Source organism: Nannobrachium achirus (genome assembly GCF_963921795.1).
Source record: "Nannobrachium achirus genome assembly, chromosome: 18".
Classification (NCBI taxonomy): domain Eukaryota; kingdom Metazoa; phylum Chordata; class Actinopteri; order Myctophiformes; family Myctophidae; genus Nannobrachium; species Nannobrachium achirus.
In genome coordinates, this window is record NC_137825.1 from 41,464,784 (window position 1) to 41,567,072 (window position 102,289).

Here is a 102,289-nt window from a genome sequence, read left to right on the forward strand (position 1 = left end):
TTGATCCCCTCACGGAAATTCAGATAAGAGTGTTTGTGCGTGTGTGTGTGTGTGTGTGTGTGTGTGTGTGCGTGCGTGCGTGTATACATAGGCGTGTGTATGTGTGTGACTGACGTGTGCATGCAAGCATGTAAGCAGACACAAACTGAAACAACCCCACATGGTGTGGGATTTACATGGAGGCTACCAAAGGACATTAGCATAGTTTACACCAAGTCCCGAATCTCATGAATGATGATTGTGGCTTGTTTCATTTGCCTGTTCCCCAGACACAAACTATGAGACTTTGTCTTCATCGATGTTTAGGATCCAGGCCTGGAGACCAAGTGAGTTCTGTCACATCATATCAACTTTGAATGGAATTTGAATGGATTGGTCACTTCTACTCACTACTGAATGCTTTTGCAATGACTATCCGTCTGTGTTGTTTTTGACTAAATTTACAGTTGATTTAGTTGACTAAAATGTATTTTGGCAGGCCTTGATGGCATCGTAATGATTGATTTTACACTTGGTTGTGTGCTGAAAATAGCAGATCTACAAGCTCACAACGCGTCGCAGCGTGACACGTTGTGAGCTTGTAGATCTGCTATGTTCAGCACGCAACACCTGAGAGCAACCAAATATAAAATGACTCTCTTCTCCATTATAGTCCCTCCCTAACGTTTTAGTCTAGTTTTTATTTTATTGACTAAATTGTCAATATATTTAGTCTTAGTTTTAGTCATCACAGCTTAGTTTTTCATTTCGTTTTTATTTAGTTTTCATCAGTGAAAAAAACGCAGTCGGCGAACATTTTTCGTCATAGTTTTAGTCGACAAAATCAACACTGGTTGATTACCAGAACAGCCAGCATAGTCTGTGCCCTGTTGGTTCATTCCTATAGGTACTGTAAGTCTTAATAGGGGTATGCATTTCCAAAGTCATCTTTGTTAAAAAAGTGATTTGTGACATGTCACTCAACTAAAATAATGTACTAGATTTATTTTTAACTGATAAACATGTTGACAGTGTTGACACTCAAGTTGATAATACGTTTTTCTACGGTTTCTACGGTTGTTCCCCTTATCATTGACTCACCTTAAGCACAACACTTGTGAGCATTTCCATTGATTTCCATTGACTCTATTCATCCCCCAAACCCCGAACCCTGACTACTACATGCTTACTGTTAACCCTTATGTGTGTGTCCAACCTTAACCCCAAATGCTAAGCCATAACCTGACTCTATACTGAACCAACCCCTTGAACATGAGCACCAGCCAGCAATGTCCTCAATTCCCATGCTTTTCTTGTCCTTATATCCTCACAAGAATAACGATGCAAGAACACATGGTGTCTCTCTCTCACACACACACACACACACACGCACTAACGCAAACTAGAAACACACACGCACACTCCCAATTAAAAGGCTGAAAGCTGTCAATGTGATACAGCGAGTCAGAGATGGAGGCGGATTTCAAACATTAACCTTCCACTGTAAGTCCTGTTAATCCAAACACTCACACAACACCAGGAAGTTCACACTAAACGAGTGGGGGATGAAAGCCAGGGATAGCCTGTGTGGGAAAAGATATCTGGATTAATTAGTATTGTAACGGATGAAGTTTGTGCGTGCGTGTGCGTGTGTGTGTGTGTGTGTGCACGCGCGTGTGCGTGTGTGTGTGTGTGTGCGTGCGTGAGTGCGTGTGTATAAAGCAGTGTGTAGCCAATAAGAGAGCAATATTGTGTGTGCGTACATATGACACTGTGTGTATATGATATAGTATGTGTGTGCACGGTTATGTTTATGCATATAATTTATGCACGTAGCCATGTGCGAGGGGATAATTGTTAGTGTGGCATACATGCGGAGCAGCCACCTCATCAGTGAACCTACACAGTCATAAAGAGGCATGTTTGATTGGATTTTCCTGTTTTAATCAGCACGGCTCTATTTTTGATGGGTGGTGTTTGGACCCGACTAATTAGAAAGCTGGATTAAAAGTGAATGTCAACATGTTAAAAGCACACAATCTGGCACTGTAAACAGAATGTAAACTACACCTGTAGAAGCCTTTAGATGAAGCAAGCGCTTGTATGAGCTTGGAGACATGCTGAACACAGAAAGAGAGATGGACCTAGCAGTGGTGAAATCTCGCTATTTCTACGTGTCATTACTTCGACTACGAGAGTCGCCAGGTTAGCTACTCACCAGCGTCAGGGTTACTGAGGTTAGGGTTAGGTTTAGGCATAGAGGTTAACATTGACCACCAGCATCGGCAGGTTAGCTACTCACCTGCGTCGGCAGGTTAGCATTTCACCAGGTTAACATTCACCCGCGTCGAAATACTGGGAAAAAATGTTATGTCGAGATATCGACACGCTCCCCCTAGCAGTGATGGCAAGGGTTAAGGAGGGATGGAAGAAGTTCAGGGAACGCATGCTTTTCCTACCATCCAAGACCCCACCACTGAAGATGAAAGGGCAAGTGCACTCAGCCTGCATCAGATGTTGCATGATGTGCGCAAGCGAGGCGTAGGCCCTGAGGGTGGAGCGCGAGGAGAAGCTGGACCGAGTGGAGATGAGGATGATAGGATGGATGTGCAGCATGTCAATGAGGGAGAGAATGATGAGCGCAGAACTTAGATGGATGATGGGAGAGGAGGCGATAGCAGATGTGGTGAGGGGAGGCAGATTGAACTGGTAGGGACACATTATGGAAGGAAGACAATGACTGAGTGAAGAAAGCAATGTCGTTGAACTTGGCTGGCAAAAGATGAATTGCCAGATGACCATGTCCGAAGCACTCAACATCGACCTTGTCACGGGTGAAATGAAGCCATAGCGAGGATTCAGTCCAATCCAGTTGTGCCTGGAAAGAGGGCTTAAAACAGATGATGATGCGAAACAATGAGTTAGGTGTTCTAAATGTTCCAGATGAAGGACATTTTGTAATTCCCCACTTTTGAATAGAAGAGATAAAATAGAAGACAAAGCAGAGATTTAAAGGGATAGTTCACCCCCAAAATGATGGTTACGCCATGGAGACTTGAATTTTTGTCGCAATCCTAAGCCAATAATTGCGTTAAATATGCCAGTTCTTAAGGAGATTCTTGCTATTATGAGCACGCTATTGTGCGCAAAGCAGGAGGGCGATCAGCGCAAAAGGCTCTGAATTAGTCAAGGGCGTTTTGGCCGTTAATTTAATCCAACCAATCACTGTGGCGGCTGTCATTCCCTTTAAGAGCCTTAATAGCTGCTCTAAAGGACTGTTTGTTGTTGTCGACAACAACAACACATTATTATTACTATTACTATTACTATTACTATTATTATTATACCAATGAAGGCCGGGCTATGTTAACTCATTTAGTGCCTATCCCGAACATGTTCGGGATATTTTCAGTCCAATACAATTTTTTTTTTATTAATTGACTTACCCTGAGCTGCTTGTATAGTCGTGGGTGGTCCTGGCTTGTCCTACGCTAGCCAGCTAGCCATTTTACATGGTCCGACGATATATTCCATTAAAAATGGTTTAAAATACATTTTTGAGACCCCCAATGTTCACCAAATGTTCAGCGCCGCTTCCGGAACGTAGTCCAGTGTGCCTATCCCGAACATGTTCGGGATATTTAATGAAATGAATAAAATGATCCGAGGCCTTCTGAAGCCTGGGCCTAAATGTAAAATCCAGTGGTCCAAATCCTGGGGAAGCCATGCCGGCCGTGAGCCGCGAACGTAGCCGCGAATCGCCGCCGAATCCAATGAAAACCCACATCTTTGGAGGCCCATATCTCTGGATTGTGTTTTTAGGGATGCGCGCCGAGGTTTATTTACGGCGAAATCGCCTAAAAATGATCTTTAAAATGACTAGATGGGAATAGCTATTCTGTTAGCATTAACAACCGGGACCTTTCCATGATGTGCCGCTGAAGCGCTCGCCTATGGGAGAAAGTCTGGCATTCCAACGGCGCCATCTAGGGGCTGGCACTGGTAGGGTTAAAAGATCCAAGTAATATTAGTTTTTTTAGTTTTAGAAATCAAATTGAGGGAGATATGGATCATAATACCAAGAGCGTTTTTCTTTTCTTTTTTTTGCGTTTTTGTGCATTTGAGCTGTGCGCTCAGGCCTACATTTTTTAAATTAAAAAATCTTTTCTTTCCGACACCAGCCGTGACTTTGTTGTGTGCAAAATATAACGAAAACGAATCAATCTCCTTATACAGTGATGAGTGAGGAGGTGCCAACACGCGCGCCCAATTGTGGCCAAATAAACATGTCTTTTTGCGCATAAAAGCAGTTAATTTACCCTAACCCTAACCCTAACCCTTCATTTACATAATTATGAACACTCCCCCATGAGATAAATATGGTGGCGACGCTAAAACCATAACTGATTGATTGCATTCAGCACGCCTTTCATAATACCAATTACGAATACGATGGTGCCGTTATGACCTTATTAACGAATAAGAACTCGTTCTAAATAGGGCTCTTTGTGTCTCCATAGGGAACAAAGCAGGCTCTTTGTGTAGGGTACCACTGCTGCGTTATTAAATGTGACAAAAACTAAGAAAATATCCATGAATTCAACTCTCCTTGGGGTGAAGGGTGAGTAATCAATTTGGGTGAACTATCCCTTTAAGCACACTAGAGATCCTCACAGGTGATATAAAGTGTGCAACCTTGGTGCTCGCAGGTCATGTTTGGCTGTAGTTATATTTATCACTTCAGTATTCATAGGTTTTTTACAACCAAATTAAATATTTAGATAACTTCATTTCTTCACTTTTGTCAAGTTATGTGCTTGTAGCTGTATGTGCTTGTAACTGTTTTTCATTGAATGATCACCTATGACATGCCCAGAATAGGAACACTAAGTTTTTAAGTGGTTACGTTTTAGGACTTCAATTATTGGGGCAGTGTAGCTGCTAAATACTTACAAATTGTAAATATAGGTTAAGGAGAGGTCACCCTTTTCTCCACTATACCGTGAAGTAACCTAGAGATTTTACTCATCTCACATTTCTGTATCCAGCCAATGGCAATTGAAAAGGATACTAAGCTCTCCACTTACACACACCATTCAAGTTAAAGCAGCGGAGCATTCCACATTAAATACTCGTACAAAGGATCAAAAGGAAAAGAGCTCAAACTGTTCAGGATAATGCATTACTTCTCTCATATGGGAGCAGCAAATGCATGTGTATGTGCACACACGCACCCTGCAACAACTGGCCGACCACCGGCCTTTCCCATGCGCCGGCGAGCACCACCTCATGTTTCTCTCATCCTCCCACAGTGTGCCGCCGCCCTCATGTGAGATACTCCCTTCTGCCGTAATGAGTTCCCTACCCGCAGGGACGATGAGAAGTGGGATCGACTTGAGCGGGACTGAGCGTGTGGCGCCCACAGCATCGCATATGATAAGCCTGAGCCTCTCCCATTCTCTTCCTCCTTCCTTTCTCCTTTCATCCTCTCCCTGAGTAAAAAGAAAAAAAACAGAGTGCCAGAATATTAATATTTAGAATAATTGTTGCCTGGCTTTTCCGCCTCACTTCAGAGGTGTTTTTTCAGCGATGCACGGCATGTCGGGGCTCGTCATTTTAGCGCTTTCTTACTCGGCATCTCCACAACTAATGTTCCCTCCACAGTTTATTGCTTGACGAAATGGATCCATTAGTGTCGAGGCCTGTGGTAATAGCATGCAGATGGGGCCTGTCGGCCGCTGAGCTAGCTCGCCGAGTTAGCGCGAGGTGTAGGATGACTGACAGGCGGTGAACTGAAAGTCTCTGCCTTCCCCGTGTGCGCTCTGCTGTGTGCACCTGTTTGTGTAGCCTATTTACGCGTGATTGTATCTTGGCCCTGTGTGTGCGAGCGTGCCGTGCATGCACATGTTTGCCTGGGCGCGTGAAAGAGTGTGTGTAGCCTACGAGAGTGTGCATGTGAAAGTGTTGCCTATGTTGTTGGTGTAAGCTTTTTGCATGTGTGCGTGTGTGTGTATGTGTGTGCATGTACCGTATGAATATACTTACTTACCGTATGTGTGCATGAGAGCGAGAGAGAGTGTGTGTGTGTGTGTGTGTGTGTGTGTGTGTGTGTGTGTGTGTGTGTGTGTGTGTGTGTGTGTGTGTGTGTGTGTGCGCGTGCATGCTGGCACTGTGTTATCTTCCCTTTCCCGTTCCCTGTGGAGGGCAGACGTTTTAGAAAAGTGTTCACCACTACTCAGCTGTGAAACTCTCTGCTAGCATTCGGGGAGCTGGGAAAACGTCACAGGAGACTGGGGAGAACGCTGCTATGACAGTTGGAAATGGCTGCTGCGCCAGCGAGGCCACATGCCGCACAGAGGAAACAAACTACAAACTGAGGGTGGCCCCCAGGACCCCTCACACCCCAACCTGGAGGGACATGCTGTCCATGTTCTTTTCATGTTGCGAAATAAAAAAAAGAAAGATGAACAGATCTGCCACCGCTGCCAGCTCTGTCTGGCCCTGGTTCAATCGATCTACCGTATCTATTGTAGTGGAGCATACCGTCACTGTCGGGCAGAAACCTTGTTGTATCTCCAAGTTTGTAATTTTTTTCACAAAGTAAAGCACTGCTTCATCGCACAAGGCCGTAGCACAAAAGTAGTGAAAACAGCTGATCTACAAGCACAGCACACAACGCCTCGTTGTGCGAGGCCTTGTGTGCTTGTAGATCGGTTGTTTTCACTAGTTTAAATCGTTTTAAAAATGATAAATACAAAACAAACGGTTTTGGACATACAAGGTTTCCACCCCACAACGACGATATATTGCCTCTGAGATGTAGTGGAGTAGAAGTAAAGGTACAGAAAATTGGAAATACTCCAGTAAAGTAAAAATACTTAAGTACAGTACTTTAGTAAATGTACTTAGTTACATTACACCACTGCTATTCATCGACACATCATTCAAACTGGTACATATAAAGTATACAGTATATTGTGAGCCATATTCAATGAACCTCATTCTGCGATCTGGGTCGACTTCAGCCCCTCTTCCTATACTGTATGTGCACTGTTAAAAGAGTATTCTTATTAATTTTTATTATAACACCCAGTAATTTATCCATGTGTAAAGTAACGCAGATAAACAAACAATGCTGCATTAACTTTTTGAAGCAGTCTGTCAAGTGCATATAACAATATATACTGTATATTTGGACACTGTCAGTCAGCAGGTAAGTGTTTGCTGGGGACAGAGGTCGTGTTGTACATTTCAAACCACGCTGCTTGAAATGCCTTCTTGGTGTTCTGTTTCTAAGAGTGGGAGTCCAGGCAGCAGTGTGAAGAATGGCATAGTGGGTAAATGTCACCGACAGCCTTCTGTTCCATATCTGACTAGAAGAAAGAACTTCTATCTGTTCTTTTTCTTTTTTTTAAAGGGAGAGTGAGCAATACAGCCTTCCCTGTCTTTTCTCTTTCAATTGGGAACAGTGGGGAAGCTAAGAATGAGACAACATGCGCAGTATAATCTGGAGTTCATTGCATTTCATTTAACCACTTAGGCTGTGATCACACCAAACTGGAATTTTACATTATGCGGGCGGATTCTGCCAAGCTTTTCAATGAGAACGGAGCAGTTTGTTGCCATTTGTGGATCTCTGAAGTAGAAAAGCATTGACAGAATCCGCCCTCATAGACAGAACTAAAGTTCAGTGTGACCGCACCCTTAAGCCTTATTTTAAACTTTGGCCATTCAAAAATATTCTAAAAGCTCACATTGTGAACTCATAGATCTGTTATCTTTGTGCAGTATATACAGTAGGCAAATCTATCAGTGGTTGCGTTGTTGGTGACTAAACTGTTTGGTGAAATGTAGGCTACCGTTTATCATAGTTTACTATGAAAACCGGCACATTTTGTCCATGTATCCGTGTATCTCTGAAGGTCACGCCTGACACTGTGGTTCCCCTGACACATCACTGTGACATCACAGGTGACATCACCTATGTAAAAGTCCATATGTGGGTATTCACCAGAATCCCTGTCTCATGCCCATATATGAAGATCCCTGATGTCATCCATATACATCACTGGCCAGGTGGCCAAGACATGGCCCATATCTGTGTGGCTGGTTCAGATAGGGATCTCCATGTATGGGCATAAAAGGGATTGTATTTGTGATATCATGGGAACCACTCTAACAGAATCCATTTTATGCCCATATATGGAGATCCCTGATGTCATCAATATTAAGCCCATATCTAACAGGACTTCATATGGGAATGCCCATATATGGAGGAAGACAGCCCAAATCTGTGTGGCTGGTTCAGAAAGGGATCTCCATGTATAGGCATAAAAGGGATGTAACATATACAGCACATGGATCTCCATATATGCGTACCCCTATGGGTCTCCATATATGGGTAACTGGTCCAATATACATCACTGGCCAGATGGCCAAGAATTGGCGTGACCTCGCGCAAAAAGGCGAGGTCGCATGTCGCCCTGAGGCGTCTTACTAGTGTATATGATTACAGCTTTAAAAGGCCTATACATTTCGCAATTTGCGCATGACGTTTTTTGGAACACTATGAAAAGGAACAAATCCAGAGCTCATTACACATGATTGGCCAGGTGTGAACATGGGCAGAGTTTCAAATAGTCTGCAAAATTCTGTTCTTTTCATTCTTCACACATATACCTCAACACGTTGATGGATCAATTGTTAACCATGAATATTCTTGAGGAGAAAAGGCACTCCTTTGTTTTTCCATGTGTAGCCTCAACACGCAATTACAGAGGATATAGGATTTGTGCTCGTTTCCATTATGTCACTTAACAGGAGAATGGAAAAATAGAAACAGGAAAATGAAGTTCGCACAGTGGCTACATGTCTGCATCACTCACCATTCCCCTCTTTCTTCTTTCTGCCAAGGCAAATGCGTGCGCGAGTACACGCACGCACACACTTCCAATTTGAAGTCGCAGTATTCACATGTTGGCCAAAAACGGAGAGGCAATCTGCTTTGAGAGAAGAGAGAACAGAGGAGTGGAAAAACTAGCCTAGAACCAGATCTACATCTGCCAGTTACAATTGCACATCTGATGTTGGATGTTTAACACTAAGCAGGAAATGCAGAACAATGACGAATAACCATTGAACAAGTATTCTATCTGCTTGCTTTTTTGTGGAAAAAAAGAAAAAGAAAAATACATATAGTACATATATCAAGGAATCAGTTAACCATATAAAGTAAGCGTTATTTTTACTTTTATACACAACGGTAAACATTCATAAATAGTGAAACTAGCAGATCTATAATCTCACGGCAATACGTTCTATTAACTGTTGCTCATCTACAACACATCATAGTAACTAGTTCTGAGTTCTGGATTTGCATTGCGTTCCCTGAATCAGCTTAGCATGCTGCTTGGCTAATTCAGGGAACATCTTAGCAGAAAGAGCGAATACGTCGGGGCACGTGCCGCTGCATTTGCTGTCCCTCCATCTTAGAGGAGTTTAACTGTATCCCATTTGTTGCAATAAGTGGTTAAATCTATCAATGATGTGGGTGTTCCTGACTGATTGTTTTAGGACAGACCTTATCCCTTTTGGCACATATACCTCATAACAGTCTGAAGAACCCTTAAAGGTCCATCAAACCTCTCTAACAGAGTATGGGGTTGTCACGGTAGCAGTAGCCATGGCTACAGGGTCTAATCAGACATGGATCTGCTGTGACTTCAGAAAGAGTGAGCGATAGAGAAAGAAAGAGAGTCTGCTCTCACACAAACAATATTGCACTAGACTCTCAAGTTTAAATTGGGTTTTGTATCTGCCTTTATTCTCTATATTTTGTTTGCTAAAGATTTATATTTGTGGCACTGGCAGCTTTATTTTTTGAAAGGACAGCAAGTAAAGAGAAAAGCAAGAAATAGGGGGCGACATGTGCCGAGGTGTGATCTAGATTCAAAACCAGGACACCATGACTATTACATTCAATAACCAGGGTGTGTTATTGTTTGTTCTTTGTTTTTCTAATAGCAGAGTGGGCTGTCCAACCCTCTTGTGTTTTCGCTTTATTTACTGAGACAGATGTTAACAAAGCTGAGAGGGAGACAGCAGCGAGGAGGCACAGGAGAGTAGACTGGTGGGATTCCATTAAACTCACTGCCTCTCAGCGTTAAGTGAGCAAAGAAAAGAGACTGATACGCACCCTCTCCTGCTGTCAGAGGAAAAGAAGAAGGTCTCAATGGTTTTTGCAAATCGCCACTGTCGGTCAGAAACCTTGTATCTCCAAGTTTCAAATTTGTAATTTGGTTCACCAAGTAAAGCCCTGCTTCATCATACAAGGCTGTCGCACAAAAGTAGTGAAAACAGCCGATCTACAAGCACACAACGCCTCGCAGATCTGCCGTTTTCACTAGTTTTGTTCATTTTTAACATGATAAATACAAAACTAACGGTCTTGGACATACAAGGTTTCCACCCGACAACCCGACGATCTCTATTTTATCCCCTATCAGCTTAGAATTGTAAAAACCCCTCCCGCTGACAATTGAACGCTAAACTCACCATAACGCGGTCGCATATGGCCGTGTTATAGGAGCCCCGACCCCTGCCAAATGTCCCAGCCTGTCTCCTTGGCCGGATGCCAAGGGAGGGCAGGGAACAGGATGGATGCATAGGCAAAACTAGCCCAAGGAAAGGTTAAGCCCCCCCCACTCCACACACACACACACACACTCACGCAAAAGGCTAGTCTTCGTAATTTGCCAAAACACTAAGGCCCAGTGGTGTAATGGTTAAGGACTGTCGCTTCCAAAACATAATTCTATTACTTTGAGTATTGGTTTCCCAATAAAATGCATTAAAACCCCCTCACACTGACCTCATTGAATGTTACACCCACATGACACGGTCGCGTATGGCTCTGTGATGGGAGCCCTGATCTCGGCCAACTCCCCCCCCCCCCAGTCTGTCTCTGGCTTGCTGCCCGGGGAGGGCAGGGCGTATGGATGGATGGATGGGGCCCTATCAAGCTCTCTGCTGCCCAGATGGCCCACTGTCTCTGCAGGCTCGCAGCCAGGAAGTGGGTGGCGCCCTGACGTCAGGCTGCAATTGGACATGCCGACTTTCATTTACTTCCCCACGCACCAACACCTGCGGACCTAGTGGGGAAAAGACACGGCAAGGGGTTTGTTTCCAGTGTGTGTGTGTGTGTGTGTGTGTGTGTGTGTGTGTGTGAGTGTCATCTACAATCTGTTGCCATTTTAGTTTGACTAACTGGTGATCAGTGTGTGTGTGCATGCACGCGCATGTGTCGTTGGTGCGGTCGTTGGTGTGTGGCGGGGTACCCGTCGACATCACACATGCCGCAGTGCATTCGAAATTGGATTCATTAATAAAATAAGGTAAACACATGACATTCTGGATGCAATCTAATCAGAAGAGCAGTTACCAATTTGTATTGAACGACAACATGAGGTGAAGCTGCTGGAGCATCATCGGGTGTCGCAAGTGCCAGCCTCCCATGACTAACGAACAGAAACATCAGACGAACGTCTTCACTCACATTCATGCCAACACGACTAATGTGATCTGTGGGCTCGTCAACTATATACACACCTCGTTTTCACTTTTAACTGGGGACCCCCCTACCCTGACGAGCACTAAGAGTTGAGGCATTACATTTCGTATGACACGGTTCTATTGTGAAAATAGCAGATCTACATGCTCACAACGCCTCGCAATCTGCTGTTTTCACAATTTCTGACACTAATATTTGACAATTTGGACTATGTTTAATTTGTAATTCTAGAGGTATTAAAAAGTCCTTCAATTGTCACTTGGGAAATGTGCATATACCCTCTAGTCTATACACTTAAACGTTATGTTGGTTTTTATACTGTTGAGTGAGAAAACAATGTCGCACATTAAGTTAATCATCTGGGGACCCCCCTGGGGGTCCCGACCCACAGGTTGAGAACCACTGACCTTAGAATACAAGACGGAGTGGCTTGACAACTTTCAACATGTCATCGGACATATGTCAGGTCATTATAAGTGACATTTTTCAAAAAGGGTTTGTGGAAGTAGAGCTCTGATGTTAGCTTGTTGAGCATTTATCCTCATCGAGTACCACCATTGTACGACAAAGTATGAAATAAGGCTTAAGTGGTTGTTATAAATATTTAACCATGCTGCACAGTGGGGCAGTCATTATTGGAAAATAAACCCCGACAGGACACTGTCGACAGGACTCTCCAGTTGACTCTCTTAAAGCTGCTAGTATCGAGTTGATCCAGTGTGAGTTGATTCAGAGGGCTTCGTGGAATCGTGGTTGTGTGCGCTGACATGATAAACCAAGTGGCAAGACATAAGTCGGAGGTCTTTCTGCCCACGTTATGGCTGCAATCCATAACTTTTTTGTGTGTGAATAAAACAATATATGTGTGGTAGAAGTATAACTAGAACAGTATGAGAAAATAAAATGTAATAATAAAAGAAAAAATATACTAACATAACTGCGGTGGTACATTCTTCTAGTGCCCAAGCAGAGATACCCCAGGCCTATAGCAGTGACTGACTGACTGACTGACTGACTGACTGACTGCAGGCCAGTTCCTCTGGAGTTGCTTCTCATGAAGATCTTTGAGAGAATGGTCCTGCAGCACCTGAAGACCCTGCTGAGTGAGGACCCCTTCAGAGGTTCTCAGTGAGTGATGCAGATGGAGTGTGGCCTGCATGGCTGCCTGGAATACGGAGCAAGTAACACTGGCGATCCCCAAGGGACCGTGCTAGCCTGTGCTGTGATCTTTTCTGTTCAACCTGTACATTGCAGAGGGATTGCAGAGGGTGAACAGAAAAGATGACAGCTTCCTTGGGGAGCACCTTGGGGAGTTTCACAAACACTGGGCCGGGACCCATTTGTGGGTCGCGGACACGATTTTGTGTCCCTTTATTTTTCGTTTTCTACATTTTGTTTTTAATTACTATTTATTTCAAAACATTTTCCAAAAACATTCCCCAAAAGCAAAAAAAATAATCCAATATTTATTTCCAAGTAACTTCATGAATAAATAAAAGAAAAATCGAAGAAATTACATAAGAAAAAAAATGTTTAAGAAGTACTGAAAATAGCCAATCTACAAGCTCACAATGCAGCGCGAAGTGGCGTGTTGTGAGCTATTTTCACTAGTTTGGGTCACGGGCAAACATCAAATCTCTCTTTTGGGTATCAAGCTAAAAATGGTAAATGGTGCATTAATATAGCGCCTTTCCTTTATAGAAGGCGCTTTGCAGAGATTATGCATTACCTATTCACCCATTCACACACACATTCATACACCGATGGCAGAGGAAACCATGCAAGGCACCAACCTGCTCACCCGAGCAACTAGGGGTTCAGAGTCTTGCTCAAGGACTCGAACTGGGAACCCTTTGGAAGCCCTCCGTGTTCTAAGACGGCAACTCTACCCCTGAGCCACTGCCGCCCCGAAAAAGTTTCAGAACCACTAGTCTACACATTGTAGAAATGCTACCCCACCACCCGGCTTCCTCGCACCATGAAGAAAGTTTGGTTAAGAAAGTGTTATATACTGAACCAGTACTCTGGTTAAGTTCTGAACTGGATGTTCTTATGGAATTTCCGCTGTTTACTTCCAACAATCTCTTTGACTGTTGTAACCTGCAATATTACCCTCAATAAAACTATGTTTAAAAAAAAAATACTTCCAACAATCTCTGACGTGCTTTGAAATAATGAAGGATATTTTGCCGTTTCTGGCAACAAACACAGTGGGCTTTCTCTACACTTATTTGGGGTCCCTATATCTGCAATATCACTTACGGTATCTGCTTGTAGATCTGCTATTTCACAAAATGTTCACCCCAGATATAGGGATGCTAGGTTTGGAGTGGTTAAACCAAGTTTAGGCACGAACATTCACGTCAAGAAGATTTAACCATTTATTGCATAAACTGAATACAGGTAAAGCAGATTTAACCATTTATTGCATAAATGGAATACAGTTAATTTTGGCGTTTGAAGGGCTCCGCGATCGGAGATGCTCCCTGAATTTTGTGCAGGCATTTCTGAGCATGCTAAGCAAAATCAGGGAACGCAGCAATACCCCCCATAGGGATAGAATAGCAAAAGCAATAACCATGACATGTAACATAATCAGATCATAGTATGTAACATAATCAAATCACAGTATTGAGCTTAACAACATTGACATGAACTTAGTCAAAATCACAGTATTGAGTTTAACAACATTGACATGAAACTCAAGATCACAGTACTTTACATTGACATGTAACTTAATCAGACAATCACAAGTATTTAGCCAGACTGATCGTGCAAAGGTGGAGGCTGGGGTGGTGGAGGTAAGCAGCAAATGATCCCGAAGCTCCGGAACCAAGCATTGGTAGAGAAGTAAGCAATTTACCCCGAGTGAGAGGACATTATGCTCTGATAATGTCCTGTGTGAGGGGGTGATCGGACGAGGCGAAGCCGAGTCCGATAACACCCTCACACAGGACATTATCAGAGCATAATGTCCGACCCCGAGTGGTAAATAGCTTTTCTACCACTTTTTTCCGTATACATGAAAGAAAACACATAGTTGTAACTTGCAAGGATATTAAGTTACAATCATTATTGCCTATAAAACTTCCGCGACGACAGCAAATAGTTCCACAAACAACATCTTCTACTCACCACCAGATGACGCCAACTCCATGCAGAGAAAGATGTCTAGCATACAGCTAAGCTAACGTCAGTTAGAAGGACCGTTCCGGCCGTAAATAGAGGCTGTTCGCTTCCAGAAAGGCATAGGTTCAGAGAAAAGGGGCTTTAAAGTTGGCGGATTGCATTGGATCCAAATAAATCGGCGATGTCGTACGCACGTTAGTAAACATAGGACCGCTACGACCGTCATATGTTGGTTGGGGGAAAGGTGTTCCGACTACCTCCTGAAGTCCCCGGATGTACACTGAGGCGCATTGATCTCGTCCTCACACAACTGCGGCGGTTGTTCTGCCATAACCTCCGGAATTTAGCCAATCAGAATCCAGTATTTGAACATGTGACTAGAAAAAGTGGTAGAAGCAAGCTCTATTTAAAGGAGCCTCCCCTACTGATGAGAGCTTTGATTGGAGTATGGCAGTCATGTGACATAATGACCAGCAGATATGTTAATGAGGTATGAGAACAGAGCTGACTGACAACTGACTACAGCCGAGCAGCACTTGACTCCCATGTCCTGCATAAACTAACGCTGACGCTTCATGAATAATCTCAACTCAACTCATGCCATTTACTGTCCTGATTCGTATTAGAACTCCCACCATTCATCTTATCTTGCATATACGTTAAGAATTCTGTTTATAAGCAAAACAATACATTTTTTTATATTTTACATGTATAATTATTTGCATTCCCTTTGTAGTTCAGTTTGTGACTGGAACACACTTGCTGGGGATTCGAGTTGCCGTGAGGGGACATTCTATTCAGCTAAAACCCCACTTCTACTTAAGCTGATAATCATATCAGAGTTTTAGCTGGAATTATGCAAACGCTACACAAATCCGTTTAGATATAATTCTACGTTTGAGTCAAATTTTTGATGAAGCTTTTAGCTTGTATTGTTGTTTACCCAAACAAATCTCCCAATTACCCAGAGTCCCCCTAGGCTTGGAGCGTGCGCACGCGCACGCGCGCACACACACACACACACACACACACACACACACACACACACACACACACACACACACACACACACACACACACACACACACACACACACACACACACACACACACACACACACACACACACACACACACACACACACACACACACACACACACACACACACACACACAAAAGGACATTTGAGTGAAACAAACAAATGTGAAGTCAGACATTAAGCTGGCAAATCAACCGATGCGAGGAAATAACTTTTTCAGCCAAACTCTTGTTTCCAATCTATCAGTAACTAACTGCACTTCTGACTCTCAGACCATGTAATTCAGCTGTCCATGACAGTACGTCACAGTCTGAAAACATGTCATTTTGACTTTTAACTGCATTATGTATATTACCCCACAGCGTGCAGAACTGGTTGCCTGACCCATTTCCTATTTTTCAGTTAATAGATTGCCAACAGCATGCATGAATTCTACAATAGTGGTTCTGAACTTCAATGCAAATTACTTTCAATAAAACATTCCCAGAGAAGTTTTTGTTTCTTCACATAACTTTTTAAACAAATTCAGAAAGAGTGAGAATAGCAGATCTACATGCTCACAATGCATCTCAATGTGATGAGTTGTGAGCTTGTAGATTGGCTATGTTGTGTTGTTACATGCTTTTGATTATTCATTTAAAGCTATACTGTGTAAGTTGCTAAACTAGCGGTCAGTCGCGGTATTGCTTTTTTCGTCCGTTTTTCGCCCGGAGTCACCGCGGACCACCGCCGCGGACCACCGGAGTGGTGCCGCAAACCACCGCAACCGATACGAATCCATGGAGTGGTAGAACGTAATTTTCTGAGCAGGATTTGGGGAATAAGAGGTTAAGAATCCTTCACCATCGTAAACACTGGTTGCTGAGGGAAGCTACTTCCTGAAGAGTCGGTTATTGGCCGGTAGTGTATCATGTGTGTATGATCTGCGATGTGATTGGCCAACGTATACACAACGTATACAGATGATGCAGATTACGTCATTTTGCCGGGAAATCCCGCCCGTCACTGCTAAGAAGAAAAAATATAAAGAGAAGGCTTCAGAAGCTGAAAATAACGGAGTGGGGGTTCTAAAACTTTAGCGATTTAACAGTTAGGACAATTTTAAGATTTGTTTTATAAAAAAAGATACATGGTATAACTTTAACAATCGATAGAATAATCCCTAACAAAATAATCAATAGTTGCAGCCCTGGTTTTCATTCTACCCATTTAGACCTGAGAAACCCTGTAAATGCACCTGCCTGGGAGTCTAGAATAGAACACTGTCAGTAGCCTACTCTGGGTCCTGGAGTTGTGAACCTGTGACCTGTCTTAGGATATGCAGTGCAGCCACAGTGGAGCTGTACCATTGTGGCTTCAAAGCGTCTTGCTTGGAAGTGATTCGCTAATGGGCTTTTCTGTTCCATTAGGACACTAAAAAGCTATGGGGAAATGAGCTTACCTTTTGTGTCTCCAATGTGGTTCACTTATGAGACAGAGCATCGCCGCACGCAAGCTACGGAGCCGCTCATGTTGTGCAATAACAAAAGATGATTCCCTGCGACACTTTTTATGCTTTTTATGTTTTGTTGTTATGTTTTTAAAGGAATATTTTACTTGGTCATTGTATCGTCTACTCAGGCTTTTGGGAGCACCCCGGACAGTTTTTAAGTTGCTTTATTCAATATTTAGATACCGGTATTTGATATTCACTTTATTAGACACGGCCCCTTCCTAAAGAAACCCATTGTAAATTCAAACTCTATTCTAACAATGACAGATTCAATCGAAAACACCCGTCCTTGGTTTTGGTGACTCATACTGTCCTAACTCATTTAATGCCACCCTTTCACCACTAGAGGGGGCCCAGTGTGCCACAGACAATCCCATAGAGATATGCTGGTATATGCAGAAGCCCTGCAGCCATGACTTGCCTGAACACTTTCCTTTGTGCATGTACAGGAAGAGGATGAAGTTAGCTTGAAGTTAGCTATTGGCTACCAAGCATTTTAAAAGCCTTATTTTCGTCAACTTAGCCATGATTAAACCTTGCACACCTCATGCATGGGAAAAAAACAGAGAAGAATGAGCTCTAAAAAATCCAATGCAATCCTGGATTGCATTGTTGTGGGTTTGTGCAGTTTGTTCACAGCTTTCAAACAAAAAAATCCGATTGGAAATCCGTTCAGGCATTCTTGAGATAATAGCCATTATGTTTTACACTGTTGTGAGCTTGGAGGTCTGCTACCTGAGTTGTATGGGGGTTGTATGGGGGTTAAACATAAAAAATCGCGATTGAAATCATGTTCACTAGTTTTGATGGGGTCCAAAAAAAAAAATTCAAAAAAAATGTTTTCAAAAAAAAATTTTTTTTTTAAATCACGAGTATACTCGTGATTGGCACTGTGGGATACGCTAATATATCACGAGTATACTCGTGATTGGCACAGATTAATACGTGAGCAGGCTGTGTTTTTTTCCATTTACTTTTTTCTTTTTTTGAAATGTATTTCTTTCTTTTTTCTAAATAATTATTAAAAATCATTCAAAAAGGTAATTGGTCTGCTCACATATTAGGAGGGCACTATGAATCACCAGAACGGACAGGTATTTTTGATGAATTTATCATGTTTAAAATGGAGTTTGAAGTTATACAATGGGTTTGTAAAAGAAGAGGGAGTGTCTGATAAAATGAATATCAAACAACTAAATACTGAATAAAGCAACTTAAAAACTGTAGTAGAAGAGAAAAGTTTTTTTAATTTTTAAGAGAAAAATCCCTGTACTTGTCCCTTTTTAGTGTTATTAACTTAAGTCTGTATGATCTATGAGACACCTGAATCTCCCACTGGGATTAATAAAGCATCCATATATCTATGAATTTCCCTCTGGGATTAATAATCTATCTATCTATCTATCCATGTATCCATCCATCCACGTTTCGGCTCCATCTCTCACATACAGTACTGCACACATTACATTAAACAAACCAAGATGGCTGACAGTTAGGCTTAAATTAGGCTTAAAATCTTAAAATCAAGGCTTAAAATCAAAAACCATATGCCACAACATAAACATCAAAACGGACGCCGCTCTCTTTTCTGACAAAGGTGAAGTGGCTACCCATCTTAACAAAACCTTTACCACCACAGCTAGGGTTGCCAACTCCCAGAGTTTCAAATACGGGACACTTTCTAAGGAAACATGCGCCAAATCGCATATTTTCGGTTATAAAGTTGGCTAAAACGGGCATTTTCCGATATTAAATCATATTTTTCCTTTCACAATATTAATTCGGGTGTCTTTGGGCCGAAAAATCGGATATTTTCGGTTATAAAGTTGGCTAAAATGGGTATTTTCCTCTATTAAATCATATGTTTCCTTTCACAATATTAATTCGGGTGTCTCTCAATTTTCCAAAACATATCGCCTAAGTCTACCTGGTCCTTATGTGCCCACTCTCTGGTACCCAACACTAGTTTAATCATATTGGCATACAGCAATAACCATTAGGTTTTAAAAACAAAATCAACGCATGCTTATGTTATTTCACATACCAGCCTGTCTGGGGTCGCTTTAGTTGGCAGACAAGATTACTGTAGTGTTCCCAGGAATACCAATATCCATGGCTTATGTTCTGTTGCTTGCCTGCTTTTTCACCTTTTTGTTTAGCCTATCACCTATCATGGATTCATGTCTAATATGTTTGTACACAATCTTCTGTCACACGTTTTTTTAAGACATTAAACAATGTTCTGAGCCGAGCACTGTCGTATGGTCGCTCGCACGCACTCGTTTCGTCTCTCGCAGGCAACTTGTGGAGTGAACCTACAGCCCATGCTTGGGAAGGGAGTGTGTAGGGGGCGGAGACTGTGTCTTAGCAACACTCAGAGCCGTATGTTAATAAGCCAATCAGCTGCTTACAAACAGCGCAGCGCCTCTCACAGCAATGGGATGCAGCACTTATCGTCTCAGAGGAGAGCAGAGTGGAAGTGGAAGCTCTCTGACAGGCAGAATCGCTGTCATTTCTCAATTAAATCATCCCGTCATTCATATTTATCCCCCAACCTTAAAATACGGGACAAAGAGCGTCCCGTTTCAGTTCAATACGGGACACGTCTTTTAGTTTCCAAAAAAGGGACGATCCCGTATTTTACGGGACGGTTGGTAACCCTAACCACAGCCCGTTCACTGGTCGAAAGACTGGTCGCCCCATCTGGGCGGTATGGTGAAGAATTTGTTAAAAAATTCTACAAAAAACTGGGCGTCAGAAAAGACAGCTTTAAACTTTCCACAGTGACAACTGATGAAGTGTTTAAAAAATTGAGCACCCTACCTCAACACAAGGCCACTGGCCTTGATAAAATCCCAGCTAGATTTCTCAGAGATTCAGCCGCCACCATTGCTCCAATCATTACCCACATAATTAACCTTTCCATCGAACAGGGTCATGTCCCCCAGGACTTCAAACTAGCAAAAGTAACCCCCCTGCACAAAAAAGGTAGCAAACTAGACCCTGGAAACTACCGCCCCGTTTCCATTCTTAGCTCCATATCCAAAGTCATGGAGAAAATAGTCTACGAACAGATTGCAAGATATCTCGATGAGAATAATCTGATTTACGAGTTCCAATCTGGATTCAGAAAATCCCATTCCACTGACACATGCCTTCTCTATTTGACTGACCAAATCAAAAGCAAAGCGGATCAGGGCAAATATAGTGGCATGGTCATGATGGACCTCCAGAAGGCATTTGACACCGTGGATCATGCTATTCTGATTGAGAAACTAAAAGCCATCGGTCTTGACAGCGCAGCAGTGAGCTGGATGCAATCTTACCTGGTGGGGAGGGAACAGGTGGTGGAGATTAACGGAACCCTGTCCCCCCCCCTCCCAGTAAGCTGTGGTGTTCCTCAAGGTAGCATACTGGGACCTCTGTTGTTCCTAATATACGTGAACGACATGGCATCTGCTTGCGACTGCAACCTGTTCCTGTTCGCGGATGACTCGGCTCTCCTAGTCTCGGGCAAGGACCACTTGCAGGTTGAAAAGACACTTAACTCTGAACTGAGTAAGATCTGCACATGGCTTAACGACAACAAATTATCAATTCACCTGGGAAAAACCGAGTCCATCCTCTTTGGATCAAATCATAACCTCAAAAAGGTAGATGACTTCACAATCAAAGTGGGTGACAAGGTCATAACACGAAAAAACGAAATCTCTTACTTAGGATGTATCCTTGAAGCTAATCTTTCCAGCGAAAAGATGACTTCAAAAGTAATAAAAGAAATCAACCAACGAACTCGTTTCCTACAGAGGATCGCCCCAATGGTCAACTTCAACACACTGAAGACCATAGCTGGTGCAATAATCCAGCCCCTCTTTGACTACGGAGTCCACGTATGGTATCGTGACGCCCCACAAGCCCTTAAAACTAAACTCCAAACAGCCCAAAATAAACTAATTAGGGTCCTGCTTAACCTTCCCTATCAGACTCACCTCACCGCTACTCACCAGTTAAGAGTGGGGTGGCTCAGAGTAGATGACAGAGTACAGCAACTTGCAATGGGCCTGGTGTACAAGATACACTACGCCACTATGATACCCAAGTACCTGTCAAAATACTTTATAAACGTTAAGGATGTCCATAATTACAACACCAGAGGCAGTGCCACAGATCACGTTCAACCCAGAGTCAACTCAAAGAAAGGGTCGAACTCGTTCTTCTGCTATACCACAAAAATGTGGAATGCCTTACCGAAGGCCATAAAGGAGTGTGGATCACTAGCATCCTTTAAAATTGCCCTGAAAAACCACTTACAGGCAGAAGCCGTTCGCAACTGGTAAAAAACCTAGCCCAACCCTACCCTCCCTGCCCCTTCCTTGTATATACTTGTATACTTGTATATTCCTTGTATAGACTTACTGTTTGTTTAGATTTACTGTATATTCCTTGTATATACTTACTGTTTGTTTAGATTTACTGTTTTCTTTTCTTTTTTTTCCCCCTTTTCTTTACATATCTACTGCATAGTACTGTGTTCTATTTGTCTGTCATTCAATGTTATATGAGATACTTAAATGGTTTCCTGTTGAAATAAGCTTAGTCTTTTCATGGATCTCCTTTTAGTAGACCTTGTACCAGTGAACTGTACCGTCATGAATCTGTACATTTTCCTATGCAAACTTCTAATAAAGCCTTCAATCAATCAATCAAACAGTGCTACTGTGATCCTGTCCATCCTCATTATCTTCTCCACCGAAAAGTGTTAACTCTAACATACTGAAGTGAAATCTGCCAAACTGGACTGAGCGCCCTGGGCCGAGCAGTTGCCACCTCGCCAGGCCTGGGCTTCAGTAGAAGAAAACCATTATTAGCTACCGTCAGGCTGGCTCCAGGGTTCAGCAGAAGCCAGCTACCACCAGGTAGGCCCCAGCTACCACCAGGTAGGCCCCAGGCTTCAGCAGAGAAGCAGAAAGATAAAAGCAAGCTGTGATAAAACCGGCACTGTGGGTGCCGTGTGTGTATGTGTGCGTTTCATGTTTGAGTCTGTGTGTGTGTGTGTGTGTGTGTGTGTGTGTGTGTGTGTGTGTGTGTGTGTGTGTGTGTGTGTGTGTGTGTGTAGTGGTTGCATAATGTATGTGGTTCAAATATTCAAATATTGTACTTTTACTCCACTGCAATTATTTTTAAAATTGAGTTACTAGTTACTTTGTAGATTTTGATTGTGATAACAAAACATACATTAACCACTTCAGCCCTATATAGATTTTGGCCATTTGAAATAGCCGATCTACAAGTTCACAATGTGTCGTGATTTTTCAAAAGATTTTAATACATCTGAAAACTTGAAATGGGACATTCTGCAGAAGGAGTACTTTTACTTTTGTTATTTTAAGTACTTTTGCACTTTTACTCAAGTAGATTCTGAATCCCAAACATTCAAATGCAACTTGTATTTCTACATCACAGCATTGATACTTTTACTTAAGTAAAACATGCGAGTACTTTTTCAACCACTGGTGTCACACAGATCCAGACGCGTGCACGCACGCACGCAAACGTGCGCACACACACACACACACACACACACACACACACACACACACACACACACACACACACACACACACACACACACACACACACACACACACACACACACACACACACACACACACACACACACACACACACACACACACACAGTGGATTTAGGTACACAGAGACAGGCCGTGGGATCAATAAACAAGAGGTAGCTTTCATCAGCCTCGGTAGAAGGAATCCCCTGAAACCACACTAAGAGGGAAAAGGAGGGGGAGGCTACAAAAGCTCGGAGTTCCTTGAGGGAATCGTCTCTTTTGCCATCACAACATTTCTTCATTAAACCAACCACCCATCCCCCCCGCCTGAAAATATTGCAAGGCTTTGCAATTTCTACCTCGTTCTGCACTTTTACTGCAAAAGAGCATCGATGTCCTTTTAACGGAACGACAGAGGCAGCGTTTTAGGTTTTTGTTACAAATTGTCGCAATTTTTCAGCCATGAGAAGAGGGGACCGAGTGTCAAGGTTTACAGGTGTGTGTGTGTGTGTGTGCGCGCGTGTGTGTGCGTGTGTGTGCGTGTGTGTGTGTGTGTGTGTGTGTGTGTGCGCGCTTGTGTGTGTGCACGTGCGCGCATACGTGCATGCGTAAGGGTGAAAGAATGTGTAAGGATATGCCTGTAATGAAATTGTATAAATGCACAAACACAGACATCACTCAGAAACAACAACGATGATAATTCGGCAAAATCAACATTTATTATAAAAATACAATCGATAGTGTTACAAGTAGGATATTCAACATGGCCATCAGAATTCAAGACACGAAGGGAGTCAACGGTGGAACGCGTGTGCCATTAGATTCACGGGGAACTAATTGAGTCAGAAAAATCACACACAAAAGAGCAATAGAAAAGGGACAACGTGATTGAGCTGGGGGCTTGAGAGCGCAAAGGACTGGATATAAAAATAGATAAGGACATGAGGTTCCGTCTCAGACAGGAAATGAAGGAGATGGACCGAGTTGTCATTCACACATCACAGTCATTATCCGTCCCTCTCAGTACCTCCCAGCCACACACACACACACACACACTTAGACCCTCTATAACACTGAGGGTTTGGACAAGAGACGGAATCAGCAGGGTGAAATGAGGTCATTAATTGCCTCGCCGAGGGACAAATCACCTCTAGTAGCCCACTGACGCACGCACCCTCCTGCACAGACACACCCAAGCACCTAAGCACACATTCTCTTTTTACTGCCTCGTGCACGCACGCGCACACACTCACACACGTGTTGCTAAAGGGTTGCCATGACAACTCTCTTGAGTTCCCAGTTGGCTAGAGAGAGAGTGTGTGTGTGTGTGTGTGTGTGTGTGTGTGTGTGTGTGTGTGTGTGTGTGTGTGTGTGTGTGTTTGTGTTGAGTGTGAACAGGGTGGGCGTCGTTGGTACAATGCGGCGGGGTCTTGCAGAGAAAACCACTTTCTCGCCTAAAATCTCTCCCATTCAATGACATTCGGCACCGCAAGCCGGCTATAGCTGGTGGGCTATTCTATCGCCGTGCAGCTGTGACTGTTGGTTGGAATGTGAGATGACTGCAGACACTGCTGGGCCCTGTGACGGTGTAGCAGTGAAGAGGCACACATCTTTTTACTGATATGATGGAGCCCTGCTGGTCTAAGATGAAAACCTGTCAGGCTTTCCCTTCTCTTCCAAGGGCTATCGGTCTTGAGCGCAAACAATTCCTGGGGTACTCGGACATGAAAACAAAACTCTTCCAATAGGGCAGGAACACAAACTCTTCCTAAGGTTCTAGAGCTTGGCACGAAGTTGTCACAGGGTTCTAGACTAGAGGTAGAGCATGAACATGAACACTTCCTAAGATTCTCGGGCATGACTGACCATTGACCACAAAATACTTGGGGTTTAGGCTACATACTGCAACAGCACATCAAATGCCAGGATATACATGGGTACACGGCAAGTATACAGTAAGGCAGGGGTCGGCAACGGGATTCGGGAGCCAGAGGCAGGCAGTGCAGAGATGGGACGTTCGCGAACGAATCGGCTCTTTTCAAAGGCTCTTTTAAATTAACGATGGGATCCAGTTCTTAGTCGCGGGACACAGAGCACTGAAAAGTGAGTGAACAGATTCAGAATCAACGGATCATCCACAGGTGGAGGCACAGCCCATCAGACTTATCATAGCAGCACGCGGCACGTTCCAGCTAGTGTGGCTTTATGGATCAGCCCGCAGCAGGCGGAACAGCGATGAGCCAAACAAGAAAATGCAGCACAGGTGCTGTTGTCACAGACTGTTGTTGCTTTTTTACAAAGTTGAATTTTCAATATGGTAGGATGGTTGTTGTTGTAGCATTGGCTGCTCAAGCTACCGAGTCCTCACAAGACAAGATGACAACGCACAATCAATGGAGTTAAAAAACGTCAAATGCGACTGTTTGGCGATATTTTGGTTTTAAACCCAATGCTTCAACACATCAACAAGACGTTGTGTTATCTAAGCCTGTTAATATTACAGTATGCATGCGCTTGTATTCTTTTTATCTTTTTTTCTTTTCTTTTTATCACAGATGCCTATGTATTGTAATGCAGTCTGTCTTGGAGTTCCAGTAACATTGTTTAACTATGAATTTCTTAAATTGGGCATTCATTATATGTCCTGGCCCGCCATCTAATGCCTTAGAAAAAAATTGGCCCGTGGCCAAATCTAATTGCCGACCCCTTAGTAAGGGCATATAGTCAGGTATCTGGTTATACTGTATATTGGTCAGTCAGGTACACATGTTCAGTAGGTGAGCTTGCATAGTATGGTTAAAATACTATTATCAGTTAGCACAAAACACACTGGCTATTTTAAAGGTTTCTGAAAAATCTCTCTGTCAGACCAATGCATGGATAATTTATACTTTGATCTTGTATGACCACGTTGCTCATCGAAAACGAACGTATATTATCAATTGAAAATCCGTTATTTTCCATGTGCAGCTCTGAAGACAAAGAATAAACTAGGCTTAAATTCCACAGACAACATGTGATGATGCCTCAGTGTATTGTTTTACACTCAAACAACGCGGTACGGACATTGCGGGAGGTTCAATAAACAACATTAGTTAAGATCCATAGTATAGTATGGTGCTTTTTTTCCTCGTAACAATGTTGATTCCTGAATACAATGAGACAGCAGGTATTCAATAGAGCCCCGGAATCAGTATACTGTAGTTGAATAGCGGGTAATAATGGTCATTATGAGTAAGTGTCCTACAAACAGGTAAACACAGGTCGACCCCACCTCCTGTTTTTTTAGATTCCGTCAGTGAGTCATCCTTGCAAAGAGGTAGTGTATTTATGGTTTATTTTGTTTATTCTGGAAAATCTGTAATGCTGCCATGTTGGAGGAGTGTTAGGATGACCATTGGGAGTGATTGCAATCTCACTGCCTGGTCGTCTTAATCATCCATTCCAATACCTCGCCATATTAAACAACAGTTTGCATACCAATTACATTTATGCAGATCTAAAAAAAAAGATTATTGAATGCCGAAGAATCCCTGACCCCATGTAAATATCCATTGTCAAATCTGCCAGGGATGAAAACGGGCTGAATAGCCCTGACGAAACAATCACTGGCCATTCCCCCCCATCTTGTGTTGTCACTGGTCCAATATGGCACCACGTTCCCTCACAAATCACTGCTAACCACCCAACTCCACACATTCTGTAAAAGGCCTCCGTCACCTTTGTTCAGACAGAACTAGAGAGATACCAGCTGTTGGGTAATCAAGGATGATACTGTAGGTAATTATTGCAAAAAAACATTCAGTAGTGCCAAAATCAATTGTAGATCTTCAATTAAATTCACAGTTTATATTGCCGCCAAATATATATATAAATATGCATTCCTCAAATTCGTTAGTGTACGATTGTGTCTTGCTGAAACGCTTAAATTATCCCTTATTTCCCCCAATCATCCTCCAAATAAAAAGGATAAATCTAAACAGTAAACGTAGTCCTGGTTACTAAACAGAATCATGGAGGGAACACAGGAAATGCGTGTGTGATACGGGTCAACAAATGGTTACAACAGTGGTTGTCAACCAGTGGTCCAGGGACCACCAGTGGTCCTTGAGGGGGTTCCAGGTGGTCCCCAACTAAATGATGGAGAGTTGGGTCCCCAAATGGACCCTTATAGATATTAAACTCTTGAGAGTGTAAAATGAACACTCTCAATAGTTAAATTATGGTTAAACATCTGCATTACCTAATTCACAAGTCTACACAATTAGAGAATGTAGGAAGAATTGTTATTTCGATCAACGTTTGCCTGTTGTTGAGGGTACCACATCAATACAGCGTGGAACTGTGGACAAAATCTTATCCAACGATAACAAAATATTCTTGGGTCTTGGGTCTGAGAGGCAAAATCTCTTCAAACGGTGGTCCGTGGCTCAAATGCTGAATAAATAATGGACCTCGACATGAAAAGGGGTTGAAAACCACCGGGCTGCACCATCACCCCTCCCACCTCTACTATCGCCACTGTCGGGCAGAAAACCTGTATCTCCAAGTTTCAAATGTGTACGTTTTTTCATAAAGTAAAGCCCTGCTTCAGCATGCAAGACCGTCGCACAAAACTAGTGAAAATAGCAGATCTACAAGCACACAGCTGTGCGCTTGTCGATCGGCTATTTTCACTAGTTTAAATCATTTTTAAAATGATAAACACAAAACGAACGGTTTCGGACATACGAGGTTTCCAACCCGACGGCGACGCTGTGCGCTTCCTCCCGGTGCTGTTGAGCGGCGGCCACTCAGGCCTGCTGGAGCAGCTTGCGGAGGTCGTCACCCATGCCGCGGGCGGCCAGCTGCTCCAGGCTGTAGTAGCGGTGGACCACGGCCTCGGCGGTCACCGCCACCACCCTCAGCCCGTGCGTGTCCTCGCCCAGCTGGCAGCCCACGGCCGAGCTCACCACCATGTCCAGCCCGTCGTGGAGGCCCCCCGCGTTCCGGTGGTAGTGGCCGGAGAACACCGCCTTGACGCCTGCGAGAGAGAGAGAGACAAAAAGAGAGGGAGAGAGAGTCGACCCATTTAGACCTGAGGCCGATTCTACAAAATGTCTAATAAATCATTGCTTCCCAAACATTGGGTCGCGACCCATTTGTGGGTCACGGACCAGTTTTTAATGGGTCACGACTCGAGTAAAAATCCCATTTTCTTTTCCTACAAAAAAAAAATCTATAGAAAAAGATTTGCCCCTCCCCCATTTTTTCAAACAAACAATCTAAGACATAGATAATAGATGAAGAAGCGCTGTATGGGTCCGTGATTACTAAGGTAAACTGCAAACAGGTGCTCTTTGGAGAGGGTATATAGTTATTTAGAGGACAACAAAAACAAGTTCCAAACTGTTATAACGGGTATCAAAAAAAGTGCAATGATGAGGTGGAGAACTTAGAAAGGATCCAAGGCAGCTCTGTTGAGTTCAAAGTAGGACATCGTTTATTTCATAGCAAGGAAAAGAAAGGAAAAACAATCTAAGACACTCCATAAATAAATAAATAAATAATGATTAAGAAGTAGTGAAAATAGCCGATCCATAAGCTGACAACGTGGTGCAAAGCGGCACGTTGTGAGCTTGTAGATCAGCTATTTTCACTCGTTTGGGTCCCGGGCAAACGGCTAATTTCTCTTTTAGGTCTTGAGGTAAAAGGTTTGGGAACCGCCGTTCTAAATCAGTAGTTCTCAAACATTTTCGTGCCAAGGACCCCAAAAATTCTATGTATTTGGCCGCGGACCCCCATCTGAAAATGTTTTGTAGCAGGGACCCCCAGAAGATAAGATTTTTTTCCCCAAAAAATTAAAAAAAACGGCAATGCAATGAGTATGCTTGCATAGTGCAACAATATAAAAGAATATACTCAATACAAAATGGTAATCAATATCAGGAAAATAATAATCCTAATTAAGTTATTTATCAGGATAAATACACATTAAAAAAAAAAAAAAAAAAAAAGGAAAACAAAATGACATCATAAAAAGAAGCACATAAATTCAGTATTGAGGCCTGGATATCGTGGGAGCACTTTTAAGTTCAACACTGACCCTCCCCCCCCCCCCCCCCCCACCCGCCCGCATTGCTCCCAGTTTAAAGACTGTAAGTGCAGCACCGTGTTCCATTAGGCACGATGTACCTGTCATTCTGTCCGAGCGGTGCTGCGAGCAGATGCATTATGTTACAACAACGCAGCGTTATGCAAAGCGGCCCTTAATGGCAGTGGTCGGCTCCACGCAGAATAGCAATGCCTTCGTATTAGCTCTATCTCAATGCTTAATGAGACGGCTGTCACATTAAGAAAGCCTCTTAAATTCACAAACAGACAGATGGAGGGGGAGAAAAGTAGAGAGGAAGAGTGCATACTAAAAGTAAAGAGAGAGGAAACAATTAAGAGGCAGCAGTGGCTTTATGTGTGACTGAGACATGGACTGATGATCTCACCTCTCTTGGTGATCTCCGTCTTCCACATTGCAGCTTTAGACTATTTTAGACTCTCCCAGATATACTGGAAGTGGAGGTGCCGCCGTTTTTAAAGACAAATGCCAGCTGAGGATTACTCAACTTTTGAAGTTCAACTTTTAAAGATTAATGGCACCCACCCCCCTCTCCATGCTATGTGCTCTGATATACAGAAACGAGAAGATTTTAATATCTATCTCTGTTGCCCCGATAGGCCTAAGGTCAAATAGTTTTTACTTCTTTATAGCGGAGCAGCTAAGTGCTACGATCTTTCAATTTATGATAAAAGCGTGAAAATTGGCATGAACAGTCTCCATGGGTCACTTGACAAGAAAATTGGCCGAGGCAATTGAAATTTCAAGATGGCGGCCATTTTTCAAGATGGCCACCACCGTAGTGAAGCAATTAAGTGATATAAGGGTTTATTTGGTGATACAAGCATGGAAATTGGCATGAGCAGTCTCTGTGGGTCACTTGACAATAAGCCACCCACAGCTACTTGAAATTTCAAGATGGCAGCCATTTTTCAAGATGGCCACCACCTTAGTGGAGCAGTTAAGTGATATAAGGGTTTATTTGGTGATACAAGCATGAAAATTACCATGAGCTGTCTCAAAGGCTCATTTGACAAGAAAACACCCACAGCCACTTGAAATTTCAAGATGGCGGCCATTTTTCAAGATTGCCACCACCTAAATTGAGCATTAAGCAATGTAATTGTTTAGTTTGTGACACAAGCATGCAAATTGGTATGAGCAGTTTTTATGACAAGAAATCACTTCCAGCCACTTGAAATTTCTATTTTCAAGATGGCCCTGGATCCTCAAAAGATCCATTTTCTCATAGAAATGTATTTATTCTTTATTAAGGACGATTTGGTGACATTTTATTTTAGATTATGTTAAAGAACAACTTTTAACACGTCAACATACAACAGTGTTGATCATAGATAGATTAGAAAAGTATCTGCACTACCAGGGCACACTGGTGATATATCACTGCTGTTAAACTCAGAATGGGGTTCAATGTCAGCTAGTTAGATAGTTGCACCTGAATTGACAGGTTGTGCCAGCGCGGGAGAGCCGAGCCATGGTTAATGGGGTTTTAATTAAAAGGATGGTGTACATGATTTAAATGGCATTGGAAGAACGATTGGACTAAGTGTAGGGTTAAGGCATGAACGTAGTTGTATCCCATACATCAAAGTGCTTGGTAAACGATGGTAAAAGGATAATCCCTCTGCCTCTGCCTAAGACATGGCAGAAGCCATCATAACACTTGAGAAAACTAACTGGGACAGATGTTTCATTTGTCAATAGGTCACTGAGGAAAAACTAATTTAGCCGAGTTTATTCAGCAGAGAGCACAATCGTACTGGTTATGATTACCATTGCAAGAAATGTTCCATTATTTCATAACAAAAAAAAAAAACATTCCATGGATGCACCTGGGACGTATCATCAGTGATGTAGCCCAAGCTCATCGGGGTTTCGGGTCTCGCAACATCATGCCCCTCACTTGGGTGACCCAGCTTGGGCTGATTAAGTTATTATGTCCCAGTAGCTACCCACGATCAGTCCCATTGGGGAAAGACAGGACCATTCACTCCCAGTGTTGTAGTGCTAAATTTGGAAGTGTGGGCACTCCCCGTGCGTGCACGCACATGCACGTGCGTCCGTGCGCATGCACATAACGTTTTTTGCTGGCTTAAAACGGGTCTGCGCGGCGGCAGAAATAGCCTTAGACCAGTGGTTCTCAACCAATAATTTGATGACCGGATCATCAGCCAAACTTCCCATGCAAAATAGCTCCACAACTGATTTTTCCAATTAACTCATTTAGTGCCACCCCTTTCACCACTAGAGGGCGCCCAGTGGCCATAGAAAATCCCATAGAGATATGCTGGTATATGCAGAAGCCCTGCAGCCATGACTTGCCTGAACACTTTCCTTTGTGCATGTACAGGAAGAGGATGAAGTTAGCTTGAAGTTAGCTATTGGCTACCAAGCATTTTAGAAGCCTTATTTTCGTCAACTTAGCCATGATTAAACCTTGCACACCTCATGCATGGGAAAAAAACAGAGAAGAATGAGCTCTAAAAAATCCAATGCAATCCTGGATTGCATTGGAGTGGATTTGTGCAGTTTGTTCAAAGCTTTCAAACAAAAAAATCCGATTGGAAATCCGTTCAGGCATTCTTGAGATAATCGCCATTATGTTTTACATGTTATGTAAACAAACATGGCTGCCCTGTATGTTAGATGGGGTTGTATGCACCCTGTAGACAATAGGGCTTCCGGTGTGTTCCACAATTCCTAGCGGAAGTGCTGCGTTTAACGGACGTTACGTCATGCGATGCGGGTCTGTTTACATTCCCCAGCGAAAAAACTAAAATAGATTGTAGCTCTTAACTCACTCGTAATAGGTGTAACATTGCTTGAATCAATGTTTTTGTTTGTATATTGTTTATTGCGAGCGTAACCGACGTAGCAGGAGACGTAGACCAGATTTTTTCGTGCAGGGAATACGTTTGCAGGAACACCGCACTGTGAAAAAAATACAGCTTCCGGGAAAATTCAGCCCCCCCTCCCAGAACGTCTTCTGCCTTCTATTGTCACCAGGCTTTTCTCTTCGCAGATGAGTAAGCCTGGCTACGCGAGGCTAGGTTGTATGGGGGTGGAACATGCAAAATCGCGATTGAAATCATGTTCACTAGATTTGATGGGGTCTCAAAAAAAAAATTCAAAAATTTTTTTTTCAAATTCTTTTTTTTTTTTTTTATATCCCGAACTAGTTCGGGATAGGCACTCTGGGATGCGATAATATATCCCAAACTAATTCGGGATAGGCACTCAATGAGTTAATTAATCCATTTTCAAATCTTATATTACCATCTGTTGTTAGTCATGCTCATTTCAGCACGGCTGGCGAGCCTATTTCAACCAATTGCTGGGTCAGAACGACCTGAAAATATAATATCAACTGACTTGACTTGAGAGAAGTGTGGGCACTCCGTACCCCCGCGTCCCCCCCCCCCCCCCCCCCCACTACATCCCTGTTCACTCCACCGCTCCGGAACTACTCTGCCGAAACTGGGAGGAAAATCTTGCGCATGGAGGGACTAGGCTTTGTGGATTGACTCCTGTCCGGGCCCCTCCTATGTCTCACCAGGTCCAGAACCTGTGCGTTGCACCAGACTCCAGCCCCAGACATTTCACTCAGGAGTGGTAAATTCTTGCAATGGTACTGTAGGCTCCACCTGGCCCAATGGTGGTAGCGGTGCTGCATGCAGGCTCCGCTTGCGGCTTGAATGGCCCTCCTAACCGTGGATTTGTTGGGCTTCTTCCTCACGGAAGACACAAGCTGAGTCACTAACTCTATGAGGCACTAACCCAACCTGCTCCCAGATGCCGTCTACATTCCAGCTGTCACCCGTCTCTCCAGTGGTCACCAGACTATTCCTGGTTGTCACATAGTCTATTCTATGAGTCACTATAAATAAGATCAATGCTCTGCCTATCTTACTAAGTCCAACCCGACTAGATGAAGGTGATGGCACATTGACAAGACAGGGCAAAATATCATTCAAGCTGTAAACTTAAGTTCAACAACACAGAGCTGGAAAGGGCCCAAAAGAGAGCATCTACTGCTGCTGAAGACACCAAAGATACCAAAACTATCCATGTCAAGAGGCCAAGAAGATCCATGCCCTCAAAAGCTTTGTGCTTTATCTGTGAAGATGCGAGTGCAGCGTCCCCCTTACAGGACACAATGATTATGAAACTTAATGAAAGGGTTAATGAATGTGCCAGGAATCTAAGCGACAATAAGCTCCTTGCAAAGCATATTTGTGTCCTGTAAGGGGGACGTTGCACTCTCATCTTCACAGATAAAGCACAAAGCTTTTGAGGGCTGGGATCTTCTTGGCCTCTTGACATGGATATCTTTGGTATCTTCGGTGTCTTCAGCAGCAGTAGTTTATTATTTTACCACCTTTTACCAAGCACTTTGATGTATGGGATACAACTAGGTTCATGCCTTAACCCTACACTTAATCCAATCATTCATGCCATTTAAATCCTGTGCGATCTGTACACCATCCGGTTTGTGCCCTGGTAGTGCAGATATTCACTCTTTTCTAATCTATCTATGATCAACACATTTTGTATTTTGATGATGTGTTAAAAGTTGCTCTTTAACATAATCTAAAATAAAATGACACCAAATCGTCCTTAATGAAAAATAAATACATTTCTATGAGAAAATGGATCTTTTGAGGATCCAGGGGGCAGCCATCTTGAAAATAGAAATTTCAAGTGGCTGGAAGTGATTTCATGTCATAGAGACTGATCATAATAATTTGCATGCTTATGTCATTAACTAAACACTTATATTGCTTAATGCTCCATTTAGGTGGTGGCAATCTTAAAAAATGTCTGCCATCTTGACATTTAAAGTGGCTGTGAGCATTTTCTTGTCAAATGAGCCTTTGAGACAGCTCATGGCAATTTTCATGCTTGTATCACAAAATAAACCATTATATCACTTAGTGCTCCCCTAAGGTGGTGGCCATCTTGAAAAATGGCCGCCATCTTGAAATTTCAAGTAGCTGTGGGTGGCTTATTGTCAAGTGACCCACAGAGACTGCTCATGCCAATTTCCATGCTTGTATCATCAAATAAACCCTTAAATCACTCAATTGCTTCACTACGGTGGTGGCCATCTTGAAAAATGGCCGCCATCTTGAAATTTCAATTGCCTCGGCCAATTTTCTTGTCAAGTGACCCATGGAGACTGTTCATGCCAATTTTCACGCTTTTATCATGAACTGAAAGATTCTGATGAAAAGGGGCAGTTAGCCGCTCCGCTATTACTTGGAACTCTTTTAATCTTATTCAGTCAGTTTCGGGTCCATCGCATGACAGGGGCCATACATTGGATCTGGCTTATGCCATGGTTTCCCCATTTTAAATATTGGGATGATTAATATCTCATGTTCTGCTCAATAAACTATACATTTTTCAAACACTTTCTCGCTCGCTCGCTCACTCACTCACTCACCTCATCTCTCAAGTGTCTTTACCTCCTGCACACTGAGGGCCCTAGCCCTGCCAACTAAGGGCCCAATGCGTCCCGAATCCCGATGAGCTTGTAGATCTACTATTTTCTAAAGATTTTAAAACATGTTATTCACTTGAAAACTTGTGAAATGGGACATTCTGCATGAGTACTTTCTATATTTTGAACTTTTACTCAAGTACATTTTAAATTCAAGACTTCAAGACTATTTCAACATAGCAGTATTGATACTTTTACTTAAATAAAAAATGTGAGTACTTCTCTCACCACTGTGTAATCATTACTGTGTTCCTGCCACGATGTCAGCAGCGTAAAATAGCACTGAATCATCAAATCTGTTCCTTGCGCAGAATTGCGCAGCACCAGAATACAAATGTGACCCACATTTATATTAATAGTCAGAAAGACGCGAGGACAGCGGTGGCACACCCTCGACTGTTGAATAATGGATCAAATACAGATGCAAATGGATGATCTGGGAACCGTATGTGCACCTAGAGTACTGTATGTTCAGGATTAATTAATTTGCAGTCAAAACCCTGTGGGCTGTGGTTATACTGTGAGAGTTAAGGGCAACACGGCATGAAGACCACCCTCTGCGCGTTGTTGCGGGTGGGCCTGAAGCAATATCAATTTGGAACACTTCCACCATTTTTTACACAAAACGGACTCAGACAAATAGAGCGGGCTTCATGGGTAGGCCGTGTGCGCTTGCGTGCATGTGTGCATGTGTGCGTGTGTGTGTCGTGTGTGTGTGTGTGTGTGTGTGTGTGTGTGTGTGTGTGTGTGTGTGTGTGTGTGTGTGTGTGTGTGTGTGTGAAAAAAAATTAAAAAAAAATAAAGTTTAAACTTTTTGGGGTATTTTGTGAATATTCTCAGAATGCAACAATTTCATGACCAGGGGAAAACACCTCGCAGGTTAGCCAGGGGGGGGGGGGCTTCCACGTTGTTTTGTACCTTCAGGTTTTAAGAATGTCAGCCATTACTACTGTATGCTCCAATTTACATATTATGTTAAGTTCCTCAGTCCAGCAAATGAAAACGCAAACGAACGTTCATTGAAAGAATAAAGCAGAGGGGGAAAAAATACAAACATTTGATGTTCACTAAATGACTCACTCTGCGACGAGGAAGAGGGTGAAACATCGGCTACGTTAGTTTCGACGTGAACGCTGCCTGTGACTTCTGGGTAACCCCAATGTGTGTGGTGCACTGTGTGTGTGTGTGTGTGAGTGTGAGTGTGAGTGTGAGTGTGAGTGTGAGTGTGAGTGTGTGTGTGTGTGTGTGTGTGTGTGAGGGAGAGAAGGGAATTTAGGCCTGTAATTATCATGAGAACTGAAGCACTGAGTTAACCAGATTAAATTAATGTATTTGGTTTACCTCTCAGCAGAAGACCCCCTCGCACCAAGAACTGTGTAATAACACTTTTTTTAGCCAATTAGGCATATGTTTATGTGTAATACTATGCTTCTGTATAATAATGTATGCCTTAATGTCTACAGCATGTTCTATGAGTGTAAATGCAAGTATATTCAGTCATAATCAATGTTGGGTAATGTCACTTTTATATAAGATCACCGCCATTAAAAAGTAATTAGTCACAGTATTACCTGAGAGAAGTAACTAGTTATAGAATACTTATCAAAAATCAAAACCCCTTTCTCCCATAAGTTGGTTATATTGTCCAGAGGGAGTGTGACTATCGTCATTGCATAGACATTATAGTCTATAACCCATAATCTTTAACTCTGAACGCTGATAACCGGAATGACGTACGCAATATTCCCTTTAGAGCACTTTATGATTTATGTTTCAATTTGATTACCAGTAAACAAAATCCAGAGTGTACAAAGTAGCCTACTGAAGTGGCCACCAGTGTTGTGCAGCTGTGCTTCAAACTGAACCTGACAGACACTTGACACCCTTGCATTTGATGTTCTCATCCCTTTCACCAACAAAGTCAAAAATAATTTGAATACTTCCATGACGTAAAGGCTTACTGCTCTCTGACTTCTCTGAATCTGCCATGTCGTGACAGTAGTTGACTGAGCTACACATTGTGCACTGACACACACACCTGGAAACTTCTCCTGTGTGCCTTGTCAAGAAGTATACACTGAAACAGTGCAAATGCATCTGGATCTTCTTTTAGACATGTGGCAAATATCTTTGCAAGTAATGGTAAGCAACATAATTGATTTGAAAACAGAATTGAGTAACCAAGGCTACTTGAATTGCAAAAACCAACACGTTGCGTTACTGGTAGTCATAATTATGCCACACATCCAGAATCCACAACCCGGGGCAGCCATAGCTGAATGGGTAAGTAGGCTGCCTGGGAAACAGAAGGTCCGAGGTTAGATTCCCCTCCCCGGCAATGTGTCACAGTGTCCCCAAGCAAGACACCTAAACACTAACTGCTGAGGATATTTCTGATGATTACGTCCAATTAGTGTTGATTTTGGCAGCATTTTTTTTATTTAGTTTATCATAGTCTTTTGAATAAAATGTCATTTAGTTTTAGTCATATTTTAGGCATCTGAAATGTTTTAGATTTAGTCTAGTTTTAGTCAACTAAATATACAGTGGATTTTGTCGACGAAAATGTATTTTGGCAGGCCTTGATGGTGTCGAAATGGCAGATTTTACACTTGGTTGCACAATGAAAATAGCCGATCTACAAGCTCACAACAAGTCGCGCTGCAACGCATTGTGAGCTTGTAGATCCACTTTCAGAGCGCAACACCAGCACGCAACCAAACATAAAATTTGGTATTTTGGTTCTACTCGATCTCTTCTCCACTAGTCCTTCCCTTGCATTTTAGTCTAGTTTCTATTTGTTGACGAAACTGTCAATATATTTAGTCATTGTTTTAGTCATCATAGCTTAGTTTTTATTTAGTTTCTATTTGGTTTTCGTCAGTGAAAAAAGGTAGTCGACGATTTTTTTTGTCAAAGTTTTAGTCTAGGAAATAAACACTACGTCCAATGTGTCCCAAACCCAAACACACTCTTAGTTCGGACCATTCATCATTCATATGCATGTTTCAATTGTTCAAAAACGTCAGAAAAGGATAAACTCGCCCCTCAGGGCGGCTCCTCTTTCCTCTGATATGTTGTCTCCCCCTCCAGTCCCATAGAAACATCATCAACATGCACACTCACTAGCTGTGAATTTGCTGAGCAATGAATGACCTGCTCTATTCACACACATTGAGGCCATGGGGCTCGATCACACATTACACAGACTTTGTAATAGGGACAATGGAGCTGCCAGTGTCGAGTCAGTTGCATCTTGGCATAAAGCACTCAAAGTGTGTTGTAAGCCCAGGATCACATTGGCTAAGCTTTGAGGGACGTTTAATGAAATTAACATTAATAAATAGCACCTCTCACTTCACACTAGGTGCGATTTTTCTTATTTTATTTGATTTTTTTTGCCTTTATCAATACAGGTGAAATCCCATTGACGAGATCTCACACACTGTACAAACTTCTCACACACTAGAGAGAGACTCAGAGAGTATACAAATGGACTCAGAGAGTGTACAAATGGTTACAGACCCAAAAGGGTCCATTTGGATCCTAACTATTTTTTAGCTGGGGACCCCCTGAAACTCCCTCAAGGACCCCTAGGGGTGCCCGGACCCCACTTTGAGAACCAATGGTCTAGATAAGTTCAGTGCTACACTAACAGTGGGTGGTGCGGACGGCACAGCACATAGTCTGAGGTGAAATCCCCCCCGTTCCAAGACATGAGGCAGTACTGTGAAATCAAGGCCAAGCAGATCATCACACACTTGTCACTCCAGACAAAATATGTTCACGCTGCTACTATCAGGCAAAAGATATCACAACATCAAATGTCTTAACAAAGAAACAACAGGACCGTTTCTATGGCCATTAGGCTGCTGAATTCATGGATTGCATTTGTAGTCCTAAACCGGACATATTGAGGACCAACACAGGTGTTCAATTTGTCTGATTGGCATAGAACCAATGTTCTACGTAAATCAAAACACCTGTGTTGGTTCTCAAAATGGCTGGTGTAGGACTACAAATGCAACCCATGAATAGGCAAGTAACCATGTCAGTCATATAAGCTCCCATTACAGAGGCACTATCACTTCACTGCATTCATTTAGTTTTTTTGTAAATGTTTATATTTGATACAGTTTGGTTTTCAGGTACTGTATATTGTTCTTATTATTACATAAGTAACTGCAATTCCTGGGAAGCTAGAACAAGAAAGAAAGTATTCCACCTACTCCTTTATACCTGTAATCTTGTGACGTAATTACTTTAAAGGGCTTAAGTGCATGGATCTGCTTCTCAGCCCCCCTCCCACCAACCGTAGCTGAATATATCAAGGGCATAGGTAGCCTAAGGGAAGTGAGCCGGGGCTAACCTGCCTAAAGTCTAGTTGGTGTATAGGGATCTCATTAGCTGATGTTAAGTCACCCTGACACCCTCCAGTCTCAAGGTCTCAAGCACTGCTCAGGGACTGGATCATGGTGAGCTGATAGAGACAATCTAGTTGGAAACAAACAGCTACTGTTCTCTGACATGGAATATTTTGTTGTTGTCGGGAAACCTTGTTATGTCCAAAACCGTTCGTTTTGTATTTATCATTTAAAAAATGATTTAAACAAGCTAAAATAGCAGATCTACAAGGACAACGCCTCGCAAAATGCGAGGCGTTGTCTGCTTGTAGATCTGCTATTTTCACTAGTTTTGTGCGACGGTCTTGCATCATGAAGCAGGGATGAAGCAGGGCTTTACAGAAATAAACGTACAAATTTGAAACTTGGAGATACGAGGTTTCTGCCTGACAGTGATGATTTGGAGGCTGGTTACACAGATCTTCAACTTAATTACTTCATCGACTCTGACCCCATTTTTCAACACCTTGTTTTTCTTCCACTGTACAGTACAGAGTGTAAGCATGTAAGCTGTTTCTCCGAGGTCCCCACCCCCCCTTGGGGCAGTTGTGGAACAGTAAAACCGTTTCGTTGTCACTCTTCCAGCGTTACAGCATGTTTCCTCACTGCCACTGGTAAGCACTGTGTAACCAAAAAAAATCCACGCAAAGGGTCTCTCGGGGTCACTTTGCTGGGCTTTTAGCAAAGCCATTTAAGAAACACAATCTGACAGTGGCTCGGTGACAACACCGCACAATGCTGCACAATCCATAATTCATCTGAGCATGTCTGTTGCAAAGCGACATCGTTATGCATTGTCTAGAGATCGAACCACTCGAAATGGGCTCTTTCGTTGGGAAAAAGAAACAAAGAAAGAAAGCGGCGACGTTCACAAGGGTCCTCTCTGGAGCAAGAAAGAGAATTTCAGTCGCACCAATACTAAGTACATGAATAGAATATAAACAATAGGGCAGGGAGTGGGGGGGGGGGAAGAAAGAGAATAGCAGAGGTGGAAAAACACAAATCAGTTAAAGATCTAAAAGTAAAAGAAAAAATCAGACTAAATTAACCAGTACAATATTGTGACAGAAAGGAAGGCATGCAAGGCTTCCTCTCTGTCATGCTTCTATGATCCTGTATGAATTCTCTATCCTGATTGGATAAAGTTGACATCCGACCTGAAAATGTATTTTCTGCTTAGTGCTTACTAAGCTGGAGAGATGGGGACACCCATTTATCCGCCATGGTAACAGCCGCTTGTCCGGCTAGGATCGGACTGACACAGTACCCAAATTTGGAGATGACTAGATAAACTTGCTAATCCCCATATATGATGTCATAGACTGCCTTGACGCCATATTTGGTCATGCCCGACACAGAACTCCATACAGCAATATCCATATATGGGTGTGAAAGGAACACAGACAGAGGTAATCGCAAACATACCGGTAACTGGGTGGGGCATTCATTTCCCACTTCCGTCGTTCCCGAGTAGGTTCCCAGTGGGTAACGCTCTGGTAGCAATATTGTGTGTTATTATTTTAACAATTGTTTTATTGTATATATATATATATATATAGAAAGGTATATGAAAAAAGTCTCAATGAACATAAGTATAAATTGCCAGTGTGGAAATAATGAAGCAAGACAGACAAACAGAAACTGGAACAAAGTAGTAGTTTGAAATCCCACAAAGATCCCACTTAAGTCAACATACGTGTAACACCAGCCAAGCTACAGGAGGGCATTAAATACAACCTGGCAGCATCGTTTAGCGAACAAAAGGAGATGCTGGAGGAAGTGATTGGTGACGATCAAGAGACTTGCAGGGAGCACTAATGGGGGAGATTGCGTGGCTGATTAGAGGTCCTACTCACATTGTCATTAAAGCTATTAGTCAGCGGCAGCAGGCTCACTGAGAGAGGGGGAAAGGGCTAATGGAGGCATGAGGTGACAGGCTGACAGACAGAATGAGAAAACAGCTGTATTGTGTAGGGATGTGTTGGACAAAGGCTTTTGCATGGGCAGTCAACCTATAGTGCCAGGGACGATTACATCACATCCTGTGCATTGAAAAGAAAATCGGAAAAAATGCGCCCTTCGGGCATATTGCCTTTTCTTACATGAAAGCCCCCCCTCCCCCATACCTCCCTGACATTGCTGGGCAGCCTCCCAACTGTCCCCATTACCTTTGAGTGTGATCTATATTGATCATGTACATAATATTGTACAGATGCAGTAAGCGATGTAGAATTATTTCCAAAATGCAAAAGTCGTGGGAGAATATTTATGGATGCAGGATGTTATTTAATTATGAAAACAAAGTTGTTACAAACAATTGTTTGAATGAATGAGGAGCAGATCCTTATAAACATTGTTGTCAGTTGCACTAAGTACAGTGCAAAATATATGTGCAATAGACCTGTCTTACTGGTTTTAATGTTTGTTTTAACCTATTTTTATATGGAGTGTACTTTTTTATGTCGTCTTGTCTTTTAAGGAACTGAGTTTGAGAGCTGCTACCTCAATTTTATCGTACTTGAACAATGACAATAAAGAGTTACTCTCTCCTTATGTCCCACAGTAAAACGGTTCATGCAGCTGGTTCTCTTCCCCCTGGAGAGGGTTGTGTTGAACTGGCCATGAGCGAACACAAACCAAGGCAGTAGTGATGGGAATGGGAATTATCATTATTTTCACGTAAACATTTTGGTGTGTAGAGTCCAACTGATGTCCGACGGAACATCATGTGTGATTGGTCTTGCACTCAATGCACTCGTGATACTATTTATTTCTGTCTGCAACGTACCATGTAGGCCCAGGGTTGTCACACCAAATTCTGGGCCCTGGGTAAAATAGCAGATATACAAGCTCACAGCGAGCTTATAGATCTGATATTTTTGAAAAATCGTGAACATTTGTGCAAGCCTTTGAATATTTCAAATCCTTCTAAGGTTTTTTGAAAAACTTATGTTTCTATATCAGTGGTGCTCAAACTTTTTCATGTGAAGAACCCCCAAAACGATATGTATTTGGCCACGGACCCCCATCTCAAAATATTTCGTTCCAGGGACCCCCCAGAAGCAAAATTTGAGTTACAAATATTCGCTTAAAAAATACACATATTCAAAGATTTGCACACATTCTCACGACTTTTCAAAAATAGCAGATCTACAAGCTTGCAGCGCGGCACTCAGTGCCACGCTGTGAGCTTGTATATCTGCTATTTTTCACTAGCTAAAGTATAAAATAATTCCAGGCCCCTCCACCTTGGGCCCCACCTTGGCCCCCCCCCCCCCCCATTGTGACGCCCCTGGCTGCAGATAATCCCCCTTCGTACATCCTGTCTGTATTGTCCATCATTGCGGTTACACACCAGCATCACGGTCAGTAAATAAACAGCAGTCTACTCTAGTGCCTCGTCTGTTATTACACAAATATAATAAGCTACAACAAACACAACCAGATGGCAATTAATTAATGGTGAGAGATAGCACACACTTTGTCGGCAGAACAATGCTGTCAAAGCATGTCAGAGATTGATTACAATAAACAGCAATGATACAATTCCAGAGCCATTTGAGATAAGAGTTGCGTCAATGAGGGTTCAGAAACACTACGTTTGTGTGCCAAGTGAACGGAAATAGCTCTGCTATTTTCAAACATTTTGTACTTTTACTTTTGATACTTTAAGTACACTTTGATGCCAATACTTTCGTACTTTTACTCAAGTAGACTTTGAATTCCGGTCTCACACTATAGAGCATCGCAGCGGAAGTCGATGCCTGGGGTCACTTTCACTTTCACCATTCATTTTCGCCATAGACTTTTACAAAAATATTTATAACAATTATGTTAAGCCTCGAACCAAGCCATCCAGGATGGAGGTGAATCATGACCATATAACCTTTGATCCTATGTGAAAACATATTTTAATATTACATTATTTGATATACTACATTTAACTAGTTCACAGCCAAATCGCCTTCCATCGCCATTTTGAGGAGGGTGAGGCAGCCAGATCGCCAAACGTCGCCTTGGGGATCATTTTCTGATCATTTTGGTATTTTTTTGACATTTTTTGAGCTATAAATGACCTTTCTAGCTTAATTTTAGTCTAAAGTTACATATTCGAAGGAAGTGACATCATCGATGACGTAACCCGGAAGTCGTTCGGCCATAACATAGAATGGGCCTTTTTACAGCATTGAATGTTGACGTTTTTCTTATCAAACTTTACCATATCTAGACCGATTTTCATTCGGAAAAAAATGGCTGGACTGACAGATTGGTCACTCAAGAGCAAAAACGAGTGTAAATGGCGTGTGCACGACGTTCGGATCGTGTTTTATAGCTCCCGTTCGGCGGACCGGGAGACATAATGGCCGCCAATGGGCGCCGCCATTATGGGTCTACTGCTGTCCACTCGCTAGTCCAGACTCTAGGAGATTATCGTTGGGCACACTCTAGTGGATAGTACTAGTACTACATTTTACAACAATATGATCCCTGTTGGGTTAGATTAAAGCTAACTTGGAAATTAATAAAATTCCTGGCAGTATAGGCGCACAAGCCTATTGTAAATGGCTGGGAGAGATAACTACCCTTTGTTTAGCGATTTTCAAAATGTTCTTTTCATAGAAAAAAAGGTTATATGATCATGATTCACCTCCATCCTGGATGGCTTGGTTCGAGGCTTAACATAATTGTTATAAATGTTTTTGTAAAAGTCTATGGCGAAAATGAATGGTGAAAGTGAAAGTGACCCCAGGCAACCACTTCCGCTGCGATGCTCTATTCCAGTCAGCCAAGCCCACCACCCCTAGCACCTCACCCTAGGCACACACATTGGTTGCACATGTACCGTTTTCTCGTTTTGTACCATGTCGTCAATGAATTGTGGGATCTGTGTGTCTATGTGTTGTTTTTGTGTATTATGTGTTGTGATCTTTGTGTCCTGATGGCTGCTTGGTGCAAACAGAATTTCCGAGAGGACAAATAAAGCATCCGTCCATCATATCTGATTGGTGATAAGTGAGGTATGGAGGCGGGCAGAGCCGCAGAGTGACAGGATACAACCCAAACAAACATTATCCTCCAAGCCTAATGCAGATTTGATTACCCCTCAGCCCTGTGTGTATATCGTCACTGTCGGGCAGAAACCTTGTATCTCCAAGTTTCAAATTTGTACGTTTTATTCGCAAAGCAAAGCCCTGCTTCATCATAAAAGGCTGTCGCACAAAACTAGTGAAAACAGCCGATCTACAAGCACACAACGCCTCGCGGTGCGAGGCGTTGTGTGCGAGGCGTTGTGTGCTTGTAGATTCGCTGTTTTCACTAGTTTAGTTCATTTCTTAAATGATAAATACAAAACGACGCCCGACAACAATGATATGCATCATCAGAGAAAGAGAGAGAGAGAGACAGAGAGTGAGGATTTCAACATTACATCACTGATTTCACGGCAGGCGAGGGCAAACAGATGCGAGATAGCCACCACCTCGATTTCACATTTTGCTTTAAGCCAAAGCCAGGGAATAAAAGTACACGTTTGCTGTGGGAGAGACTGAGCCGGAGCGCTGTTTTGGCTGTAATAGCTGGAGCGAGCTGGGCTGGTTGGGAGGGGGGGGGGGCAAGGGAAGGGAGGGTGGCTTATCTGGCTCGTCACAGTGTGTGTTCAGAGAGTGTGAAATAGCAGAATCAAATACAGCAGCCGATTGGTGAGTCCTCCCTCAGACACGCACCTATTCTTTCGCCACGCTTCATTGCATCCCGCCCAAACAAACACGTGCACGCACGCACGCACGCACGCACGCACGCACGCACGCACGCACGCACGCACGCACGCACGCACGCACGCACGCACGCACACACACACACACACACACACACACACACACACACACACACACACACACACACACACACACACACACACACACACACACACACACACACACACACACACACACACACACACACACACACACACACACACACACACACACACACACACACACACACACACACACACACACGCTTCACTACACCCCCCACAATCACCTCTTCACGCCGCCACCACCACCCCCCACACACACTAACAAACCATCCCAGACACCCACTTGGCCTGAGTGGGTGCCCGATCACGTACAAAATAAACAAATAAATAAATACGCTCCACCCTGCACTTAATAACTTCACATCTTGTTTTCTGCTTTATGTGGAAATCCCATTTAGCTGTCAGCCGTTTAAAGTGACGCTGGCTCCTTTGTGCTTTTTTCTTAGTGATAAAGACTCCCACCTGGGGACCAAGCCTCTCGTTGCACGCTGACAGACCGGATGAATGTGTGTGCGCGCGCGTGTGTGTGTGTGTGTGTGTGTGTGTGTGTGTGTGTGTGTGTGTGTGTTGGGTATGAAGCAGGGAGTGGTGGTGGCAGTGGAGGGGAAGCGTGTTCTGCAAATACACAGAGTAAGCAGTCAAGAGAAATGAACACATATTGAAAGCAACAGAGGAAAATGTACACAGAGTCAAATTGAATTCAGGGCAGTGTGTGGTTGTGTGTGTGTGTGTGTGTGTGTGTGTGTGTGTGTGTGTGTGTGTGTGTGTGTGTGTGTGTGTGTGTGTGCGCGTGTGCGTGTGTCGGGGGGTAGTTGTAGGTGGAAATTGCACAACAGGGACTTGGGCGAAGTCCCCGCCTGTCGAGATCACATCTGTGTAAGCCTACTTTCTTATTTACATGTTTACCGCGTTTGCCTGGGCCATGCTCATGATCTTAATTAACTGATGGCTCCATTTGAATATTCTGGAACTGCAATCATTCAGCGTTATTAAAATGCTAATAGTGCTTGGAGATGCTGCGCCACCACAAAAATAAAGATGTCTCTCCGCGTCTAATCGTGTTTGATGTAGACCCATGTGGCTCTCCCTCCTTCCTTTATTTCTTCCATCCCTTGCGCTTTCCTTCAATCTGCCCTGCCCTCTCTCCCTTGATCTCTTCCCCTCTTGCTTTCGTCAGTCATTTGCTGGGAGACGGGAGGCTTACAGTAATTGTGAGTGGAGTGTCCACTTGGAAAGTGCACATATCAGTGACCATGTTACCCCAGGGCTCCACTGGCGGTGTCGCGATGCTCTGCGTCATGACGGCTTCATTGACGCCGTCACATTGACGTCCGACCGGTTCCACCGCAGCGCAGCGGCTGTGACTGTCAGGTATTCATCATGGCCAATATAGTCCATTTCCAAAACAACATGAAAATCACTTTCAAACAGGAATAAAACTATTTGTGACCTGAATGTGATACAGTACGTCTGTATAGAGCACACTATGTTCACAGCAGAGAGCAGCAATGCACCACTGACCACTTTGTTTTGTCATGATTATAGCCTGTTGTGTTTATACATAATTTTATCAAAGAAACCGCTGATTACATAAAAAAATATGCTAGTATCTTTGGGACATCTAGTCACCATTGTGAATGACGTGAATGGATAGCCAACGGCAGAAAAGCACGTACCGATATATATAATGCAAAGCAATTACATCTAATCATAATTAATAAATGACTGAATAAATAAATGACTAAACAACCGGAGTGTTCGACGTTGACGTCGGCAGTGGAGCACCCTTCATTGATTAAAACTGGAGCGTTCCCAGCGTTGCTGCTGACTAGGCCTGGGGCGGTATGGACATTTTGTTACCGCGATTACCGTCTTCCCATTTACCGCCGGTACTGCGGTAATTACCGCACCCCCGTATCTATTAATTAAGGTTCGGCGATAAGCCAAAATATTGCAATCATCTTCCCAAAAGTCGCCTCTCCACAGTGGAGAGGCGAGGCGACACAGCCTGACTGCCCGAGATATACTTCTCCGTACAGCACAGCGGGTCTGGCTTTCAAAGGAGCAGATCTACAAGCTCACACCACATCGCATCCTCGATGCGTTCTGAGCTTTTAGATCTGCACTGTCGGGTTACCATAGTAACGTAGGCTAGCTACTTGGGCTTTTCAGACACAAACAGCTATGTGAACAAACCAGAAGAGGAAGGGTAGTCAGATCGTGTACAGTGATTCTGTAAACTCACGTCACGTCTCAACTCTCAAATCACAGTGATTGAGTGCTGCTATATACAGGTTTTAGTTACAAGACTTGACAGAAAAGGTTATAAAATCGCCGACGCGCCGCTGGACGGAGCACAACGTGCGACGCGGTGGAGCTGGAGAAAGTAAAATAGTTTCATTTTCGGTTTTGTCCACGCGGCCCGCGCTCCGCCAGTAATCCGTATGAATAAAAAAAGATATGCCACAACACAAGGTATGTATTAACATCCTTGTGTCGAGTGGATTACAGAGAAAGTATATGCTGCATTGCTGCTCCGTCATAGAGTTGTGCTCCGTACTCTACTGCCCTGCGTGCACTGTGTGTGTGTGAGTGACGTATGTGGGCGGCTTCCAACGTGTGGTACACGGCCCAGAGCAGAGCGGCATGGAGCGCATGCGGTCCTCGCTTCTCCCCCGTTTTAAAACTCGCTCGTTCTCAATAAAAATAGCCTATTTTTTTGTCTTTTTTGACCGCGGTAAGGACCCTGACACCGCGGTAGGCCGCGGTATACCGCGATACGGCGGTACGGCGGTTACCGAACCCAGCCCTACTGCTGACGCAATGCTCGACGCTTGCAGTGGAGCCGGGGGGTAAGTGTTACGGTTGTTTCTTCTTCAAGGCTCTGTCCTGTACAGTATCTCTGTCCATCTCGATTTTTCTTCGTCCCCATCATGCTGCCGTCTCACACGGTTTCAAAGATTTCCTTGCTCTCCCAATTGTTTCTCTTTTGTTTGTATCACTTTGTCTGTATTTTTGCCACATTGTATTTTTCTCGAGGAGAAAAATTGTGCCTGTATTGTGTCTGTGTCTATCTCCTGGGTGCGTGTGTGCGTGCGTGCGTGCGTGTGTGTGACTTTGCAAGCGTGCGCGTGTTTCAGAGGGCGGGCTGTCATTAAAGTAAAGGCTTGGCAAATAATTCATCATGAGTTGCTGGCTGTGGATAATTTGCATGACAGAGCGAGATACAAAATGATACAGTGGTCCGAGACCTCTCGCCGGCCCACAACCCATAAATCTCTTTCACATCAGTCTCCATGCGGCGGCGCCCTCCATTCCTGTGTCCTCCCCTCCAACATAACCCCAGGGCTGGGGTCGTACAATTACAGCTCAGTAACAAGCAATCATATTTTTCTGGATACTGTGATTAAGATTATTAGTCATGATTATTAATTCTGATTTAGATTTGGGGATAACCAAATCATGTAATTGCTTCTCTTTTTTTCCCGTTTTTTTTTTTTTAACTCCAGCGAGGGTACAGAATTAAATTGAGTGCTTCAATATTGCCAAGAGGCTAAGATTATTAATTAATTGAAGACTATTGAAGACCCGATTAATTAAAAGAAAAAAGAAAAAACTTGGTTAATTGTGCCACCCTAACACACACCCACACAGGGAACTGGCCAAGTGCATCTACATTGTAGTAACGTGGTCAAAGCAGGTTCAGTAGTGCTTTGTTGTCATCCATCTGTTCATGCTAACGTTAGTAGCATTTTTGGCTGGGTCCCACTTAGGCCCACATCAACAAATCTATATCTGAATTGTGCATGTGATAAGTTGTCCTTTGGAATGCCAGGTCACAATTCTCCTAAAGAGGAAATCCTCTAGAAGAAAAAGGGAGGATTTGAGGACAGCTTTTGTTGAATGTATTTACCTTTACTTAAAGGGATGATTCACTCCCAAAATGAACATTTTTAATCGATTACTCACCCCATAGACACTTGAATTCATGGATATTGTTTTTGTCGCATTACTAGGCAAATAATTTGAGGAGACTCTTTGGTGTCTCCATAGGGAACAAAGCAGGCTCTTTGTGTCTCCATAGGGAACAAAGCAGGCTCTTTGTGTCTCCATAGGGAACAAAGCTGTATCTCCACTGCCAGTCATCAAATTATTGGCTTAGGAATGCGGGGAAGAAAGAATGAATTCAAGACTCCATGGGTTGAGTAATCGATAGGAACTATCCCTTTAAGCTAGTAATTAAGTCAACATAAATTGTGTATATTTTAGGGGCCAAATAAAAGCAAAGTGGTTTTGGTATTCTGCTTCTGGCCTACTCCTGTTGGAAATCTTGGGATATCTCAGTCTTCCCTTTATTTAATTAAAAGTACCTGAAGGACAGGTCTGTCCTTAGGTCTGTGAGTGCTGGCAGCTCTTTCCCCGACATGGTTCTCTGGTTTTGGCCTATGCCTGTTGCTCCTACCTAACATTGGCAGGTGACATGCTACTTTGTTCTCTTTAGTGGTAAGCTAGCATCGAAGATACACTGGACCTTTACATTGAAAAGAGCATTATCCTTCATCTACAAGTATCTGCCACATGGCACCTGATGGCACCTGTATCCACATTACCATGCTTTATTCCCACACAGAGACCCAGCTACGCCTAGCCTTGTTTTTGAACATCTCTGAACAGCTCATTGAATTGATATAGTTTCCTTTATGAAAGCGGATGGGAGGGAGCAAGATTGGCATCGATACAATACTAGTACAGATAGACAATCAGCTATTTGTGTGTTAATTGTGTCTCCAAATTAAGCATAGGCATTATTGATACAGCTTCCTTTATCAGACCGGGTAGGAGCCAGATTGGTGCCGATACCAATACAACAGATAATCTATCTGTGTGTTAATTATGGCACTGAATTAACCAGAGCACCGCAGGATTAGATTACTAATACTACAGCCTTTCTGCAAGATCTACCGACTTCCACACAGCCGTCATAGACGTATATCTGCCAGGCAGGCCTGCTGATGGCATCAATAATTAATAAGAAGAGGAGAATGACGAAACCCACGCTTTACAAAAGTCCAGTACCGCGCCATGGAACCCAGAAGGAACAGGAGGCGCTACAACTCCACCGCGGTCATGCAATGTTAAAGGACTCAGGAAGCATGCGTACTCTTCGAGGAGTGGTACAATGATGCATCTTATAGATGTCACTAGGGCTGTCACGATATGACATTTTACATGACGATTAATTGTCTCTCAAATAATTGCGATTAAAGATTTTATTGTCTTTTTGTTGTTGACAATTACATTTCTGTTTGGCTTGTAGGCTTTGAAATTGCACATGGCAGATATGACGCGTAACCTAAATATACAAAGAAATTAAGGACATATTTCACAACTTTACACTTTAAAAAGAACATTGATAGTGGAAATAGCCGATCTACAAGCTCACAACGCGTCGCATTGCAACGCGTTTTGAGCTTGTAGATCTGCTATTTCCACTATTTTTTAAATGTTTGAACATATATAAACATCTTTCAACATGTAAACGATTATGACGATTATCACAAAATAATTGTGATTATGTCAAATAATTGTAATTAGAGTCGATTATGTAATAATTGTGACAGCCCTAGATGTCACACTCTCACTGAAATTAAATCACTTCAGAGTTGACTGGGAGTTGATGCCTCATCCTGACATCAACCGGAAACGAAGACAAGAATATTTACCGGCACCTCAGTCAATTAAACCGTATGAGACGGTGGGATGTGCACCGCTGTCGTAAGTCCCCCATGGACTCTGCAACGGCACCACTTCCTCGGCCAAAAGCACAATGACATGTTCAACTGCTGCTCTGCTAGTTCCACTAGTGCAATAATTCATCACCAGCCCCAACCTCTGGCGAGAGAGCGAGAGGGGGGGGGGGGGGGGGGGGGGGGCGCGCAGAAAGAAAAGATTGGGATGGAGTGGGTAACAAGAATGAGATGGAGAGAAAAAGATTGAGAGAGGAGAGTGCAATAAAAAAAAGAGTGGCTAGGAGGAAGGAAAAGCATGAGGGAAAGCGATAGAAAGAAAAGCGTGCGCATTATTCACCCACCCTCATCATTAACACAATGGGGTTAAAGGCTTATCTACTGCCTGTTATCGAATCCCCCGTGGCTGATGAATGTGTCTTCAGCTATGAACAGAGCAGGACCCTCACAGATACACAACCAGAGAGAGAGAGAGAGAGAGAGAGAGAGAGAGAGAGAGAGCGAGAGCGAGAGCGAGAGAGAGAGAGAGCAAGGGAGGGAGGGATGAGAGGATAAAAGAGAGAATCAGAGTTGAAGGAGAAAGACAGACCAGAGCAACACATTTTCTTACAGGGCTTCCTTGCGCCTCTAATTAGCCATGTACTGTACTACTGTGCAGCCGATAGCTATGCTTGAACTGTGTTTTTGTGTTTCTTTCCTGTTTACTATTATTGCTGTGTTGTTATTATCAATAAACACAATTCTATTGAATGCTAAAGAAGAAACGAAGAAGGTGTTTCGTGTTTGTGTTTGCACGTTATACACGTATAATCAGTGGGTTTCTCCATGGCGATGGGGACCTAATTACTGCACCCATCTATGAGGAAAGGCAAGGAAACGGGAAAGAGAAGGGTAGCTAAGCATACGGATGGGAATCCTCCCTATTTTGGGAAAAACAATTATGTGAGGCTTGGTGAGCTGGTACATCTGCTGTTTTCCCTATTTGTCATTATGTCAAAGTACAGTATATAGGGCTTAAAGGGATAGTTCACCTGTTGATGAATTTAATACCTAGGACCCCAATTTGGTGTAATCCTTTTAGACTAAGTGTTTTGACTGTACTTGTGCTGTTACACATTTGTCTAATAAAATATTCAATAAAACAAAGTGAAAAAAGTATTCATGGATATTTTTTTAGTTTTTGTTGCATTCCTAAGCCAATAATTTGATGACCAGCAGTGGTTCACTATGGAGACACAAAGTGCCTCCTTTGTTCCCTATGGAGACACAAAGGGTCAAATCATTGGCTTAGGAATGCGACAAAAACAAAAGAATATCCATGAATTTAAGTCTCTATGGGGTGGGTAATCGGTAGAAAAAAATATATTTTGGGGGTGAACTGTCCTTTTGAAGTGGTTCTGTCTATAAAGTGTTTATTAACACTTTGACTGCCATTATCTTTAATCAAACTAATGTAGATTACTGCCAAGGCTTTTTCCTATTGTTTTAGCTGATTTGACCAAACACGCAATATGGGAAAAGAATCCGACATATCAATTTTTCTGCAGTCATGATGAATATGTGAATGGACGATAGGATATCCTGACTACATCCTGGACGTCTTACCACCTGTTCCTGTTATTAATACCCATTATTATTACTAGAAGCTGGGCCGCCCTTCGGGCGGCCCAGCGTCTAGTCGGCGACCTGGCCAACTCGGAACAATGTAAATAGGGAATGAATGCCCCACCCTTTAATGCAAACCCCATTATACCTGTTTTCATAGGACCCGTTTTGACCATCTGTCTGCCTGTGTCCATTTATGCCCATATATGGAGTTATCTGTATCTGTCTGTCTGTATGTCGCTGTCCATTTTATGTCCATATATGGAGATATCTGTATCTGTCTGTCTGCAATCCATTTTATGCCCATATATGGGGGCATTCATTTTATGCCCATATATGGAGAACGCGCGTGCCCGTGGGACGAACGGTTCTCGAGATATGCGGATTACATACATACATACACACTCACAGAGATTTTTTGTTGACTCATGTGGCGTACGTGATGTCAGAGCCTTTTATGAAGTGATGTCACAATGAGTCAGAGCTTTCGCCGATTTCCTCCGGAACAGCCTGATGTCAACAATCAACCAAATAAACCAACAATCAAATAAGGAGATTCCGAACGTTTCGCGCCGGTTCGGGAAAACCGCGCGTCGGGTCGGGTCGAGACCCGGCACTGCACTCCGTGCCGCGGCGGGGAACGCGCGTGCCGAATCTGAAGCCGGTGGGACGAACGGTTCTCGAGATACGCGGATTACAGACACACAGAGACTTCTCGCATTTATGGAGATCTCTGCACACACAGTACCGGTTGCGGAAAACTCTGATGTCAGACATCAGCTCCCCATTCGGGGATTCATTTTATGCCCATATCTGGAGAACGCGCGTGCCGGTGGGAAGAACGGTTCTCGAGATTCACATACATACATACACATTCACAGAGATTCTTTTGTTGACTCATGCGGCGTACGTGATGTCAGAGCCTTTTATGAAGTGATGTCACAATGAGTCAGCGATTGTGCCGATTTCCTCAGGAACAGCCTGATGTCAACAATCAGCTCCGCGTAAGGAGATTCCGAACGTTTCGCGCCGCTTCGGGAAAACCGCATGCCGAGTCGGGCCGAGGCCCGGCACTGCACTCCGCGCCGCGGCGGGGAACGCGCGTGCCGAATCTGAAGCCGGTGGGACGAACGGTTCTCGAGATACGCGGATTACATACACACAGAGATTTGTCGCATTTATAGATAGATTAGTTAATACAATGTTAAAATACACGTATTGTACATTAGCCAGACTGAGCTTGTTAACTATTTGAACCCTAGCATCATTTTGGTTGGCATGGTGAGCATTCAGCAAAAATAGCAGATCTAAGCACACAAAGTGTCTAAGTATTTTCGGCAAAGAGCTTTTGTGAAACAAGACCAAAGGATGGGGCTTAAGTGGTTAATGAAAACCATGTGCAGAGTGGGTACCCCGGCGCATACCACTTAGGCATTGCCACGTAGGCATGGTTGCCTGACGGCGTCGCCGGTTCGATTCCCGATCCGGACGACCTTTGCCCCATGTCACTCCCCGTCTCTCTCCCCATTTCCTGTCAGTCTACTGTCCTATCCAATAAAGGCATAAAAGCCCCAAAACAAATCTTAACCATGTTCAGAGAACTATTTATTAAATAAAACTTAACCAAAGATAAGAATGATCCTTGTATAACTAATAAAAGTAACAATTAAAACAATTTACTCAGAAAGCCTACAAATTATCAACATCATTTAAAAAAGCGGGTTTGAGTCGCTTATTTGCTCAGGAGGGATGAACACAGTGTCAGGCCATGGTGTCTGGTATGAGTTGAGCAGGCAGTCAACATTTCCCAGGCTATTGCCTTCTCTGTGACAAGCCAGGGGAAGACTAATTGGTGTCACACCCATCCCCTTGCGCAGCTGCTGAGTCGCGATAACATATACACGCTGACAATATATCACCTTATTTTATGCAAACGAATGCATCGCTGCATCCAAATGTAAAGGTACACGCATGCGTGTGCATGCACGCCGGCACACGCGCAAGCATGAACAGGAAAAAGTGGGGGGGAAAAGAGGAAAAGATAGAGAAAAAAAAAACACTGACACACACACATTCACACAAGCCTATAAAAGATTAAAATGCCTCACTGAGGGAAATTCAATTAAATGTTATTATTTGTCTGCAGGGGCCTGTGTTCTCCATTTCCATTACATGTTGCTGGAGCGTGTGTGCAAGTATACATCGGTATATATACGTAGACGTGTGTGCGTGTGTGTGTGTGTGTGTGTGTGTGTGTGTGTGTGTGTGTGTGCGCGCGTATGTGTGTGTATGTGTGTGGCTTGGAAATCCCAGCAGCAGCAATAACCACCTCACAAATGCTGATCCAAATCCCCCGGGTAGTCAACCAATTCCAGCGACAAACCTGAGAAATGGGCATATAAGAACTGAGCCACACGCCGTCTGGGTCCCGCCACGTCGCTTGCCTATACGATGACTGATTTCATACAAAAACGTCTGTCTGTACAAGGTCCAGGTGTTCCATTTCAGAGGTGCCGTCTGTGGGGTGAGAATTACCCGCCGTTCAGCCTGTCATTACTGCCTCACATCTGTCTGCCTCTGCTCACATCACACCCAAATTGACATGGGAATCGCCACACTGTACAATCCTGAGTGTTCTTTTAACTAAGGGTTCATTTGGTTGCACTTGCACACTGGGTGAAGATTTTCACAAAGGGTGAAGTTTTATCATTGCACCCTGAGGGCTAGTTCTACTTCGGAACATTTCACCGCACTTTCCTCTCAAAAGGGGTTCAAGGAGTGAGAGGACCTTAGCCAGTCACATTAGCAGCCAGTACAAACGAGAAGCAAGACCTTGCAAACCCCCCATTATCATCAATGCTTAATTCATACTCCAGCAGTTCAGCTGAGACAAAGGAAAAATGGATTTCTCACCTTGCTTTGAAATGCAGTGTAGTCTCTGAAGGCTTTTGGCCTTTTCATTTGTAAATGAAAAGAAAGAGAGAATTACTTTGTATTTTAACCATCCAGGGTGTTTTTCTCTTTTGGAAGGTTTTTAATTCACGTACATTCCATAAGGTGTAGTTCCAAAACAATTGGGATCTAACCAAGTATCTGCTTATTGAAGTTGAGGCAGGTGGGCGGCAACAACAGGCAGGTTGATAACATGGTGAAAAGCGCTGCGTTATTGGCCCAAATATGAAAGCAACACAAAGACAGACAGATACATAGATAGATATGCTATGATTGCTATCTAGAACAGTGGTTCTCAACCTAGGGGTCGGGACCCCCAGAGGGGACCCCAAATTATTTTGGGGGGTCCCCAGATGTTTAGCTTTATGTTAACATTCCTTTATCACTCAACAGTAAGCAGGCCAACATACAGTATGTTAACATGTGTGTATGACCAACCAACAGTAAGTATATAGAGGGTATCTGCACATTTCTAAAGTGACAATTTAAGGACTTTTTAATACCTCTAAAATGACAAATTAAACATTGGCCAAATTGTCAAATATTAGAGGAAGAAACTGTGAAAATAGCCGATCTACATGCTCACAACGCCTCGCGTTGCGACGCGTTGTGAGCATGTAGATCGGCTATTATACAAAATGTAATGCCTCAACTCTTAGTGCTCGTCAGGGTGGGCGGGTCCCCAGTTAAAATATGATTATTTTGGGGGTCACGGCCTGAAAAGGTTGAGAACCACTGATCTAGAACAATTACATTGTAAGTGGCTGTAGGGTCAAGGTAACATGGCTCTGGTGATCAGTATTGATCAACGGCAGATTACAGAAGCAGAACATCTGGAGGACAAAAGGATAAAAGCTTCCGCCGCAACGACACATTCAACATCAAGGAGAGGAAGATGGTGAGTGGGGGGTGCATGACGCATGAACAACCCAACGTAGGGGTGGGAGGAATGGGGGGGATGTCCGTAGCCAACTTGTACTGTATACACATCCAAGAGAGACGTCATTCTCCATGGATGAAAAGAGAACCCCCCCCCCCCCCACACACACACACACATACACACACACTGTTCGGAGACGGGCAGACGAATGCACAATCCATTATATTCTCTCACAATGTCCAAGAGCACATTACTTCCTTTTCTCTCATTGTTCTTTTTTTCCACTCTAAGAAGCACACTATACATTTGTCAGGGGCGTCACAAGGGGGGGGGGGGGGGGGGGGGGGAAGTGGGACTGAGTTACTAGGGCCCAAGGTGGAGGGGCCCTAGTAACTTAAGCTATTAAAAAATATCAGATATACAATATTATATTATATATATTATATATATATATATTGTAGATCTGTTATTTTTGAAAAGTCGTGAAAATGTGTGAAAATCTTTGAATATATGTATTTTTTAAGCAAACATTTGTATGTCAAACATTGCTTCTGGGGGGTCCCTAAAACGAAATATTTTGAGATTAGGGATCCGTGGCCAAATTGACGTGAAAAGGTTTGAGCACCACTGACATAGAAACATTCTTGCGCACATTTTCACAATTTTTCAAAAATAGCAGATCTACAAGCTTGCAGCGCTGCAAGCTTGTATATCTGCTATTTTTCAATAGTTAACATTCATGGGGGGCCCACAGTGAATCCTTGTACCCAGGGCCCAGAATTTGGTGTGACGCCCCTGCATCCGTCCACCCCACAGACTACTGAGGTATATTTTTACATGCATGCCCCGGAGGAGACATGTCAGAATGTTCCACACATCACTTTCCTTCAATTTCACCAATACATGCGAGCATGAAAACTGTACGTCTGCTTGGTATGAGCATATGTGGAGATGTTTCTGTATGAGTCTGTACAGTATGTCGACACTGTCGGGCAGAAACTAAATATATCTCCACATTTCATCTTTTTATGTTTTTTGATAAATGAATGCAACTGGTCATCCTTTAACCACTTCAGCTGCCCTAAATGGTAAATGGTAAATGGTGCATTTATATAGCGCTTTTATCCAAAGCGCTTTACAGAGATTGTGCATTACATTCACCCATTCACGCACACATTCATACACCGGTGGCGGAGGAAACCATGCAAGGCTCCAACCAGCTCACCGGGAGCAATGTGGGGTTCAGAGTCTTGCCCAAGGACCCTTCGACATTAACTCAGGGGGAGCCCGGATTTGAACTGGGAAACCTTCGGGAACCCTTTGTGCCCTAATAACGGTTTCTCTACCCCTGAGCTATGCCGCCCCTATGCTGCCCTACTACAGCTGTCCTACTTCAGTCGTACAAAAGTAACGAAAACCGCATGTCGGATTTTGGGATATTTTAAATGTGCGCCTAATGTCAGGTTAACAAAAGCTTTGACTAAATGGGAAACACGTTCTCTTTTCCATTTTCTGTGATAGGGGGCGGTGGAGAGTTGAAGAGAGAGTGGAGGTTAAGTGTGGTGGGCTAGCGGCCAATGAGCACTCCTCTCTCTCATGCTGATTGCAAGATCAAAGCTTATTATTAACCCATTTTTTCTGATTTTTTTCTATGAAAGCCAAAGGTGTAACACTGTAAGCTATCGAATAGTTTTGGAATTTGGTTTCTAACTGCTACAGAGGCTGAGTAATACGTTTTCCAGAAAAACAGCGGGTAATTTTCAAATCAGACTTTCTGACCTTTGTATTCCTTATAGTAGGATCCTTGTTACATTGATCTACTGTATATCAACTGAAGATTGTTCTACTGGTGGGCTCAGCGTTGGGCTCAGACTCATAAGCAACATTCAGTGTACTGAAAATAAAACAAACACAACATTCTGTCAGCAAACAAGACAAAAAGTAATCTTACATTACACATTCTTCAAAATTATGCAATGTAAAAATAAATATGTTCACTTACAGGCAATGCTTGCGCTGGCATACACAGAATGCAACATGTGCTAAACAAACACTGGAGTACTGTTCTCTCTTCAAAGTTTGCTGCTGAACTGACAGAAAACTGGCCTGTCCCTTGATTACTCACACACATCAGGTGCTACTCTAGAGATCAAACATGCTCTAAACAGGTGTGTACAAAATTACCCAACCCCCAGTCCCACTGCTGCTGCAATACCACACTAGAACCCAAAGGTGGTGCTAAACACAAAAAATAACTGCCTGGAAGGCAGAACATTCAGTTTTTATGCACAAATCTGGAACGAACTCCCAGAAAAGTGAAAACTGCAGGTCTTTTACGTCCTAAAAGATGAGGACTTTTCAGTTTGCCGCTACCTTTTCATACTGACGTATATCATACATTCCTTGTGCTGCACTGTAATTGAATTCTATTGTCTGTATCTGTTTTATATGAGCATATCTTGTTTTCCTCAACTCTCTAATAACAATATTTTTATTGCATTCATAGTGTTCATGTTCTTAATGTTTTGTGTACAGCACCTTGTTATTGTAAAGTATAATACAAATCAAGTTAAAAGTGCCACTGCTCTTGTAACAACACCTAACACCTACTCAACTCCTGCTACAGTCTCAGGTGACAAATTATGTGTCACAATTTGCACACCTGAAGGGGAACTCTCAAAAGTTAGAAGAACCCCCTCCCCCAATAAACTCCTACGCTACTACACTGACTATCTTTCTGTCTGTTTTGATAAAGAAACAAATATGTAATGTAAAAAGGCAAATGGGCAAACCGAAAGTCACTTTCATGTTGGCCCTCTCGATACATTAACCCTGTGCCCTGGCTTTCGCAACACGTTCCCGACCTGAGTGACTCACAACGCGATCATCACAGCCAGCCGCTCATAACGCATGCCTTCAGGACAGACTAGCACTGGACTGCGCTGTACGCTCCAGAGTTAGATAGGCAGATTTCCTACAGCAACGTTCTCTGAGACACTCATGGCCAGGAGGGGACGAAGCAGTGAGCAGAAGGAACATTAAGAGGGAACAGGAGATGAGAGTCAGCAGAAGGACGTCAGTGGCCAACGACCTGAGCACCCTCCAGATGTGATCCATGAGTCCATGACGACATTACAGTAAGTCCATGATTATTTCCCCCCCCTGTCCAACGTGGCTGTGGTCATTATATCAACTTAATGACTATAATGCAAATGAACATGTACCTAAACAGGATGTTAACCCATATAAATGATATGCTCCCAACTACATGTAATTACAACATTGAAAACTCCATCCCATATTCACTCAATAAATAATTACCCCCCACCCCCAACCTGATAAAAAAAAAAGAAGAAAGATACTGTGGCATTGTTGTGTTCACACAAAATATGATCACCATAATTGTTACACGTCTCCGTCTTGAGGAGGCTATGGGGCATGTTTTTTTATGTCAAATCCCGTGCTCATGAATGAAACATCGTAATTAGCATAACATCATAATTCGCCGCGTTCGAAGGGAAGGCATTCAAAGACCGGGGCTTCTTCCCCCGCTCCCCTCTCTCGGTCTCAGCAGAGAGCGCAAACCCACAGAACCCACTACTGTGTACCGTGCGGCGCAGTAGATAAAGAGAGTATCATTACAGCCGCAGATCGCAGTTATGCATGGGGTGGGACTGGGTGGTCAGCGCCACTTGGCAATCTGCAGGGACGCCGCTGATACAACACCCAAACCGCAATCAAATCCCTCCATTCCGACAGACTAGGAACACCAGCTACAGTGTACATGCACACACTTAAAGACAAACATACTGTACACACATCACACATACAGCACATTCTGCGGTACACACAGTGCTGCGATGAGCCGTAGCATGTCAGTGGTCAATAATTAACCAGCATGCATGAGCATGCCCTGGCCCTATACGGTACGTATGGAGAGAATTCATGATTACCGACAGGATACGTGTATAGAGACGAGACGTGTGAAGACGGGGAGAGGGGAGAACAGGGCCCTGGGCATGTTCTCGGATGGAGCGGTACATGCATACAGTAATATTAACCTTGCTGGCCCCCGGCATGTCGGAAACCCCTGTACGCGCTCTCTCTTAAATGTTTAAGCAGCGCTACCGAGCAGGAGCGAGGAGCGGCGATCCATTATGTGCGAGAGAGCGAGAGAGAGAGGGGTCGTCTGATCACGACAGGCCATAGCGGTTAAGTGCATGTTGAAATAATGGGTGGATAATTCAATGAATGCCATCCCTCAGCCTGGTCAGTCACCTTGCTGCAGGTTGGAAAACATGCACACTTTCGAAGATGTCCCGTCAATCTCAAGTGCCACTGTTGGGAGTTTGCCAGCGAGCCCGCGAGTGTGCGCCATTGCATGTGTGTGCGATGTCTTCTCGTTCAGGGAGTTTGTCCCCCGTATGGTATTATTCTCCATACAAACAGCCAGTGCTTTGATTAATCTAATTAGGGGGTTGTGTGTGTCTGTGTGTGTCTGTGTGTGTGTGTGCGTGCGCGCGCGGGCGTGTCTGTGTGCTCGCGAGTGTAAGTGAGAGTCATCTCCTGCGGTGAAAGACTAATGGCAGAGTAACCTCTGTCGAGGTCAGGTTTCTTAACTGAGCAACAGCCGTCTTGGAAATTAATAGGTTTTATAGAAAGCAGTTAAATACAGTTTCTTAGCCACGAGGCAAGATATTGAGACCACATCACAGCAGCGTAAGTCCATGATGACATGAAAATTGATAGAAATGTCTTCACAGTAACGGATGAGGTGGATATTTGACTTTTAAGTAAAAAAAAAAAAAATGTTTTCAGCAAAAAGGGTAATTCTTTGAAGAAGTGTGTGTGAGTGTGTTTGTGGATGGAGGGATTTGATTGTGGGTTTGGTATATGCATTATATTTATAACTACAATCTCAACTGTAATGGATGGATGGTACACGTTTTGTTGGTTTTCCCTCCACTGAGACCATGATGGGAGCAGGAAAGCTCTTTTTATTATAGTAATTAAATGTAGTGGTGAGAATATTCTTCATATGGGCTGACATTCTGTTTATGCATAACATGGTAATTGTCATTACTTAGACATTAAGCTGAGACTCTTATTCAACACAAACTACCATGATTACAGCCACAAGATAAAACAGGGGATCTGGACACTCAAATCATTGGCTGACTGTCTTCTCCTCTTCCATCTTAATGTTCCTTCTGCTCACTGATTCCTCCCCTCCTGGCCGTGGAGCGTATCGGAGAATGTTGCTGTAGGAAACAGGCCTATCTAACTATGGAGTGTAGTCTAGTCTGTCCTGGAGGCATGCATTATGAGAGGCTGGCTGTGATGATCATCACTGCCGCATTGTGAGTCACGCCGGGATCATGTTGTGACTATAATGTTCCTATCAGATAGCAACGCAATCAGCGGGGGGTTAATGCCAGGGCAGGCGGTTCAAATACACCGTATCGAGAGGGCTGCCCAACACCACGTGACATCGACTTGGATGACACATGGAATTATGGAAGGGATTATAGATACATTTAAGATTTCTTAGAGAGATCTTCTCAAGAGATTTCCTCTTCCATTACTTTGGAAGTTAAAACATATGCAAAGTGTGACACGTAATTAGTCACCTGATAACATAGCAGTTCTTCACCACACAAAATGCAATAGATGAGGAGGGGATAAATGTTTGGAGATTTAAAGCTCTAAACATGAACATATCTTTGGTAAGAGTGCTGTCGAAATACAAACTCTGATATAACGCTTGATGTAGCATACATGTACATGAAGTTCTCACTGTTTAAGGCACTGCACATTTGTTCCCTTGCCAGACTAAAAATACATTTGAAGCTAGTAAGTTATGAGGACTGGTCTGAGTCTGATGTTGCTATATACTGATCGACTGTATAATTCATTCAAGGAATCCAATTACAATTACACAATAAACAAGATAATTAATCCACCGCGTATCTTTACGTGAGCTACTCTCAGTGCACCACTCATTGCAAAAAATAAATAAATAAAAGCTGTGTTTTAGTTGGCTGCAAATCCTGCTGCTATTTGGAGGCCGGTGTCCAAAAACAATTGTGTTTTTTTGACACAAATAAACCCCCTTTAATCAGTGTAGAGACAATAGATCCTAGACTACCCCCATGAACCCTCATGTGGATGCAATTTGTACCAGGCACGTGCACCTATAGACATCAAAGGGGGTTTGAGCCCCTGCCCTTTTACCCGTCTGTAAAAGTGCCCTCTCCAGACCATGAATGCAGTTTTTACTATGGTGAAAGAAATGCAAATGCCCTCCCTTTTCCATGCCATATCTGAAGGTAGTATTCAAGAGAATTGCCTTGTCCAAACTCTCCTGAACTTGAATGCAGCATTTTACGTTGAAAGAATTGCCCTCTCCGTGTACACCACATCTCCAGTAATCACTTGATTATGCTTACAGTAGTTTAGTGTGGTATCAAGTAGGCCTACCGAAAATAGCAGACCTCCAAGATCACAACGCGTCGCAGATTTTCAATATTTTCACCAAAAGGCCCTTTTGAAATGTCAGCCCCTGCCTCTCTAACATTCTCTGAGCGTCCCTGATTTATACCATGGACAGCAACTATGTTGCAAAACACACACCGTTCCCAGTTTACTTTTTACCAATGCAGACCTTTTTGAAAATCCTCTCCATGTTCCAGTCAAGATGTGTTCGCTCTGCTCACGTGCACTGCATAGAAATGGCTGATAAAGTAAGTCTCCAGCAGCAAAATCCCATAACTACATAAGTGAGGAATGGTAGCATTTATCTCTTTTTTTTATGGCAAACAATAATTATGCTATATTGAATATTATCTCAGTGGAGCTTTAATGAAATTATTCCAAGGTGGACAATACAGGTAGGGTTGGGGGCGGTAACCGCCGTACCGCCGTACCGCGGTAAACCAAGGCCTACCGCGGTGTCATGGTCCTTACCGCGGTCAAAAAAGACAAAAAATAGTATATTTTTTTATTGAAAACAAGCGAGTTTTAAAACAGGGGAGAAGCGAGGACCGCATGCGCTCCATGCCGCTCTGCTCTGGGCCGTATACCACAGTTTGGAAGCCACATACAGTGTACGTCACTCGTGACTGTCCGAGTGGCTGCTGCCCTGCTGTGCAGGTCTGCAGCAGCAGCAGCGTCGTAGGGGAGTACGGAACAGAGTAAACTTTCTCTGTAATCCACGACACAAGTATGTTAATACATACCTTGTGTTGTGGCTGTTTCTTTTTTTATTCATACGGATTACGAGCGGAGCGCGGGCCGCGTGGACGAAAATGAAACTATTTTACTTTTTCAACCGCGACGCGCGATGAGCCCCGTCGGCGATTTTATAACCTTTTCTGTCAAGTCTTGTAACTAAAACCTGTATCAGCACTCAATCACTGCGTTTTGAGACGTGAGTTTACCATAGAGTTATGGAGTTTACAGAATCACTGTAGCCTACACGATCCTGACTACCCGTCTCTCTCTTCTGGTTTGTTCACACACAGTAGCGTCAGTTCAGAAAAAGCTAAGGTATGGCAACATGACTGGTGTTGCCATACCTTAGCAACAGGCATGGTATATTTATTTTAAGAAGTACATATAATATATAATTATATATACCTATAATATAATTATAATACCTTGTTAAAGTGACCATTTTGTTACATTTTGCATTTGTAGTTATTTTACTGTAATTTACCAACATAATAACCAGTACAGATAGACAAAGAGACATTTATGGATTTACATTTAGAACTAACTTTTATCTCCCCCCCCCCCCCCCCCCCCTGGACCAGGCCTGTAAGGCAGCTGCATATCCCTGCCATACCCAATTGACGCCCCTGTTCACACACAGCTGTGTGAAAAGTACGGAGCCTATGTTACTATGGTAACCCGACAGGGCACAGATCTAAAACACGTCGCATCCGCGACGCGTATCTGATATACTCTATGGTTCTGAGCTTGTAGATCTGCTCCTTTTAAAGCCAGACCCGCTGTGCTGTACGGAGAAGTATAACTCGGGCAGTCAGGCTGTGGAGAGGCGACTTTTGGGAAGATGATTGCAATATTTTGGCTTATCGCCGAACCTTAATTAATAGATACGGGGTGCGGTAATTACCGCAGTACCGGCGGTAAATGGGAAGACGGTAATCGCGGTAACAAAATGTCGATACCGCCCCAGGCCTAAATACAGGTTTATAAAAAAAAAAGCCTGAGGGCAGAGAGAGGGTGTAAAGCATTGGTTCTCAAAGTGGGGTCCGGGGACCCCCAGGGGTCCTTGAGGGAGTTTCAGGGGGCAGCTAAATGATAGTTAGGAACCAAATGGACTCTTATGGGTCTGTAACTCTGAGAGAGTAAAACATTTAACCAAATAGACCCGTTAGGGGTACACTCTCAGAGTTAAATTAACATTGATTTTACAATATAGATTGGGGTCCAAGAGATAGAAATACCATTAAATGGGGGTCCGTAGCCTAATGCAGTGTTTCCCAATCTTTTTTCTGCCAGGGCACACTTTTCATAGCTAAAAGATCCCAGGGCACATTTTCAAAATGTTTGCCTCTTTCTTATATTATTTTACAATTTGGCCAATGTTTTACCAGTTTTTATATAGTTTGTTGATTACTTTTGATGCAGTAATGGTCTTTTTCTTTTCTTTCCTGAGGTATTAAAAACGTTTTAAAAGTCCTTAAATTGTGATTTCACTGTCAATTTTCAAAGGGAATACCAAAGCATCCCAAAGGGCACACCAAATGTCCGCGGCACAGTGAGAAACACTGGTCTAATGAATGTGAAACTGGGGGTCCTTGAAATTAAAATGGTTAAGAATCATCTTACCTTTTCAAATGGGGGTCCAAAATGAGTGTCAATTTGGAGGTCCTTGACATGAAAAAGTTTGAGAACCACTGGTGTAAAGGACAACAGAAGTCGCCTACCAGCACCACCCCAACTACTGTTATTTTTTGTTTGTTTTTAAGCACCTCACCTGCCTTCTTGAACTTGTCCAGCAGGCTGTGTCTGACGGCCGTCTGCAGGTTGAAGTAGTCATCCTCTTCGTCTGGCCTCTTCAGGTAGAGCGGGATGTGCTGGAACACCAGGACGTGCTTGGGTTTGGACGCCTGAACGGAGACACATACAGAGATGCCACGGGCATCAATACCTTCGGGAGGAAATTCAATTCTGGCCCACTCTACCGCAATGAGCCAGATGCTCCCGAAACTCAATAATAAGTTACACAGTGTTTTTTGGCAACCTCTGCCCTGATTTTTGGCAGAGCAGGTCACCGTTGTGGAACAGGAGCAGCCGGTGGCCATCTTCCAAAATGCAAAGTCCAGACGTCTGTGTCAGAACGAAGCGAAATGAAGTAGAGTCATAAATCAGCCCAGACTAGGATGAGACATGATCCCATTTGTTATATTCAAGGTACCGTAGAAGACCAGTGCAAAAACAACAGAGCATATTGTGTAATGTGTAACAAGGGAGAACACCGACTAGAACTCATAGCAAACAATAAAGCGACCAGTTACCAAAATTCAAATTAAAACACTCAACAGGACATTAGTATTGTATTGGCCTACAGATTTTTTTAATAATCTCCTGTGTAATTGTTGCACACTTGTTAGTGTTGCTTGTTTTGCTAAATTAAATCAAATTTGAAACATTATGAAACTAAGCAAACACAGAAATACAGAACAATCGGCAAGCACTCACAGTTGCTGTAGAGGAGGAGGCTTTTTGCAGCTGCTCCTCCAGCCACGTGTCCTGTGCCTCCTTCAGCTGCGGACAGGCCGACGAGTCGAAGAACAGCTGCGAGTTCAGCACCAGGCACAGGACCCCACCCACCTGGGACATGCAGGAGAGAGAGAGAGCTTTTCACGGAAATGCTTGTGTATCCCACACACACACACACACACACACACACACACACACACACACACACACACACACACACACACACACACACACACACACACACACACACACACACACACACACACACACACACACACACACACACACACACACACAGACACACACACACACACTCCCAACTAAGGATGGGGCGATAATCGTTATTATCGTTTATCATGATAAAAAAAACACACAATAATCGTATCGTGGAGATGTATTGTGAAGTTATATTTTATTTGCCGAGCTGCATATCCGGTAGCATTTAAACCCTCTATAATTGGTCAAACGGACCTGGAAATAACGTACTTGATACAGTCTTTTTCACTCTACCAAATCTCTCCATCTCTCTGTAATTTCTTGGTCACAATAATTGTGACATGACATTTTCATATCGTCCCATCCCTAACACACTCTCTCTCTCTCTCTACACACACTCCCAACAACCCAACCTCATACCCTGCCACAGACACAACACTCAACCCAGTGCATGCTGGCGAAAGCCTACTGGGATGACTTATGACTCGTGGCGAGTCCCATCATGGGGTAACCCCACACCTCATCTGATCTCAGTCGGAAACATGAGACAATAAAAAATAAAAACAACTTCATATCACAGCGAGGGGTCGAGATGTTGCCCGGGTCGTGGTTCCCACCGACAAACACCACAATTCAATTCAATAGCCTCTCCCGGATCTGCATTCTGAATAACCACCGAGCAGCGTGGGTCGAGGAGATTGCAAAAAAAAGTGACCCAGTGACCTCAATTTAATTAAAACATTTCCCATGCGAGTGTGTGTGGGGTCATGCGGATCGCGGACGGCAGGCAAGGTGAATAACAAATGCTGATGGCTGACCCACGCCACACATACTGTACAGTACGTCCCACGAGCCCTTGCGCCCCAACCCACACCAACCAACCCTCCTTTCCCGTGTGCGCTCGCTCACCCAGAAGCTGAAGAAATCGTCGCCCCAGGCCTGGCAGTACTGCTCCACGGTCTGCGGCGTCGGGGTGTTGCCCAGGTCGTGGTTCCCACTGACAAACACCAGCGGGATGGAGGGGTCCGTCCCCCGCAAGGCCTCCTTCAAGTCCTGCTCCTGAGCCGCCCTGAAGGGCGTGCCTGAGGGCATTGAAGGGGAGAGATAACAGAGCATTAGAGCTATGCTTAACATTTTCTCTAAATCGGCCATTTAGGCCTCAACGCAAATCAGTTTCACTTTAGATTTGAACCACTTCAACCATTATTTTGTTTTAACTATTAAAAAATAGCAGATATACAAGCTAGATCTGCTATTTTTGAGAAATCGTGAACATTTGTGCAAGCTTTTGAGTATCTTTGACCCGATTCTATAAATGTCTTCTAAATCCTTCTTCTAAATCAGTGGTTCTCAAACATTTACATGTCAAGGACCCCCAAAATTACATGTATTTGGATGCAGACCTCCATCTCAAAATATGTTGTTCCAGGGACTACCCAGAAGCAAATATTTAAGTTACAAAGTTTCGCTTTTAAAAAATATACAGTATATTCAAAGAAAATCATGATTTTTCAAAAATAGCAGATCTACAAGCTCGCAGCGCGGCACTCGGTGCCGGAGCCTAAATAATTAGGCTCAGAAAAGTGAGTTCATTGGCCTCCCGATGAACGCATCATGGTCGGGGATGGGTGTGGTTAGAGGGGAGGGTGTATCACCTTTGCTGTTACCTTTGTTTGTATTGTTCCAATGCACCATTTACCTGTTAGTTTCGGTATTTATAGTTTAGGTATATTATCTTTGCTAGTCAAAAAGCAACAGAACACAGAGAACCTGCCATGGCTCACTGGAGTGGAGTTTTCAATTTCAACATTTTAATACACGTTTTAGGGACAAAGACTTTTATGAGTGGTAAAAACAGCATGTCATAATTGCTTTAACATACAAGCATGAATCGCAGACATAAATCACATTGCCAGACTGATCAAATGGTGGAGGCCGGGGTGGAGGAGGCAGCTAAGCAGCAGCGGATGCGAAGCAGGCAACAACACAAGCAGAGCTATAGTGAATGCAAGCCGTATTTAAAGAAGCCTCCCTTATAGAGCTTTGATACCATGGGGAACCCATTAGAAAAACATACAGACAAAGCCACGTATTGGAGTGGTTAGCACCACTCAAAAACTATGATAAGAAGATAATTGTCATAATAAGCAACAAACTAAAAATCAATAGAAAGAATTAAAATGAAATGAAGTGAACACGGAACCTGTGTGGGCAAAGAGCAGAGAAAAATCTATTTATAATTTAGAGTGTGTATCAAACAAATCTATCAGCCATCTCTCTCTCTCTCTCTCTCTCCCCCCTCTTTTCTTTTATTCATCTGTGTAATTATTTTACTGGCCTAGTTTTGAAAAGAGTGGCTTCCTTAGATGTTTGGACAGGCTAAGAGCCTTTTACAGCAGAACATCTTATGCATAACAGAGACACAAGAGTGTTATAAAAAATAAAGCATGAGGATTTTCACCTGTCTTACTTCCCTTGTTGGGACAACTTTGCATACATACACAAGCCCCCCACCCCCTTATGTATACCAGTACATCCCATGCTTTCATCAAATATACAGTATGTATTCAAGTCTGGATAGAAAGCGGATTACACTAATGCTATAATTAACATTCTAGTCACTCTTTAGCAAAGCATAGTCATAGTTTTTGGAATGAATTTGACATTTGTATGAAAGTGAAAATGGTTCACACTGGTGACATTTCAAAAACTTGAAAAGCACTATTATACATTTCTTTCCAAATCAAACCAAAAGTGACAAAAAAACAACAACAACAAAACAGATGGGAACAATTCAACTAGTGGAGCACAGTTTGGATAAGGCCTAACAAAAAAAATCTTGGGTTTCCGGTTGGCGACCGACCCTATTAAATACGTGCGACCCAGATGATTTTATTGGCATTTGGAGTGAAAAAAAATAAAAATAAAAAAATAAGTCAAAATCCGACCGAGTCGATCAAAAACGTCTTACAAAAAATATATTTGGTGCGACCACATTCGCGAAGTTTAATCAAAGTTTTCTTTCGACTAAAATATCATGTGCGCAAATGTTTTGTTTTACTATTCATGCGTCATTGCGTCAGCTCCGTCTCTCTCTCTCTCCCCCCTCAGTCCATCCCTCCTCCCCAGTCCCTACACACACACACACGCAAACACGTGCGTGCTCTGTGCCTCCGTCGAAAACAGCTAATCTACAAGATCACATCATTCGCGCAAAACCTAAATGTGAATACGCTTGCAGGATCAATCCTCTCTCCAAAGAGTGTCTGTCGCGACGGGGATAGCTTCGCTGTTTCTACATGTCATCTTTTTTACACCCAACTCTAACCTTAACCTCCATCGGGTGAGTCGGTAAAACCCTCCGGACGAAATGATAGTCTTTCGAAAGAGCAAGATTTTACCATCGCGACGTGCCGTGGCCGCCTCTCTTTTCAGCGAACCACGCAGAAAAGCTAGCCGCGAACCGCACACGGTAGTCGGCATCGGTGCGAGCCAAGAGCCGCTCTGACGCGCAACGTTGTTTTCAGATCATTCACGTTGCGACACAAGCATAAAGCATTCGAAGAGAATCACAGTTTGTAAAAAGAAAACACCAGAGCAATATGGCAATAAACACTTTCTAACTGTCTAGAAACAGATATCTTTGCTCCACTTTCATTCATTCACTAAAAGTACATTCTCCCTTCCACTTCAGTCAAGTGAGTCAACCTGTGGGTCGAGACCCCCCCAGAGGTCCATCCACTAAAACTACATTCTCCCTTCCACTTCAGTCAAGTGAGTCAACCTGTGGGTCGAGACCCCCCCCCAGAGGTCTCCAAATGATTTTGGGGGGGTCCCTAGATGACAACGAAGTAATAATTTAAGGACTTTTTAAATAAATTTAAAGACAAGAAAAAAAGACCATTGCTGCATCAAAAGTAACCAAACTATACTATAAAAAAAAATACTATAGCCAAATTGTAAAATAATACAAGAAAGATGCAAATGTTGGAAAATAGCTGATCTACAAGCTCACAACTCTCAAAAACATAATTGGGGACCCATATTTTTTTTCTGGGACCTATTTGAATGACCACCTGTGGGTCCCCCATTATATTGAAAACCTAGCAACATCACTGCAAGTAGAAGGTAACAAATACGTTAAAATGAACGTTAATTCAAATGTTACGATTTTGCGATTATGAGGGCAAGTGGCCATGACCTGAGGGCAAGTAGAACATGACCTGTACTTGCCCGACGGGCAAGTGCCTCTGAGACCTTAGTGTCAACCCCTGAGAGAGACAAGTCGGCTTCTCAAGAAATTGGTAACTCAGGAAAACAGAATATATTAAAAAAGAAGCATATCGATCATTGCCATAGGGAAAAGAAGAAGAAAAAAAAAAAAAAAAACTACCTACCCATCCTTCCCATGAGGAAATAAAATAAAATTCCTTGCTACCCATCATGCCCACAAAAAAATAAAAATAAAAAATAAAATAAAATAAATTCCCTACCTACTCAGCCCTAAAATGACAGCCAACCGGAAACCCAAGATTTTTTTTTTTAGGCCTAAGGTAATACGTAGTGGCATTTTAAGCGTAATTTCCAGCACTGTCTGTATTGCCTTTATTAACATTTGGCCTGTCCTCCCGGGAACTAACGGAACCGAACAGAATCCTGATTGGAAACCATGGCGACAGCTGAGACCTCAGCCATCTGGACTCATTATTCCAATCACAAATCTTCGACCAGTACCACCAGTACATGCAAACAAAGTCTCCCCAAATGAATCCAGCTAGTGGGGCGGGCGTTCACAAGATGTCAGATTATATATTGTCACGTAGGAGTGTTCCAGGTGCTACTGCTGCAGGCAGGTGTTAGGTTTAAGAGGTATTCAGCATTTCAGCCCCTGTACATCAAGAACAACAAACAAGAAAGGCTTAACTTAATTTTCCTTGTTTCTTTCTCCCAATATAGCAGCGGTGCGTTGATTTCAACCAATAAATAGTAGAGCATGGGCACTTTAAATTGTGTACTACTGAATACTGATTGCCCTCTTTAGAATGTTTAGTCATTGCACAGGCAAAATGGAAATTGCCGAAAGCACAAGCAGCATTATAAAGGGTAACTCTGCGGTGCCCATACAGTATCTCCTCCAGGCTGGGTTGCCTAGCCAGGGCTGGGTTAAGTTGTGAGCTGCAGCTGTAGCTGATCAATGTCACATCAAGTCTCTGAGTCAACGTAGACTTAAAGTCGTTACACATCAGGAGTGGTGTGAATAAACGATACAAAAATGTGTTGCGATTATTTCACTACAAACTTTTATTTTGGTGATGCCTCATTCATTCAATTCATTCAATTACGTCGCTTAATCGCCTCGTTATATGCTAATCACGCTCCATGTGCATTGTGGAGTCTCGCCTCAGTAGCACAGATCAGGGGAGTGTATCCAGCCAGCATAGTGACGGCAGAGTTCAGCACCTCGGCCAGCACCGCTGACAGGCTGGAGACCGCTGTGCTGTGTTAGATCTTATCAAGGTTTTGACTGTGTAAGCTCAACGCTCTACCTCATTCATCGCTGGCGCTCCTAGTTGGAGGATTACTCTCCCATGATCAGGCGGTAAACGATTACACTCTCCACTGGTGCTCTATCGCACATTTACTGTGTTAGTTACGATGCCAGATACTGTCGTTTCTGTCTCCTCTGTAGGCAATATGGGAGAGCGACTGAATGAACGCTACGTTAAACTGTTGATTATTTGGATTTCCCCTGACCAGGAAGAAGTTATGTTTGAATTGGAATGTCACACAGGCTGCTTTACCCCCTTGACCCTTGTAACATTATCCCCCCCTGAAGAAACTGTCATTATTTGACCTTTACACTCCGTGTTGTTGGTTTGGGTCAATCTTTACAGTATGTACAGTACTCATAACACAAACAGCAGTTTAAATGAATGTGAATTAATCACATGAAATAAACGCTCCCGGTCTGTACGGACCTTTTCAGTGCGGCATGGTTGGAGAATCTGACAGGCATCCAAACATACTGTATGCAGCCACAAATACATTTAACAATATGTGAACTATGTAAAAATATTCAATGTTGTAAAGGTCTACGTTGAGTACTGTGTGCCATTTAATTATCCCTAACATGAATAGGTATTTGTTTGTAATTAAGAGGTGACATCAAATCTAGCAATTTAAAACAAAAGATGTGCAATGTAGGTTAGATGCTTAATCAGTCACCTATTTAACCACTTAAGCCGTACGCATATACTTAGTTGGCCGGAGTCCACCACTTTAAAAAGACAAGACTCTGCTGTGCAATGTGCTCGACATTATTCTGGCCTGTGGGGTTCTGCCCAATATTGCGCAGGTTAACAATGTTCATGTGGATAGCCAACCCAGACATCACTTCTAAGATGTAAGGTGTTTATACTTTAACTAGACTTTGAATTAAAATATCTCAACGTCGAAGTTTCTTATTTTAACTGCTGGTGGCGGCGTGCACACGCCGCATGCACGCTGTGCGCGCAGTGGCCCGCGTTCACGGCCGTTCAACGTCTTGTCTTTCACACGGAGAAGAAAAAATACAACCGCGGCGATGCGTGAGTTAAAAATACAATAGTCCATAGAACATGGCACCGTCTTGACCAAACAAGGGAAAACAAACAGAGAAAAAGCCATTTTACCGAACCCAGATAGAATGGATGTGAATGAGGAAGAGGAAGTCGGCAAAAGCAGCATTCGTGATGCATCATGGGATATGACTTTTTTTCGCTAGTTTCACAGTCAAATAAATGAAAACACATTAGAGCACATACACACTGAACGCAAGCATGCCATATGCACATTGTGTTTTGGTGGTCCGTGCCCTGCGTCAACGCTGTGGTAATTGTCAAGACACAAATTTGAATCAACCATGAACCCTGTACAAATGTGTACACTCTCAAGACTTAAATTAACACCATGGATTGTATTTGTATTGTGTATGGATGGATGCATCACTCCAGGGAACAGATGGGTTACATAAATTAGTCCCTAGCAGCTCAACTCAAATAACCTCAAACAGTCGTGGCATCTGCCGTTCACCTTAGAAAGGCCCTGACCAGGGGCGTCAATTGGGTATGGCAGGGGTATGCAGCTGCCATACCCTGGGTCCAGGGGGGAAAATAAAAGTTACTTTTAAATATAAATCTTTTTGTCTATCTGCGCTGGTTATTATGTTGTTAAATACAGTAAAATAACTACAAATGCAAAATTTAACAAAATGGTCACTTTAACAAGGTATTATGATTATATTCTCCAGACTTGTATTCTCCCCATCTTCACAAAATGGTATATTCCCAGGTCAGCTGCACAGGACAGGTGCAAAGTGCAATGCATTATTGTTAATTGTGGCACGCTTACTAACATATTAAGTTTAGCTGCACTTGAACAACCATTCCAGGCTGCCATATCCAGCCAAAGAAACCGTAGAAACCTGTGTAAAAAACTGAAAAAAAAAAATGAAAAAAAGTTTTTTTGTCAGACATTGTGAAAATAGCCGATCTACATGCTCACAACGCCTCGCAGCGCGAGGCGTTGTGTGCATGTAGATCTGCTATTTTCACAATAGAACCGTGTTATACAAAATGTAATGCCTCTTTTCCATGAGGACTCCCATCTTTGCCATACCCTAGCTTTTGCTGAACTGACACCACTGGCCCCGACAGAAACAGGAGTGCCACACATCGTCCTTCAGCCAGTGCTGCCCGTTGGCTCCGCTGCCAGCTTGCTACCCATGAGCCATCAGCTCACACGACACGCCCATGAATCATCCCTATGCCCGCCACAGACCTCAGACAGAGCCACGGTCGTACCCCATCAATCTGACTTTGAGACGCTTTGCCTCAGATAAACGGAGGTCGCCTCTAAGGTGGGGCACTTGCTGCCGCTTGACCCTGTTGAGGTGAAAGCGACAGCATTGTTCGTGAAATATTCCCCGGTGGCTCAAGGGAACATGCCGCAGCGGCGAGTGCTCGCCTCGTGTTGCTTCGCCCTCAACTGTGAGGCGGGATGAGGATTGATCTGTTAACTCTAAGAATGAATGCTCACATTGAGTAGTCAGGTGTTCTGTTCCATGGTGCACAAGTTGTCTCATCTTTCATCTGTTTATATCGGGGGTCTTCAACATTTTCAGGCCAAGGACCCCTAAGTTGAGAGAGAGATGAAGCAGGGACCCCCCACAACCTGTTCATAGTTTTGTTGTTTGACAGCAAAATCATCAGTCTATTTTGGATTCATGTCAATGTGTTTTAAGATATTTAACCACTTGAAACATCAATACTTAACACTTATGTCGCTATGATTTTTTCTCTTCTTAGGGGTCCCGGACCCCCTGTTGAAGACCCTTGGTTTATATCTGTGCTTGTTATTGGCGGCAGGATGGCTTGAGGCAAAGATTTTGCCAAAGAGACGGACCATTGCTGCAGCGAGCTGGCAACTGGAGGGTGGCGGGAATCACATCCAACACTGCTGCCCTTGAGCAAGATAAAACTGTTCATTGGCTCTGGATTGTGATGAATGTGTGCTTTGCCACACCTAAATTGTGTTCGTCTAGCTTAACAATAAAGTAATCTTGCCATGACTTTCTCTGTTCTTTCCAAAAACATATAAAACGTCCAATAAAAGCCCAATAATACCCGCTGTCTGTAGCCTTGACTCAAAAGTTGTGGATGCTTTTCCAAAGTGCTTAAGCCATTATAATACCTTGACAAGTTTGCGCCGAGCCCACCCAACATGGCCCTCCTCTCACTCACAGACTGATCATTAGAGGCACACACGGAGGCCTCCAAGTTCTGCTGCCACACACTTTATAAAGCCAAACGATGGGATATCGAAAGAGACAGGCACCTCGAAAATCTATGACCCACGGAGGCGGAGGAAAGCGTTGATGCTGACGTTGCGCTGATGTGGCAGAGGCCCGGACTTGGTGATGGCGTGCTTAGTTGAGATGGAGTACCGTAAACGCTCCTCTACCCGTGGCACTCCTCAGTCAGTGCCCCGCTCCTACTGTATAAGCCGTCCTGAGCCCCCACAGGAGCCTATTAGGAGTACTCCCCATTGGAGAGCAGTCCTTACACACACACACACACACACACACACACACACACACGCACGCACGCACACAATCAATATACAATGCATTATGTCTCCATCCGTGCAGAAAACAAATTCCCCTTCTGATGTCTCTCCTTCAAACTCGCTTCTCCTCTCCTCTGTGCCCAAGCGTCGCAATTCCACAGAGAGACCAGCATGGAGACCCACTTTATCTGCCTTCAACGGCAATTAGGGGGCTTCCACGGCTGAGGAGAGGGTGAGAGCTAGTTCTAGGACAACCTCCTTGATGTCACCTTCGGGAGGTTGCCAAACTCGCGCACGCATAAACACACACACGTTCAGTGATATACTGTACACGTGTGCGTGAGGGTATGCACGCCAAACAGTACCCTCCACTTCACCGGCACACATGTAATGACACATGTATGGGTTCTCACACACACACACACACACACCAGGGGTGGGACGATAAGTGATATTATCGTATATCGCGATAAAAAACACTCACAATAATTGTATTGTGGAGATCTTATTTATCGTGATATTGTCCTCCATCATGCACTGGGATCAATTCACCTTTTATTTGCTGAGCTGCATATCTGGTACCACTTAAACCCTCTATAATTGGTAAAAGGTACTTATAATATACGCACTTGATACAGTCTTTTTTTCACTCTCTAACAAATGTCTTTGCCAAAAAATAGCCGATCTACAAGCTCACAACGCGTTGCGTCGTGAGCTTGTAGATCTGCTATTTTTTGGCAAATGTTCCGCCCAGGATAATGGATTTTGATCTTGATAATATCGTAAATTGCGATTTCTTTTGTCATAATAATCGCGATATGACATTTTCATATCGTCCCATCCCTAACACACACACACATGCACCCCAACATTGAAACACGAGTACACATGCACATGCGTGTGCACATGACACACGCTGCTCATACTGTACACGCGGCATCATGCCCATCGTCACCCCAACTCAGGCCCCATGGGGACAAGGCTGCGATGCTTTGTAGTGCTCATTAGGAGAGCGTTAGGGCCAGCATGCTTCTCTAATCTTATCACAGCCCTCCATCTCTTATTCAAACCCCCCCCCCCTCCCATCTCTCCTTTTCGTCATGCACACTCAGCCCCCCCCCCCCCAAGAAGACGAAGGGGAAGAAACAGTAGATAGAGAGAGGAAGGGAGGGAGGGAGGGAGGGAACGGAAAGGAAGCCGAAGGAAGTCCTTGAGATGAGGAGGCATCTCCTGGGGGTAAAGCTTGGAGCTGAGCAGGGACGGCATAGGATCATAGAGCTGTCTGTCAATAATGAGCATGGATAATAACCCCCCCACCCCCCCACCCCCCACCCGCCCGCTCTGAGCTCACATCCAGAGCGCACGCTGCCTGAGATTCCGTAATGGGGGGGAAGGCTTGGTCAGATTATGACCAGGGCCCAGCATGGAGCCCAGCATGGAGCCCAGTGGAACGCCGTGACTGGAGGGCAAATTAAACCCTGGGCGGATCAAACTATCACCGGCCGGGGGCCTATCAGTCCGCCCACCTGCCTGTGTGTGTGCACTTCTGTGTGCTAGCGTGTGCTTTGTGCTGCCTAGTGCATGCTCTTCCAATCACTAGCTACGGTATACAGTAGATACCCGCTCGTATTCCTTTGATAAAGGGGAAGGATGTATTGATCGAACACCGAATCCCTTATAGCTCAATTTCCTTTGCTGCAAGCTCTTTTTACATCAAAGGATAACACACAAACGGACGCACGCACGCACGCACGCACGCACACACGCACGCACAGTTTAAAACATACTTGTTATAGGCTAGAATAAACCCTGTGTTTTCCCCACAGTCATCTTGGCAAATGAAAGGTTGTCAAGGTAAGGTGCGGTATGAGTTAAGGGATGGCAGCTGTGCTTACTAAAGACAACAGACAGAACCAGAGTGAGAGAGAGAGAGAGAGAGAGAGAGAGAGAGAGAGAGAGAGAGGACGAGAGCTTACAGAGAGACAAGGGAGAGGACAATAAGAAGGGATGAAGAAATACCAAAGGGGCAGGGAGAAAGGCCAGAGAGAAGGAAAAAAGAAACAGTAGGAGAGAATGAGAGACAACAGGGAAACAGAGGGACAGCGACAGAGGGAGAAGAAGCACATGAGAGAACCACGTGTGTGTGTGTGTGTGTGTGTGTGTGTGTGTGTGTGTGTGTGTGTGTGTGTGTGTGTGTGTGTGTGTGTGTGTGTGTGTGTGTGTGTGTGTGTGTGTGTGTGTGTGTGTGTGTGTGTGTGTGTGTGTGCGTGCGTGCGAGAGAGAGAGAGAGAGAGAGAATCAGTTGCCAATTTCCTGTCAGCAACAGGCAGCAGTGTTGGCGATGCCATTTGACAAGCCAGTTCCCCCCGGCTGCTGCCCGTTCATTCTGGGCAGCAAATAAACACTCATAGTCCCATATGAATGTCAGTGAGCTGAGAGCCAGAGAAGGGCTCTCTAACATAAAGTATCTCCCCTCCAAACCCAAGCACACATACTGTATGCACTTACATACATACTGTACATACGGTACATACATACATCACATACAGATTATGTGTGTGTGTGTGTGTGTATCTATCTATCTACACGCACACATGCACAATCATCTATCTATCTATCTATCTATCTATCTATCTATCTATCTTCCTTCATTCTATCTATCTATAAATTCCAGAAACCTCTGTCCGTCTGTGCGGTTACGAGCCATGGTTACGGGCCATTTATCCCCGTAGCCAATCACGGGCCACGGCAGTGTATAACCGTAGCCAATCAGAGAGGGGCAAAGGGTGAAATCATAATACCAAGACATATATAAGGCTGCATAAGGGTATTTATACAGTTTAGAGATCGGACGGGTGAGAAGGGTAAGGAGTATCCCCTAGTCAATAAAACACCACATGTGTGTATATGCCTGTTAGGACACCATCGCCGCCCTGGTCTGTGTGCTTGTGTGAGTGGTGTGACAGACGTGAGTCGTAATGGAGATGGCACACGCAACTTGCCCCTTCGGGGGTGACAGTAAGGATGGATGGCTTGCGTGGCCGCGGTGTCTTTTTAAAAAGGCCCCCGAAGCCTGCCGGTTTCTAAACGCCCCCCTGACGGGCAGCATCTGCAGTCTCCATGGTGTGAATGTTGTGAACCCGGGGCCTTGGAGGCATTCTCTGTGAACTACTAAAAATTTGGTCGACTGTGTTTTTTTCACTGACGAAAACTAAATAAAAACGAAATAAAAAGTAAGCTGTGATGACTAAAACTAAGACTAAATATATTGACAAATTCGTCAATAAAAACTAGACTAAAACATTAGGGAGGGACTATTGGAAAAGAGAGTCATTTTATGTTTGGTTGCTCTCAGGTGTTGTGTGCTGAAAATAGCAGATCTACAAGCTCACAACGCGTCGCGCTGCAACGCGTTGTGAGCATGTAGATCGGTGTAAAATCAGCCATTACAATGTCATCAAGGCCTGCCAAAATACATTTTAGGTGACTAAATCAACTGTAGATTTAGTCGAATAAAATCTTATGATATTTAGTTGACTAAAATTAGACTAAAACCAAAACTTTTCAGGTGACTAAATTGTCACTAAAACTAAATGACATTTTATTCAAAAGACTATGACTAAAACTAAATCAAAATTTGCTGTCAAAAACAACACTGACACACACACTCTCTCTATAACTTTAAAGTTTTCCAAAAAAGCCAATTCAAAATGATCAAAAACTATACTTAGAGGGAACTACCATAGAGGGAATGTCAGATCATGTATGCGCTCCATGAGTTCAAGCTGCAGACCTCACATACGTAGGACTGTGATGTGGGGCAAACGACAAACTACAAGAAAGAAACTTTGCACTGCAAAATATGCAGTGTAAGGTTTGTGTATCACACGCCAATATCTGTGATAAAATCACGCTATTTGACATGACGCATGGTGAGCTTGAAGTGCTATTTTCATCAAGCGATACCTTCACAGTATAAATCAGGACTTTACGGATTTAGTGTTACCAATGAAAAAAAAAAATGGTGTATAAATCACTCACTGTGTGCAAGCACTGTGCAACACAGATGGAATTATGATAGTGGCAATACTTCCAATGATGACCCCTTTAACCCATTTAGAACGGGTACACATTTTGTGTATCATTATTTTATGCTTTAACTATTGAAAAATAGCAGATATACAAGCTCACAGCGCGGCACCGAGTGCCGCGCTGCGAGCTCGTAGATCTGCTATTTTTGAAAAGTCGTGAACATTAGAATTTTGACCCGATTCTATAAGTGTCTTTTGAATCCTTCTAATTCTAGGCCTAAATGGGTTAAAGAAGACATCACCCCAGTGTGTGATTCAGCGCAAGGAGGAAAGAGCACCTCCGCCACCTTGTAGAATTTTAACAGTGTCTCCATGGACATCGAGTTCAGACAGGCCATCTCCATAACTAAGACAGTGGGGGGTTTATAGTAAAACATCGTAGGACAGGATTTCAGCATGATTTAAGTGAGCCACGCTGTCCCAGTGATGTCATTACGTGCGCATCCCGCCGCCCAGGGACTCATTCATGTCATGGTCCTGGGGTCCCGGGGATGCGCCTCCATTGGAGTCCATGTTAAAATAATTTACTTCTTCTACTTAAAGTTGTACCATGTAACTTTTTTTATAAAACAAATCTTAAAATTGTCCTAACTGTTAAATCGCTAAAGTTTTAGAACACCCACTCTGTGAATTTCAGCCTGTAAAGCCTTCTCTATATATGTAAACTGCGATCCTTGCCGTGGACCGGATCTCGCGCCAAAATTGCGTCATCACACTACCGGCCAATCACAGCGAGGGTTATACAACTGCCGGCCAATCACAGCGCATCTTGAAGTGGGGTCGCTATGGCAGCCATATTTGTTGTCGCCCGTTTGTACCATCCCTTCTCTAGGTAATTTCGCCTACCAGGCAGGGTGAAGGAGTCCGTATCTCTGGAATTACTGAACGCACAGGAACAAGGGACCCCTCAAAAGATAGATCTCAGCGAGGTGGAGGCAGACGCGGGGGTCTGAAGGTACGAAAAACGGCCGAAAGACGCGGACGCGACCGCGGTTTGCTATAGGGCTAATGACCACTTGCCTGACTGCTAGCGTCCGACATCTCAACACCACACTACGTGGGGGGAGAGAGTCTGACATTCCGGGCAGACAATCCATTTCGGCGGGGGGGGGCTAAAGCCTATTGACGTCACACACACACACACACACACATACACACACACACACGCGTGACGGCGACGTGGCGTGACATTGCAAAAATACGTTATTTCTCATAACATATTATATGTCTGCATGTTTACGTTAGTGCAAAATGGTATTAAAACGTGAAGAAACGGCACTATTTCATAGTTTATTAAAATAATACGAGTCAAGTCTGACTCCGCCATGACAGTTTTCACGGACCAATCAGAGTCCACTAGACTCTCACGTGGGCAGAGGACACCAATCAGAGTCCACGAGTGAGTCTTACGTGAGCTCAAGAGCTCTGTTTGGAGGGGGCTGGGACCGGAGCAGCCACACACGTGCCCCAAGCATACAACCCTGATTGGCCCATTCAATGCGCCCGCTCTTCGGGCGCCTTCGAAATAGATTAAAATGTGTGCAGCTTCAGTCCACACTACAAACCACCCACCAGCAGGGGGGGGTGATGTGCGGACTGAAGTGTCAGGCTAAATGACCACTAGTTGGGCATCTTACACAGTATAGCTTTAAGTTGCTATATTAGTTTAGATAGTTTAATTCGTTTTTTAATGTATTGTGTAAGATAAACACTGTAAAGATGTATTATCAGTTAAACCTGGAACAGCTAAAAACTATTTTCACTAGTGGTTCTCAAAGTGGGGTCCTGGGTCCTTGAGGGAGTTCCAGGGGGTCCCCAGATAAATGATAGTTAGGAACCAAATAGAACTTTATGGGTCTGTAACTCGGTGAACAAATGGAACCAAATGGACCTGTTCCATTTGTACTCTAGTATTTTAACATTTAATATAAATTGGGGTCCCAGTGATATAATATAATTAAATGGGTGTCTGTAGCCTAGTGTATTTAGAAATCCTAGTTCTAAGTTCAAACATTAGCCAAATTGTAAAATAAATATAAGAAATAGGCAAACATTTTGAAAATAGCCGATCTACAAGCTCACAGCTTACATTGAAAACCTAGTAACATCACTGCTCTCTTGCCGACATTTCAACAACACAGTACTAAACAAAAAATGTATCAACTGTATTAACAAATAACAGACATGACTAGGATTTGTCAAGTAAACACGGGTAATTAAAATGAATTAACATTTGAAACATTAGGGCTTTGAAACATTGATCTGAAAGAAAACAATCTCAAAGGTGATCAACATGTCTGTCACGTCCCTAAGAAAAAGTGCCACAAAGCTCAGAGAGAAGAGGAAAAGAAGAACAGGAAGGGCAGGTGTTGTGTGGAGTTAGCCTTGCAAGGGCAACCCACCACAAATCTGGCCCAATGTGGTGCAGCTCAGCTCGGCTCAACAGGCATTTGGCTGTGGCTGTGGGCATCACCAGAGGGTGTAGGTCAAAATAACCTTTCAAATGATTAGATTAGCCTTTAACCAGGTCGAGCCACAAGCCGTCAAGATATACAACCAATGAGTTCAGTTGGGTAAATCATACTCTCGCTGAACTCAGTCAGGAGCGAAAATACATTCCCCTCGAGAAAGGCCTTCAATGGTGTTGTTGTTTTTTAACAACAATAATTTTTTTCTATTTCCTTCCCAATTTTAACATTGCCAAATCCCCCCATGTGTACTGCAGCCTGTGTCGCTGCCAACCCCCAATATAAGCCTGGGGAAGGAGTAGACAATCACACATCTCTTCATGGAGTCAACAGCAGCTTCCTTTCTCCTAACAGTAAAGAGTTTCACTGGGTGAAGGTACTGCTGACAGTAAGCAAATCCAGATCTCTGCGCTGGTGGGGAAAGTCCCCCCACCAGGAACAGAAGCCCACTTGAATTAATGTTTATGCTAATTCCGTAGCGCGACTGGAATGAGCATCAATTCCTAACCCAGTGCAGGGCAATGAAGTCGAGGCTGAAAATATGGGAAAGGACAAGGCTTCGAATACACAATCAGATCGAGCCTGTTAATCCGATATTTACAAATCTCCTTTGGATCTGGTACCTCATATCTCTGTTCTCCATATGCCTGCTCACAAAATGTGTCTCTGCCCTCCATACGAGACATTAACGATAGGATTGTGATTCTAATGTCAAAGCGGGTAACCTTCTCAATTTAACTTCTCTAAACAGTAAACACATATTCTTTTATTTACCGTATAGGACATAGTCATAGGCACCGTAAATGTACTGGAAATGTATTTATTTATGTATTTTACGGGTAATAAATACAGTTTCTGATCATATGTCGTTGCTTTCCAAAATATCCTTGGGTGCTAGGTCGCAGCAGCATTCTTTTTTCAGCGTTCCTTCCGTATAGACAAACGCTGTACTGAAAACGGAGTTACAATATGATGCTGTCACATCAAGCACAGACACAGACTTTTAAATGGGAGCTGTTTCAATAGAGGAGATACGGTAATTACATCGATCTTTTTAACGTCTCAACTTGTGTATCTGTGTAAAAAAACATAATATTCTCAAATACAAGTTACTTTTCTCTTTGACACTAAGCCTAAGTTGTCCATGTTGGCATCGAGTTCAGTGGCAAGCTCTGCGCTGTGACGTATTTCGTCCCGTAAGATGACAGAGGCTTATTCTCTCCTATAATGGTCTTTAATTAAATTCTCTCAATAACAGGTCAACTGCAAGTCTCAAATAAATATCTGGCGCTGCGAGCCACAGGTCCAACTCTTCATCTCAAATGCAAAACACAAGCATTCCTTTCTGCACTCCTCATTACCATAATAACATGCATGGTAAATCTTTAACACAATATCCCCCAACCCTGTCCTGCTCCCCCCTGCCCCCTGGAAATCAGATTGTGTATCAGGGGTTTTGAGTGGCCACTAATCACAATGACAATAAATGAATTTCCCAAGATCAGAAACGAAGTACATGACAGTGCAGTGTGGTTAAAAATAGTTATCACTTTTTGTAAATATATACTGTGCCGTGTATGAATAGATCTAGAACATTTGGGTAATCGTTTTAAAAACAAGGACATTTTTGCAATGTGCATCACGATATATATATTGGAAGTACTCTACTGTACATGTGCACAATGATGCAATCTAGGCCAATCTTTATCACGGCTGAGTTAAACATGTAAACAGAGATACAGAGAGAGAGGAATGAGAGGCTTTCCTGCTGACTTTCTCTTTGTATCCATTCCTTGAGGCCTTGCAGATAGGCCTCATGCTAGCACCCTAATTGTCATGCAAAAGGCAGTCTGCATTGGTTAGCAGCTCGCGGCTCTTTCTTTGCGCTGAACATTAGCTCTGCAGCACATCTTGCCAGCCTGTTACTTTTGTGCCCCGATATCAAATTAAGCAGCTGGACATGGAGCCAATGTCCACTATGCCTTTGCCACTGATTTAATTAGCTTCACCAAAGGACCTGTTGGCTGTTAACGCAACTCCAGTATGTGTATACTGTATATCTACAGTATGACCCAAACAACAACAAACTTCACCATGATTTTATTTAATTATTTTTGATATTTATTGTTGAACTTGACTATTTGCGTGTGTGTGTGTGTGTGTGTGTGTGTGTGTGTGTGTGTGTGTGTGTGTGTGTGTGTGTGTGGAGGGGGGGGGGGGGGGGGTTATGTGTTGAATTCACAAAAAAGTAGGAACCGATTTACACAATAGTACAGAAATTACACAATAAAAATAATATACCAGGCTTTAAGCTAGTGCCATATTCCAATTCTTTAACAATTTAGGCTTTGGCAGACACTACCATACCATCTACATGTCAGTCATCTCCATATTTGGGATTTTTTTTTTGCCAACTTAAACAACCAACCGCGACGCGAGTCACACTTTTATGCCCATCCCTGATGTCATTAATATTAAGCCATATCTGGGAATGGACATATACAGTATGGCCATATTGTGTCAGTCTCTGTTGTTTCATAGCAGCAACGAGGTCGCTTCTCGCCCTTCGGGCGTCTTACTGGTTTCTCTGTACATAAATATACCTACAAAAAGTAACAGTTCAAATGAAAAATGTGTAATTTCTTTCTGACATGCCGTTTAATTTGTTGGCGAGGCACTTTACACTGCATGCAAATACATTGCTAGGGAAGCTGGTTCCGTCTTGACAGTGCCTCTCGGAAGCTAAAACATTAAATTGTAATCGAACGAAATAAGAAATTGTAGTCCTCCTCGGTAGGAGATCACAGTGGGAAATTGCAACAGGAAATTGCAAGAATAATGTGTATGAAAAACGAATCCTTGGTGTTAAATTAACAATGAGAGTGTAACACCCGTTCCCAGGTAGACAAGTATTGTTTTTACCCTGTGTTGCAGAAAAAGAGGGGGAAACATTGAGTATCTGTGTGTAACCTACAATGCGTTAAACACACTTCAAGCAGAGTGGGGAAATAATAACACCAGCCACCAGCAGGAATGGTTCAGCGTCTGAGATTGTTCCCTCAGGCAGGTAATAAACCACTGTTTGGGGATTTACTTCAACACTCCATTCTCTCTCTTCCATGAAGGAAGATGTCTTGTTAGACCTTCTGTCTTCTTTATTCCAGGACTGGGCAGTGAGTGCAACAGAAAACTTCATCTTTGAGATAGACAATGGGAAAGCTTAAAAAACTACTTCACCCATTTTCAATCTATCATTCGTCATATAATTGGTCCTCACTAATATAATCATGATATAATGCTATTTCTTTGCACTTTGTTGGTGTCTCATAGGAGAGCTTTTTTTTTAAACAAGATTTTTATTAAAACACATTGTCTGCCAGGGGTTTATGAATTATGGTTAATAAGTTCTGCCAAAGATGGAGATCTCCTTTTAGCGTTTCTTTTTTATTATCATCGTATTAAAAGATCGCTCTTACCTATTGTTCGATCCAGCTACCGTTGGTAATAGCTGCTAGGAGACGAAATAACCCGAAAACAAAACATCTGTTCCCCACATCTGTAACCCGTCTTCGAGAGGGGGAAATGGCCCCACCCGCATGAATGTGTGCACACGGCACGAGGGGTACTTTGAACAGGGAAACTCTACCTCCAAAAACAGGTAAAAACACCTGAAATACCTGGCACGGGACTAGAAAAAAAGATAAAAAGGAGATCTCCGTCTTTAGCAGTCAAATGAGAACAATGGCCTCCATTATATCATGCAAACTTTTGAGGAATAGAAAGCCTGCTGTTTCTATTAGCTTGGATTCTTCATCGAAAATGACACTGGTAGGCGGGTTTCTGAAATGTCCACAGCCCACACGGACCAAGTAGACAAAAATGGTACCATATTATAATGAGCATTAGTGAGGACCAATTGTACAAAGATAGGTTGAAAATGGGTGAAGTCATCCTTTAAAGTGCTTGCAAAATGATTTTGTCTGTCTTATGTAAGTGGTCATTGTGCAAAATGTAAAATTGATTCTCCAATTCTTTAGACATGTGCAAGTTTAATTAATTCTACCCGTCACATCGTGTGACAAAACTACAACCTAAGCCAGCTGATGTATGTTGACGTAATGTCCTACCTTGAAAAAAAAAGAAAACAAGGACAGGAGGACCGGTCTTAACGTGGCAGAAGGGCACAACAGGTGTCAGCAATAATTGCTGTTACCTGTTGTTATTATCTGCAATTTTCCAAAGGGAGCCGATAATATCTCCAGCTATTTTTTCATTAAATTGTCTGCACAGTTTAATACACGAAAGCTGTAAAATTGGCACGGCATTTGTTCACGTGTTGGTAGCATACGGTTCTAACGTTGACTTGACAACCGTCATAGCATCAGCCACACTGCACAAACACGGCAAAATACTTTCTGACACTAACACCAGTAAGACTCCCTAATCGGGAGATAATCGACCGTCACGTCGTATACACAAACTTAACTTGTTAACTGCCAGGGGCCACAAGAGGCCGCTAAAGTGCCAGACATTTCTCCATAGGCCTTCGCTATACATCCGGGTACCCAGGCAGAACTGCAGTGGGTTTTCACTGCGAACAGTGTTATGAACGTGAACCGGAGGAAGAGAGCTAACAGTTAGCTATCGGCTTTTTTTTTTCTAGAAGCCCGATTTGAGGCTATTTAGCCACAAAAAAAACTTTTTCGCTGCCCTAGGAACACAGTTCAAAGAAAAAGGTCTCTAAAGATGTGAGAATGTATTGGATTAGGCGGCGCGATGCAGAGGCCTCCGATTATTTAATTATTAATTTTATTAAAGAACCCGGAATTGTTCGGTTTTTGTACCTCGGATACGTCGCGCAAAAATAGAGTTTTTTTGGGGGGGCTCTAAACTTTATTCTAAACCATTTTCAATGGAATAAATCGTCGGAACTTGTAGAGCGATGGACGAGCCAGGACCACCCACGTCTCTACAAGCAGCTCAGGGTAAGTAAAATAGCAAAAAATATATTGTATTGGATTGAAAAAAAGAACCGAAATTGTTCGGTTTTAGCACTAAAATCAATCAGGAGGGAATATGGGAAATGGGACAGATCCATGGTGATGACATGCCTTTAGAGATACTGTGTACCGCTTTGCGTGATTTTAGGCCAGAATCTGTAGGAGCAGTGTCCAAAGGTGTGTTTTGCTAAAATCGTCCTGATGGTGGCGCTAGAAGAGGGCCATGTGAGAAATCAGGGCTGGAGGTTGTGATTTGACATCCAAGGAGTGTGTGTGCAAAGTTTGGCATCGATAGGGCCAACGGTGGCAGACATAAGAGTAGGGGCAAAAGTGTGACGTGACGGACAGACAGACAGACGGACGGATGGACGGACGGACAGCCGGTGGAGCTTTTCATAGTAACTTGCGTGCGACCTGACGGTCACAATAACTCCAGAATAGGCTACAATGGTGTTGATCGCAGACCGTGACCCCATCACACTGACTGAACAGCTCAAGAATGCATACAGTACTACAACGACATATTCTTTCATGTTTATGCTACGATAAAATAATTTTGTCTGGTGACTGGTGATGGCACTAAGATGGCAAATATCATACATGGACATGCTGTAATGCAACAGCGAATGTGCAAATTGGTGAGGCTCAAACAAAGTGGCCTCCAATGTATTCATGCTTATAACTAAATTATTAAACTTGAAAACCATCAAAAACGGTCATCCCAATGCCATTGTTTTTGTACAACCACCATCAAGATTTATTTTTACATTAAAATATTGAATGTGACCCAGGGCCCACTGGAAAGTTCCCCAGGAGTCGGATTTGGCCCGTGGGCGGGTAGTTGAATATTTAGGTCCATGAGTGTCCTGAAGTTTGTATTGTAAGCCCATGCCTTACAGGCCGACGCAGTGTGGAAAATACACAATTTTATAGAGAAATGTTAGGCGTCAAATATTTGAGGGAGTTCTTAAGTCCCCTTCAATTTTAACAGACACTTTGCCCTTGCACCCAAACAACATCCATTATTTCAAGAACTCAATGTCAGAGAGAACGCTACCGGAGGAGATGTATCATAAGCATAGATCAAATACTACAATGCTCCAGGAGTGTAGGCTAAACCCATTACTTACCAGCTAAACTCATACATCAAAAAGTCTTCATATTCCCATTCTCTGCCTATACAGTATATATTCTACAACGGAACCCTTTTCCAAAGCTAGAGCTTGCCTTAACAGCTCAGAGGCATCCAGGTGCTTGTTCATAGATAAACATCACATGCTGTCACAGTAAGTTCAGTTGTTTACCAACTGGAGCTTTCTATTAGAGACATGGAAGAGAAGCCCAATATTTTCCATTCATTCTTGCTGTAGAACACAACATAAAACATTGCAGGCCTTTTGTGCACAATGACAACTACTTAATTCCCATGTCCTTGGTAGGACATGGGAAAGAGACAGGAAGGGGTAGTGATGGCATGTGACACTGAAATATACCGGTACATTCAAATACTGTTTGGTTGGTTATCTACTTACATGTAAGTAGATCTATTACATGTAAGTAGATCTACTTACATGTAAGTAGATAACAACAACCGTTACAAACGTAGCTCATTGTGAAATAGAATTAGAAACATTACAACATAATATTCAGGCAACATTTCATTTTCAGAGTTACTTTACATAGGCTTATAGGCTAAGAACATATTCAACAGAGGAAAAGTGTGTTATCTAGTAGTAAAATGTAGGTTGTGACTTCATGCAAACGATAGAATTCAGATCCCAGCCATGCTGTCACACACCGATGAATCTAAGCAAAGATAACTATCTACAATACAGGACTGCAGAGTGTATTGCAGGCTGGTGGTTTCATTGTTACAGAGAAAGAAAAAAAAATCTGTAACTAATATTGCCTGTGTCTCCTCCACAGAACCAAAACGTTCATCAGTAGGTACAGCATCAGATAGTGTCCAAGAATAGCCAGAAAGTGTGGTTCTGCATCTCATAGATAAATATCAGCTGCTGAGGGAATGGGTTGTTTATAGATTTACAGGGCAGGCATGTGTAGCATACTGATATGTTAACATTAAAATTATATTCTAACCTTCCTTGACGGAGGATACTGGGCAACGTACATTACAGCAGCAGCCATTGTAGAATGTATTCAGAGAGAGATTGTATCTATTATAAACTGCAAATGGACGGTTAAAAAAAATCACACCCGTGTGAAGTGGAGCTGTGTGTGTGTGTGTGTGTGTGTGTGTGTGTGTGTGTGTGTGTGTGTGTGTGTGTGTGTGTGTGTGTGTGTGTGTGTGGATCATGTGTACCGATTTTTGTGACATTTGAAGAAAATATGTAGGAAAAGGAGCAAAAAGTGTGTTTTGGAGAAAATTCAAGATGGCGGAAAATCTATCATGGCGCAAATGGGCGTGGCCTATATGGGGAGATGCGTCATGACCCAAGGAATCCAGGGAAAAATATTTTTAATTTTCCGACCTACGGTTCAAGAGTTACAGGCCAAAACGTAAAGTGGGGTGTTATGGCGCCACCATGCGGCCAAATGACACAATTATTTTTTATTTAATCCTTGAAATCATTATGAACCTCCTCTCCAAGTCTTGAAACTCGAGCCCCCATGGTTTGCGAGAGACAAATAATTGAATGTGAGTTTTTGCAATTCCCATTATAAGTCAATGGGGAAAATTAATTCACTAATAAATTAATATCAATTAAACTATAGAACCTTTCTCTTAGAAAAGTAATAGCCCACGATTCCCGAGTAAGCCGGTCGATTTGACATATGGCGCGAGTGTGTGGTGGCAAAACTGTGGGACTAGTGGCGTGCCGAAGTTTAGGAAGTTCAGGCTACATACACACACACACACAGACAGACAGACAGACCCACACGGCCACGTATAGGGAGCCTGTGCTTCACACAGCTCCAAAAACAGTGATAGTCTCCTACAGTGGTCACCATCACCAATGAGTGTTCTGTTCCAGACAGAAATCGTGTCTCTCACCACCACTAAGCAGATTTTCTGGAGAACTTTGGTTGTTAAACTAGTTCATACTGTCAGTTTGAATGAATGGCTATTAAGCTAATGCTGCTAAATTGGTCTATTCTACTCTATGGGGGGGGGGGGGGGGGGGGGGGGGGGGGGCGTTCAGACATCATTTAGGGATTCAAACAATTCCTCTTACTGTACGGAATGGAAATAAGATGACACAGCAGGCATGTGATGCATTGAATTTGCGGGGATTTCCACGTTAACAACAGCTGTACAGTATTTTGCAAGAGGGTCCATGTACTGTAACTGCCCCTGGACTAATACGTATCTCCTCACAGAGTATATTAATTAGATTAGGACAATGTCCGCAGGGGGAGGCAGCATACATTAATCATTATACTACAGGCATGTTCTATTCCCTTTAAAGACAGATTGGGTATCGGAGAGCCTGCACAGGCTATGTGTCACACTGTCAGCTACAGTACTGATGAGTCTGGGGTAGAATGTACAACAGTAATTGTAGGCTAGTTATAATTATGTGAAGACTTGTGTTCTGAAATGCTAGGAGAATGGAATCGAATCCTCACTTTCAATGTTGCATCATATCATTGCCTGTACCGTAAAACAAGGCTGTAATACTCTGGCTCAAGGTTCTAAACGTCTGGTTCAGGGACCAACAGCAGTCCAAATGGATGCTTAGGGTCTGTAACTCATTTTGGTTCCATTTGAACACTCTCAGAGTTAAATTTAACACAAGGATTTTATAGTGTAGATTGGGAACCTAGAGATAACAAATTGTATGAAATGAATGTGGTTTTCTCATTCAATTCTTTGAAATGTGGTTTGACTGTTATGATCGAATGTGATCTGGTGTGCAGAATCTGCAGATAACTGCAAAAGGAACTGCAAAAGTAAGAAATAACCATACACTGAAAATGTGACCTTCACCAGGCATGCATGTTGATACCTGTCCACAGACAGAAACACTGTGAAAGAGCAAATGAAACATTGGGAGCCTAATTGTCAGTATGCAGATATTTCTATCTTCTGTGGTTGTAAATGACACCTGTAGAATATTGTTATACAATTTAACTATGTGAAGACTATCGTCCACTATTAAGTAAGCTTGGTAATGGTAATGTTGAATCAAATGTTATGGAACAAATGTTATTGTAATTATTGTTGTGGACAAATTGCTATAGTTACTGTATGTACACGGGTCATTCTGCTTTATAGTCACTGATTAGCTAGGTGCATTGATTTCTGTAGATCAACATAACCCAGATGCTGTCGCAGGTGTTTTCAGGTTAACAATAATCAATTCTGCCTCCGGCACGCACAAATGAGAAATGACTTCTACATCTGAGAATTTGACTTATTGCATTACATGGCGTCACTGTCGCCAAGAATTGTGGGATAAGATTATTACATCTACATGCTCACAACGCCTTGCAATGTGAGCCGTTGTGAGCATGTAGATCTGCTATTTTCACAATAGAACCACCATGTTATACAAAATGTAATGCCTCAACTCTTAGTGCTTATCAGGGTGGGGGGGGTCCCCAGTTAAAATATGATTATTTTGGTGGTTGTGGCCTGAAAAGGTTGAGAACTACTGCATTAACTGACACACAGACATAGACTTCATGTGTTATGAGCCTACAGTACCTGGCATGGCATGCACCAGGTCTCCACACAGCGCCATGAAGCGGGGCCTGGGGCTGAGCTGATTGACAGCCTCCACGGCCTGCTTGGTGAGCTGGACCTCCTCGGCCCACTCGTCCCCTCCGCCGTCAGTGTCTCCCTCTCGCCAGGCCTTCATCAGCCCCAGCTGGGGGTCTGCGGCCACGATGAAGCAGAACGGTCCCTTCCACTCCCTCTCCGCATCTGGAAAGCAGAGGGGGTGAGTTTCATCAACTGTTCAGTACACGCTAGCTTATAGGGTCACCAATTACTACAAAATTAGCATTTCTTTGGAATGGATTGTCGTGTGTGCAGTGTGGACAGGGATTATTTTCCAAATTCAGCACATATGTGCGCATCTTTTGAGGCCCCCACCCCAAGAGGAAATCGGACCATCGTGGAATATTTTATGCATTTTCAAAGGTTAATGAAAGCGTGGCAGGGAACTACCAAAGTTGAAAGAAAATGGGGGCGGTCAAAGAGTTAACATAGTAATATTGTTTTATTACTATCAATATTAGTAGTAGTAGCAGCAGCAGTAGCAGTAGCAGAGTAGTAATTGTAGTACTGGTAATATAATATTCCACCATATATAATATGGTGGAATTATATTATAGCTCCCTGGGGCAATGTGGGGCATTGTATATCAAAGGAATCCCTTTGATATAAAATGTCTTCAGCCCATCCTCAACTCACAATGTCTACCTAGGAATGGACTCTAGCCAAGAAGAAACAAAGAAACAGGTGCCAGATTCCTTCCCCCAGCCTTGATTTTGAAAAGTGTTGTGACGTGCCACTTCTAAAAAAAAGAAGTTTCTCATTCAAGACCATATTCACTCTCTTTTGTAACTACAATGTTATATAGCACAATAATAGTGAACGCTAATGGTTATGTGGTACTTTGTTGTGTCTATCTTAACAGCACCTGGCTGCTACTGCATATGACCCCAATTAAACACAACTGTATACTATGCATGATTAATAATAAATACAAATCTATCAGTTGTTGGCCTCCCTATCCCTAGTATAGACCATCTGATAAATAACATGACTTCTTGGTAACACATTCTGCACTCCCAGAGGTAAGTATTGAACAACTGACTATGTATTTTCCTCTCTAATCACCCTAATCATTGCTATTGATTAAATGTATCTGATTTAAGCTACTGAACTTTAGATATACAGATCCGCATATATCTGGTGGTGAAATATCTCTACTCAAGTCCTGCTTTTTTATATTGTAATAAATATAGTGAAAGCTACTTTTCCCCCCAGAATCTTTCAGCCTTAACCCTCTAAGGCCTGCATTAAGAAATACTTGAAATAAAAAATTGAAAAAAATCAGATGGTGTTGTAGGAGTCCTATTAAGAGGAAAATGTAATGTTTTTTTCAAAAAAATGTTTTTGTAAGATTTTATAGCCATAAATCAAAAATCATAAATCATGCTCTAATTTACATATGGGGGATATTTTTCACAATAACAACATATGTACATGTTCTAGACATTCTAATGATCACCAAAAAAAAATAGTACAGGCATTTTACTTATGTTTTTGTGAGGTATAGCTTCCATGAAAAAGTGAGATGTTGTTCGTCAAAACTCTGGAATTTCAGCGGGTGTGGCGGGTGTGAATGTCAGCCCCTGTGGGGGGTATTTATATGCAAATATTGTGGCCAATGGCATTGTAATACTAAACAATAGAATCCAATGGTGGTGTTTAGGTGGTAGGGGGAGCTAAAATAAAATGATTTAAACCTTTTTTTGGATAAAATACAAACGTTGTAATATTACAACCGTGGGCCTTAGAGGGTTAATACGTACAGTAACATGCAAATTAACTAAAGGATAGTCCTACGTGTCAGAGTAATTGCAGACACGAAAAAGTGTCTGCCAAATCCAACACTATGGAATGCACTTCTAGAGCAACAACTATATACAGATCACCAAAATGCATCGATAAGCTTCCAGAGATGAGCATCAAGGTCTCTGTTTCTCTCCTGCGTCTGTCAGCTCTGCTAACCGGCCACAGATGCTTGCTTTGTGTCACCTGGACCTCAGTCAGCTCAAGCCCATTTTCTGCATTCTTTTGGCTTTTTTTCTTTTCTTCAAAAAACATTATTTGCTACTACTCACAAAACTCACACACATCGGTACACAATATCTCTGGAGTAATGTAATCACAATGTATCAGTCAAATCTTAAATGTTCCATTCGGATTGGCTACAATTGACTTCCACATTTTGTGTGCCCTGGGTAGCCAACCGGAGATCTGCACTTCGAGGAGCTCACTATAAAAAAAATCAAACCTTGGTTCGAAGTGAAGCGGTGGACAGATAAAACCTCTATTCTGAATGTATTTGGAGAGCTGGTATGACATGCTGACTATAGCAAAGTTAATAATTATTTAGTATAAACCATGCTATTATCTATAGGGTTGAATTGTCATGTGAAGCTTCACCAATTCAATGCAATAGACAGGGACACACATTTTGCTTTTTGAAAAAGCCTATTCATTCTGGACTGATATTTTACACGTACGAGACAGGAAAAACCTGTTCATTCTGGCCTGGAGTGACCATATATGGACATAAGGTAACATACTTTGTGTTTTTGAAAAACCCTGTTCATTCTGGACTGAGATCACCATATATGGTAATTAAACGGACATTCTGTTTTTGAAAAAGCCTGTTCATTCTGGACTGAAATGACCATATATGGGCGTGATACACACAAAGCCATTCATTGGAAGCGGTTTTCACTGCTTCAAATATATAATTCAATTTCAATTCATATTCAAATATTGAACCGTCATTTGACAGCCCTAGTTCACCATAAATGTGCAAGTGCATGCTTGTGTGCGTGTATGTGTGCAAGAGTGCATGTGAGATAGAAAAAGACAGTGAGACAAATGACAGATGTAGACAGACTACACACACTCACAAATCCCCCCTACTTGCACACAGCAGGGAATTCTAGCTGATCAGCATCCTCACTGCTTAACATGCTCTCCATGTCTCTCAGACTCTCCTCATGTGCTGATGATAATTCTTTCCTCCAGAGAAACTCAGGCAAAGAATGAAAAGCAAAGAGAGAGAGAGAGGACCCCACTCTGGAAAAGCAGATGTGCAAAGCTGAGAAAGAAACTCAGCGATGAACCCCTGATTACAATGATCATTTATGACATCATGAAAGAACCTTATCTTCTTTCATGGCAATCTTCTTTGTAAAGAATCTAAAGTATGTAAATTGTGCGTCCACTGGTCTGGACGCACTATTGAACACACATTCCAGCCAGGACAGCTGACCACACATTCTAATTGTTAACTTGGGCCAGTTACAGTAATACTGTGCAACATGCATTTTAGAAGTATTTTTGGCAACACGTGGGAGCTTTGTTACCATTACAGCATCTACCTACAATGCAGTATGGTCTGTTAGAACTGTGATTCCCAGAATGCCATTTGAAACAAAACCACAAAACTAAGTACTGCTCCAAAACGAATGCTGCAGGGGGGTCCTATAGCACATGAGGAAGACGTCAGAAATGGTTCGCTATCTATTAGCATTACAATTGATAAATAAATACATTTCTGGTGTCTCCTTTTGGCTTGAGTGTCGAGGGCAGATACACAAAAAAGTACACAAAATACACATTAAGGTAGTGTACCAGCAAGTGATTTTCTTTGGTTAAAATAAGCGTTAATTGCTCTATATTATAATCATAATCATTGCTATTATATATAGTGTTTGTTCAGTAACAGGGGTCTCCATGTCTCTCCAGCTCTTCAATAAAAATGCATTTTCAGGTCAGGTTACCAATTTTATCTAATCAGGAGAGAATAACTCACATGTGAAACAAGTGAAATTGGAAGTGATGACACAAAGAAACCTATGGCACAGCTCCGAAATATCTCTAAAGGCATCATTATGTCACAGAGCGCTGAAGTCTCATTACCTTGTGTATCATTCTCAGTGGACTGTCAGTATGTTGAACTTGTGATAATTAATGCATAGAGCCGTAGCTGTAGACGCATGAGCAGAGCATCGGGTGAGTCAGGTGAAAAAACAAACAAACTAGAAATATATTTTTTTGTGCCTACCAGAGCTTAAAGAAGTAGTTCACCCTCAAAAAGAAGTAGTTCACCCTTCTATTGATTACTCATGCCATGGAGAGTACAGTTCAATAATATTTTTTGGTTTTTGTCACATTCCTAAGACAAAAATTTGATTCGAGTAAATTTACCCCCATTGATTATGGATGGGGACCCATTTCGAAACGGGTCCCCAGGGGGTAAATTTATTGTTATCACATTTTTGTCTTGACAAAAAACTAAAAATATTATTAACTCAAGTCTCCATGGCGTGACTAAAGCAATAGAAAAAAAGTCATTTTGGGGGTGAACTACTCCTTTAATATCTGAGCCTGGAGATAGTGTCTACAACATACAGTAGATGGTGTGCTACACACACCACACCATTGACCAACAGCCTCCTCCCATTCATTGCAGTTGGATGTAGTGTGAAGAGGCAGAATGCCACAAATGAACCAAATGCATAGCTAGAGTACATTTGGGTCAATTGTGAGATGAAGTGGGGCTTGTGTGTGATTTCAGTCAGACACATCCACAAACATTTGAGAATATGTTCCAACTTAGAATGACGTTTTTAAATAAATTTCTATGGCATCAGATTGGTGAGGCTGAGAGTAATTCTTGAAAAGTAGGCAAATGTCACTGGGATAGTGGTTACAATGGTGTGGCCACATTAATTTCACTTAATGTCAACTACCCTATAGCTAGGGTTATTTTAGCTTAGGTCAATTCAGCAACACCACAATGCCATTAAAGGTTGAGGTTTAGTTCAGATATATTTTGGTTAAACATTAACCACGCTGGACCATGTTTGGTTAAAAAGTTAAAGCTAATCTTCCATTTTTACTTGTTTATATATAAAGAGCTCTCTCTGCTGTATTGATGAAATTGGCATCCTGACCAGATAATGTATTTTCCTTTTACCAAAGAGCTGGGGAGATAACAGAGAGAAACACCTACTGAGCAAATACTCTAGTAATGATTGCAATCAAAATATATTGCATTTTATATACAAACCTTCCAAGTAACAAGGCATAGACAAATGTATATTTTCTGTACCAGTGGAAGCTAAGTGACACTATATTTAAATGTGGAAGAATTTGTTTAAACATACAGGGATGCACCCATATAAAAATGACTGGTAGGCTGCAAATGTTACTTATTTTACTTATTGGACTCAAATAGTTTCTTCAACATACCCTGAACTCCAGCAGCTCAACAAAATACTTTCTGAATTTGGTCACAGCTCACACATGCAATTTATCTATGACAAACCAGCACCCACCTCTGTACAGATTATTCCCTCACTTGTGTGAGGGGAATTGTATTCAAACCACACAGGCACTCAAATATGCACACGGCACAAGCATTGCATACGCTCACACGTGAAACGTGTACTCTCTCAGGTTGTATGCCTGTGTGTGCATATATTCCTGTATGTGTGCATACTGTATGCGCTTGCATGTTTGTGCACTTTCAACGTACACAAACGCGCAAGCACATAATGCACATAGACATACAGGAATAGTATGAAGATTTATCAGCCATCTTCTTTGTAGCCGCCTGCAACAAGCGACACGATTTGTCAAGCTTTCATAAAGCTCCTACACGTTCTGTGGGAGAAAAATAAAAAATAAAAACGCTCTCAGAGCTTTGTGTTAGGCTGAACACACTCTGCAATACAGCATCCAATCTCGCGCTCTCTCCAGTCAGTCGTATGAACTATTTCAGAGACCAACTTTGAACAAGAGAGCGCGTGCAAGAGAAGACGGAAATAAATGATGACTTGAAAAGGAGCTTCCAAAGCTCCCATGACAGGAGATAAGAAGAGGCAGCTTTGTGTGGCTTCATCTGGGCAAGTAAAACTTCAAACATAAATCACAGAGATTTCTCAGGTGGCAGATGGTGCATTCTAAACAATACTAATCATCATTCGAGTCAAATGCACAGGGGGCTTGTTTTCAGAGCAAATAACGCAACACTGGAAAAAGTGAATTTCTCCGCCTGAAAAGCCCTTATGCAATCAACTTTCCCATACAGGCCTAGCAGCAAGCACTGGCAACACTGACAAGAGGTAAAGCAAGCAATGAATCAATGAGTTGATGAGGGTAAGAGTGCATCGCTTAATGTGATTATCACGCTTGGAATCCTGAAATACCTTTTGCTGTCGGGCTTTGCAGTATGCTTTATCTGTGATACATCTACTGTAAATCAGTTGCACTACTATGCTCAACTTGCTCGGGGTCTCTACACTCTAGAGCAAAGATAGTTGGACCGTAACAACTCCAAACAAAGCCATTGCTATTCTTGATGAAACATAATAGCCTTTGGCTCTAGATAGTATCAATGTTAATATCTATATAAATCTATACCCTATTTATTGTACAGGGAAGAATATAGATCTAGTCAACTAGCCAGCTAGTTTCCACTAAGTAATGTACTATATAAAATGCATGTAGCAGCGGCCAGTGTCAGTGGTGGACATGCAGATATGCCATATATGGACTGGACAGTTGTGATGCATGCAATAACCCCATCAATGACAATAAGTGTCACATTATCAGCCCAAATATGGACATGCCTGACATGCCATAGATACCCATGGATGTGTGTGTGTGCCCAGGTTATGCTCATATATGGTCATTGCACAAAATAATGTAACTGAGGTGAGCACAAATCATCAATGTTGGAGGGGGGTAAATACAAAAAAATTATGACATGTAAGGCCTAATATTTAGGACTAATAATGATTTTCAAATCAGGTATACATTATTTTCAACCATTCTTTTTTTACATTTTGGAAATGTAACATTGAGGAGGTGCCCACAATGTTTAGGTGTCCACTCAACTTTATACTACCAAGATGCTGTGTCATCAGCTTGTGTTGAGAAAACAAGTCCTGGTAAGAACACATGGTAAGAAAGGACTGGGGCAGATCTTTTTGCCAGACCCATGAAATGGGTAGGCCTACATAAGCAAATGTCGGTCTGTCCGGGTTTTCTATATAAAGGGTATATATGATGATGACATGATGATGACATGCCTACTCATGATGTCATAAATGATGATGACAGACAGGGGGTCTGGCACAACCAGGTTGACCTGGTCTAGTTTCTTTAGTTTCTAGGTTTTGGGGTAGGCTAGGATAATTGTGTACACTTGTTTGCAGCGTATGTAGATTAATACATATCTCTATAAGTAGGTAAGTAATATAAGTACAGGTTCAGTTATTTTACACAAAATAGCTGAACTTCGTATTCATTACAGTAATACAGTGGAGGTTGGTCGTGTGAGGAAAGGAGACAAATATGACAAAACCTTGATTTTGTAACTAGCTCCTTTCGGAACCCCTCACTCCGAGATCCGTAGCAGTGGAGTGAGGGGTTCCGAAAGGAGCTATTTTGTAACCAACGTTGCAAGCCATAACGAGCTGTCCAGTCCAGTCCAGAAACGCATAGAAATAATTATGTTATCAGTGCAGTGGTGTAGAAGAAGTACATTTACTTAAGTACTGTACTTAAGTACAATTTTCACAATGTGAGCTTATGTAGATCTGCTATTTTCAAAAGATTTGTATACATTTGAAAGCCTGAAATGAGACATTCTGCATAATGAGTAGCCTACTTTAAGTACAGTTTGATACCAATACTTTTGTACTTTTACTCAAGCACATTTTTATTTCCGGACCATTACTTGTAACAGAGTATTTCTACATTGCAGTATTGATACTTTTACTCAAGTAAAATATAAGTCTATGTGAGTACTTTTTATGCACGTCTCAACGCAACCAGTGACAACAGCGTGTTGAATATAAACAGACGACAGTGCGTTAGCTTTAGCGTCAGAAGCTAATGACAGCAGCCAGTCAGCTATAGTACCTTCGTTCAGTCCGCAGAAAGTTCGCTGTTTGGCCCTCAGAAAGATGTCTTCTTCACTCCGGGCCATGTTTTGTCACCGCGTTGTCCAAACCTTCGGCTTTTGTTCGTGTGTCACTTTCCAAATGCTGGCGTTCGGTTTTCTGTTAACTTATTTCTTGTTGTTGTGCTGCTGTCGAGTGTCGAACTCGCTATATCGGTGATCGACTAGAGTGCCTGTTTGACCACTTTCACCCTCAGCCCTCCTTCGCAGTGGTGGAAAAATCTTTTTTGATACAAAACGTATCACTGTATCAATACTGCAATATATTCTTTTACAATAAAGTAAAAGTCCGAAATTCTAAATGTACTTAAAGGAGTAGTTCACCACTTTTCAACCTGTCTTCATATAATAGGTCCTCTGTCCTCACTAATGTTCATGATAAAATATTTTTCTACTCAGTCCAAGTCTCCTAGGAGAGCTGTGGGAAGTTCAGAATCCATAGTCTTGTGACATCATCATTTTCCAAAAAAAATTAAAAATCAATATTTTTGAAAAAAATATTTAGATTTTTAATATCGCGAGAACAATGGCTTTAAAACAATGACTTTAAAATTGCAACTTTTCAGGAATAGAAAGCCTGCAGTTTCTATAAGCTGGATTGGTAATCGATGATGTCACAAGACTATGGGTTTCTGACCTGCCAACAGCCCTCCTCTGAGAAAAAAAAAGAAAAGCTATTTTTGAGTGAGGACCAATTATATGAACATAGGTTGAAAAGTGGTGGAGTGCCCCTTTAAGTAAAAGTACGAAAGTATTGGCATCAAAATATACTTAAAGCACCAAAAGTAAAAATACAAAATGTTTGAAAATAGCAGATCTTTTTTCAAATTGCCTATAGTTGGTCTATAAAATACGATTAAAGTGGTTAATGTATGTTGTATAATATTATAATTGTATTTATATTTTTTTGGATCCGAGATGTAGTGAAGTAGAAGTCAAATTATTGAAAATTGGAAGTACTCCAGTAAAGTACAAACTCAAATTAGTACAGTACAGTACAGTACTTAAATACATTTACTTAGTTACATTACACCACTGGTCCCTCGTGCAGTTGCAAATTTGTGTCATGCCATGTGAATGAATGTATGGGACCTGAATGGAAATAAGACCACATGGTCTTTCTTCAGTGTTATCCTTTTGGACCAAAGTGCTTTGGCTGTACCCTTGTATGCATCTTTTAATGTGTCTAATCAATCAATCAATCAATCAATCAACCAACCAATCAATCAATCAATCAATCAATCAATCAATCAATCAATATACATGGTATCCTATAGTTCGCTATATTAAGGCTTCGGTATCAGGCTACTAAAATAATAATAATCATAATAATCATCATAGTAATCAATCATCATCATAATAATAAAGAAAAAAGGTTTTGATCATTATTATCTCAGCTCAGCATGAGATTTAAACAGTCAAAGGTTTAATTAGCTAACTTAAATATTAGTAGGCTACTCAATCCGTTTCTTTATTATTGCCTGCCCCCACCCGGTTGTCATGGTGGTCGGGGATTTGTGGGCTACCCCAGACAGAGGCAGGACTGTTCAGCAGCCCTGGACAGTTATAGTTGTCTTTGGGCTTTATCAGAACCTTGGACAGAGGCAGGGCTGTTCAGCACCTGGACAGTTATGTGTCTTTGGACTTTATCAGAACCTTGGACAGAGGCAGGGCTGTTCAGCACCTGGACAGTTATAGTTGTCTTTGGACTTTATCAGAACCTTGGACAGAGGCAGGTTCGGAATGTTCAGCACTTGGACAGTTACATAATTATGTTTGTGGGCTTTATCAGAACCTTGGACAGAGGCAGGGCTGTTCAGCACCCTGGACAGTTACCCTTGTGTTTGCCATTGTAAACCACCTGCTGTACCCAGACTGGCGCTGCGTGGCATGTTTTGTCATGGGTCTTTATGGCTGAATGGCTCTACTCCCCTCCCAAAAAACAGCGACACGTGTGTGCCCGTACCCGAGGCTAGTAGGCTATGGCTCGGATATGGCAAAAAGGTTCTGGCACAGTGCGAAAATCTGATGGCCCACTTTGAAAGGGCGCTGGAATGTTTCCCATTCCATGATGTCTCAATAGAAATGCATTATGTCTGCTGTAATGCATGTGGAACACCAAAACGCACCATACTGTAGGCCTATACAGTACATGAACCCAAGCTCAGGTTAAATACAGTTAATGTTTTTTGTTTTTTTCTCTCTCTTTTTTTGGCCCAATTCATAGCCTATTTCAGTTTTCAGCCTTTTCGAGTAGGCCTATACAGTATTTAGCAAACACATTCGTTGACATTCATAAAGCAAAGAACAACCTTTTTACGATCTCATCAGACTGCATGATATTTCAATTAAATTGCGTTTTCCTTGACTACTAGTTTGAACTGAACTGTGGCCTCTGTTTCTTGTTTGTGAAAAACCCAAAGGGGGTTTGGGTTTGGTTGACTGTGGTGGTTCACTTCGTTTTATATAGGGCCAATCATATAGTAATGGCAATTAGGTTACATTTATTTTACATCTTTTGTAGGCCTATAGGTTTAATTGCAACTTTCAAATTGATAAACAAAGTATGAAAAATAACACCAATCTCATTTGGTTTTCTCGCTGTCCTTGTATCATTTGGACAGAGGAATGTGGCGGTTGTGGAAATCTTAATCCTTTCAAAACAGAAATCATTTAAATATGGCTGTGCCATGCCCATGCCTCCGGATCCGCAAACATCTGGGGGAAGCTACTGTTTTCCACATTTTTGCCTCTGCCCGTGAAAGAGTGCAAGCTATAGCCTAGTATGCCTGCAGCAATACATTAAGCTTCTTATGAGTTCGGGATTTTTATAACAAAGGCAGCCTACGCCTAGAATTGCATAAAGTGAAGGGGAAAAAAAGAATCTCCCACGTTTTTCTTAGACAGCTAAAATGAACATTTGTGTGCATTTTAGAGAGGATTATCATCTAATTTCACAATAGTCACTCACTCTCCTCAGCACTCGCAATCCTCCATTCCCTCCCCCTGTTCGTTCTCTCTCTCTCTCTCTCTCTCTCTCTCTCTCTCTCTCTATCTCTCTCTCTCTCTCTCTCTCTCTCTCTCTCTCTCTCTTTGCGCACCAGTCTCAAACACCTCTGGTTATTTATGCGCTCGCTCTCGTCGTTGGTGCGGTTTTACT

The 102,289-nt window shown here is 42.8% G+C and overlaps 1 protein-coding gene across 1 annotated transcript; it reads right to left on the reverse strand.

Annotated features, from left to right (window-relative positions):
- Nucleotides 1–23,522: 23,522 nt before the first annotated feature.
- Nucleotides 23,523–99,280, reverse strand: cpped1 (calcineurin-like phosphoesterase domain containing 1). The gene is made up of 6 exons (XM_080748097.1): nucleotides 99,090–99,280; nucleotides 91,104–91,322; nucleotides 66,677–66,849; nucleotides 65,531–65,662; nucleotides 64,806–64,938; nucleotides 23,523–27,804 (listed from the first exon to the last, which is right to left on the reverse strand). Exons 1-6 carry the CDS (start codon nucleotides 99,154–99,156, stop codon nucleotides 27,575–27,577), a joined length of 954 nt encoding a protein of 317 aa, XP_080604223.1. The 5' UTR covers nucleotides 99,157–99,280; the 3' UTR covers nucleotides 23,523–27,574.
- Nucleotides 99,281–102,289: the final 3,009 nt, after the last annotated feature.

Coding starts and splice junctions, on each gene's coding strand:
- cpped1 (XM_080748097.1), bottom strand. CDS start 99,156: ATGGCCCGGAGTGAAGAAGACATCTTTCTGAGGGCCAAACAGCGAACT. Junction 91,323..99,089: donor TTTCTGCGGACTGAACGAAG/GTACTATAGCTG, acceptor TCTGCTTTCCAG/ATGCGGAGAGGGAGTGGAAG. Junction 65,663..66,676: donor ACGATTTCTTCAGCTTCTGG/GTGAGCGAGCGC, acceptor TGCATGTCCCAG/GTGGGTGGGGTCCTGTGCCT.